Genomic DNA, 144,179 nt, shown 5'->3' with positions numbered 1-144,179 from the left:
GGTTAATGACAGTAAAAGCTTTGTTCTAGGAACTGGGATACCGGAACAGACCTACATGACTTAACAGACCTGTGAGAGATTCACCTTTGTCAGGTCTACAGGACTTAACAAGACCTGCGAGGGATCCATCTTTGTGTCCCACGGGACTGCATGCAAAACCTTTGTATTGTACTCTAAGGAGGGAACACTGCTGACTATGATCCAATTAACTTTGACTATGATCTGATTAACTATCCCTTGAAATCCCCAAACCCTTATTTATAGTTCTCTTACCCTTATAAAAAGGTTGGCTGGGGAAAGGGAGTTGAGATGATTTGGGAATGTAACCTGTTTCTCCAGATTGCTAGCCATCTGAATAAAATGCCCATAAAGACTCAATATTTGGGCTCTGAATGATTGGTTCAGTGCATAGAGTATCAGACCAGCATGCGGATGTTTTGGGGTTTGATCCACAGTCAGGGCACACATGAGAAGCAACCATCTGCTTCCCTTCCCTCTCCCCCTTCTTTCTCTTTTACTTTCTTGTGGCTTGATTATTTCGAGCAGGTACTGAGGATAGCTTGGTTGGTCTGAGCATCAGCCTCAGGTGCTGAGAATAGCTCAGTTGATACAAGCATTGGCCTCAGATGGTGTTGCAGGGTAGATCCTGGTCAAGGCACATACTGGAATCTGTCTCTCTATCTCCTCTCCTTGAAAGAAAGAAAGAAAGAAAGAAAGAAAGAAAGAAAGAAAGAAAGAAAGAAAGAAAGAAAGAAAGAAAGGAGGGAGGGAGGGAGGGAGGGAGGGAGGGAGGGAGGGAGGAAGGAAGGAAGGAAGGAAGGAAGGAAGGAAGGAAGGAAGGAAGGAAGGAAGGAAAGAAAGAAAGATTCAATACCTGTCTCTGAATTGCTATCAGGCAGCACAAATTTTGATACATTTTCCAGGTTCAAGCTCTGACCGTACAGTTCAGTTGGTTAAGAGCATCATCCCGATACACAAAGGTTACGGATTTGATCCCCAGCCAGGGCACATACAGAAAAAAAATCGATGTTTCTGTCTATCTCTCCTTTCCTCTCTCTCTAAAATCAATCAACATATTTTTTTAAAATAAAATAATACCAAAAATAAGGTATCATTAATTGAGAAATGTACTATGTGCCTGGCACTGTTCTGAGCAACCTTACTCACATTAAATAATTTATCCTGTATTTTTTGTATTAAACTCATGCCTCCAGAAAAAGAGGAATTTGAAAATCAGCTTTACATCCTTTTTCAAAATGACAGTGTCTGGTTGGATAAAACAAATCCATGGGGAATGGAAAATATGATTATGCTTCAGTTAATATTTCTCCTGGTACATAAGTGATTTTGTTTTCTCACAGCAAATCTCTGCTTTTGCAATTCTGATTTATAATCTTTGGTATCTTTTTCTTTTTTTTTCTTAAGTGAGAAGTGGGGAGACAGAGAGACAGACTCTTGCATGCGCCCTGACCGGGATCCACTCAGCAAGCCCCTACTAGGCGATGCTCTGCCCATCTGGGGCTGCTGCTCCATTGCTCAGCAATTGAGCTGTTTTAGCTCCTGAGACAAGGCCACAGAGCCATCCTTAGCACCTGGGGCCAACTTACTCTAATTGAGCCATGGCTGCAGGAGGGGAAGAGAGAGAAGGAAGAGAGTGAGGGGTAAAGAAGCTGATGGTCGCTTCTCCTGACCGGAAATCGAACCTATACTTCCACACACTGGGCTGACACTTTACCGCTGAGCCAACCAGCCAGGGTCTTTTGTGTCTTTTTAAACACACAATTTCTCTCTCCCAATCTAAGGTCTTCTATGGAATTGTTCTTGGTGATTCAGAAACTCTTGTGACCTTGGTGAAAAGGAGTTTTGGAAACACTGATGTTTGTTTTCTTGTTTTTTTATAGGTTTTATCTGGTAGTTTGAATGCCCCCACACCTTAGGGGAAGATTGGACTCCCAGCAACTGTGATCTTTGTTGTGTGATTGACTTAGTGAGCTGGCTTACAATGATAATGCTTTGAGGGAGAATGGACTTGAAGGGAAGGGGCATGTTTTCTAGTTCCCAACCACTCTGTCCGAGACTTGAATTTCTGCTGCCAGAATACCTCTGCTTCTTAAGGAGATTTTTTTTTTCTTTCTCTTCAATTTTTATATTACCATAGGACCAACAGTCATAAAAGAAATTTGTGACACCTTCTAACCACCCTACTTAGAAACTTCATTTTTTTTCCTCCTTCAAAATCTCCAAAGTGAGAGAAGCAATTACTTTATTTTGAAAACCAAGCCTAGTGAATCAAAAAGCTTTATGGTATATGTCCTAAAAATAAAAATAAAAAAATATATATATTGGTTTCTGCCCCAAGTTCCTGACACAGAACTCCTGAAACCCTTGTAGATTCTTTTTTTTTAATATTTTTTTAAAATTTATTTATTTATTTATTTTTTACAGAGACAGAGAGTGAGTCAGAGAGAGGGATAGACAGGGACAGACAGACAGGAACGGAGAGAGATGAGAAGCATCAATCATTAGTTTTTCATTGCGCATTGCAACACCTTAGTTGTTCATTGATTGCTTTTTCATATGTGCCTTGACCACAGGCCTTCAGCAGACCGAGTAACCCCTTGCTGGAGCCAGCGACCTTGGGTTCAAGCTGGTGGGCTTTTGCTCAAACCAGATGAGTCTGCACTCAAGCTGGCGACCTCGAGGTCTTGAACCGGGTCCTCTGCATCCCAGTTCGATGCTTTATCCACTGCGCCACCGCCTGGTCAGGGTAGATTCTTAAGTAATAAGAGTGCCAAGAACATTTATTTTTTTTGTTTTGTTTTGTTTTTGAGAGAGGAGAGAGAGAGAAAGGTGGGAGAAGGAGCAGGAAGCATCAACTGGTAGTAGCTGCTTCTTGTATGTGCCTTGACCTGACAAGTCCAGGTTTGAACTGGCAACAGAGGCAGATTAAGGTCAGTTGAGGCCCCAAGTGCAGAAGAAAATATTGGGCCCTTTAAAAAGAGAGAAAGGGAGACAGGGAAAATAAAAATACATGTTAACCATATTTTTAAATAAATGTTAAAACTGCACATATGGCCTGACCTGTGGTGACGCAGTGGATAAAGCGTCGACCTGGAAATGCTGAGGTCACCGGTTTAAAACCCTGGGCTTGCCTGGTCAAGGCACATATGGGAGTTGATGCTTCCAGCTCCTCCCCCCTGTCTCTCTCTCTCTCTCCTCTCTAAAATGAATAAATAAAAATAAAAATAAAAATAATTTAAAAAAAGAAAAAAAAAACTGCACATATGAATCCAAACTTGGTGTCATTAGAAAAAAGTGTAAAGTTGGGGTTTTGTGGGGTCCTTCAGAAGTTGGGGCCCAGGGCGTGTGCCTGGTGTGCACCCTGTTAAATCTGCCTCTGGCAGGCAAGGCAACCTTAGCATTGCAGATAGATGCTTTATTCACTGCGTCACCACAGGTCAGGTCTTAGAAGCATCTCTAATTGTATCAAGGCGGCTCCTGGATGAGGCTGGTCACCAGAAAGGCCAAGGCATGACTCAAGGGGAAAAAGGCTAGAAATAGACTTAGTGTTTGATCATGCTTATACGAGGAAGGCTCCATAAAATGCCAGCAGTTTGGGTTCTGTGAGCTCCTAGGTGGTGAACACATCCACACCAGGAGGGTGATGTACTCCGACTCCACGGGGCAGAAGCTTCTGCACCACTCAAGTCCCCCTCCTCCACCTCACCTTATGTATCTCTATCTGACTGTTTATCTATATCTTTTATCATATTCTTTAATAAACTAATATATGTGTTTCCCTCGAAAGTTAGTTGAACCCAAGAAAGTAGTCACTGGAACCTCCAATCTCTGGCTGTCTGGTTAGAAGCACAGGTGATAACTTGTGTTTGCAACTGGTGTCTGACGTGGGTACATGGTTTTGGAGGGGACAGTTGGTGTGTGGGGAAATTGCCACAGATTTAGTGAACAGAAGTGAAATGTTTTGAGTAGCTAAATTGAGTTTATTTATGATCGCATAATTAGATTCTATATCCTCTATTTGTATTATTAAAATCAAGCTGCTATTCTTAAAAACTTTATTTTGATGAATCACATAAGTGGTATTAAGTCAGAGTGGATAAGAACACAGACATGAGTGCCCAACACATTGGTTCAAATCCCTGACCCAACTTAGCAATTGCAACCTTAAGAAAATGAATTCATCACTTAGTTTTCTCACCTACAGTTCATTTACCAGTAATGAGGATTAAATGAAGCAGTGAATATAGTAACAAAACACTTAATGTTATGCCCAGGCCAGATGGCTTGGTTAGTTAGAGCATCGACCTGGAGTGCCAGTTGCCAATTTGATTCCTGGTCAGGGCACATACAGGAACAGATTGTTATTGTTCCTGTCTCTCTCTCTCTCTCTCTCTCTCTCTCTCCCTCTCCTTTCCTTTATTGCTAAAGTCAATAAACATTTTTTAAAAAAGGAAAGAAAAGACTGGAAAAAGAAAAAAAAACACTTAGTATTCGGCTTAACACAAAGTAAGTGTCCAATAAAAATTAATGATTGTTATCACAATTAACACACATAATGGCAAACAGAGACAGCTAGTTCTTACTAAAACTTCTTAACCTCTTTCACCATGGGGATGGGGTAATATGCTTAATTTTGACAAAAGACTATATAGGTGGACACGTCACATGCCATGTCTAGGCTGAGGCATTTAAAAGCCAGTACGCTACCTTCTTCTTGTTCATCCCCGCCACAGGGACTCTGGAAGTGGCACGTTCTAGACGGAGCCACTACAAGGTGGAGATAGGCTGCCCTTCTCACATAGAATTTAAATGAATAAAAGGAAATTTTTTTATCTTAAGCCACTGAGATGCCAAAGTTTATATTTTACTACAGTAGAATCTAACATGTACTTGGTTGATTTAAGCAGTATTCTACATAATAATGTGTGAATGATGACTTAACAATCATTCAAAAGACTAAATATATTAACTCTGTGTTTACTGATAATTGATTCTATGCTTGCTGCTACTCACTCAACAAATTTTTTTTCTAATATATATATATATATTTATTATTATTATTATTATTTTGTGTGGCAGAGACAGAGAGTGTCAGAGAGAGGGACAGACAGGAAGAGAGAGAGATGAGAAACATCAGTTCTTCATTGCGGTTCCTTATTTGTTCATTGATTGATTTCTCATATGTTCCTTGACCGGGGGGCTATAGCAGACCGAGTGACCCCTTGCTCGAGTCAACAACCTTGGGTCCAAGCTGGTGAGCCTTGCTCAAACCCAATGAGCCCGCGCTCAAGCTGGCGACCTTGGAGTTTCGAATCTGGGTCCTCCGCATCCCACTCTGATGCTCTATCCACTGCACCACCGCCTGGTCAGGCTCAACAAATATTTTTAATTGAATTTATCGGAGTGACATTGATTAATAAAATTATATTGGTTTCAGGTATACAATTCCATAATACATCATTTGTACATTGTATTGTGTGTTCACCACCCCAAGTCGAGTCTTCCCCCATCACCATTTACCCCCTTTACCTTCTTCTACCTGTCCCTACACCCCTCTTTTTCTCTTGTTCAACAAATATTTTTATTGGGCACTAACTATGTGCTTGACTGTTCTGGCAAGTGACAAACAAAACCAGATAGAATACCTGCAATGATTAAAGCAGGGGTCCCCAAACTACGGCCCGTGGGCCATATGCAGCCCCCTGAGGCCATTTGTCTGGCCCCCGCTGCACCTCCGATAGGGGCACCTCTTTCATTGGTGGTCAGTGAGAGGAGCACAGGATCCATCCTCATCCTGTGCTCCGGGAGTACTGTATGTGGCGGCGCCACAAAGCGCAGCATGGCTCACGTACAGTACTACTTCTGGTGACGTGGGATGCACGCATCACAGCTCCGGAAGCGCGTCATATCACCTGTTACGGCTAGCAGTGACAAATATGGAACCGGACATTGACCATCTCGTTAGCCAAAAGCAGGCCCATAGTTCCCATTGAAATACTGGTCAGTTTGTTGATTTAAATTTACTTGTTCTTTATTTTAAATATTGTATTTGTTCCCCTTTTTTTTACTTTAAAATAAGATATGTGCAGTGTGCATAGGGATTTGTTCATAGTTTTTTTTATAGTCCGGCCCTCCAACGGTCTGAGGGGCAGTGAACTGGCCCCCTGTGTAAAAAGTTTGGGGACCCCTGCATTAAGGTAATAATCTAGTAGGGGGAGACAGTCCCTAATGGCATGAACAGAAGCAGACATATAACTTGTGTTACTCTAAGAAGAAGGGAGAACATGGTGCCATTAGAGGCTGTAATAAGAAATGAGGTTTGCCGCCTGGCCTGTGGTGGCACAGTATATAAAGTGGAACACTGAGGTCACCGGTTCGAAACCCTGGGCTCGCCTGATCAAGGCTCATATGGGAGTCGATGCTTCCTGCCCTCCCCTCTCAATAAAAAAATAAATAAAAGAAATGAGGTTTGCCACTAGCTGGCTTATCTTGGGTCACTTGTCTTTTTAGCTTTAGTCTCTTTGTAAAATGAGTACTGTACATCAGCCTAGCTGATCCTGAAGTTCCTTTCAGCTCTAATATTCTATGTATTTCTTTGTCAATTCCTTTTTCCCCTTGCCTGTATGAGCACTTTTTTTTTAAAGTAAAAAAAGAAAAGCTAATTTAGTAGAAACTGACTAACAAATAAGGCAATGTGACTTCTCTTCACACAGCTAATTTAAATGCAATGCTGCCAGGCAGCCTCCCTCGGAGTTTTTGCTGAAACATTGGAATAATGCTTACTAAGTATCTTTAGGAGAACTTTGTGAACTATGAGTAAGCAAGTTTTATTGAGTAAGAAAGGCAGGAGGCTTCTATCCATTTAGCAAAGACAACCCTCTCTGGGGTAGAATTTGCAATACACTGCTGAGGGTAGGAGAACTCTCTCCTTCTCTAGCTACCTGAAATCTCATATTATTATTCATAACTCTTTTTTTTTTCTTTTTCTTTTTTAATTTTTATTTATTCATTTTAGAAAGGAGAGAGAGAGGGAGAGGAGAGAGATAGAGAGAGAGGGGGGAGGAGCTGGAAGTATCAACTCCCATATGTGCCTTGACCAGGCAAGCCCAGGGTTTCGAACCGGCGACCTCAGCATTTCCAGGTCAATGCTTTATCCACTGCGCCACCACAGGTCAGGCTTATTCATAACTCTTTAGAAAACCTTTGAATGACCATCAAAATGTTTTCTTGGATACAATACCATTATTTTTATTATTATTGTTATTATTATTAATTCATTTTACAGAGGAGAGAGAGAGAGAGAGAGAGGGAGTGAAAAGGAGGAGAGAGAGAGAGAGAGAGAGAGAGAAGGGGGAGGAGCAGGAAGCATCAGCTCCCATATGTGCCTTGACCAGGCAAGCCCAGGGTTTCAAACCAGTGACCTCAGTGTTTCAGGTCAATACTTTATCCACTGTGCCACCACAGGTCAGGCCCAGAAAGAACTTTTAGAACTCAACAGTAAAGACAAATAACAATTTTTTCTTAACAGTTGAGTGTGAATGTCTTATGAAAGCTGGAAGTCACTGAGGGATAAGCAAGGGGAAGAGGTCAGAAAGATCTAGCTTGAGGGACGTGGTCAGAGAAGACTTGGTCGAGGTGCAGAGGTAAGCACACTAAGGATGGAAGTGACCACCCACAGTGAAGGATCAAAGAACAATAACTTGACTTCACAATGTTGCCATGGGTCGAAAATGAGTGCCTGGAGTGCTTATTATCAAATAAGTTCACTACCTCATACCAAGTTCCATAACAACATGAAATAGTGGTCTTACATAATCTAAAAAACCAGTCAAATTACTTTAAGCAAGAGAAAAGGAGTATGATTTCCCTCCACGCTTGCAATGACTGGAAGAGGTCTTTGCCACAAGTTTCATAATATCTATAAACCCTCAATAGGTGTAAGAGGAAAAAGAGAAAAAAATTAGCACAAACTTCAATTCATGTGACTTCGATTCCCACGTTGATGCCAGCGGAAAAACCAATACATAACTGCAAAAGAACTTTTAAAAAATTACATGATTAAGCAAAACTCATATGAAGAAGTCAGTTCTTCTTTTTGGAAAGGACTTGAAACTTGCTAACGCGATAGCAGCGCTGTTCTCATGCCCAGGCCCCGTTCTCACATCCCACATTTTGCCAGTTTGGTATTTCCTTCCCCATTGCTGAAAAGATTGTCAGATATTTTGAAAAGAGGAAAAAAAGTCAATGAAATGCATGTAAATGGTTCTTTAAAAAATTCTGCAACCTGGAAATGCTGAGGTCGCCAGTTCAAAACCCTGGGCTTGCCTGGTCAAGGCACATATGGGAGTTGATGCTTCCTGCTCCTCCCCCCTTCTCTCTCTCTCTCTCCTCCCTCTCTATAATGAATAAATAAAATCTAAAAAAAAAAAAAAAAAAAAGGTAAGGAAAACATTCTGACAGGACAAGAAGAATTTAAAATATTAGAAATAATTAAATAGGTTTTTTTTTTAAAGGGCAAGGAACTTTGGTTAATGCTCTATATTTTGAGGAGGACAATGTTACTTTTGTATTAAAAGTAACTTTTTTTTTTCACTCATTCAAGCAAAGTAACATGTTATTTCATATTATTCTAGAGTTGTCTCAAACATTATTATATCCACATTTTGCTTGTTAGGAATTCTAAGAAAAAAGAAAAAAATTCTCTATAATAATACACACATATCTAGTATTACAGAACAACTATGGAGTCCTGATGACTTTCAAATCTTTTTCTTTTTTAATTAGTGAAACTAGGTTCTAAAATAACTAGGTTCTCTCACAGGAAACGTCAACATATTAAACATACAAAAGCTGGCTTGGTGGGAGAGGGGCCTATAGACCTCAAAGCAATCTCAATTTAGTATTCATTTCAAATAAACTTTCTTTGTTTTGTTAATTTGTTATCAGAGTCCAGCCTAGGATCTGGCACATAGTAGAGACTCAATAAATACTTGTCATAAGACAATATTATGTTGCTTCAGTCAATATCAAAATGAGATCATCTCTTATAACATATATTAAAAATGTATAAAAATAATTAAATAATGTAAAACTAGAAATTATATTTAGTATATTATTTTTAATAACAGTAATTGACCAGGTAACAGTTGGCCTTAAAATACATTTTTAGTACTTGGCAAAGTTACGTAAATTTTTTTTGTGTGTGTGACAGAGACAGAGAGAGGGTCATACAGGGACAGACAGACAGGAAGGAAGAGAGATGAGAAGCATCAAGTCTTTGTTGCGGCACCTTAGTTGTTTATTGATTGCTTTCTCATATGTGCCTTGACCCGGGGGCTCCAGCAGAGCCAGTGACCCCTTGCTCAAGCCAGTGTGACCTTGGGCTTAAGCCAACGACCTTTAGACTTAAGCCGGTGGCCTTTGGGCTCAAACTAGTGACTTTGGAGTTTCGAACCTGGGTCTTCAGCATCCCAGGCAGACACTCTATCCACTGCACCACCACTCTATCCACTGTGCCATCCCTTGGTCAGGCTCATTTATTTTTTATTTTTAAAATTGTTCAATTTCAGTTTACGTTCAATATTATTTTGTATTAGTTTCAGATGAATAGCATAGTGGTTAAAATGTTCAATTTCAGTTTAGGCTTAATATTATTTTGAATTAGTTTCAGATGAACAACACTGAATGTCTACTGGTTAGACAATCATATACCTTACACAGTATCCCCCTGATATTTCCAATCCCCACCCAGCACCATGCTTAGTTATTACAATACTATTGACTATATTCCCTAAGCTGTACTTTACATCCCCATGACTATTCTGTGACTACCAGTCTGTATGAGAAGTATATTTTGAGTTCAACGGTGTGCCATGCCAAAGGGAACTGAAAAGATCAAGTAGCTGCTGCCCACTTTGCCTGGACACTCTTTCCCGGTCTCCTCATGACTAGCTCCTTCTCATCTTTCACCCTTCAGGCTTCTGCTAAAATGTCACCTTCTTCGAGGCCTTCCCTGACCCTTCCATCTAAAATAGCCCCTTCTCCCCAGTTGGTTATCACATTTCCCTCCATAGACTTTATTGCGTTCCGTTCCTCAGGTATCTTGTTTATTTATTTGTTTGCATGTTGAACATGACATGTTCTGCCTCCTTTGGGGCAAGGTCCCAGGGCCAAACACAGTGTCTGGTCTATCTTCCAGGGCTCAATGAACATTTTTCAATAAATGGATAAATAAATAAATCAGGAACATACAGCTGCCTGTGATGAGCTTAGGATATAATAGGAGTTTGAATACAGGTTTGGCTTGGAATGGCTGTGGATGGAGGGGTTCCCCAGCTCAGGGAAATCAGGAGGAACATACGACTTTAATGTCAATTACTATTGATCTTCTATTTAAAGCCCCAAGACCCACGTCTTTCTATCTATGGTGCTTATTCTCACTTCCCTCAGCTGTAAATGACAACACTACTATTGATTTGATGCCAATTAATAAAATTCAATTTTGATGTTTGTTAATGTTAATAAAAATCCTTTTTCTCCATGAGCAGAGGTCACCTGAGACAAGGGGACTCTTTAAAAACGCCTCATTGTGTGTGTTTAGGGAATAAGAGGTAGGTGGTAAGTGATAGGGTGACTCATCTTGAGACAATGAATAGAGTTTCATTAAATGGATTGAGACCTGAGGATTTTTATTTTTTATTTTATTTTTATTTTTATTTTATTTTAGTGAGAGAGAGATAGACAATCAGGAAGAGAGAAAGATGAGAAGCATCAAATCATAGTTATGGCACCTTACAAGTTCATTTATTGCTTTCTCATATGTGCCTTGGCCAGGGAAGTCCAGCTGAGCCAGTGACCTCTTGTTTAAGCCAACAAACATGGGGTCATGTCTATGATTCCACGCCCAAGCCAGCGACCTCAGGGTTTTGAACCTGGGTCCTAAGCACCCCAGGTCAGCGGTCTATCCACAGTGCCACCACTTGGACAGGCCCAACTGGGAATATTTAAATTTTAATTGGAAAGGGTACACCAGAGACCTATTTGCATGAAAGACTCAGAAGTTTCCTAAGAAGACTTTTTTCAAGGGAATTACATAGTTACTGGAGAAGAAAGCTAATTTTGAACGTTGCATTGTTGTTTAGCACTCAGATTTGAACAGCTTGTGCATCATGTCTAAAGCAAGAAGTGTACAAGTTCTTCTGACAGAAGAGTTTTAGTGGGACATGGTGGGGAAGGGGATGCCCTGCTGTCCTATGCAGTGTGCAGATAGCATGCTGTGAACCTCCCTGTATGATGGCACCAGAGGGTCCACCTGCACCTTTCCCTATTACTTGGAATCAAGAGGATATTCCTGTAGGATTTCCAGTCTCATGCAGCATACAGAGCCTAAGAAATATCATTTGCTACTATTAATGAATTTCCACATTTTCATTTTATTTCCTCCCATACCCTCCCCAATAGAATATTTTGCCACTGTTAAAAAGAATAAAGTAAATCTATGTGTATTGATATAGAATATTTGCCAAGGTATATTATTGTTAAGTGTAAAAAGATGCAGAACAGTGTAAATATTATTCAATCATCTATATTAAAGGAAATTTACATATGTGCGTGTGAGTGTGTGTGTATAATACATTTAGAAGAATACACAAGACCATTTATAGTGATTAATTTTGAGAAGGTGACTTGGTGTGGAAGTCAGTGTGGATGAGAGATTTTTCTTTCTGTGCTCTTTTGTATTGTTTAAATTTCTTTATTTGACAATACATATGTTTGTAAAATACTTATAATTATAAATATATCATTCATTATATAAATCTTTTAAAAAATTGCATTACAAAACATAAAATTAAAATAAAAAATGAGTGGTAAATTAGTCTGAATTTTTCTCATATTGACTATTACTATCTATCCCAAATAAAAGGAAAAGAAGAACACATCATTTAGAATATGATATAGATATTTTCAGTTTATATAAATAGATTTTTTTAAATAAGAAATTTTCTTATTATGGGTAGTCCAGTGTTTTTCTCTCAGAAGCAGAATACAACAACAGTGTTTAAAAAGTCTAGTTCTGATGTCAAACAGCTTGGGATTCAGTCTTAGCTCTGCCACTTATTGGTTAGGTACCTTGGTAAATTTTGCTGTCTTTAAAATGTGGGAGAACAATAGCATCTACTTTTTAGGGTTATTTATGAAAATTGAAGGAAGCAAAGCAGTAGAAGCAATTGGCCAACTAACCCATCCAAAGTAAGCGCTTGATAAATGTTATTGTTAGAAAGTGCATATGATGAAAAGAAAGAGCACACAGCAACAGAGATTCATGGAATAAAGTCAACATTTGTTTTTTCTTTTTGAAAAATGTAGATATCCAGTGTCAGATAATAAAACATATCTAGAACTGGCTGAAGTTAGACTAGTTGAGGTATAAGTCTCCCAAGCATGGCAGGCTGCTCAGAGTTGAGTGGGATATGGATAAAATGGCAGGGCTTCCGGGCCAGTCTGGAAGAGCCTCTGTCACCTCCTTCATCTACTTGTCTTTCTGGATGCCCTTGCTATTCTTAGTTTTCCATATATTACTCATCAAGGTGGAAAGAACCATGGACTGAAGAGAAAGAGAACAATTCAAGCTTGATTCTAACTAATGAGCTGGGTGACACTAGAGCCACAGTGTCCCCGCTAGTAAAACAAGGAGACTCGCCCAGTTGACCTCCAAGGTTCTTCCAGATCTAACAATTCTATAAAATCACCATAAATGCTTAGTCCTTCTGGTCTCTACCAATTCTACATCCTGTGACAGAGAGCTTTGCAAAAACCTGAACTACTAAAAAAGCCTTCTCCCACAATTATTTTTCAGAAGCTAAATAAAATGAAGATTACTTAAAAATTAGTGTTAACAGCTGTTTTTTGAGAATTTTCACTTTGTTATTTATTTTGTGAAGAGAGGTTTCCATTAGAGGTGGAAACTAACAAGAATGGAAATCTTTTAGAGTTTGAATAAAACAAACTGATTTAAGTTACTAAAATCTACTAAGAGTAAGCTTCATTGTGCTTTATATCTCCCATTCAACTGATACAGTACTTTTACTTGGCATACTCATTTAAGTGATATTTTCCAGCATTTTGCAGAAATATTATACCTATGTATAATAATGATTAAAATACCTTACATTTGTGGAAATGGCACATCATAGTTCATCAAGAGATTTTACAGTTTAAGAATTTAAAACGAAAACATCAAGAACTGATAATATACACTATAGCTCTTTTCTCTTGTCAAAAATGATAAATTGACATTTATGTTAAAGTTTACTTTATAACACAAAGATTGCAAGTTGGTAAAAAAAAACAACCCTGTTTAATGCAAGATGAGTGGTATGCTCTGAAATGTTTCTAACTTTTTCCCACATTAGTGAGTTAGGCAATATTCAAAGAACTTCCTTGTTTTAGCTTTAAAATTTAAAACAACTTCTCTATGTCAATAATAAAGACTCTTTACTTTTCACCAGGCAGGGAGTTCACTTCATTATTTGATATGCAATATGGTATTTGGTATAAAGCAAATTGTTTAACCAGACTATTGAAGTCATGATATAAAACCAAATTATAGTCAATAGAACTAATCTTTTATTAGATATAATGTCAGGTTCTCATGCATAATAAAATATGTGTATTTGGTTTTGGAAAGTGGCAGTAACAAATTTCATTGTTTCAGAAACTGAAGAGAGAAATTTTAATTTTAATATATTCTCATTTTAGATATTTTACTATCTTAAATTTTTGAATAGGTCAAATTGTTTAAATTGAGCTGCCCTATTTGAATAAACTGGGGAAATTCCATTTTGGTTCTTTTCTCCATGTCCTGGTACATGATCATATAAAACTAAAACATTTCATTTCTTTAGAAAGTAGAAATCTGAGGTGAATTATTCATTCATTCATTTATTCAACAACAATTTGTTGAGTTCTATCTATATGTGAGATATTATGCTAAGCCTCGTAGGAAAGAAAAAGATTATAACAGGGTACTTGCATACACACAAGAATAACCAATAATGGTTTGTAGATGATGAGTCAAACTCCAAGAACCAACAATGGATACTTTAATAGAATAAAAGAAGATCAAAGAGTAGAGCACTAGAGTACTCAAGGAAGGCTTTGCTCATGAGACAGAGCTTGAAAAGATGGGTGGGATTCAGATAGGAGTAAATAAATGGAGAAAGCACCCCAGGGAGGAGAAGCAATATACAAAATATTACTGTGTAAGTCATGCAGAAGTCATATCCAGAAGACAATAAATAGGTCATAGAGTGTAGAACTTTGTAATTATTTAAAGGATGGTAAATTAGACCAGTAAATTAGCATTCTGTAGGAGCTTGTAGAAATGCAGAATCAAAATCTGATTCTGTGAGTGCAAGGTCTTTGGGGGCTTTCTCTACATTGAAGTCTAAGAAGCTTCGATCTAAGCCAATCCTTCATTTTTCAAAGGAACCTGAACCAGAGAATGGCTGGATGGCTTCCCTGATGATAATGCAACCTCACATTAAAAAGAGTCCTGGAAACAGTGGGGTTTCCTCCAATTTCACAATGTTTGTCTGAACAGGAGAGAGATAGTAAGTTGGATCTGATGATGCAAGTATCTGACTACCAAATTAAGAAGCTCAGGCCTTATCTATCATGAGCTCAGCAAACATTTATTGAACTTCAATGTGGTAGCATGAGGGATACAAAGAAGAATAAGATAGGGCCTACCCTTAAGGAACTCATAGTCTTCTGGGAAAGTAAGAAACCAACAATTATAAATAACTTTGTAGTAAGTTTTAAAGGTTTACAATAGAGAAATTAGCATCATATATTGAGTTAACATGTATTTAGTACCTAGGACATGCAAAATGGTGGTGTTCAGGGCTTTTGAGGGTGGAGAGAAACAGAGGGATTGATCAGTTAAGTGGCTACTGTCCAAGAGTAAGAAGTAAAGGAAGAATGAAGACTTTGGTCACTGTGAGGTGATGGAGGATCAAGAAGTAAATCCACATTAACCCAGTAAGGCAAAGTAGAATTCGTATCACTGAGCAGAGAAATAGGGAAGTTGGGAGAATGCGCCAAATTATTGCGATTTGGTCTGTTTTACTTTTTAGTTAAGGGAAGAGAGCTGTTTGATTTTAGACTTGTAGATCTTGAGTGAATATCCAGAAAGAACTCTTTAGCAAGGAGTTGGAGATTCAGGACTGGAGCTTAAGAGAAAAGTAGGGCTGAAGAAATCATTCATTAGGTGCTCAGTGTTCCTAAGAACTCATTTTAACCACGGGGAAGTCAATGGGATTGATTGTGTAGCTCTAAGTCCTCTGTTGGTGGCTAATTACATTTTGTTGTTAAATAAAGATCCAAAGCCTTTGCTTTCTCAGGTGCAAGTAACACAGCTGGTTTAGTGATCTCAATCACAGCCATATGTTCACTAATGTCACTTTATTTTCTTTTCCTGTTAGTGCAACAATAGCAACAAAAATTGCCAATAACCAAGCTGTTCTTTAAAACTCCATTTTCAAAATTCTACTGGAGTACATTTTGTCTGTGAGTGTTCACTTTAAAATTTTTATTTATTTATTGATTTTAGAGAGGAAGGAATGGGGAGAGTGAGAGAGAGAGAGACATTGATTTGTTATTGATTCTTGTATGTGCCCTGACCGGAGATCAAACTGACAACCTTGGTATATCGGGACAACTCTCTAACCAACTGAGCTACCCAGCCAGGGCTGGAAGGATTCACTTTTAAAATACATTGGCTAACTTCAGAAACCACAGCTATCCTATATTCTATAAAATTTGACCAACTGTATAAATGCTTTTTATAGTTAATGCATAGCTAGGTGTCTTAAATTCTTCTAAAATTAATTGGGTAATTTAATTTTAACATGCAGATTTAGTAATTGTTATATGTACCTACTATGCTCTTGTTTTCTTTAGTTTTCTCTTCAATATTGACTATTCATACTGCTAGCTTTTGTGAACTCCTCTATGGGGCACATCTAGTGATGGCATTAACATATTATATAGGAGCCTAAATGAATATTTTCTTTTTTTTTGAATATTTTCTTATATTAAACTTTATTGATAGATTGATTTGCGAGAGAGTGAAATGCTGATTCATTAACTAATTGGTTCTTGCATGTGCCCTGACCCGGGATTGAACCCACAAACTTGGTGCATTGGGATGACATTTTAACCAACTGAGCTACTTGGCAGGGTGAGACTGAATGAATCTTGCTGCAGTAGACCTGGTGGATGAAGTGTCCAGGTTGATTTCTGGGCACTGATGCCATTACTTAGTAGCAGATGATTGTGGGTAAGTAACTTCTAAAAAAAAGCCAACTAGTTTACTTTCATTAGAAGTAATTCATGCACATGAGATAAAAGTCAAACAGTATAGAAGGGTACACAATAAAAAATAAGTCTCCCTGAACTTCAGATCTGCAGACTTCTCTGCAGAGCAACCACTCATAAGAGTTTCGAGAGTAAACTTTCAGAATGTCCATGTCTATGCAAGAAGTATGGTATGATACAAATGTAGCTGTGTAAATATGCAAGCGTATCTATATCAATTCCCAGAAGTGGAATTTTGGTCCTTAATATGTGCATTTAAAATTTGGTATGTGGATACTGCCTGATGGCCAGTCAAAAGATTGTGCAGAGGGTGAGAGGGACAATTTTCCCACATGCCACTTCTTAAGAATATTACCAATTAGACAGACGAAAATGACATCATAATGTGCTTTCTTTAAGTGTTTTTGAAATATAACACATAGAAAAGCACACAAGACATAAATATGCAGTTCAGTGAATTATCAAAAAAGCAAATAAGTTAGGTAAAAAAATAAAATATCAGGGTGCTGGCTGGTTAGCTTAGTCAGTTAAAACCTAGTCATGAAACATCAAGATTGGCCTGACCTGTGGTGGCGCAGTGGATAAAATGACCTGGAAATGCTGAGGTTGCCGGTTTGAAACCCTGGGCTTGCCTGGTCAAGGCTTCCAGCTCCTCCCCCCTTCTCTCTCTCTGTCTCTCTCTTGTCTCTCTCTCTCCTCTCTAAAAGTGAATAAATAAATAAAAATTTTTTAAAAAAAGAGATACTTAAAAAAAATAAAAAAAAAGAAACATCAAGATTGAAGGTTTGATCCTTGGTTAAAGCAAACAATGAATGCACAACTAAGTGGAACAACAAATGAATGTTTCTCTCTCTCTTTCTTTCTCTATTTCTTCTTCTTCTGTCTCACTAAAATAAAAAAGTATATATCAGAACATCCTAGAAGCTTTCCTCACACTTCCTCCTAATACTCCTTTTTCTCCTTTCTAAAAATTAGCGTCATAGTTCAGTTTTGCCTGCATTTGAACTTACATACATGGAATCATATATAGTATGCATTCTTTGTTGTCTGGCTTGTTTTGTTCAAAAATATGTTTGTGAGATGATTTCTCCAGGTTGTTGGGTACCTCTCTAGTTTTTTCATTAGAATTGTTATGTAGATTTTCATTATGTAAATACATTACAAAATTGGGTCATATATAGTTTATCTTTATGAGTGATGCTATATAAATATTCTTGTATAGGCCTCTTGATGTACACATGCATGTATTTCTTTTAGATCTATATCTAGGGATAAGGCACTGCCAGAGCCAAGTCAAATAGCTTCTTTAGGGCGAAAGATCACAGGGAGAGAGAGGCCCATCAACTTAGCCAATGTATCAACTAAATACAGCTGTATGAGTAACGCCATACAAGACCAAAAAGTAACTGCTTAGCAATCCATATAATTGTGATAAGTAATAATTATTGTCGGTTTAAGTCCCCAATTTTGAAGTAGTTTGTTACATGGCAATAAATAACTGATATAGAAATTGGTACCAGAAGTGTGGTCTTTTTTCAAAAATATGAATATAGTTTTTGAGGCATAAAATAAACCTCAATAAGATTTTTTGGAAGTCTTAGTTTTTAAGAGAGTTATATTGGTGAAGGCACTTCCATTTTAGACTAAAAGAGACTGAGACAATTGCAAATGAAAAGAGATCTATGAGTCCCCAACATATTAGGGGCAGAAAGCAGGTAAAAAGCTACTAATTTGCAAATAGGAGTAATTTCTTATGGAACGAGAAGGATTTCTCAGGATGAAATCAAGAGTTAAAAGAGGGGAGGACTAAGAGCCACAGAAAACAATGGAGAGAGAACAACCACTCCCAGGGAGCAGAACTGCTCATAATCACGGAGCCCTTTCTAATACCAGAGTAGGGGGCATTGGTAACACCTGTCTAGCAGAATTTCACAACTACAAGCCTTCTATTCCTCCCTTAGTTGAATGGGAGTACCTACTGCAGTTTTTCTGTTTCTATCTTATCTCTCCACTGTAGACTGACTACATGAAGACCCTCATTTGTATCCATACTTGAGGTAAATTGCAAGACATACTGATTTCAAACTTAATGCCATGATTTGATGAAAATTTGGGAGTCTTGGGAGGGAATGAATCTATTTTGCAGGTGGGAGATATGTGAATTGTTGAGACTAGAAGATGTAATGTGCAACACAACTGTTATAAATAAAATCTCCCTGTCAATCAAACACTCTTCCAAGAATTCATGATCTGTGTACTCTCCTCCCACTCATGACTCTGAGCTTGGCCATGTAACTTGTTTTGGTCACGGGGACATCAACAACATGATGCAAAAAAGGCTTCTTAAGCACTCTGGGGTATGCCCTCTTGGAACACTGTTGTTTCAAGTCACCCAGTTTGGAGTAGTTTGTTATACAGCAGTAAATCATTGAAATATCTCCCCTTTTATAATGAGATTTAGAAAGAAATAATGAGAGAGAAGCTCTCACTTTGAGTATAATAGCTCTGATAGAGTGACAAGCTGGTCTTGCCCTTGGGTAAAGGAGGAAGGTGGTAGGAACGGGTTGGGTTGGTAAAAAAGGGCAGTCTCTATAAAATGTCTAAAACCATAGCCCTTGGGACACTGTGCCTGTTAAGTCCTCCCTACTGATTGAAGATCTGAGATATAGTTCTGCTTGTTCAGCTCCTAGGAACAATGGGGACCATAATAGCAAACCATAGTTTAGGCCAGGGGTCGGGAAACTTTTTGGCTGAGAGAGCCATGAACGCCACATATTTTAAAATGTAATTCTGTGAGAGCCATACAATGACCTGTGTATGTTAAGCATTATCCAATAAAAATTTGGTGTTATCCCAGAGGACAGCTGTGATTGGCTCCAGCCACCCGCAACAGCCACATCCACTCCAGGGGACAAATAATGGTATTATAAAACATGTACAGCAATTACCTATTTTGTCTTCAGCCCAATTTCGATAAACCCCCCTTCCTGCACCCTTATATATGCATCTGATACATATGAAAGCAAACATAATCTTCCAGTGGAAACTGTCCCCCTAGCCACAGTGAATTAGTCCAAATGTGGGCACCTGACTCCAAAGAACTTAGTATGTGAGTGTGGGCAAAGTGGATAAAAATCATAGGGATGATTATGAAACAAGGGTGGCCTTAAGGTGATGATGATTGTAGATGGGTATTAGGTACATGGAAGTTCACTGAAACTAGTCTATCAATAGAATATTTTAGAATTGTGTATTATGCTCAGTGTATTTTAAGATTTTTTTTATAATGAAAGTGTTTTAAAAAGCTAAACTGTTCATTTTTATTTTATGCAAAACTACACTTATTTTTCAAGATTAATTTCTTTATTGCATATTTTTAAAAATTTATTTATTTATTCATTTCAGAGTGGAGAGACAGAGAGAGAGAGATGGGTGGGGGAGGAAGCACGAACTCCTATATGTGCCTTGACCAGGCAAGTCCAGGGTTTTGAACTGGCGACCTCAGCCTTCCAGGTCGACACTTTTTCCACTGCACCACCACAGGTCAGGCCAAGATTACCGCAATTTGTGTGTGTGTGTGTGTGTGTGTGTGTGTGTGTGTGACAGATACAGAGAGAGACACAGAGAGGGAAAGAAAGGGACAGACAGACAGGAAGGGAGAGAGACGAGAAGCATCAATTCCTCACCATGGCACCCTAGCTGTTCACTGACCTCTCTCTCACATGTGCCCTGACCTGGGGGGGAGAGGTCACAGCAGACCAAGCGACCCCTTGCTCAAGCCAGTGACCTTGGCTCAAGCTGATGAGCCTTGCTCAAACCAGATAAGCCCGTGCTCAAGCTGGCGACCCTGGGGTTTTAAACCTGGGTCCTCAGTGTCCCAGTCCGACACTCCATCCACTGCACCACCGCCTAGGCCAAGATTAATTAAATTAAAAAACAATTCTCATCCGTGATGGCAGGACCATCATCAAAGGTAATAAAATCCTTGTCATAAAAATTTTGTACCATCGGGGAGGGGGATGAGAGAAGGGGTAGGGGAAAGGGTGTCAAGAGAGACAGATATAAGGTGATAGAAAATGATTTGACTTTGGGTGATGGGTATACAACATAATCAACAGTCAAATGCTATAGAAATGTTTACCTGAAACCTATGTACTCTTATTGATCCATGTCACTGTGTTAATGTTAATTTTCTAAATAAAATTTAAAAATTAAAAAAAAGTACCATAAAACCCTCCATTTTCAATATAAAAAAGAAAAACCCCACATGTATAATCTAGAATAAAAGCACTTAGCATAAAGGAGTGATTCTTAAAATTTTAGGTCACAGACCCTTTGAGAATCAGATGGAAGTTTTGGATTGTTTTCCTGAGGGTTGGGTGGGGCGGGGGGGAAATGCATGTATATACATACATAAGTTCTAGAAACAATTTCAGTAAGTTTGCAAGATCCCAGAAATTTATAGATTTGTATGATGTCAGGTTAAGAAATTTTAGTCTCAAAAAGGATAAAATACTCAGGAATAAGTTTAACCAAAGTGCAAGAGATGTACACGAAAAACTATAAAACTTTGTTGAAAAAATTTAAATATGACCTTAATAAACAGAAAGACATCCCTATTCATGGATTAAAAGACAATATTGTTAAGATGGCAACTCCTCAAATTAATCAACAGATTCAATGCAATCTGTATCAAATTCCAACTGCTTTTTTCCCCCCCAGAAATGAACAAACTGATCCTAAAATTCATATGGAAATGTAAGGGACCCAGAATAGACAAGACAATCTTGGAAAAGAAGAACTAAGTTGGAGAGCTCACACTTCTTATTTCAAAACCTACTACAAAGGGACAAGACATTGTGGAACTGGCATAAGTACAGACATATACATTGTGGATTAGAAATGAAAGTCCAGAAATAAATCTACCCATTTAGAGTCTGCTGGGTTTTGACAATGGTTTCAAGACCATTTAATAGAGAAAGAATAGTTTCAACAAATGGTGCTGGAACAACTGAATATCCACATGCAAAAAAATGAATTGGTATTTCTACCTCATATTATGGAAAAAACCCAACTAAAAATGTGAAAGCAAATCTATAAGATTTGTGAAAGAAAACCAGTGTGCATCTTCATGAGCTTAAATTAGCTATAATTTCTTAGATATGACACCAAAAGCAAAAGCTACAAAAGAAAAAATAAATAGGGTTTTATCAAAATTAAAAACCTTTGTACATCAAAGGACACCCTCAACAAAGTGAAAAGACAACTCACAGAATAGGAGAAAGTATTTGTAAATCATCTCTGATAAGGGTCTGTTATCCAGAGTATAGAAAGAACTTTTAAATATTTTTTATTTATTCATTTCAGAGAAGAGAGAGAGAGAAAGAAGGGGGAGGAGGAGCAGGAAGTATCAACTCCTGTATGTGCCTTGACCAGGCAAGCCCGGGGTTTTGAAACAGAGATCTCAGTGTTCCAGGTCAATGCTTTATCCACTGCACCACCACAAGTCAGGCCCAGAAAGAACTTTTAGAACTCAACAATAAAGACAAATAACAATTAAAAATGGGCAAAGGATTTGAATTTAATCAAAGAAGATATACACACAGCCAATAATCATATGAAAGATTCTCAACATCATTAGGCATCAGGAAAATTCAAATCAAAACCACTCCATGACACTGTGACTATAATTTAAAAAGTGAAAAGTAAGTGTTGGCAAGGGCATGGAGAAATTAAAAACCTCAAACATTGTTGGTGCAAATGTAAAATGGTGTGAAACAGTTCCACCAAACAATGCAGCCACTGTGGAAAACAGTTTGGTAGTTCCTCAAAAAATTAGTGTTATTGTATGACCCAGCAGTTCCACTTGTAGGTATATACGAAAGAGAACTGAAAACATTTACTCCCATAAAAACTTGTACACAAATATTCATAGCATCATTATTCAAATAGCCCAAAAGTAGAAACACCCAAATGACCATCAACTGCTGAATGGACTTAAAAATTGTATATCCACACATTTGAATGTTATTCAGCCATAAAAAGGAATTAAGTTCTGACACATGCTATGTGGATAAACCTTGAAAACATTATGCTATGTAAAATAAACCAAATGCAAATAAACATTGTATGATTCTGCTTATATGAAATATCCAGAATAGACAAATTTATAGCAACAGAAAGTAGATTAGAGGTTACCAGAGGCTACGGAAGGGGGGGAGTGGGAAGTTACTGCTTAAGGGTGTATAGTTTCAGTTTGGAGCGATGAAAATGTTCTGGAATTAGATAGTAGTGATAGTCACCAACCTTGTGAATATACTAAAACCCACTGAATTGCATATTTAAAAACTGGGAATTTTTCTGCGTGTGAATTATATCTCAATTAAGAAAAAGAACACCTTGTTCTTAAGAGAAATTCTGCTCTGTTGGAAAAGTACGTTATTGAAAGGAAACATTTGAAATATAACATAAAATTTGCATAAAACTTTTTAATTAATTTTTTTTAGAGAGAGAGAAAAGGAGAGAGAAAAACATCGCTTTGTTGTTCCACTTATTTATGCATCCATTGGTTAATTCTTGTATGTGCCCTGACTCGGGATTGAACCTACAACCTTGGTGTATAGGGACAATGCTCTAACCAACTGGGCTACCTGGCCAGGGTAAAATACAATATATATTTTGATTTGTGAAAATGACACACCTTGTCATGACTTTAAAATGCTCCTCAGTTTAAAATACAATTATAAATATACAGTAAGATTAGCCCTCTGAAGCTTTTATTTATTACACTTTCATATATATTTACACATCATATTTTATGGGTTTCTGCTTCCTGGAATAAAATCTGAGCAAAAAAATGTAATTTCCACATGGCAATGGATCACTCAGAAATGTTACATTTCTAACTTTGGAAACTGCAGCTAATTCTTGAGGCATGGACATGTGTTCGAGAATCAATTTACCTAATATAGGTCATTTGGTAAATGGCTCAGTTACAGAAGGCATTATAATCTGGTAACTCCAAGCCTGAAACCAAATGATCAGGGTTGCTGTCCTGGCTCTGTCACTTAGCTGGTCTCTACTGGTTTCTTGATCTGCCACTGAGGTGGTTGTAATGAAGGTTCCTTCTAGCTTTACAATTCTGAACTTATTTTGATTTTATCGTGACTTTATAAAGTCAAAGGTGTTTTGCAATTGTTTTACTTGCTCGGACTGCATTCAAACATTCACATTTTAAAATTCAGTTAATTATTATTGAACCATAAGATTTGAAAAGAATTAAACTGTCCACTCAATTTATAATAAATTGGGCCAACTGAGCTCATTCTCAGAATTAGTCTGAAGCAATACCACCACCTGGTGGCTTCTTTTCTAATATGACTACTTTCTTTTTTTTTTTTTTTTTAAGATTTTATTTATTCATTTTAGAAAAGGGGGGAGAGAGAGGAGGGGCAGGAAGCATCAACTCCCATATGTGCCTTGACTGGGCAAGCCCAGGCGACCTCAGCATTCCAGGTCAATGCTTTATCCACTGCGCAACCACAGGTCAGACATGACTACTTTCTTGATAGTTTGGCCTCTCCTATCAAATTCAGACAAGTGGTTCAGATATGCTCATTTCAGGAAACAAGTTTAATAATATTACATGCTATATGTTTAAATTAACTAATGTTTATGGCATTCGTCTTAGGAATTTATTTTTATAATTCAACAAATTCTCTCAACAAATACTTGTTCAGTACCCAAGTACAGGAACAAAATAGTGAACAAAGTAAATAAAAATAATTGTATTCATAGATGTTACCTTCTAGTGAGAGGAAATAGACCATAAGTAATAAGCATGATGAATAAGTCAATTATAATATGTTTGGTGGGAAGTTGTATTAAAAAATCAGGATAAGCCTGGCCAGGCGGTGGTGCAGTGGATAGAGCGTTGGACTGGGATGCAGAGGACCTGGGTTTGAGACCCTGAGGTCACCAGCTTGACCGTGGGCTCATCTGGTTTGAGTAAAGCTCACCAGCTTAGACCCAAGGTCGCTGGCTCAAGCAAGGGGTCACTCAGTCTGCTGAAGGCCCGTGGTCAAGGCACATATGAGAAAGCAATCAATGAATAACTAAGGTGTCATAACGAAAAACTAATGATTGATGCTTCTCATCTCTCTCTGTTCCTGTCTGTCTCTATCTGACTCTCTCTCTGTCTCCGTAAAAAAAAAAAAAAAATCAGGATAAGGGGAATGTTAGGTGGTTTGCAATTTTAAATGGGATATTTGAGCCAAGACAAGAGAGAATTGAAGTCAATTCTATATGCTTGTCTGAAGAATAAAAATTCCATAGCCTTAGAATCTAAATATTTAATTTTAATTCTACCATGCTGCTGTAATTCTGCTTCCTCATATTTCTTTTTAGGAAGTAGGAGCTGTAGTACCAGGTAAATATTAATAGGAATGATTACTTTTTGAAAAATGATGCCCTAAAGATATGCACATTTCCTACAGAGTAATGGCTATGTTTTATTATTATTTTTTTTAGCAAGAGAGACAGAGAGACAGACAGGAAGGGAGAGAGATGAAAAGCATCAACTTGTAGATGTGGCACTTCAGTTGTTTATTGATTGCTTTCTCATATGTGCCTTGCAGGGGGTGGGGGGGACAGTTGAGCCAGTGACCCTTTCTAAAGCCAGAAACCTTGGGTTTCAAGCCAGCAACCATTGGGTCATGGGGTCCTGTCTATGATCCCACACTCAAGCCAGTGACCTTACACTCAAGCTGGTGAGACCGGGTTCAAGCTGACAACCTTGGAGTTTTGGACCCAGGTCCTCAATGTCCCAGGTTCTGGTTCTACCAACTGCGTCACCACCTGGTCAGGGTTAATGTGACATTTACACATTAAAAATTGTGTTCCTATGAAAGTAAGAACTACTCTAGACTTAGGGACTGAGAATTGAGAGAAGGTAGACGTGGGATGTAATCACCAACAAAGATAAGCTAAATTTCTCTAGATCATTTATGACTTTGTTATTTATAAATGTCTCAACACTTGGAAGTCATTTTGTCTTTTTTTGCGACAGAGACAGAAGAGAGACAGAGAGAGAGAGACAGAGAGAGGGACAGATAGGGACAGGCAGGAAGGGAGAGAAATGAGAAGCATCAAGTCTTGGTTGCGGCTCCTTAGTTGTTCATTGATTGCTTTCTCATATGTGCCTTGTGGGGGGAGGGGGCTACAGAAGACCGAGTGACCCTTTGCTCAAACCAGAGACCTTGGGCTTCAAGCCAGTGACCATGGGATTCTGGTGATGAACCCACTTCAATCCATCAACCCCGCGCTCAAGCCAGTGGCCTCATGGACTGGAACCTGGGACCTCAATGTCCCAGGTCAACACTCTATCCACTGTGCCACCACCAGTCAGGCCAAAGCAAAGAACTAAATGGGTAAATTTTGAAACATAAGGTTCTTAATCAAATTGCCTACAGGATTTTTATTCTTTTTCACATTACTGTTTCCATAGTGACTTGTAATTTAGATGCTTAACATGTTTTATGAAAGGCTGAAATGCTATCTAGTGTAGTATTAACAACACTTCTTAATTTGCATATAGCACTTCAGTTTACACAGCATCCTCACATGCATCTTATTTCCTTATTTGGTTCAGAATAGATAGTGTGAATATAAAATTTGTAGTATCTTTCCTTTTAGTTTTCCTTTAAGGCGAATCTGTTTAGGAAACTATGTGCATTGCACTAGAAACATAAATCTGATATGGACATAAATTTGAAGAAGCAGTGGCCACGATGTGCCAAATGGTAGCAGCTAATCTTGGCAAAGAGAAAGGCTGGAGGTGGATGAATAGGTGAGCAAAGTCAGTGGGATCAGCATGCTGAGGTCTAGTAGTTGAGCAACGCGATGCTTACGAAGAACAGCCCTAAAATGGTCCAGGTTAGGTGAAGAGTCACTTAATTCTCCATTTCTCAAACAAAACAAAACAAAACAAACACAAACAAACAAAATGCCAAGCAAAAGCAAACTTTTCCCTAAAAGAAAAATTCCTGCGAACATGATTTGGGGGCGGGAAAGGGAGCCAACAGCAATCGGCAAATCTAGATGAATGTTTAGGCAGCTGGAGGGACCTGAAAACTTAAGTCAAAAACAACACAGGCAGTCCATAAACTTAAGTGAATGAAAAGCTCTATTATAAATAAATACATAATATGTAAGGATTGTATTTGGAAGGAGACCCAAAAAGGTGCTAACATTGGCTGCTTCTAGAGAAAACTGCAGGATGAAGGGCTAGGGATAGGTTTACTTTTCTCCGGATCTTTAGGAATTTTTTTTTTTTTTTTCCATTTTTCTGAAGCTGGAAACAGGGAGAGACAGTCAGACAGACTCCCGCATGCGCCCGACCGGGATCCACCCGGCACGCCCACCAGGGGCGACGCTCTGCCCACCAGGGGGCGATGCTCTGCCCATCCTGGGCGTCGCCATGTTGCGACCAGAGCCACTCTAGCGCCTGGGGCAGAGGCCACAGAGCCATCCCCAGCGCCCGGGCCATCTTTGCTCCAATGGAGCCTTGGCTGCGGGAGGGGACGAGAGAGACAGAGAGGAAAGCGCGGCGGAGGGGTGGAGAAGCAAATGGGCGCTTCTCCTGTGTGCCCTGGCCGGGAATCGAACCCGGGTCCTCCGCACGCTAGGTCGACGCTCTACCGCTGAGCCAACCGGCCAGGGCTCTTTAGAAATTTTTAAGACGCATGCTCAACCTTTTAACAAAAAATTGAGCCTAGGAGAATTCCTTCTCCCCATCCTCCAAGTGTCGCTGCCTTTCTCCCCCACACTTCACTGTCACGACCTACATTACTCCCACGCCCCTGGAGGGAACAGGTCTCCAACCCAGTCCCCTGGATCTGGACCAGCCTGCCCACACTGTCAATCGTGGAAACGTGGTCACGTGTGCACAGCCAGGTGGAAGAAGGAGAGGGCTTCCAACGCTGACCGTGCATGCCACTGCGAAGCCAAAAAATCTCCGGTTAGCGGCCTTAGGCGTCCTGCTGCTGCGCATCGGGGGGGGGGGGGGCGGGAGGGGACGGAGGGGTCTTCCTATTATTATTACGCAGTCCTATTGCCTTATCGGAAAAAGCATCCAGGCCAAGTTGGGTCGCCCCCGCAGGACGCTTTAGGACTAGCAACTTCTGCGACGCCGCAGCCCGCGCCCGCTCCGGCCTGGCAGCTTACCAAAGTCCGACTGGCATTCTTCGTTAGCGGATTCGTCACTTTTGGAGTCAGAATTTAAAATGAAAACTCAAATATCCCCGTTCCGGAAACCCTTCTCGTCCAAGAAAACAGAAGCAGGAGAAACTTGGCGTCCTTAACTTTTTTTTCTTTCTGGTTTTCACAGCACCTTCAACCCAGCGCGCGGCGAACTTGGCGTCGAAAGCGACGACACGGACGCACAGGCCGCCGTTCGGGCGCGCAGTCACGGCGGCCGCTCGCTCCCGCCCACGCCGGGTGGCCGACGTGGAAGTTGCTGTCGGACCAGGCTTCCAACGAAACAGCCTCCGAGCCGGAGCCGGAGGCCCAGGCGAGCGGAGGTGGCGGCACCCGGGCTGGAGTAGGACTCGCTGCCAAGGCCGGAGCCTGTCTCTGACGGTCGACCAGGGCGGACAGGCGGTTCATCATGGGTGAGGGCGCGCTGGATGGGGCTGCGGCCGAGGGCCGGGGCCGGAGTCAGAGGAGGAGAGGGGCCGGCTTCTCGGCGCGGGGCGTTGGGGACTTCACTCACCTTGGCGCTGCCACTGCGGGGATGGCTCCTGCCTGGAGCGGCCGCCCGGGTCCCCGTCCGTTTCTCCATCCCAGCGGGGTCGCACTGCCCTGCGCCCTGGGGCCCCGGCCCCGGGCCCTTTCGGCTGACCATGAGCTGTGCCTTCGCCTCCTAGACCAGCGGGGCTGGCTGGTCTTGCAGAGCTTGGCGAGGAGTCGGTCACAGGTTCGCTGAGGGTTCTTGGGTAAAAGATAAGATCCGACCCCATACGGGAAGCTTAGGTGTCTCGGGTCGCTGGGACCGAGTCAGTTTAAACAATCCAAAGGAAGATTGTTGATTGTAATTTTGTTTTGTCGCCAACTTGACGTTTGTCTGTAGCTCTACCTGTGGGGAATTGAGTAAGGTGGAGAAGGAGATGCGGAGGGTGGTCCTGGATAGGGGCTGAAATTGTAATCCTACATTTTGGAGTGCAAATTACGTTGTCATTACCAGCGTCGGGGAAAGCCCCCTTCCCCGCTAGAATTCGAAAGGAAGCTGCAGACTTTTTGTCCACAACTCTCTAAATAAAGATGGGAATTCTTTGACTCATTTTAATCCCTCCACGGTTTTCTGGGGATTGTACTTCCTGCTCTGGAACATCTAAAGCACTTTCCTGTCAGTTTTGCTTTTTCGCCTTTTTTTTTTTTTTTTTGCTTGTAAAAGGTAGAAAGGACTTTGTCAAGTCCCACCCCTTCTACGACACTTCTCCAAGGTTCTCTCGCCCATGGTGTGTTCCTTTTTCCAGACTCACAGCTCTTAATTGAGCCATTTCTTCCGCAAATAATCATGTATGGTTGAGTGGCTGTTACTTATGTTGTCAACCTTTTTATATTGTTTAACGTAAGTTTCTTTCAATCTAATGATTTTTGGTGGAAACGTGGCAAGCCAAGGTGCTTTTATTTTTTAATAAAAGAAAAAAATTAAGCTTTTGTTGTAAAAAGAACAGTAAAGCTTCTTCTTCTTTTTTTTTTTTTTTTTTTTTTTTTTTTTTATTTTTCTGAAGCTGGAAACGGGGAGAGACAGTCAGACAGACTCCCGCATGCGCCCGACCGGGATCCACCTGGCACGCCCACCAGGGGGCGACGCTCTGCCCACCAGGGGGCGATGCTCTGCCCCTCCGGAGCATCGCTCTGTTGCGACCAGAGCCACTCTAGCGCCTGGGGCAGAGGCCAAGGAGCCATCCCCAGCGCCCGGGCCATCTTTGCTCCAATGGAGCCTTGGCTGCGGGAGGGGAAGAGAGAGACAGAGAGGAAGGAGGGGGTGGGGTGGAGAAGCAGATGGGCGCTTCTCCTGTGTGCCCTGGCCCGGAATCGAACCCGGGACTTCTGCACGCTAGGCCAACGCTCTACCACTGAGCCAACCAGCCAGGGCCCAGTAAAGCTTCTTAAGTTCCATCTTACTCTTAGGGGTTATTTTACTGAAACATAATACATTTCTAGGAGGCCCTGTTGAGACAAAGAGTAATTTTTAAGTTTTTTTACTGACATGTGATTGACAAAATTTACATATTTGAAGTGTACAACATAATATTTTGATCTGTGTGTATCTTGTGAAATAATTACCACAACCAAGCTAATTAACACATCCATCACTTCATATAGTTATCTTTTTGTGTGTGGGTAGTGAGAACCTCTGCAGATCTTAGCACATTTCAAGTGTACACTACCTTATTATTAACTATAGTCAACATGCTATACATTAGGTCTCCAGAACTATTCATCTTATATCACAAGTTTGTACATCTCTCCCTTTCCCAGACCCCACCCCCCACGCACACACACATCTGATAACCACAACAGTCGACTCTCTGTTTACAAGTGCTTTTGTATTATAACATACGAAACTTTCTGGAAATATTTTATGATGCATTGAATGTAGTTTTTTTTGTTTGTTTTTTGTGGCAGAGACAGGGAGAGTCAGAGAGAGGGACAGATAAGGACAGACAGACAGGAAGGGGGAGAGATGAGAAACATCAATTCTTCGTTGCAGTTCCTTAGTTGTTCATTGATTGCTTTCTCATATGTGCCTTGACCAGGGGCCTACAGCAGACCGAGGAACCCCTTGCTCGAGCCAGCGATCTTGGGCTCAAGCTGGTGAGCCTTGCTCAAACCAGATGAGCCCGCGCTCAAGCTGGCGACCTCCGGGTCTTGAACCGGGTCCTCCGCATCCCAGTCCAATGATCTATCCACTGCGCCACTGCCTGGTCAGGCTGAATGTAGTTTTGTTACTATTTTTTTAATGAGGTCTCTATCAAGAATGGTTTTTATTTTGGGCTTCTGTGTCTCAATTTCTTGTGCAGTTTATTGATTAATAGAAATCTTAGTGATTGAAGGTAGTTATGATGGTACTGCTGTTGTGCAGCAATCATAATTGTGTTTCATGTGCAAGGATCTCATTGTCCCACTGTCATTTAGATTTGCCCTTTGGTTTTTAGGGGTAGTGGGGAGATCATGCTAAGGTGCCCATGTTCTCTTGATTAGAAAGTGAGCTGTATGGGGCAGTGGTCAGATTTCTCTTATTGTTAGTGTAGCTTCTGTGCTTACCTGATACATTATCTAGGACAGGGGTAGTCAACCTTTTTATACCTACTGCCCACTTTTGTATCTCTGTTAGTAGTAAAGTTTTCTAACTGCCCACCAGTTCCACAGTAATGGTGATTTATAAAGTAGGGAAGTAACTTTAATTTATAAAATTTATAAAGCAGAGTTACAGCAAGTTAAGGCATATAATATTTTCACTAAGTTTGGCAGAATTAATCTTTATAAAACAACTTAAATCTATCTTTTTATTTATACTTTGGTTGCTCTGCTACTGCCCACGATGAAAGCTGGAACGCCCACTAGAGGGCGGTAGGGACCAGGTTGACTACTACTGATCTAGGACATGATAACGATCAGAAATTACTTGTCTGATGAGGAATTATATCATTCAGTGGACAAAAATATGCTTCTATGAAATGAGGGCAATAATATATATAAACTGGTGTAGTTTTCAAAAGGCAAGATTAAATGTTTGTGAACCTGGTTCACAAAACGGTATTTAATACATTTGTTGCTTTTATTATTTTTTTAGGTGGCTTTTTCTCAAGTATATTTTCGAGTCTGTTTGGAACCCGTGAAATGAGGATCTTAATTTTGGGATTAGATGGAGCGGGAAAAACTACAATTTTGTACAGATTACAAGTTGGAGAAGTTGTTACTACTATTCCTAGTAAGTGTTGGTATGATAAATTATAAGGGCTTTCTATTTTATATCTAAGGTGACTTTATTTCTGAATTAATAAGTCATATAATAAAGTAATTGATAAGGATTGTAAACTTCTAGTATGAGCATATTATTTTTAATTATTTATTGATTGATTTTAGGGAGTGGGAGAGAGAGAGAGAGAGAGAAACACCGATTTGTTGTTCCAGTTATTTATGCATTCATTGGTTGATACGTTTATGTTCCCTGACCAGGAATTGAACCCGCAATCTTGGTATATTGGGACAACGCTCTCACCAACTGAGCTACCTGGCCAGGTCCAAGCATAACACTTTTTCATAAACTGAGAAGCAACTAATATAGGGACCCCTGTGTTTGCTGCACTTTGTTCTTTAGAGCTGTTTTTAAATTGCTTGGGGAAAAAAATTGCTTGAGTTCAACCACTTAATCTTATTGAGAGCTAGTATCTTTATTGACAAAAGGAAGATAAATATCTGGCTTTGAGTGGGAAATAAGTGAAGTGTATAAAATGCTTTGTAAAGTTCTTTAAAGAATTAAATAAACATTAAGTGATATTACCTATAAAGTGGCTTTCCCCTCTATATTTGTTACTGTGTATTTTAATTAATATTAGTTTCTCTTAAGTAATTCTATTAATTATAAAGATCTGAGTTGAAGAGACTGAGTGTTGAACTAATCTGGGACCTAAAAATATTAAGAAAAGAAACACCTCAACTTTAAATGAGTTGTTGATATAAAAATATTCTCAAATAGTCCTGTTTGACTAGATAAGAATACATATCTATTATTATAACTATTACATACTTATCTGTTATTTATACTTTTTTTCATTTGTTGACTTGAATTTACTTACAGATTAATACATTTAAACTCAACTTAAATGTTCATGGAGTTTAAGAGTATATAAATTATGCTTTTAAAGTTGTTATTCTGAGGGGTTTTTTAATTTTAATTATTATTATTATTTTTTTGGTGACAGACAGAGAGAGGGACAGATAAGGACAAACAGGAAGGGAGAGAGATGAGAAGCACCAATTCTTTGTTGTGGCACCTTAGTTGTTCATTGATTGCTTTCTCATATGTGCTTTGACTGGGGGGGCTATAGCAGAGCAAGTGACCCCTTGCTCAAGCTGGTGAGCCTTGCTCAAACCAGATGAGCCTGCACTCAAGTTGGTGACCTTGGGGTTTCGAACCTGGGTCCTCCACGTCCCAGTCCAATGTCCTATCCACTGCACCACCGCCTGGTCAGGCATTCTGAGTATTTTAGTATTATTTAAATTTTCAGGTCACACACACAAAAAAGAAGAGTAGCTTTTATGAAAGAACTTTTAAAACTTTGTGGCATCTTTTATTTCTTTTTGCTATCTTCAGTAGATTCTAGGGCCCTTGTTTCTTGCTTCTCAGAATTGCCTATCACTTCTGTCTCTAAGTCTTGATCATCCCTGCAGTGCACACAGCCCACTGGCTTGTATTTCAGTGAATGGTTGATTTACATCACACACTTTTCCTTTGCATATAAGAAGTGTTTCTAACTTTGGTGAATGTAAGTCTAAGGGAGACATGAACTTGCTTTATAGTTTTTCACCGGTTTGTTAAAATTTAGACTTTTTTTTTTTTTTTGTATTTTTCTGAAGCTGGAAACGGGGAGAGACAGCCAGACAGACTCCAGCCTGCGCCCGACCGGGATCCACCCGGCATGCCCACCAGGGGGCGACGCTCTGCCCCTCCAGGGCGTCGCTCTGTTGCGACCAGAGCCACTCCAGCACCTGGGGCAGAGGCCAAGGAACCATCCCCAGCGCCCGGGCCATCCTTGCTCGAATGGAGCCTTGCTGTGGGAGGGGAAGAAAGAGACAGAGAGGAAGGAGAGGGGAAAGGGGTGGAGAAGCAGATGGGTGCTTCTCCTGTGTGCCCTGGCCGGGAATCGAACCCAGGACCCCTGCACGCCAGGCTGATGCTCTACCACTGAGCCAACCGGCCAGGGCAAAATGTAGACTTTTTTTTTTTTCCTGAAGCTGGAAACAGGGAGAGACAGTCAGACAGACTCCCGCATGCGCCCGACCGGGATCCACCCGGCACGCCCACCAGGGGGCGACGCTCTGCCCACCGGGGGGCAATGCTCTGCCCATCCTGGGCATCGCCATGTTGCGACCAGAGCCACTCTAGCGCCTGGGGCAGAGGCCACAGAACCATCCCCAGCACCCGGGCCATCTTTGCTCCAATGGAGCCTTGGCTGCGGGAAGGGAAGAGAGAGACAGAGAGGAAGGAGAGGGGGAGGGGTGGAGAAGCAAATGGGCGCTTCTCCTATGTGCCCTGGCCGGGAATCGAACCCGGGTCCTCCGCACGCTAGGCCGACGCTCTACCGCTGAGCCAACCGGCCAGGGCCTGTAGACATTTTTTAATTGTATTAGGCTTACTTGCCATATGAGCATATGAATCATTTACCAATGCAAACTTAAGTCTAACATAAAAATTCTTCAGTTATAGCTGTCGGTTTTTATTGTGATTATTTTAAGTTTCTAAAATCCTAGTAAACTTTATGTAATTCCTTTACTTTTAGCATCCTCTGCACCTTCCCTTAGTAGGTTCCTTTTAGTGAAAATCGTGGTACCCTTAGGTGTGTGGTGCCAGGACTCCACCTAAGGGTGGCAGGGAAAAGGGGCAGGATACCTCCCCTTGGCCATCCAGCTGTGATCTTGTTCCAGGGAGTGCTGGAGGAAGTCCGCAGAGGCCTGTGAGACTGCCAGCCTTACGGAACCCGCTTCCACGAAGCAGTGAACAGCCACTGCTGTGTGCTTACGCTCTGACGTTTAGAATCTGGGCTTTCTTGGTTTTGTTCCATTTATTGCTACCTACAAAATTCACAGTTTTATAATACGTGTACAACTGTTCTTTTAATTTTCTAAATTGCGAGAGGAAGAGAGAAACACGGATATTTTTTGTTCCATGTATTTATTTATGCATTCATTAGTTGATTTTTTGAAAGTTGAATTTATTAGGGTGACACTGGTTAACATAACTGTACAGGTTTCAGATGCCCAATTCTACAGCACATCTTTACATCATATTTGGTTGATTCTTATATGTGTCCTGACCAGGGATTGACTACAAACTGTTGTTTTTAAATACAACTTTCTGAACACTTTTGTGTAATGAGAGGAGTTTAAAATAATAGGATTTCCATTGAGCTAAGGATTTTGTATTTACAGAGGTGACTGGGGATTCTATTTTTATTTTTTTTGCCACAATGAAAATGGCTTATATTACCCTATTAAAATTTTTAAATTGCATTTATTGGGGTGACATTGGTTAATAGTTTTACAGGTTTCAGGTCACAGTTCTGTAATACGACATCTGTATGTTGCATTGTTGGTTCACCACCCACGCACGTCTCCCTCCTTCACTGCCCCTCTGGGGATTCTTATGTAATCGGAAGGTGGTGCTGATCTTGTGTGTGCGTGCAGCCCAGTATACTGCCTTGTCTTAACTGGAATATCTCAGCCAGTAACAGTTCCACAACAGTTTGTGGTGGAAAGTCACTTAGATTGGCTGCTTTGAAAGTAGATTGCATTAGTGTCTACATAAACTACTGATTTATCTTCCAGCCATTGGATTTAACGTTGAGACGGTGACGTACAAGAACCTTAAATTCCAAGTCTGGGATTTAGGAGGACAGACCAGTATCAGGTATGGTACAAAGACCAGATTAATGTTTATTGGCTCTTGTAAGGTTAACAGCAGTAAACCAAAATATATCTTATTTGTAATTTAAATGGAAGTCAACTTGTTTTTTTTTTTTTAATGATTTTTATTTTTTTAAATTAAATTTATTGGGGAAACACTGGTTAATGAGATTATGTTTCAAGTGCACGTTTCTGTGATACATGGTCTGTATGTTGCATTGTGCCTACCACCCAGTCAGATCACCTCCTGTCTCCATCTATTTGCTCCCTTTACTACGCCTCCACCCCTTTCCCTCTGGTAACCACCATACTGTTGTCTCTGTCTGAGTCAGTTCTCTATCCCACATACGAGTGAAATCATATGGTTCTTAGCTTTTTCTGTCTTATTTTGCTTGGCATAATATTCTCAAGGTCCATTTATGTTGTCACAAATGGCCATATTTCATCTTTTCTTATGGTTGAGTAGCCACCCAGCTTAACTGAGGTAAAACTACCTGTTCTTTCAATTGAATTAAAATCTAAAGAAACCAGTTTTTCACATACCACTTGAATGAAAAATGTTTTCATGAGACTCTTAAGATTTAATTAGTTTTTTACTAGAAGGATCCTCCAATCCTCCATATAGTATTTGTCAGCCCCTTCCTTTGTGAGACAGACAGACTGCATAAAAATACCTTTCAGGCCCACTACTTAGGGCTCCTGTGAGCACAGATGCCTCTGGAACTCTGGTCTTCTGCCCAGCGTCCTGTGCTTGACATGGCAATGGTGAATGTTTGGTGGTTGCTCACTGTGGTACCATCTTAAGAGATTGGTAGAACATTCCCCAAATGTCCTGCTTTTTAAAATTTTACTTTTATAATTTTTTTCTCCTTTTTTTTTTTTTTTGTATTTTTCTGAAGCTGGAAATGGGGAGAGACAGTCAGACAGACTCTTGCATGCGCCCGACCGGTATCCACCCGGCACGCCCACCAGGGGGCGATGCTCTGCCCCTCCGGGGCGTCGCTCTGTCGTGACCAGAGCCACTCTAGCGCCTGGGGCAGAGGCCAAGGAGCCATCCCCCGCGCCCGGGCCATCTCTGCTCCAGTGGAGCCTCGGCTGTGGGAGGAGAAGAGAGAGACAGAGAGGAAGGAGAGGGGGAGTAGTGGAGAAGCAGATGGGCGCTTCTCCTGTGTGCCCTGGCCGGGAATCGAACCCGGGACCCCTGCAAGCCAGGCCGACGCTCTATCACTGAGCCAACTGGCCAGGGCACTTTTATAATTTTTAAAGATTTTATTTATTGATTTTACAGAGAGAGGAGTACGGGGAGGGTGTTGGCTATCGACTTATAGTTGCTTCAGTTCAGTTCTCCATTGCTTGCTTGTTGTATGTGCCTCGTCTGAACAAGCCCAGGGTTTCCACCCACAATCTTAGTGCTCCAGGTTGACATTCTATCCACTGTGCCACCACAGGCCTGGCTCCTGCTGCCTTTTAACTTGTTTTATTTCTTGAACCACTTTTGAGTCTGTTTCTGACTTTATTTAGCCATTCTACTCCTTGGTATCTTGAGTGATCAATTAAATGCTTATTATATAGTTATTAAATTTTTTTTAAAAACACCCATTCCTCTTCAAGAGTTCCTAAAGATTTATACAATGTAATAATGATCAGGTTGTGCACAACTTTTTTTGTCAGTACATTTAGTGATTTTATAGGTTACAAAGATATCCTTTTAGCTTAAAGCCTAAACTCCTTGGTTCTGTGATTTAATGTTTATCACCATTCCTTCCGCCTTCACATCTGAGGGATGAGAGCTCTGTCACTGAGAAACAGTGTATCAGTACAGCACTGATTCTGACCTCGGTGAGACAGGATGGGCATGTAACCACACTGTCACTGCCAAGTGCTTATGTAGAAATTAATGGATCGGTTTCTTCTTTTTTCAAATAATAATAATATTTCCCGTTCTGAATTTCTTTAGGCCATACTGGAGATGCTATTATTCAAACACAGACGCAGTCATTTATGTAGTAGACAGTTGTGACCGAGACCGAATTGGCATTTCCAAATCAGAGTTAGTTGCCATGTTGGAGGTAAGAAAATCTTATTGAAATATGGGGAAATTATTTACATTTGCTTGCTGTTTTCATTGTTTATTACTACATGCAGGGATAATTAAAAGGAAATCACGCCCCCCCCCCATGCCTTTATCATCATTTTCTTTTATTTCCTATTCTAGAAATACTATTGGGTAGACAGTTGCTGACAAAAACCATCTGGCCTTGTAACTTTCTTTAAAAAAAATCCTTGATTTCCAGGAAGTTCAGAATTGCATTCTTTCTAGACTGAACTATTCTGTGACTCCTGTAATTTTTTTTTTAAAAAAATGTATTTTTTCTAGAAAAATGTATTTCTAGTTGTGTAAATTAGCTTATGGAAGCAGATATGGTTATAAATAATAAGAAAGCATGCTTGTTTGTTATGGAATTACTGAAGTTCAGAAAAACATGTATTTCTGGATTTCCGGCATAGTTCTGGCCCTTACTCACTTCTCCCAGCTTCATCACTCTTCACTCTGCCCTGTAACTCAGCGGCCCTGGCCTTTCTGTTCTTTGAGCTCAGCCAGCTTCACACCCGACACCTGGCTTAGAGTCTTTTGCATTTGCTCATCCTGCTTGGGAGTCTTATTTTCTTTTTTATTTTTGATGATAGAAACAGAGAAGGACAGGCAGGCAGGAAGGGAGAGAGATGAGAAGCATCAATTCTTTGTTGCGGCTCCTTCGTTGTTCATTGATTGCTTTCTCAGATGTGCCTTGACTGGGGGCTCAGCAGAGCAGAGTGACCCCTTTGACCCCTTGCTCAAGCCAGCGACCCCGTGCTCAAGCCAGATGAGCCTGTGCTCAAGCTGGCGACCTCAGGGTTTCAAACCTGGGTCCTTTGTGTCCCAGTCCGATGCTCTGTTGTGCCACCGCCTGGTCAGGCTATTGTGTTATTTTCTAACACAATATTCAGCTTACTTCTTTGTACCATTTATCATTTCTTTCCATTATTTAAAAGTATATTTTGTTTACTTATATATATCTCCTACCCTAAAATGTAAGTTTTTTGAATTTACCTTAATATCCCTTGTGTGTAAAATAATGTAATACTTAATTAAGAACTCAATACATGGTATTCACTGAGAGTCATATGATTATTTATTGGCTGACTGAATTCAGAGGCTGCATTAATTAAAAGATTAAAAAACTCCATTTGTTAAATAGGCTTTTCAAATGCGTATTACTAATTAATTAACAATGAAATTGCCCGCCCTGTACTCAAGAAAATTTGGTTTTTCTCACCACAGCTAATTCTGAGTTTTGCAATCTTTGAATGTTTAAATGTAAGTTCTGGGCCACTTGATTACTTAGGTAGAAATATTCTCAGAATACTTGGGACTTCTGACTTCTCAATGACTTGCAAGTTATAAATTGCAGACCTACTAGTTTTAAAATTTGGCTTTTTTTTTTGTTGTTAATAGCATTGCATCATCTCTATCATAGGAGCTTCCCAGACCAAATTTCAATATAAGAAATTTTAAGGGCATGTTTAATTTCCTTGGGTATAATGGATTTTTATCATATAGAGCAGGGGTCCCCAAACTACGGCCCGCGGGCCGCATGCAGCCCCCGGAGGCCATTTATCTGGCCCCCACCGCATTTCCGGAAGGGGCACCTCTTTAATTGATGGTCAGTGAGAGCACATTGACCATCTCATTAGCCAAAAGTAGGTCCATAGTTCCCATTGAAATACTGGTCAGTTTGTTGATTTAAATTTACTTGTTCTTTATTTTAAATATTGTATTTGTTCCCGGGTTTTTTTTGTTTTTTTTTACTTTAAAATAAGATATGTGCAGTGTGCACAGGGATTTGTTGATAGTTTTTTTTTATAGTCCGGCCTTCCAATGGTCTGAGGGACAATGAACTGGCCCCATGTGTAAAAAGTTTGGGGACCCCTGATGTAAAGTATTATTTAAAACAAATGAATTATTGTCAGTTTTATAATTTGTGAGTTGTGCTGGATAGTTGTTGGGTTATTTTCAGTATTAGGTTTTGACTTGTGTAAACTTAAGGAGAAAGAACTAAAAAGTATGTTCTAGAAAGTAACTTGTAATTGACTTTTTTTTTTTTTTTGTGGCAGAGACAGAGTCAGAGAGAGGGATAGATAGGGCAGATAGGAAGGGAGAGAGATGAGAAACATCAATTCTTCGTTGCGGTTCCTTAGTTGTTCATTGATTGATTTCTCATATGTGCCTTGACCGGAGGACTATAGCAGACCAAGTGACCCCTTGCTCGAGCCAGCAACCTTAGGCTCAAGCTGGTGACCTCGGGGTCTCGAACCTGGGTCCTCCACATCCCAGTCCGGTGCTCTATCCGCTGTGCCACCGCCTAGTCAGGCTGTAATTGATTTAATCAAAGATTTATTATGTGATATAAAGCAATGGTCCCCAACCTTTTTTGGGCCACGAACTGGTTTAATGTCAGAAAATATTTTCATGGACCGGCCTTTAGGGTGGGATGGATAAATGTATCACATGACCGAGACAAGCGTCAAGAGTGAGTCTTAGACTGATGTAACAAGAGGGAATCTGGTCATTTTTAAAAAATAAAACATTGTTCAGATTTAAATATAAATAAAACGGAAATAATGTAAGTTATTTATTCTTCCTCTGCGGACCGGTAGCGGTCTGCGGCCCAGGGGTTGGGGACCACTGATAAAAAGTACAGGTAAAGTACGAGTCAGGACTATCATATCAAAACTTATTGACACAAAATTAATTTGTTTTACCTTCTTTGTTCACAAAAATAAATTCTAAATAAAGTAAAAAATTAAATGTAGAAAATGGATATTATTAACTGTACGAATATATAAGTAAGTATGTTTAAAATTTCTGGGTAAAGAAGGTCTTTCTAAACCAAGGGATTGGAAGGAATTACAAAAGAATAGATTTAATCCTGTTGGTACATACTCTATCACTTGGGTTTCTCTAATAGTTAAGTGAAAAGAATCTAAAAAGAGTTTAATACTGGAAAACAGCCTGACCTGTGGTGGTACAGTGGATAAAGCATCGACCTGGAACACTGAGGTCGCCAGTTCAAAACCCTGGGCTTGCCTGGTCAAGGCACATATGGGAGTTGATGCTGCTTGCTCTTTCTCCCTCCTCTCTCTTTCTCTCTAAAAATAAGTAAATAAATCTAAAAAAAAAATTTAAAGAAAAGTTTAATACTAGAAAACAAAATTTATAGTGCATGTAATCAGAGTGTAGAATGTATTTAACCTTTTCTGGGGGAAATTTTTGATTGGAAAATCATCCATGATTTAATGTTTATTTTTTAAAGCAGGCTATGTAACTATAATATATAAATGTAATTTTTAAATGTATACATTTAATTGCTAAATAACTAAATATCTGAATTACAAAGCAGTAGGAAATAGCTAAAATGTTAACATGATCATGTTTGGGAGGTGGTGAAGCTTTTTTTCTTACCTCTGTAATTTTAAATAATTTATAATGAACATTATATATTAAGGAAATGTACTTCAAAAATAATTATTTTTTAGCATGTCTTCCCAAATGCAAGGAAGCACATTGATTAAAGGAAATTAAATGTCTTCTGTTTTATTCAGGAAGAAGAGCTGAGAAAAGCCATTTTGGTGGTGTTTGCAAATAAGCAGGACATGGAGCAGGCCATGACTCCCTCAGAGATGGCGAATTCACTTGGGTTACCTGCCTTGAAGGACCGAAAATGGCAAATATTCAAAACTTCAGCAACCAAAGGCACTGGCCTTGATGAGGCAATGGAATGGTAAGGGTGTTTCCAGAAGCCATCTGTGCACGTATGTGTAGCTGTGTGTGCACATGTAGCTGCCCTGTGTATTAAGAATGAAATTCAGTTTACTTAGTGGTTTATCATATTCAGTTCCTCCAGTTTTACTTCCCTCTTGCCTTCATGTGCCTCTGCTTTTGTTTCAGCCTACCTGATGACAGTCAGGCCAGCTTTCTGTCATTCTTCTTTTTCCCATCTCTCCTCACCCTCCAGTTCCTTCCCCTTCAGGACTTTGGTTAAGCTTTCCTCTTTTAAAGTCTTCCCTCACAGGCCTGACCTATGGTGGCGCAGTGGATAAAGCGTCGACCTAGAAATGCTGAGGTCGCTGGTTCGAAACCCTGGGCTTGCCTGGTCAAGGCACATATGGGAGTTGATGCTTCCTGCTCCTCCCCCCTTCTCTCTCTCTCTCTCCTTTCTAAAAAAAAAAAAAAAAAAAATGAATAAAGTCTTCCCTGACATATCTCCATACTCTCTGCCTACCACACACACAGCTGTCCTAGTCACAGATCAGTGAGACAGTACTTGTTCCACCGTCCTGTAATTGATTTGTACATCATCTCATTAGATTCTCAGCTCCTTGAGAAAAGTAGTTACAGTGGTACCTTGAGATACAAACAGACCAACATAAGAAAAAAAAAATTTTTTTAAGATACGAGCTGTGACTCAGTTTGTATTTTTGTTCGAGATCCAAACGAAATTCCGACATACGAGTCATGATTTGGGAAGCTGCCGCTAGTTGGCGCTTTGGCGCACGGGTCCAGTGTCGGTCGGCAGTTTGATATACGAGTTGACTGACTTAGGAGCTCTGTTACAGAACAAATTAAATTCGTATCTCAAGGTACCACTGTATTTGGTCTTTTTAGTTTTTCATTCAAAGCCTAGACAAAGTAAAAGCTGAAAGACCCTCTTTGAAATGGAGTCCATAATCTCATTTTTCTAATATAACTATCTTAGCCTTCACTATTTAAAGTGCTTTAGAATCTATGTATAGTATCAAGTTTATAAATAATCAGATTCTATCCCTGAAAGTTTGAAGTTAATTTTATGAAACCATTCATTTTCTCCTCACAGGCTAGTGGAAACATTAAAGAGCAGACAGTAATTCCATCACTTCTCTGAAATGAAGACCCAACACGGATCCCTATGGAAACAGTTACGTGTTTTACACCAGTAAACGTTAGAACTGTGTAAGATTGTGGGCGTACACTCAACAGACGGCAACATTTCTAATAAATATAAAAAATAAGCATTTGGTTGGGGGTAAACCCATCGTGATTTGAAGCAACTGACTGGTCTGTGTAATGTAAAATAGTCCTTCCTTGCTTTCTTGTATTAAGGTATATATTCTATTTGTGTGGAATTCTTATTCAAATAGAGTCCTATTAAAGAATGCACTCTGAGGGGAAAAAAAACCCCTATTTTTGAATGAGTGGCTGCAGATTTTGTAAACACTAATAAATATCTTAGATTTTTTCCTCTAAAATGAATTTTTTTCCAAAAAATATAAATATATTCTAGGAACATAGTGTGGGTAATCTAGTTTTCATTTGCTTAGTGACCCCTTTAAGCTATTTTGTTTACATAAGCTTTTTGGCTATAGGCATGAAGTTGAAGCAATTATTTTGGTGGTAAACTTCACTGATATATCTGTAATTGTCACTTTATAGTTGTTGAAAAGAATTTTACATATATTGACTTACTCAATTTGTATAAGAACTCTGTAATGTAGGCTGGACAGGTTGTAATGTAAGGTGGTTTTATGGATGTGTGGAACCCTGGGTTTTGCTAGGCTGGCTTGCCCAGCTGCTAGTAAGCTGGGAGCAGGGCTCAGAATGAATCTTCAGGGTCAGAACATGAACTGCCCCTTACGTTCCTGAAAATGGCTCCTTAAATAAAATTATGCAAACTGAAGTAGACTCTATACACTCAAAACAATGTCTGTAAATTTGTCCATACTAGTAGAGGTAGTAAAAATCCTAAATGGTTATATTTGATGAATTCACAACACATTAAAGAAAAATTCACATTGAAGGAAATAAAAAAAAATCTATTTTAAGAAGCACTGTAAAATATGTCTTTCTTTCATTTCCCTTTATCTACTTGTAATTGGACATACAAATTTTATTGAAGTAAAAATCTTACTGGTTCTACAAGGAGAGATTAAACATTTTTGGTTTTAAAAATTAAGTTTACTGCTAGGCTATCAAAAACAGTTCCCTTCAGCCTGACCGGGTGGTGGCACAGTGGATAGAGCATCGGACTGGGACACAGAATACTCAGGTTTGAAACCCCAAGGTCGCAGGCTTGAACCCAAAGGTCACTGGCTTGAGCCCAAGATCGCCGGCTTGAGGAAGGGGTCACTCACTCTGCTGTAGCCCCCTGATCAAGGCACATATGAGAAAGCAATCAATGAACAACTAAGGTGCTGCAACGAAGAATTGATGCTTATCTCTCTCCCTTCCTGTCCCTCTCTCTGACTCTGTCTCTGTCAAAAAAAACACCATCCCCAAAATACAGTTGCCTTCAGCCCTGGCTGGTGGCGCAGTGAATAGCTGTCCTGAAGTGCTGAGGTCACTGGCTCGATTCTGGGGCGCTGGCTTGGCCCCAAGGTCCCCGCTGTGAGCCCCAGGCAGGGCACACAGGAGAAGCAATCAGTGGCACAATGAAGGGGAAGGAGTCGATAGAACTGGTGTGCTCCTGGCACACAGTACACACTCAGTAAATACTGATGTAAACAAAGCTGTGCTCAAGATCCCTTCCTGATTTTTGCCTAGTGTTAACTTTTCCTTTAATTTTTAAAATCTCTATAAAAGCAATATATGCTCTTAAACCACTTAGAATTAACTGAAATTGACCTTCCAAGATGCCCCACGTTTATCCTTTTGATACATTACAAACTCCTGGGAAGTGTGAGAACTTCTGTTTGAGACCCAAACTGCATCAGAACACAACTGCTGAAGTTAGGGATGTTTGCACATTTGATTCCTGTGCCATGTGCTCTACTGTTCTAAATCCATTATTATAAAGAGCATGGGCTTTCTTTCAATCCCGGGTTTGAATCTTGATTGTGCCACCTACAACCGATGTCAGCCTTAGGTAAATGATTTAATCTGAGTTTTAGTTCCCTCATCTGTAAAACAACTAGTTTTAGGGAGCTCTCAAATACTATATGAGGATTAAACAAAATGTATGCGACATGCCTGGCACGTAGGATGACTTCCTCCCTACCCCCTCCCACTCTATTGGGAAGAAGACTGCTTTCCCATCCAGTGTAGGGAGGCAAAAGACACACAGGCTGAACAAGGTAACACCAGATTGGTTTCCAAAGTGTTTTACAAGAGTGCCGTCTGCTCTACTGTGCTCGCCAGCATTGGTACTGTCGGCTTTACCAACCTGAAGGAATGTCATTCTGGTGTTCATTTGCATTTTCCTAATTATTGAGGTTGAATACAAGATTGATTAAAAATATTTAATAGGCCCTGGCCGGTTGGCTCAGTGGTAGAGCGTCGGCCTGGCATGCAGGGGACCCGGGTTCGATTCCCGGCCAGGGCACATAGGAGAAGCGCCCATTTGCTTCTCCACCCCCCCTCCCTTCCTCTCTGTCTCTCTCTTCCCCTCCTGCAGCCAAGGCTCCATTGGAGGAAAGATGGCACGGGCGCTGGGGATGGCTCCTTGGCTTCTGCCCTAGGCACTAGAGTGGCTCTGGTCGCGGCAGAGCGCCGCCCCAGAGGGGCAGATCACCGTCCCCTGGTGGGCAGAGCGTTGCCCCTGGTGGGCGTGCCGGGTGGATCCCGGTCGGGCGCATGCGGGAGTCTGTCTGTCTCTCCCCGTTTCCAGCTTCAGAAAAATACAAAAATAAATAAATTTAATAACTAGACATAGCCAATAGAGGAGGGCCTCTACTAGTCCAGATATTGATCCTTTAATTTCTGGTGTGCAGGATGTGGAGTCTAGGGCCTCAAGTAGCCAAGGCGACACTCGGGAGTCTCAAGGTACTATTTATCAAACAGTATGTCATTAATATTTAAGAATATAACCTCAGCCCTGGCCGGTTGGCTCAGCGTTAGAGCGTCGGCCTAGCATGCGGAGGACCCGGGTTCGATTCCCGGCCAGGGCACACAGGAGAAGCGCACATTTGCTTCTCCACCCCTCCGCCGCGCCTTCCTCTCTGTCTCTCTCTTCCCCTCCGGCAGCCAAGGCTCCATTGGAGCAAAGATGGCCCGGGCGCTGGGGATGGCTCTGTGGCCTCTGCCCCAGGCGCTAGAGTGGCTCTGGTCGCAACATGGCGACACCCAGGATGGGCAGAGCATCGCCCCCTGGTGGGCGTGCCGGGTGGATCCCGGTCGGGCGCATGCGGGAGTCTGTCTGACTGTCTCTCCCTGTTTCCAGCTTCAGAAAAATGCAAAAAAAATTTAAAAAAAAAAAAAAAAAAAAAAAGAATATAACCTCAGCCTGACCAGGCAGTGGCTCAGAGGGCAGAGTGTTGGACTGGGATGCGGAAGGACCCAGGTTTGAGACCCCAAGGTTGCCAGCTTGAGCGCAGGCTCATCTGGTTTGAGCAAAAGCTCACCAGATTGGACCCAAAGTCGCTGGCTCGAGCAAGGGGTTACTCGGTCTGCTGAAGGCCCACGGTCAAGGCACATATGAGAAAGCAATCAATGAACAACTAAGGTGTTGCAATGAAAAACTGATGATTGATGCTTCTCATCTCTCCATTCCTGCCTGTCTGTCCCTGTCTATCCCTCTCTCTGTCTCTATTAAAAAAAAAAATTAAATAAAAACCATGCTCTTAAAAAAAAAAAAAAAAAAAAAATATATATATATATATATATATATATATATATATATATATATAATCTCAGATAAATGTTACTGTTTAAGGGCCATTTAGAGTTCTTCTGTGCAATGCTTATTTGTCTTTTTTTTGGTCACTTTTTTACTGGATTATCTTTGTTGATTCATAGGGATTTATGATAACCTTTTATCAGTACCTATCATATCCCGGTTCTGTCTTTTCCTAAGTAGAAGTTACTAATTTCCAAGTGGAATTCAGCACATGTTCCTGTTGTAGATAGCACACTCTGTGCCTCACTTCTGATAGCTCACAGGAAAAGCCCCTCGCCCCATTGTCTTTTAAGAGCATCGTGGCTATTCTCAGGTTCGATTCTGTATAAGTTTCAGAATCAGCTTGTTAGGATAATATGAAGAACTGTGGATTTTGCTCAGATATGCATTTAACCAATGGGATCTAGCTTGGGAAGAACAAGCATCTTATGAGACAGAATCTTCCTACCCATAAACATGGTTCTGTTTCTCTATTTGTGCAGATTTTAATGTCTTTTTATAAAGTATTACAATTTCCTACAGAAGGGTATTACAAATCATTTAATTTATTCCTAACTTCTGCATTTTGTCTTGCTATTTTAAAGTATATCTTAAACTTTTTTCAACTCCTGCTAGCACTGTATGCTTTTTTTAGATAGTGAAGATACAGTAGTCATATTATGAAATGTTTTAATTTTTAAAATATGAGCACAATTATATTAAACTATGTAATGTACAATATCCACCAAAGTTTAGCTTAAATAGTAAGACCTGCGTGTTTCTGACTAGCAGACACACTGGGCAGTGCCTGCCGCGGGGAAGCCAGCACAGCGTCAGCGCAGGGTGCTCACTCCACCATCGCCAGGTCCTTCAGGCTGTGGCTCCTCTGTCTCTTGGCCTTATAGCTTGGACGTAGGAACTCTATCTTTCTTTTCTTTGCTTCACTTTTATTTTTGTGTTTCTTCAGCTTCTTCTTGGCGGCAATATCAGGATTAGTTACAAACTTGAAAAAAAAAATTTCTATTACTTTTAAAGTGAATGTTAAACCAATAAAAATCAAATGCACTTATGGACAATTTGATTCACCTTTCAACATCACATATGTTTACACTCTCTAAAAAAACCTGGAGCCCCAGCTATGAAGCCCCCACTTATCAGACAAAGCCAGTTCCTCCCTCCTCCCCGGGTGAGTGCGACACGCATGCACACACACAGCTCTGGTTAGTTACTAAGCATAACAAACACAGCGTCCTGTATTTTCAAACAGCAAACTTACCTCCAAAGCCTTCCTCTTTTTCCGGAGTGCCCTTTTCTCGTTAGCCTGTTTCTGTACAGAGGCAAAGGCTAATGAGAAGCTCTCCAGCCCAACCAGTTTTTTGAGTAATTCAATGATTTCCTGGGATAGATTCTTCAGCAGAGGATCTAATCACACAGAGTAATAACCAGAGACAGTTACATAGGAAAGCCTACATTTGAATATTAGCAAAGTCAACAACATGCAAAATTTAAACTCCTGCGGCATTATTACTTCAACCTTAAACACTAATCTGAAATGAACCCCCACATTTTTTTTTTTTTTTTTTCATTTTTCTGAAGCTGGAAACAGGGAGAGACAGTCAGACAGACTCCCGCATGCGCCCGACCGGGATCCACCCGGCACGCCCACCAGGGGCGACGCTCTGCCCACCAGGGGGCGATGCTCTGCCCATCCTGGGCGTCGCCATGTTGCGACCAGAGCCACTCTAGCGCCTGAGGCAGAGGCCACAGAGCCATGCCCAGCGCCCGGGCCATCTCTGCTCCAATGGAGCCTTGGCTGCGGGAGGGGAAGAGAGAGACAGAGAGGAAAGCGCGGCGGAGGGGTGGAGAAGCAAATGGGCGCTTCTCCTGTGTGCCCTGGCCGGGAATCGAACCCGGGTCCTCCGCACGCTAGGCGAACCCCCACATTTTTGAGATGAGGAAACCATCAAAAGTGCTGGACACAGCGCCCAGCCACCATCTCATCCAGGATGCAACAGGAGGTCCGAGACCACGAAGCCCACTTGCTAGTGGAATCCTGGCTCAGAGCTGGACAGCGATGTTTCGGGTTGTTACTAACCTGCCTGCTCTGTACATGGGTTTCTCCAGGCCCTCTATTCACAGGTCACAGAAGCTTAGCTCTGGCCACAACCTTTTTCTTTTTGGTGGGTTGTAGACTCCTTTGTGAAGCTGATGAAAAGCTATGCTCTCCCACCCTTCCCTGCCTCCTCTCTGTCAAACACAAATAACCCACAGACTTCTGCATCCATTTCAGTATACTTGGTCAGTCTCCTAGAAACGGAGTAGGACTTCTCTCCACTGTTGAACCCCCAGTGCCTGGCAAATGCTAGGTGCTCAGCACGTGTTCACTGATGAGAACAAAGCAGACCTAATCTGCCATTGCTTTCTCCTCATTAAGAGGAAAGAAATTTTCTCTAAACAGGTCCTGCTCTGACATTTACTTCATGTTTTATTTTAAAACTCTTAACATCCACCTTACCTCCTCTTTTTCCATCCCCCAATTCCCTCTTTTCCTATTATTAAAATAGACAGTTTAGCATTAGTGAGGCTAATGTACCAAATGCATTAGGCAGGAAAAAAAAATAGGAAAAAGTGAACTATTTATACTAAATAACATTTCATACTTTTTTGTCTTACAGTTCTTGAGAATATAATGACATTTTATTACTCGTTATTGTTCACAGCACTCTGAGGTTTAGAACCACCCCAAATTATAGTTTCCTTTGAATATTTACACTTAGGAGTAAACCATCTTTTAGGAAATGTTCACTCTTAGACACCAGAAAGCATATAGGGGTAGGAAGTCAAATACATGTAACACAAACATGCCTTATTTGTTTGCTATTAATTGTACCTAGCAAGTTCTCTTTCCTAAAATAAATTCTGGCAGGGAGGGAGGACAGAAAGGCAGAAAGAGCATTCAGGAGAGAGGCTACAGAGTTACCCTGGTCCGAATAGGTGCTGTTCAGTTCTCGGAACAAAGGCGCTATGATCACTGGGAGATATGGCTTCACCTTGTCTGCTCCGAGATCCATTGCCACAGCTCCAAGAAACTTAAAGATGCACGTTCTCTGAAAACACACACCATCTCCCTTAGAAGTGTTTCTCTTACACTTGCAGCCATTCAAACAGTTAATTTAAAACGGTTCATTTTGGGGCAGATATTGTTGCAGTTTTGGGGACAACAGTTCCCAGGGACTTGAGATCACAAGCACACCAAAATACTTTTAGAAAAGTTACTACTTCCAGTCACTGCACATGTGTCGCACCTTTAAGGGGTTTCTAGGTGAGTAAGCAGCTTCCAGTGTTGCAATCCGAGACAACTTCCGGATCAGCCACAGCAGCGTGGCAGGCCTGCTGGGCTCCTCCTTGCCCTCTTCGTTCTCTGCTCTGTCCGACTGCACCTTCCCACCTGCACCGGCCTCGTGCTCCACTTCCTCTCTGGCCACACCGTCTCCCACACGTTGGTCTTCCCTGCCTTCTTTCATCTCACCTTGCTCATTCCCAGAATCAGCTTCCAGCAAATACAAGACTTTGGCTACAAACAACAAATTCTTAACAATCTTAAAAAAAAAAAAAAGAAAGAAAGACTAGTTTTGGCATACCAGCTGAGATCGCTCTTTAGAGATGGCTGTCACCGAGTTCCTGGTGCCCTGTCCCTAAATCTGTATTGCTTTGTCTGGTCCAAATGTCGCAGGAGATGTGGTCAAGGGCCGTGTTCATGTGCATACACCACATCTGTGTCACCTGATCCTCTTAGCCCACCCGCTCTATCAAAGAGGAGAAAGTAAAAGGGAGCAGCAGACCCACTACTCAAAAGCAATTCACATTTACTGCATATTTATAAATGCCTTCTCTATATTTAATATCATTAAATTTTATAATATGAAAACACATAATGCTTTATAGTTATAGAAGTTTTTGTCTTCTGTTAAGGAAAGACAATTCTCAGACCACATGGTAGCATGAACATTATTTGCTTCCTTTTCAAATTCTAAGAAAAGGAATTCAACATTATAATTTAATATAAAAACAGTGCCCTTCAAAGTTTCAGTCACTATGTGGAGTAGATATGCTTTTTTTGTTTTTTTTTGTTTTTTTTTTACAGAGACAGAAAGAGAGAGAGGGATAGATAGGGACACACAGACAGGAACGGAGAGATGAGAAGCATCAATCATTAGTTTTTCATTGCGCATTGTGACACCTTAGTTGTTCATTGATTGCTTTCTCATATGTGCCTTGACCGTGGGCCTTCAGCAGACTGAGTAACCCCTTGCTCGAGCCAGCGACCTTGGGATCAAGCTGGTGAGCTTTTGCTCAAACCAGATGAGCTCACGCTCAAGCTGGCGACCTCGGGGTCTCGAACCTGGGTCCTCGCATCCCAGTCCCACGCTCTATCCACTGCGCCACTGACTGGTCAGGCTGGAGTAGATATGTTAAGATGAAAGATGAAAAAGATTTTTTTTTTGTGACAGAGACAGAGAAAGGGACAAACAGGAAGGGAGAGAAATGAGAAGCATCAATTCTTCCTTATGGCACTTTAGTTGTTCATGGATTGCTTTCTCACATGTGCCTTGACTGGGGGGCTACAGAAGAGTCAGCGACCTTGGGCTTCAAGCCAGTGACCTTTGGGCTCAAGCCAGAGACCATGGGGTCATGTCTATAATCCCATGCTTAACCCAGTGACCCTGCGCTCAAGCTGGTAAGCCCATGCTTAAGCCAGATGAGCCCACACTCAAGCTGGCAACCTCAGGGTTTCGAACCTGGGTCCTCTACATCCCAGTCCAACACTCTATCCACTGAGCCACTGCCTGGTCAGGCAAGATGAGAAGATCTTATAAACAGCCTCCCACTGCATCGTCTTTCTTGGAAATTTTACATGGAGCCAAGAGTAATCCCAAATGGACCCCAGAGTCAATTAGATATACTTGCATCTCTGAACATGTATCTGAGTTTATGTTTATAATTCATTAAATTTCCTAAGCATTAAACTAGGAAAAACAAAACAAATACCAAATGTGAGCATATTCCGAGACAGTTAGAATAGGTCCCTTCTATTTAACTGGATAGGATTACGATTCTTACCTGCTCTCCTAGAGACTGATCCAAGAATTTGGAATGCAACTGATGACATGAGGCTAGGGAGATACTTTTCATCTATGAAAAGAAAATAGATATTGGCAGACACAACGTGAGATATTGAGTCACTAACCATAATACAACTGGGATGCTAGATTTTTCACTGACCACTTGTGCAGATCTGGAGAGGGAAGGTTCATGGCTAAAAATTACATAATGGTCCCGTCTGCCTGCCACACACATTTAAGCTGAAGGAAATGGGATACTTTCAAGCTCTGGAAAGACATAGATCATGATCCCTGAAATTATTAGAAGAGAACTTTACAACATTTCAATACTTCTTTTCTTCCTCTTCTCTTCTACCCTCCTCATTCATCAGTCTTTACTGGAGTACCCACCGTGAGCCAGGTGTTGTGCCAGGCCCTAGGAAGTCAGAGACGGACAGAACATGGTCCCTACCTAACATTTTCATGGACGTGATCTCATTTAGTTATCAATAAGGTTATGAAGGAGGCAGGACAGACAGGGTTAATCTTGGTTTCCAATGTAGACTAAGAGTCTAAAAATTATCTTTGAGAAACCTTGGCCTTGAGGGTGACCGACCCCTCTTTGTTCCTAACATTCCTTAGAGATTCACAAATGCAGCAAGTCGCTGGCTGGAAGAACTGCTCCCAAGGGCCAGCCCAGGACAGTTACACGAAGCAGAATGGACATCACACAGGTCATGAGGGAGGAAAAAGGTTTTAGAGAAATCTTACCTTCTGGTCAAGATCACTTGTTAGGAACCTGATGGCTACAGGTTCTGAGGATTTCCTTTTAGTTTTTTTGACATTCCGTTTTCTAATAAGTTCCTCTGGTTGGCAAGAGGCAAAGAGCAGTCCGAAAATCTGGGCCGCAGTGAGCCACACCCAGCTGTGCGGATGTCTCAGGTGAGAGTGCAGGTGACCTAGGGAACCAAATGTGTTCTCAGATGTCTCGGCCTCTGGGCTCGGTGGGAACAGGACTCACTCAGGCATTCCCTGAGTACCTATGATGTGCCTGGGTTTGGGAATTAAATATCAACCAATAGTCCCTGCTGCCCGGATGTTCTCAAGAAGCGAGGAAGCAATGAGGTGACAGGCCCTGGAAACAACTAGCAAACTGACTCCTAAGAGAGAGGGAAGCCTCAGACCAGTTCCATCCGAGCCAGTTTCAGATTCCAGGGTGATAAGGTGGCAGTACCATTTACAATTTCTAAACTAAAGTTAATGTGTACATGTATACACACACACACACACACACACACACACACACGTGTTTCTCAAAACTACTGAAACTGGTTGCTCCAAGTAGCTGACTGGAAAGGTAGCTGACTGATGCTCTCTATGTGCCAGGCACAGGGCTTTCAGACCTAACAACAGTTCTGTGACGTTGAACTGTCATTTCCATTTTACATTACAGACAACGAAATGGGCGTTTCAGAGGAGCTGAGTGACACGTCAAGTGGTAACAGGCAGAACCAAGCCTGGGCCTTAGCTCCGTCTGCCTGCAAAGCTCCCTCTTCAACACGACCCCCGAAAGATCCTGCTCTCAAGCTGCCCGGCCACTCCCCACTTACTGCTCGTGGGAGCACAGTGGAGAGTCCTGGGGTGTCAGGGAACAGGATTAAAATTCAGGACAAATCATGTCATATCTATTTTAGTCTGTTGCTGTATTTCATAAACATGGGTTTCCTTGGGTTCTACATGAATCTTTGTAATAACCTGGCCCTGGCCCTGTCTCAGTGGAACCATCCTAGAGTAGGCCATATAATAACTTAGAAACTGCATTATTTCTCATAGGGTCATGAGTTCACTTAAAACAGATGGGTACTGAAGAAAGCATTCATGCTAATGTCTATTTCCTACCGACTAATCAAAATTGAATATGGTGAATTAAAAATTCTGGGATATTATTTTTCATTTCAAGAGTGATAATAATAAATACCTCACAGAAATGACATGATTTAGTAAATTATGACATTTTTACATGATGTACTACTTACAGCTATTTAAAGGGATATCTACTAAGTATATTATAGTAATAGTAAAATGATGAATTAGGTACAAACAGATGGGATATAAAAGTTTATGTGGAATTATGTAATGTCAAAAAAAAGACTGGAGGGAAATATATACCAAATTATCATCAAGTAGCAAGGATGACTTAGGGGGATTTTTTCCATTTTTATACTCCCCCACAATTTATATTCTTTCTTTTATAAATGAAATGTGTTAATTATAAAGTCATAAATATATTTTTTTCAAAAACATTTTCACTGTAATCAATATGAAAGGGCCCTTTTTCACTGATATCAAATACTTTCAGAAGTATTCATATTTTAATTTCCCAAATCTGTTTTCAATAATTCTATTACAATGAATGTGTTTACTTTTAGATTTAAATAAATTAAACACTTACTCCAGATTTTACTCAACGTCTGAGAGGGCTTGGTAAACTGAATCATGTTACATTCCTTGATGAGTTTACTTATTAGTGTAAGAAAATTAAACAGAAGGCGATCTGCAGCTTTTTCTCTAGTCTCTTCCATGATCTAAAAACAGGATGAATGCAAACCAATGAAGACAGCAATTTCAAAGCATTTGATAGACGCTTTAATCCCAGCATGTAAATCTCCATCAGTGCTGTTCTCACCTCAGCACGACTGCCATGTGGACGGGATGGTTCTGGGCGGTGGGGCTGCCCTGTGCACTGCAGGAGGTTAGCAGCAGCCCTGGCTGCTAACGGTTAGGTGCCATGGGTACCCCCACCCTCTAGTTGTGACAACCAAGCCTGTCTCCAGACACTGCTCCATGTCCCCTGGAGGACAAAACCACCCTGCTAGAGAAACTCTGTCATATACAGTGAAAGGTAACTTACTTTAATTTTCATTTAAAAAAGAGATTCAACTGCATTGAATTCTTGCTTTTAGTAATAAAAAAGCATTTGTGAACACATTATTTAATCTATTAGCTATACCACTTGAACCTCAAGCTATTGTATAAACATTAGTAAAACTTTTACTCCCTTGCAAATAACTTACATCTTCAAAATTTTCAGGATCAATTTCCTTTTCAATCACAGGGAGAACAGTTCCAAGTCTTCTTTCAAAAGCGACTCCTTCACTTTCCACAAACAAGCCGCAGACCAGGGCAGCTAGCTGTCTACTTAGGCTCTACCAAAAACAAACCGCCACAAGACAGTATCAGCACAGCTTGGGAAGCTATTTCCGAAACTATAAAATGAAGGTGGGCATGATTCTGTTCTCAACAGTTCTTTATGAAACCAGACATCAATGGAAAATGGATCACCGTTGGCTAGCAAGAACATGGAGAATTCTTCATATGCAAGAACAACATTTTTAAAAAGTGATATTCATCACTAAAAAAATGGAAAGTTTCATATCAACCCAATACTCCCCACCTTCATTTTTACTTTAATACTTAAATCATTAAATGCCGGGCGTGGTGGTGCGCGCCTGTAGTCCCAGCTACTCGGGAGGCTGAGGTGGGAGGATCGCTTGAGCCCAGGAGTTCTGGGCTGTAGTGCGCTATGCCAATCGGGTGTCCGCACTAAGTTCGGCATCAATATGGTGACCTCCCGGGAGCGGGGGACCACCAGGTTGCCTAAGGAGGGGTGAACCGGCCCAGGTCGGAAACGGAGCAGGTCAAATCATTATTAAGAGAGGTCCTGTTGTTTATATTCCATAAAAGATGGGCTTAAGGTGATGGTACAGTCAGCTAGAGGACACAACCACTGACAAAATTACATTCTATCAATCCAAAAAGCAAAACTGGAAACAAAAGTACTCATCACTGGGGGCTGGTTAAGTACATTACGATCCATTAATACAGTGGAGTGACTGGCTGACATTAACCATGTAGGGGGAATATAAGGATTCTATGTTATCTCTGTAACTTGTTACATTTTCTGAAATTTTACTATAAGAATATTAACATAATCAAATAAAAATAAAGCTACTTGGGAAAAATTAATTCAACAATGTATATGTATTCATATTTAAAGTACGAACACCAAAAGCTAAGACTTTTCTTTGAAATATGACTAAAAGCAACCCTAACCTTTTTTGCTTCAAACCAGGTAGTAACCATATCGAAAAGCCAATCTTTTTTCTCAAGGCTGATTTTACTGAGTAAGGATTTGACCGCCACGTATGCCATCTTTTTACACACGGAGGAGTCATCATTCACCATCATGAGACAAAGAGGAATAAAGAACATCCCACAGTTCTCATGGAGCAGCCCCTGAAAGAAAACAGGCATGTGTGAGCACACCAGACTGGAGGGTCACAGCTGCCCGACACGGGGGGCTGAAGGGAAACCCAGCCACCGGCTTGTCTGTGACATACGGTACCTGCGGGAACGTGTCAAAGAGATAAGCAATCATTTCCAGGGCGGACTCTCTCCCAGTCTCATGTTCGTAACTAGGGCAAGAACGTTAAACGGACTTGTTAGTATCTTTTAAATTTACCAAGAATTATTTTTAAGAACTTAAAACATTGTCTCAAGGTATTAGTCTATTTCTTAAAAAGTGGAAAAAACTCCGTTTTCCCAATGTTGATACTTGTACGTATCATGCTCCAGTGCAGTTTGAAATGTTTACCACTCTTCTAAGTGCACTCAATGACAATCAGTGGTCAGACTGAGGTGACAAGCAACCTACAGAACTGCTCTGTGAGCCATGCACAGCTTTCTAGTGAAGCCCTGACTCACAGATCACCCTCCGATAGTGAGTCATTGGGTTTAGCTTGTTCAAGTCAGCTGCCACCCTGAGGGAGAGGAAAAATCGACCCACCACCTCTGTGTAGCTTAAACTTACTTCAGTTGAGCGAGCATGAATTCCAAGTTTGGTCTCAATTTTTCACCCAGGGGATAGTCAAGAATATATTTCAGAAAAACCTAGGAACAGAAATCACACAGAAGATGACTGGGATCCTATCTTTCCAGGATTCCTGTTTCCTAACCTGCTTTCTGGGACCCATTGGTAGGCTAGGTTAAAAAGACCTTTTAGAAGTGATCGATCAGTTAGGCCAGTGGTTGGCAAACTCATTAGTCAACAGAGTCAAATATCAACAGTACAATGATTGAAATTTCTTTAGAGAGCCAAATTTTTTAAACTTGAACTATAGAGGTAGGTACATTGTTATGAACTGAATTAGGGTACTCCTAAGCTGGACAAAGAGCCGCATGTGGCTTGCAAGCTGCAGTTTGCCGACCACTGGGTTAGGCGAAGTCAGCCTCCTGTGTTGACAACTGTGCCCCACCTTCTCTGCTCTCGCGTCACCTGTCCAGGTGCTGCCCCACACACCCGGTTAAGGGTCAGGTCTGGCCCACCCCCGGTAAGGCTGTGTCGGGCTCCAAAGCTCAGCTCGCACAGGAAACGTCTCTGTCTCTCTGACAGGAGCCCTGGTGTGGTGGACTGAAAGTGGATCGTGGCTCAGCCCCATTTCCCCTTGAGTAAGAATAACATTAGAGGTGATAATAACACTGACACTGATAATAGCTAGTAAATTTACTAAGTATCTCTGTGTGCCTAACACTGGGTTAAGTGTTTCCTGGTTAATTTTCCTTATTTCCTTAGGAAGTAGCTGATTTACCCCATTTTACAGATGAAGAGAATGAGTTTGACAGAAAAGTGAGTAACTTGCTCAAGTGGCAATGCCCAGACTATCTGCATCCAAAGGCTCTGCTTTCAAACTATCTACTATTCAGCCTCTTTCATTAATAGTGCAAACCAGGCACATCATTAGACTTTCCAGGCTTGTTTTTCCCCCAGTCATAACATGAGGGTACTATTTCTTTTGAAGGATAATTACAAATAGAAGTCATGTATGTAAACAGTTGGACACACAGCTGGTGCTAAATAAACAGCAGCTGGGCCTCCTTCCAGTACTTAAGGAAACGTTTTCTCAAGACAAGTTTCTTCTCGTTCCTCCCCGGCCTCCTGAGCAGCCCAACCTCTCCTTTAACTCAGAGTTCAAATTTCCAATTCAGACCCTCTGACCTCCTGGGTTGACAGGCACTTCCGTATTAGGGATGGACGACCGTGAATACAAACCTGCTCACGTCACTCCCCTGCCTACTGAGTTCAGTGGTTCTTTGCCAGTCACAGAACAAACCCCTAAACTTTTAACAAGACCACAAGTCCACCCTGACCTGGCTCCCTTCCTATCTCACTCCTGCACTGAGCTCCTCCAACCAGCTCCGTCTCACCCACCTCAGCACTGCCCTTCCACTGGCATCTGCCCCTGCCTTCACCTGGAAGGTGAGGTCACATTCTCCCTTCAAGTCTTGCTTCTGTGCCAATGCCCAGGAAAGCCTTGCCCGGCCCTCAGACTAGGGTGGTTCTTCACCTGATCATATGCTCTTCTAAATTTCATCAATTCTAAGAAGCACTGTTTTTTTACATTTTAACATATCTGAAATGGGGTGCATCTTAAAATTGATGTCATCTTCCTTTTGGCTAGACTATTATTATTTTTTAAGCATATAAATAACAGTGTGTTCTGTAATAAAATATGACAACTTTTTCTCCTCCCGGCACTATGATGTCTGTAATTAAATTACTACTTGTGGAATTTGTTTTGTGCCGGTCTGCTGTAAGAAGACTAGAAGAATTGTGCGGAGCGCTCTCCCGGGAGCTCCTGGCACACGGGGACGTGAGTGAGGAGCCGACGACTAGCCCGCTGGAGGGAGACCCTTGCCACAGAAGGAAGAGGTACTTCTTCATCTATCTGAACATGCCGCCTACGGTGTGCTACACTTAAAATGCTCCTTGTTAACTGAGAAATGGCCGAAGACAAAGCTGAGACCCTTCTCACACCTGGGGTGCACAGAATAAAGCATCAATATGACACAAAGTCACCTTCAGAATTCGGTCAACGTTAACATCTATCTAAAAACCAAACAGAGAAGGCAGGGCCCAAACCTTGCTTATGGGAGTAAGTTCTCTACAGACCTGTCTGCACTGGATTCGGACAGGCTCGCTTTGTGCAGAAATTGCCAATTTAGATACTTTCCGCATGACATCATCGATTTCTGGGACCAGCAGCTTCCTTGATAGAATGGCCTGAAATACAAAAGGACAGACACACTCTTCATGTCCTGCTGCAGGTGCCTGAAATACAAAAGGACAGACACACTCTTCATGTCCTACTGCAGGTGCCTGAAATACAAAAGGACAGACACACTCTTCATGTCCTGCTGCAGGTGCCTGAAATACAAAAGGACAGACACACTCCTCATGTCCTGCTGCAGGTGCCTGAAATACAAAAGGACAGACACACTCCTCCTGTCCTACTGCAGGTGCGCGTTCGCTGGCCTGACGGTAAGTAGGCACAGGCCATTTTCAAACATAACGAAAGTACCTCCAGAAGAAAAAGAACACATGCTGAAAAATCATTAAAATGGGCAACTTTATAGTATGTATATTTTACAATTAAAAAAGAAAGGAAAACAATGTCCAATATAAATACAGATATACACCTATAATTGTATAGAATGCCCTGGTAGCATTAATAAACATAGAGCTCACATTCAAACATTTTAATAACCACCCAAATCATGATCTTTATATATTATTTAATATTGAAAGCCTACAGCTAGTCAAAGCACTGGGTTCCATGTTATTTTAAATATCTGATGTAAGGCTCACAACGTGTAAAATCCAACCTTCTGATGACACCATACCTTTAGGAGACCAAAGGCAGTGGCTTGTCTTGATGTGTCATAAATGTCCTCCTCAGCGTAGGCGAGCAGAACCTGAAGCTGCTTTTCAGTTACCTGGTGAGACTTCACTTTCTTCACAAGTATGGTCACACACTGCAAGGCACAATAAGATGGTTGACAGCCAGGGTACCTCACAAATCAGGACCTGGTGATACCGTGAGGACTTGGTACAGTATCTGTGCTTTCCCACTCAGGAAGCCAATCCTCTGGACTTTGCAAATTAATCTGGAGAAAGTTTTAACCAAGTCCACAGAGGACGATGTGGAAAACTGACTTAGATGTTAATCCTGGGCCGGGTTTTTCTAAGTGGAAGTGAGAATGCCTCACCTTGAAACAGTTCACCGCCAGGTGGAAGTTCTGACCCCTGGCAGCCCCGAGTTTTGCATAGTCCTTCAGCAAAAGGAAAAGGTGTTTCGTCAGCTCTTCCGCCTTCATTTCTACGGAAGGCAGAGGGAACCTCAAGACCCAGATCAGGCACTGCAGAGCGCCTGTGATCACCTGGAAAACAAAGCCAAACAAACCTACTCAGCTCAGAGGTGAGCACACTCAGTAACGCAGCCACCAGGCTGTGTACGCGCACAGCCATGCTGGAGGAATGCAGCGCTCTGCCCAGCCCCCGCTGGAGGGACGGTGCCCAAGTGCAGGAAGCTAGGGAGGGTTCCTATTCCCTGTTACAGAGGGACTTACTGCTCCTCCAAGGCCAGTTAGGATGTATCGCAAGATCACTTACCTATATCTATATGTATTCTTAACCTATATGGGAAAATGACTGCACAGGTTGGCCATCTTAACAGGTTTTTTTTAATACATTATAAATAACTGCTATTTTCTAAAACAGTACATCAATCTCATCAATCTTACTAAGCTTTTATTACATATACAGGACACTCTAATGAGTATTAGGAATACCAAGACAAAAAAGGATGCTATCTATGGAGCAGATAGCTGGCTCAGAAATTAAGCATGGGAAACAAGGAAATATAATTTAATAGTTAACTCCTGTGCAGAAGGTATAGAAAGAAAGTGTGCTGGGACTGACTGATTCATAGGAGAATCCCCAAACCTCCAGCCGAACCTCAGAGATGGCCTAGATGTTTGTTCACCTAGCTCAGCTCTACCGCTCTGCTTGCTGTGACGGCCTCACTGGGCTGATCAGATGAAGACATGGAGCAAAAGCTCCAGAGTCATAAGTCCCAGGTCTGCAGCTCTTACCTATTCAACTAGAGATGTCACTCAACCTCTCAGAACCTTCCCTGTAAAACCGACAGCTTGAGGAAGTGGAGGGTGTAGGTTTTGTAGCCTGAGACCGAGGCTCATATCCTATACGATTTGGGGTAAGTCAGTCTAAGGCCTGGTTTTCTCATCTATAAAGCAGAAATAAGAATAATCTATGCCCCATGGATTATTCTGAGGACCCACAGCAGTGAGGACGATGAGGTGATGATTACTGACACAGGGCACCACCATTCACACTGCAAGGATCAAATGAAGTAATTAATGTACCTAGGAGGGCTTTTAAAACCACTAAGGGCTATCCAAACATGGGATGACTCAACTTGGGAGCAATTTAATACAGGGAGTAGAGTGGTTCATGATGTCATAAATCCCTTTAAACACCCAATGACCTTGTGCTGCACAAGCCAAGAAGTTCAGTTCTAAGTATTTGCAGGACTCAGCTCTCGGAAGAACAGGTGCTCACCTTTACGTCCATGGAACCCAGGCAGTCTATGAGGAGGGAAACAAAAGGATCCAACATTTCCAGAACGTGTTCACTCGAAGACTTGATCTTAGAAGTCTTCAGACTCAGATGCAGCAGCTAAAAGATTTAAACAGATTATTTCATAGCAGATGCCAATAAGACCAAATGAGTTATTAGGTAAAGGTGGAATGATTTTAAGAGACAACCTGAAATGTTAAGATGCTTCTATTTGATATATAAAATTTTTGAAAGAATAGGAAACTGCCTGAGAGAGTCTCAGTAAGTGAAGAAGGTGGGAGCTCACTTGCGCAGCTGGGATTCTAAGTTTATTTACCAAATGGTTACTCAGCACCTCCTGTGATTCCAAGTACCAGCTCGCCATGTAGGACGGGACAATGGCAAGGTTCCTGCACTGATGGATTAGCCAGAAAGACAGACTCTAGGAAATAAATAACTGTGAATGCAGGGTTCTGTGGGGGATCCGGGCAGAAGGAAAAGTGGGTGATGAGGTCCTGGAGCAGGAACAGCATAGAGACTTTAAGAACCAAGGGAAAGCCATATGTGGCTGGAGCATGTTTTGGAAGGTACAGTATGAGGCGAGGACCTTGCAGCCCAAACGAAGGGGCTGGCTCTCTCCCAGGAAAAACAGAAGCCAAGGAGGAGTTTTTAAAAGGAAATAAAATAATTAGACTTGTGTTTTTTAAAGCTCACCACCTTTTTAAAAATTCAAAGTAGCTTAGCCTGACCAGGCAGTGGCACAGTGGATAGAGCTTTGGGCTGGGATGCAGAGGACCCAGGTTCAAGATCCCAAGGTCGCCAACTTGAGCACGGGCTCATCTGATTTGAGCAAAGCTCACCAGCTTGAGCCCAAGGTCGCTGGCTCGAGCAAGGGGTCACTCGCTCTGTTGTAGCCCCCCCCCATCAAGGCACATATGAGAAAGCAATCAATGAACAACTAAGGTGCCATAATAAAGAACTGATGCTTCTCATCTCTCTCCCTTCCCTGTCCCTATCTGCCCTTCTCTCTGACTCTCTCTATCTCTGCCACAATAAAAAAAAAACAAAAAAACAAAAACAAAGTAGCTTAGACGTGCCAACTCACGGGCAAAGAAACAACGAAACCATAATAAATGTTAAGTCAGAATCACTAATTCTGAGCAAGTTATACTATCACAGTAAGTACCAGAAGAGATAAATAGTGAATGGACCAATATACCTTTTAAATAATATTCCATAATTTATTTACAGTAAGACATTGACCAGAGAAATAAGCAATACTAGAGTTTCAGCACAGCAGTGAAAGGCACAGACCCGCTGTGGACAGCAAAGCTCACTTCAAGGTTAATTCTCACCTGAAGCCCGGACTCAATAAATATGTGCATGTTGGTCTTCCTGCTCACAACAGCTTTCTGCCCGCCTCGAACCGGAGTTGGGGGCAGCAGAAGACAGCTCTGGGGTGGCAGGCGTGGATCCGGGGCAGGGGCTGCTGGACTTCTGTCAATCACAGTGGAATAAAAAATAAAGGAAAAAACACCACTTGTTGCATTTCCATAAGTCACTGTGGCCCTCTCTGGGGATGAGTGTTGAGCACTAAATAATGTGCTATTTACTTTGGGTTTTTTTCTTCCTTAACCACAAGACACAGAGGACACCCCCAAATTCAGACAAACATCAAGGGGATACATCTCCTTTCTTTGATTTCCAAACAAAAGCCAAGGAGTCTCTTTTAGAACACAGAAACAAAATCTAAGTGAAATTTACCAATATGGTATTTTTAAATCTTTTAAGGTCTAAATCCTCTTTGATCAGAACAGAAGGTATATAACTATCATAACTTGATTCAATAAATACCCCAAACAGAAATGGTATCAGAAAAATGCAAAAAAAAAAAAAAAAAAAAAAAAAAAAGGCTGCTGTCAAAGCTACCTCATGTATCAGAAATTCATCAAAAAATAATCTCATGCTGAGATGTATCACTTCCAAGGACCTCAGCCAAACACCACAAAGTAGAACCATCTTGTAGCTCAGATAAATATTAATTTTCTTTTTACAAAAGCAAATTGTTAATTTAACCTACATAAAAGTAAGAACTGAATGTGTATCAGAAGCAAGCACCTAAATGATAGTTTTTTCTCTCAAACTTACTTTTCTTTTTCTGTTAACAGGGGGAGATTTTCACTGACCAAACCGTAACTGAGCAATAGGATGGACTCCGCCGTCATTTCCTGATTGACAATTAATCCCGCAGTGAGTCGGCGGAGGGTCTCATGGACTTTCCGGGCCAGTTTTAAACTCGTGGTATTTTGTAAGATCTAAAGGCAAAGACAAATGTCATACTCAGGTAACAAAGAATTGTATTTGCACCGGCTGTAATGGTACTTTTTTTTCCCAAAAATGTATTTGCTTTTTAATATGTGAGTTTTTTATTAATTAAAAAAAAGAAACACAGCCTTAATAAGATTTCAAACAGAAGTAACATATAAAGTCAAATTTACCCCTAACATCCACCCCCAAGAAAACTGCGGTAGGCCGGCAGAGTGGGTGGCCCTGCACTTCCTGTCCTCCCTCTCTGCCCTCTGTAGAGGAGGCAGGCCCCAGGACACACGGCTGGAGATGCGATGTCACGTCTATAAGATGCCGACCCTCCAAGTACATCAGAAGCTATCTCCTTGCATAGGACCAGATAGTGATAACTTTCACTGCCTTGGAGGGATCTGATAACATATGTGGAAAATACATGTGTCTCAAAACATAGCTAGCATTCTCAGATAAGGCTAAACGCATTCTAGGAACAATTATGGAGTTAATCCAGCACCAAAACATTTGGAATTATAGTTAATTCATGCCATTAGATAATGCTTTATGTTCTAGTTTTAGTACATAAAACTAGATAATGTGCCTATCCTGTGGTGGCACAGTGGATCAAGTGTTGACCTGGAACGCTAAGGTCGCCAGTTCAAAACCCTGGGCTTGCCTGGTCAAGGAACATACGACAAGCAAGCAATGAACAACTAAAGTGAAGCAACTATGAGTTGATATTTCTTGCTCCCCCTGCTCTGTAAAATCAATAAATAAAATCTTTAAAAACCAAAACAGAACAAAAAAAATCTGTAACTTATTTAAAAAATTAATAATGCTTATCAAATGTTCATCCAAGCAATAGACACAGAAAACTCTAAGAAGGGTGAAAAATTACAGTCCTTGCCCAACAGGAGGCAGAAAGAAAGAGCAGAAAAATGTGAGCTTTGGATCAGAAAGATCTGTATCTAAATCTTGACTCGCCTCCTTAACCATATTCCTTTCTGCCTTCCCGAGCCTGAAGTTTTCTATCTCTAAGATGGAAGTCATTGATCTCACAGGGTGGCTATGGAGATTAGAACAGATGAAGCACAATGTTCAGAACACATGTTCAACAAAGGCCAGTTTTCTTCTTCTAGGCATTCTGGGAGCAGCAGTCTGACTCCAAAAGCTACATTCTTAGCTGCTGACTGGACCCAGCTGTACTATTCACCTGCTCATCAATTCCTGTTGCCTTTCGTTCTGCATCTCATGATTTACATCACAGGCTGTCAAGTCAGGGCTGCCCACTAGTGGCCATATGGTATCAGCATGCCTACCAGGGAAACATCGGTCATGTGCAGAGCCCGTGTTTGCCCCGGGAGGTCTTTCTGAGATCCCCTGTACTGCATTCAAGTGCTTACCTCTTTAAGCGGAAGGATAAGTTTTATAACCTGATCTTTCCCTACAAACTTGCCCAGGATTTCATAAGAATTGTAACTCTTGCTTCTTCGTGCCTCCATGACTTTGGAGAGGATCTGCTTCACTTCTTTCTCCTCGGCAATGGCACCAAACAACTCGTGGTTAAAGATCTTTAAAAGAAAAAAGCCAAATGGCAGTTACATGTTGTCAGTGAGATACGTGAACATAGGCAGTCTCTGAAAAGAGCACTGGGACGTCCTCATCAAGGAAGACATGTTGGATGTTGGACTGTACTGAAATTATAAGGAAGGAATTTCCATTAGATTTCATTTTCCAATGTAGTTAATGGACCAATTACTAAAAAACGAGCAAATATAGAAACACCTGAAGGTTTATACTAATGGGAAACCAAAGAACATAATACGTTTTCAAAGTCATCGATAAATTCTGCAACCTTAGATAAAATAACACAAAACCAAACCAATTTTCCCCTAGGCTAATTGATATAAACATCTCATCAATGTTATAATGAAATGACATTATTCAGGGCCCTACTATACTATGCAGATTTATATATATAACTGTATAAAATACAGACAAGTCTTAGATATTACCAAAGAGTAGCTTAATTTCTTTTTAAGAAATCTCATGACACTTGCAACGTAGTTGTCAAAACTGATGCAGTTAATTAAAAATGTTACTGTCTGGGCCCTGGCTGGTTGGCTCAGTGGTAGAGCGTCGGCCTGGCGTGCAGAGGTCCTGGGTTCAATTCCCGGCCAGGGCACACAGGAGAAGTGCCCATCTCCCTCTCCACCCCTCCCCCTTTCCTTCCTCTCTCTCTCTCTTCCCCTCCCACAGCGAGGCTCCATTGGAGCAAAGATGGCCCGGGCGCTGGGGATGGCTCCTTGGCCTCTGCCCCAGGCGCTAGAGTGGCTCTGGTCGCGGCAGAGCATCGCCCCCTGGTGGGCGTGCCGGGTGGATCCTGGTCGGGCGCATGCGGGAGTCTGAGTCTGTCTGACTGTCTCTCCCCATTTCCAGCTTCAGAAAAATACAAAAAAAAAAAAAAGAAAAATGTTACTGTCTGCAGTTTTAAATAATAAACAAAATATCCTGTGGCAAATTTAATGTTTTCCTAATCCTACCCCAACCCAAATTATCAAATTATTTTAAAAGTTAATTGTTATTCATTTTCCACTTTTTTTTTTTTTTTTACAGAGACAGAGAGAGGGATAGATAGGGACAGACAGACAGGAACGAAGAGAAATGAGAAGCATCAATCATCGGTTTTTTGTTGTGGCACTTCAGTTGTTCATTGATTGCTTTCTCATATGTGCCTTGGCTGGGGAGCTACAGCAGACCGAGTGACCCCTTGCTCAAGCCAGAGACCTAGCACTCAAGTTGGTGAGCTTTGCTCAAACCAGATGAGCCCGTGCTCAAGCTGGCAACCTCGGGGTCTCGAACCTGGGTCCTCTGTGTCCCAGTCCGACGCTCTATCCACTGCGCCACCGCCTGGTCAGGCTCATTTTCCACTATTGTAAAGCAAGCTCTGGTAAACATACTTTTATATAAACCCCAGACCACATCTCTGATTATTCTTTTAAAACAGCTTTTTGAAAGTGATTGAAATTTTCGCTCATTTCCAAAGCTCTTGACAGACAACACCAATTTTGTTCCAGAAAGGTTATAGCAACTCACGACCTGCAGCAGGATTAGAATTCCTTTCTCTAAATCTTACCTCAATCATTATATCTAAACAAGGGTCCAAATCTCCAACTTGTAGCTTGGTGGTGAGGCCATGCAGCAGCATGTACACAGTGAAAGTCAGCACATGGACCTACAATGAGATGCATAGAGAAAGTATGAATGGTTAAGAATACCACACTAGAAAAAAATGAGAGCTAAGAACTACTGCAAAGAGAGCACTCAGAGTATATATCTGTCATTCTTGCAGGGAGAGGCTCTGACAAATGACATACTTATACTGCCACTGAAAATCCTTCAAACAAATGGTCACCTTTGTACAAAAGATGCTCAGAAACACACAACCATGCTTAGGATTACTGTGACTCAACCAGGCCAGAGATGTATAAAGGCACACGAGCCTTGAACTTGACAAACCAATCTGTGAACTGAAGAGCTTGCCATGTTGAATGCAATCAAAGCTGGAACAGAGAGTGTTATAAAGGACACAAATACGTTTTTGCCCTCAAGAGTAACCACAGCCAACATTCCTGAGAGCTTACCACAGGCCAGGCACATATTAATTAATTCTCACGTGTACTGAGTCACTGAACCCTCACCCATTTTATCTGTGATGGAGGCGCTATGTTATCAGCACTTTTAGAAGAAAAAGTTGAGGAACAGAGAGGTCAAGAAGCTTGCCAAGGTTACATGGGTAGGAGGTCGTGGAGGCAGCTGTGAAGGCAGATGGCTGGCACAAGCCCGCTCCGCAGCCCTCTGCTATGCAGCCGCTAGGCTTCCGGGTCTTTCTGCTGCGTGTGGGCTGGGCAGTGACCAGGGCAAACCTCCTAACGATCGCAGGCCAGGAAGCACGCTTGGTGGTCAACACAGACAATGGATTTTAAAGGCACAGTTTCATATGTAACTACCTGTCACCTGTCAGTACTTCTTACATATTTAAAATGTTTGCTGAGGGCTTCATGTAATATTAAAAAATCCTTTTGGGAGGATGAAGAATGAATTGTGAAGAGTACATTTTTGGTAGTGTCTACATGACTAACACTAAAACCCTAACCAGTTGTCCTCTATTTTAATCATTTTTTATTAAGTTTACTGCAGTGACACTGGTTAAGAAGAGCTACTCATTTAAATACCGCAGGGATTCCACTGATCTGAATAAATCCTCAGGCAGAGCAGTACTTGATTTCTTTGTGCGCTCAGTGTCCCGCAGCCCCTCCCACGAAGGGCCACGAAGTCATGCAAAAAACAGGACAAAATGGGCACCGATAGGGGCTCCGGGTCCCGGCAGGGTGGAAAATGGGCACCGACAGGGATGCCAGGCCCTGGCAGGGTGGGAAATGGGCACCGACAGGGGCTCCAGATCCCAGCAGGGTAGAAAATGGGCACCGACAGGGATGCCAGGCCCTGGCAGGGTGGAGAGAGCACTCTGCCCCGTCTCAGGTATACAGAGGCAGCTGTAACCAGGCCAGGATGCTCAGAGCAGCTCCCGGGGAAAACACAGGCTGTTAACAGACCCAGCTTCCTGTGGGAGTACACTGTTCTGTGGCCGGTACCCCGCAAGCGTGGAAGTGGGTGATGGGATGCAGACAAGCCTAGGAGAAGCCCCTGGAAGAGCAGGAGAGGGGCTCATAATGCTCCAAGGGTGAGGACACCCTTCCCCCCTTTCCTGTCCCTGTTCTCCCACACCCCACCCCTCAGCGCCGCGTGGTCATGGTGCTGGTGGTGGGCACTGGCAGGAGGCCCGGCTCTGTGGGAGGGAAGGAAATTTCCTCTTCCGTGGACCTGCGGTTCTGGAAGGGTGGACAGCTCCGTCTGCCTTTCTTTCTCCCTCCTTGTCTTGCCACCACTTGGCCCCTGACACAGGCACAGCTGCAGGAAGTACATGGCAAAGTGGAAGAGGCAAAGCCCTAGCTTCCTACTAAGAGGACTGAAACATAAAGTATTAGCAAAGAAATAGAAGATAAAAAGAACTAAATGGAAATTTTAGAACTAAAACTGCCAATAACCAGAATAAGAAACTCTCTGGAGAGGCCTGATAACAGGATGAAGATGAAGGAAGGCGTCAGAGAACTTAAAGACAGATTAATAGAAATTTCTCAATGCAAACAACGAAGAGGAAGATTTAAAAAACATACATATAAACAGAGCCTCAGTGACAAGTGGGATAAAAACAGGAAGTCCAATACTCATTTCCTCAGAATTCCAGGAGAGAAGGAAGAGCAGTGCCGAAAAACTATTAGAAGACATAATGACTGACAGAGCTGAGCAGCTCAGCAAACTTCAAACAGGGTAAACCTAGAGACATCCACACTGACACTTCATAATTAAACAGCTGAAAAATAAAGACAAGAAGTCGTCTTTAAAGCAGCCAGGAAAAACGATGTATTACTTAGTGGTCAACAATAGTTGGAATAATGGGATTATTTGTCAGAAAGGCGAGGAGAAAGTGGAAAGTGGTACAACTTTTTTCAGGTGCTGAAAGAACTGTCAATACAGAATTACAGATCCAGTGACCATACCCCTCAGGAATGGAGGCAAAACGAAGACACTGGCCGGGAGGGAGCGTGAAGGCAAGCCCGGCCTCCCGCTTGCTCTACGACCACTACAGGACGTGCTTTAGACCGAAGGAAGAGAGACCAGAAAGAAACTTGGAAATTCAGAAGCAAAGGAAGAGAAGTAAAATGATAAGTGTCTGGACAAAATAGTAGGACTACTCTTTTCGAATTCTTTCAAGTATGTCTGATGATTAAAAGCCAAAACTCTAACACTACCTGGTAACGTTTTCAACATATGGCAATGTAATACATAAACAAATAGAAAACAGGAAACAAGGCTGGAGCGACCTCTATGGTATTTGTGCTCCACTTGCAGCAGTAAAATATTGACTCTCAGTAGATCATTAAAAGCAAGTATGTACATGATAATCCATAGAGCAGCCACTAAAAAACTATACAAAGACATAGTCAAAATAAATACTAGTATTTTTAGTGGTAGACTTTAAAGTGCAGAAATAAACCTCATCTATGAGCAAATAAGGACATGAGGTAAAGCTAACTACCAGGAGTGTTGAAAAGAGCAAGCTGCAGCTTCTCTAACTTGAGATCTTTAATAAGATCACCCGGGATCTTATTAAAATGCAGAGTCTGCAGGTCAGGTGTAGGGCCTACATCTGCATTTCTAACAAGCTTCCTGGCGCTGCTGATGGCGCTGGTCCAGGGATCACACAGGGAGCAGCGAGGAGTCAGCCATGTAACAACTCAGAGAGCTTTGTATTCCAGCTGGAGATCTTACTATTTTTATGACTTAGGTCATATGTTTCAACTCAAACTTTTTTAGGAACTCAGAAAATGCAGAACTTGATAGAAGTGACTTAAGAGAAAAGACAGATTATGTAACCTTGACCTAGGATTTTTATAAAAATCAAGTATAGGAGCTTTTTAAAATACTGATTAGAAATATTTGACTATGCTTGATTGCTACCTCCAATGAATCAACTATACTGAAGATAGAGCCAAAGCACCATGATTTGCAGTGTTCATTCAAACTGCAAATATGTGAACAATTCAACATGAATACAGACACAAGATGCAGTTCACCTGGTATCCACGGACGAGGGTCGTCTGTAACTCTTTTAAAATATATTGGAAGTAGTGCACACCCAGGTCTTCTATTATTTTTGCAAGAGTGCTGCGGGCAATGTCTCTGATTTCTTGTGCTCTATTCTTGAGGAGAGCACACACTTTTAGCAAAATACTAGAAAATGAGAAATTTAAAAATGACTTATCAAAAAAGCAAGCAAACAGACACATCCACTTCTCTCTTAATTACTCATAACCCCAGTTTCCTAAATAGGATTGTAAACCACAGCAAATTGTGACAGTACTTCTCTTCTTCCCAATAAAAGAGATTCAAAAGTCAGGAAGAAAGAACCGATTTTTGATTTTCATGGGATTTTTCCAATTGTCACATAGCATACCTTGGCAGGTTAGTCTCCATGACTTCTTGTGGAAGTGACTGCATTAGTTTCACCATGGCAAAGGCTAAAGGCACTCGAACCACCTCCTCATCGTTCACAACCTTGGACTTTATGAGTTTGTGCTCCTCTTCCCTTTTGGTCTGTGAGAAAAATTTAGGTCAAACAAAAATGAATATAAATGAATCAGGGACCTATCAACTCTGCAACATTTCATTTGAAGGATAAGCTCTTTTCATATATCTTATGTCCATTTCTAAGTGTAATGCTTTAAAAAAACTAAATTATGCAATTTAAGAATAACCCTCTAAAAACTGTAACAATAAAAGGAGCAACCAGAAAAGGACAAAGCCAAGCTTTCACTGATATGGGTTAAGAATACTGTGAAATATATAAAAATCATATAAAATTTGTGTCAGTTGGGACTTTCAAGTGTTTGAGTGACATTGTTAGGCACTATATAACCTTATATAGTGCCTCATATAAGGTTACTTACACTAGTGGCTAGCAAAAGTTTTTCTGTAGAGGGCCAGATGTTCCAATAAAATTTTATTTACAAAAACAGGTGGCAAAAAAAACCAAACAGGCGGCAGGCTAGATTCAGCTCATGACCACAGTGTCCCAACCTATGTTTTATACCGAGTAGGAAAGGCTCTGTCTTCATGAGAATCCACTGCTAAATGCTATCTCTGTTAACCAGGGGAAGATAATTTTGAAAAGGAGAGAAGTGGCCAAGAAGGAAAAAGAAGAAATGGACTCTAATTTTTAATAATGTTTTAGAAATTAGAGTGCTCTTACAACATCCATATGATATTTTCCAGTCAGAGCTAGAAGGGCATATATCTACCATATGAAAATCATTTGGAAGGAACATTATTGCTCAGCTGCAGTAGATTAAACAGGATGACAAAATGAGAAAGGGGTTGAATTGTGAAATGTTGGGATAAAAGAAAACCCAAAAGCCAAAGTCAATCGGTAATAGGAGCCTCAGGACCCCATGAGCACCCCGATTTACACAAGCCTAATGGGCCCGGACCAGGAGGATTACCGTGGACGCCAGGCACTTATGCAGCCTGGGTAGGATATCCCCAGTTATGGTTCCTTGGATATTTTTCATCGTTCTCTCCAGTTCTTCTTTATTCCGGGGAAGGGCAGACAAGGACTTGGTGATATCCTCAGTTTCCTTTGCTGACGGCCCCGCACAGGTGGCTGGGCCAGGGCTTCCCAGCTCTTCATTGCTGTCTGACAAACTCTTACATCCCTTTTCCTTCTCTTCCTCATCCATGTGCTCTACTTCCATGGCTTCGGGCTCCAGCAACTCAGTCACTTCTGTGTCTTTATCTAGGAAACAACAGAAGTCATCTTACATCAAATAAGGAAACAACACAGTTGTGTTATGTAGTTTTTTCTAACAATATCCAATAAAAAAATATCTAGTCACCAACTATGGGTAGGCAAGTAAGTGCTGAGGAAACCACAGTGAATGAGAGGGTTACGGGTTTTTGGGTTTTTTTTGCTTTCTCAGTTTAGAGTCTAATGAAGAATACAGACAATATACTGACAATTATCAAAGACTACAAACTTTGGGAACATATTGGGAGGTTAGTCAGGGAGGAGGATCTTAAGCAAAATAAAGCTCCAAAGTAATGTGGTTGGACGTTTCTAAAAGCAAAAGCCTACACTGACAAGCATGGAAATCATAATGGCAGCTCAGTTCTCCTGCAGAAATATCCCTTTCTATAGAGTTCTGTTTATTGAAGAAAATTAGGCATTACAGTATTGTGGCTGAGCTCAGCCTTGGCTCTGCTAACCAGCCACGTGACCACATCAGTTAACTTAACCATAGTGAGTTCTGGATTCTTCGCCAGTAAAATGGAGACAGCACCCACCTAGCAAGGTTATTAAGGATTAAATGAGAAAAAGCCTATATAATGTGCCTTATTTATGACATTTCACTGACTTTCAAAAAATAGTAGCTATTAGTCTTTGTTTAGTTTACTGGTCCTATAGCTTTTAGAAAGTTACTTTACATTTCTGAAACTTAATTTTTCTTACCAAAAATATTGGGTAACTAATAACTAAGGTTCTTAAGAGGACAAGTAATATAATGTCTACAAAATCCCAGTTCATAGTAAGTGCTCAAAAAATGCTTTAAATTTCAGCAATATCTAAGAAGAGCTAGTTAAGCAAATTAAGTATTTAAAATTTTTAATGTTTATATTTATGTAAAATTGCAAAATGCAGATTCAACTGGCTAAAGATAAACTGTTAAAGGGCTTCAGTACATTAACCATTTAAAACACAAGTGGTTCCTACGCATTCAAACCAGTCCTTTCTAATTAGTGTGGTTCTACAAGGACTTCACCATGAACCAATGAGAAAACTTTGAGTAAAATGTTGGAGGAATGCAGACCGAGGGCCAGAATATTCCAACATCTTTAGCCAAAACAGTTAGGATAAATACCTGGCACACTGGAGTGTTCATTCTTTTCCTTACTTTTCTGTTCTGGCTAGAACTTCTAGTTTGTTATTCAATATAAGCAGTAGTAGGAGGTATCGTTGCCTCATTCTGGTTTTAAAGCAAAGACTTTTTTAATCCTCTACTATTGACTATAATGTTGCATTAGGTTTTTAGAAGGCATCTTTTAACAGGTTAAATGTCTATTTATTTCTTGCTTAATAATTGCTTTGTATCACACATAGATATTAAATTTAATCAAATGATTCCCTTGTATCTATTTAGACGATCAAGTATTCAATATATAAATTTTAATATATTTAATAGTAAAATAGTAACCTTTTATTTGTGACCTTTTAAAGTTCCTACTATTATTTATTATGCCTTCTATTTCCACTGATTCATCTTTTCAGAGGCTTGATTTATAATCTTGTCAAATATTAATTTTTAGTTTGATGATCTTTTCTTATTATATCTACTTTATATTTCATTAATTGTTGCTCTTATTTTTAATTTCTTTTTCTTTCTTTTTTTTTAGTGAGTGAGAGAGGGATAGACAGGGACAGACAGGAAAAGAGAGATGAGAAGCATCAACTCATAGTTGTAGCATCTTAGTTGTTCATTAATTTCTTTCTCATATGTGCCTTGACAGGGGTGGGGGGCTCTAGCAGAGTCACTGACCCCTCGCACAAGCCAGTGAGCACATGCTCAAGCCGGTGACCTCTGGGTTTCGAATCTGGGTCCTCAGCATGCCAGGCCGACACTACTCACTGCACCACCGCCTGGACAGGATTTAATTCCGATCTTATACTTTCTTTGCACTCATTGCTTCATGCTCTTTCCAACGTGAAGGCAACAATATTGGATTTCTATGTAAATGATGCACAGCTCAGATTTTCCCCTTATATAATCTAGACTGGCCTTCTCTACTGTCATGTAAGTTTTCACAAATAGACTCAAAGCATTCATTTTAACTTCTTCTTGATTTATTCACTGGTCATTGCTATAAGAACAAATAAAAGGGAATATGTGGAATTTTGCCATCTTTAATTCATTATCATAAATCATCCAAAAATAGGATAGAAATCCAGCTTAAGAAAGTTTTAAAACCTTACTTTTGGGGTGGGCTCCTCCTCCTGGGAGCATGCCTGCACCTCTCTTTCCCCACGGGCCTGCATCCCCTAAACTCTAAGGGCCCCCACGAGACTTGCAACCAGGAGAGCAGTGGGCAGCAGCCGCTTGTCCCGGGCTCAATGCCTGACCCTGTCCCCAGGGCCCCTTTCCTCTGCGCCCCGTGCGTGACGACAGCCCTGCCTCGCTCTCCTGTCACTCCTCTGTCCCACCCTTCTTTGTTTCACTGTCACCAACTTTAATTCACGTACTCTCCAAATCAAACCAAATGCAACAAAACCAAAAAAACAAACACTTACTTTCCTCATTCTGAATTTTTCTCATTTGTTCTTCAAGAGTTTTGTGGTCAAAGTGAAATGCTTCTAATACTATTACGAGCAAGCTGTTAAAAAAAGGTTCACAGAAATATGTATGTTTAATATCAGTTGATGATTAAAAGGAGAGGTAATTAAAACACATATAAACATTAAAGTTATTTTTTACCAGTTTTAGGTAATTTTGACTTTAACAAACATTAGCATAACCTCAGTGATATAATGTAAAAGTAAAATTACAGAAAGATTTTCAGAAAATAATTCAAAATTTACATTTTAAAAATGAAACAAAAATAAGAACTTTGACTATACCTGACACCCAACTTTTGATTGATCTGTCCTGTCTGTAAGACATGAATGAAATGTTTCAAGTAATACAAATAAGCTGGCCAAGAGAGATGTCTGCAAACAGCTCCAATAATCTCTGTGGCGGCAATGGTTATATTTTCATGCTGTAAAATAAGTCAAAAGCATCAATGTAGAGCGAACAAATAGAGACTGAACTTGGTACATTAAAAAGCTTAGACAACAGATGACTGACAATTACAGAAAGGAAAGAATCCCCAAACCACACTTCATTTCCACCCTCTAAGAGAAGATGATAAAATAAATAAATAAATAAATAAGAGAAGATGATGTTAATTAAAGAAAGGATGCCTTCCTTTAATTAAAAGATATTAACACATGTTGGACCCTTTCCACTCAGACCTCCCCGATAGGTTCAAGCCTACAGACTGTGAATGAAGTAAATTCAATGTGTAAAGTTGACAAATGCCGAAGTTAATTATATGTTGCACACATCAACATTCAAAAGAATACTGCCTTCAAGTCCTCTTTCACATCATGATGAATAGGAGCTGGATTTACCCCCATACCTTAAATGAGAAAAGTAGACAAAAATGTAGGAAACAACAGTTTTCAGATTTCAGACATCAAACAGTGCAGGACAGTGCTCCCTGACAACAGAAAATACATGCAAAGAGCCTTGTAATTAGCTCAATCACTGTGTGCACAGAACTGTCAGGTCACAGCACAGAAGGGGAAACCCAGAGAGGCCCAGTCCTGAGGTAAGCAGGCAGAGTTGAGGTTATGGTGGTCAGAGTCCACAGAGTGGACAGCTCCACAGGCACATCAAGAAGCAGAAAATTCTAATGAGAGGAAAAACTGACCAATAGAAACAGACCCAGAAATGACATGAATGATATACTTCATAGACAAAGGCAGTAAAACAATCGATATATTCTTCCATATAATCAAGAATAGAGAGACAAGAATGAGCATGTTAGGGAGAGACACGTGAGACATAAAAAAGGCTGATACTGAGCTTCTAGAAATGGAAAGACAAAGAGGGATAACGTACCAGATGGAATTAAAAGAAGATGAGATGCTGCAGAAGATTAGTGTGCTTGAAGACCCAGCAATAAAAAAATAAGGCATAAAAAAAAGAAAACACCATTAAAAAGAGTCAGTGAGTTATGGGACAACTTAGAGTGGCCTAATATACACTAGGATCTACCAAGGCAAGAAGGGAACCCAAAAATAACTTTGAAAAAATGACCCAAAATTTCCAAGTTTGGTGAACACTATAAATCCATAAATCCAAGAAGCTCAATTAACCTCTGAAACACAAGAAACATGAAGGAAACTATGCTGAAACTTTCATCTTCCAAAAGCAAAGATGAGAAAAGATAAAAGCTGAAAGAATTCATCGCCAGTATAACTGCACTATAAAAAAATTAAAGTCTTCCTTTCATGAATAAAATGATACAGGATGAGTATCTGGATCTAAATATGCAAGCAAATAGAAAAGATCTTTTCCTTAATTTAAAAGATCTCTTTAAAAGGTAATTGTTTAAAAGCAAAAGAAACAATGTATTGCGTGTGGTTTAAATCTAATGCAGGGGTAACACCTATACAATGATAACTAATAAGCCAACAGAAAGAAAATCAAATCATTAAAGAATATCCAATTAATCAATTACAAGGTAAAACAAGAGAAAAAAATAAGACAAATGAAAAATAAATAACAAAATCACAGATTTAAACCCAGTCATATTAATAATCACATTGAATATAAATGGTCTAAAGCAATGGTAGTCAACCTGGTCCCTCCTGCCCACTAGTGGGCGTTCCAGCTTTCATGGTAGGCAGTAGTGGAGCAACCAAAGTATAAATTACAAGATAGATTTAACTATAGTAAGTTGTTTTATAAAGATTTATTCTGCCAAACTTAGCGAAAATCTGACATAAAGTACTTAGTAAGTAATTATTATTATATGCTTTAACTTGCTGCAACTCTGCTTTATAAATTTTATAAAGTAAAGTTACTTCCCTACTTTATAAATCACCATTACTGTGGAACTGGTGGGCGGGTTAGAAAATTTTACTAACAGATACAGAAATGGGCGGTAGGTATAAAAAGGTTGACTACACCTGGTCTAAAGCCAATTAAAAGGCAGATTGTCAGATTGCATAAAAATGCTACCCTTCTCGCAAACAATTTTAAATGCAAAGTCACAAATAGGTTAAAAATAAAAAACTATAAAAAGCTTTACCATGCTAATGCTAACCAAACTGAAATATAATTTATTTTCCATCTATACTTTTTCCCTATTTTATTGCTACCAAACTCTGAGTTGGCTGTGCTTACTGGCTCTCTAAATTGGAATTTAAGGGAGTATTCTTTTATTAAGTAATTCTTTAAAAATTTTTTAATACCCTGAAACAGTCGAGCAAATCTGTCCTTGTACAAGACCATGTAGTCAATATAATATAAATTCAAGTCACAAATCCTGATATCACCTTAATTAGACTTGAATTTCTGGGCACTGCCTTTCATTAATCTATTTAATGAATAAATATTTATCAAGTCCTTACCAAGTGCCAGGCATTGTTCTAGGCACTATGTAGCATAATGGTGAAGACAGTCCTAAGTTCCAATACTGGTTCTGAAACCATGTCTTCAAGAAAGTTACGTAACCTTCTCACCTGTTTACTCCTATAACATAGTGGTAACCGTCTTTACCACATGAAGTTGAGTTTGGTGAGGAAGAAGTACTATATCACATATACAAGTGCTTACTTGCAGTAGTGCCTGTATAAGGCTAAAGAAAAGATAACTAGTGTTTGATTTCATTTCTTATGAGCCATTTGGGAAGAAAACCACTCTGCCTGGATCAGTGGAGTTTAAGCCCAATAATACAAAAATCAAAGTATGCCATCTCGGTAACGTGACCATTTCTAACAGGGGAATTATTTTGTGGTTGGCCTTTTGTGACCTAATAATAGCAAAAATAAAAATATAGCCACCATTTATAGAGACTTTACTATGTGCCATGCATAATTCTAAGGGCTTTGAAATTATTCTAAGCCTCTAATTGTGATGACATCATCAATATGAATGCCACAAAATTTAGATGCCCCTCCCCCACGTACATTTTGGGAAGTGTGTCAGGGTCCAGGTAGAGATTTACCGGTTTCTAGATCTACTGCCCTACCTTGAGCATTTTCTCATCAAAAACTGGAGTCATGGCATAAGGCATGATGTAATTCTGAAGAGATTTGGAAGACAGCATGACTTTGCCTTCCATTAGTTGTTTTGCCAGTTTCTTCAAAGCTCTTGCTCTCCTGTGGATCTATGGGTTAGAGAAAATAGGAATTAGGTACTGAATCATCTCACCTACGACCGGCTGCCTTTCCCATGAAAGGAATAAGGAGTGAAATATAGTCCATGTGTTACATGAGCAAACACTTAACTTGCTTCCTCCAGAGACAATAATCCATAGGACTTGTTTAACAATGGATCCCAAAGCATTTAAACTTCTTTAAAAATGGCAGCAGCGTGACCAGGCGGTGGCGCAGTGGATAGAGCGTCGGACTTGGATGCGGAAGACCCAGGTTTGAGACCCCGAGGTCGCCAGCTTGAGTGAGGGCTCATCTGGGTTACTTGGTCTGCTGAAGGCCCGTGGTCAAGGCATATATAAAAAAAAAAGGCAGCAAAAGACAATACTATCATTGCGATTTGTGATACCACCAAGGAAACCAGACTCTAGGAAATGACCATCTCCAATGTGATTTTTTTTTTTTTTTTGGCAAGAGAGAGAGAGACAGAGAAAGGAACAGACAGGAAGGAAGAGAGATGAGAAGCACCAATTCTTCGTTATGGCTCCTTAGTTGTTCATTGTTTGCTTTCTCATATGTACCTTGACCAGGGGGCTCCAGCAAAGTGAGTGACCCCTTGCTCAAGTCAGCGACTTTAGGCTCAAGCCAGCGACTTTTGGGCTCAAGCTGGTGAGCCCATGCTCAAGCCAGTAACCTCAGGGTTTCAAACCTGGGTCCTCTGTGTCCTAGTCTGATGCTCTATCCACTGCGCCACTGCCTGGTCAGGCTCCTATGTGAATTTAACTGATATCACGAGAATCAAGGAATGAGGAGTTCACAACTTTTTGGAAAATTAAAAAAATATATATTTTTAAGAACTATTTGAAATGCTTATTTTATATGCAGGAGAAAACCAGAAATGCCTTTTACCTGAATGTGCTTCATATTCTCAAAGAAATCCATTTCTGGATCATGACAATCAGTGAGCTGCACCAAGTCTTTAAATTCTGGTTGATCTGGAAAGGTTTGAATTAAACAGGAAAGTAGTGTGGTATAATCCTGTTGAATACTCTGCAAATACCAAGTTGAAAAAAAAAATCTTTATTTTAAAAGAATTTGCTTCCTAGATAATACAAAGAAGCAAAAAAAGCCATTCAATATTCTTTAAAAAGTAGAACATTCCCACTGTAAAAACAAACTACATAAAATCAGAAGTGATCGCTCTTTTCCATTCCCACTGCCAACTGTACTGTTAATATCTACACAATCAAGTACCTCAATTAAATGAACTAAGCCTGACTGCTTTTCTAAGTGGAAGAAGTAGGGATAAACAAAAACATAAAAGGAAACCACTGACAGTAATACTTAAAAGACAAAGTAACAAATCAACCCAGTACGTACCTCTGTCTGGCTCTTCAATCCTCTCCTCAGTTTCTCCAGCAGTGAACACTGAATGATTTCTCTGTAGTCCTTCTCTGTGATGTTCAAGGCAGCCAGCTTTTTGATGATACTCATCAGGCACAGGTTGGCGTTATCACTTAGAGACATATCTCCCAACTAGAAACGGAAAAAGCACCCAAATTAGTCTGGGGAATAGTTGTAATGTGGAATATTATTTTCTAGTGAAAAAGTTCACAAAATTCTGCCACTGCTCTGTGCACAAATCCCTACTAAGAAATGTCCCACAAATATCACATAACTGAAGAAGAACCAAATGTAGGGTTGTGAGGAACACAGTAAATGACTGAAATACCATGCGTACTGAGAAGTGCCACTCAATTTTAGAAAACACTATGACATAGGCTTTTTAATTGGTTTACTTTTCAAGGCAAACAGAATGAAAGGTTCAGTAAAGTTGTTCTCAATATTCTGTATTAGATGATCATTGAAAATGATAGAGTTGACCAGTTATAATTCTGGTTACTTGCAGTGGAGTTCCTGGTTTGAGAATGTAGGTAGTAAGTGTAAAGTATTTCCAACTCAGCCAACCAGGCAGTAATTTAGAATTCCTTGGTTTGAAATTTGGCATATACAAAGAATGAGCCACAGATGGGGAGATTATTACTTTTTCATATATTACATAATCCTTAATATCAGACGAATAACTATAAAACATTACAAAGAGATTACTGATGCCATTACATGATTAAGTATTAATAAAGGGCTTCATTTTCCCCATTTTTGGGTCTTAATTCAGTTCAGCAACATAGAACTTAATATAGTCCAAACTCCTTTTATTCCTACTAAAGCAATATAAGAGGGCAAACTGTCAAATAATATAGTTACATATCTTTAAAAAATTGAGATATAATTGACATACCATAAAATTTACCCTTGTAAAGTGTATAATTCAGTGGTTTTTAGTATATTCACAAGGTGGTGTGACCATCACCATTAACTTCAGGACATTTTCATCACCCCCAAAAGAAACCCTGTACCAGTACAGTCACTCCCCCCCCCGCCCTCCCCACGAAGACCCTGGTAACCTCTCATTTACTTTGTCTCTATTCTAATACACAGCTTTATGACTTCCACATCTATTATTTTACTCAAAATCTTAGTCTTTCAATTCATGAGAATAACAATCCAATCTTTGCCAAGCAAAATCTTTTGCAACTAAAATTAATTTTATACTAAAAAACTTTTGTCCTTCTCAAAACATGAATTAACAAATTAGATCATGTAAGTAGCTGCATTATCAAAAGGAAAACAATTCACCAAGTTTTGCTATAAACACCTACCTCCAGATTATAGAAACAATTATGCATAACTGGGATTAGGTAGTTAACATCCACGATTTGCATTTCTTTAACGTAAGAGGTGATGGTCTGGAACGCTGAGAAGCGAACATCAAAGTTGATGTCATCCAGATGTCTTTGATCAAAGGCGTTAAGCTACAAGAAATGCCATTGAAACCATGTAAGTGAAGGTATATAAATCTTAAAGAAACAGAAATGATAATAACTTTGAAGCAAAGGAGAAGTAAAATTTTCCTTCTTACCTCAACAACATCAGTAATATATTTTAACCCATTTTCAAAATCAGAAAGCATCTAAAAGGAATGAAAACAGTATATTAGTGAACAAAACCTTAACTTTTCTGCCCATCTCCTGTCAAGTCTCTGCTCCCACTCATATGGGTGATTTGGGGTAAAAATAAATATTACAGACCTGGAAAATTGTACAAAGCAATTGTCTTGACAGCTTGTTCTTAATAACAGAGAAGAGTTTTGCTAGAGGCTTGAGGAAGCTTGTTGGCTCCAGACAATGTTTTAACAGGTTTTGTATTGTCACCAGAATATCAACCTCTGTATCCTTAAGAAGAAATATTAAGAGAAATTGTATTTCAGTAATTTATAAAACTAGTCAACTTGGATTTAATAAATGACAGCACAAAAAACAGATACTTATGAATAAGAAGTGAAGCTAGTCATTGGAAAAGTTATTCCATAGCCTTTTAAAAGGTTCTTAGTATTTTAACATAAAGCCCATAATAATGTCCTTTAACAGTTTCTTCCTTTAATTCTATTGCACGTTGCAACACTTCAGTTGTTCACTGATTGCTTTCTCATATGTGCCTTGACCACGGGCCTTCAGCAGACCGAGTAACCCCTTCCTCAAGCCAGCGACCTTGGATCCAAACTGGTGGGCTTTTTGCTCAAACCAGATGAGCCCGCGCTCAATCTGGCGACCTCGGGGTCTCGAACCTGGGTCCTCTACATCCCAGTCTGATGCTCTATCCACTGTGCCACTGCCTGGTCAGGCTCTTCCATGCATGCATGAAAACGTGCATGGTTTTGAAACAAGCTTTCTTCCACTGTCAAGTCAGAAGAGTCAAGAAAAATGAGCTTGCTGAAGAAAAATATACACCTCTGCTTGTCTACAGATCTATGGTCTTCTAAACTGACTCACTGAGATAACGGACATTCGGTGTAACTACTAAGGTCTCACAAATGAGTCTGAGCCACAGGAAGACTCTTTTTTTTTTTTTTTTTTTTTTTTTAGCTATCTTTTTTATTTATTTTTTTTTATTTATTTTTTTTATTCATTTTAGAGAGGAGAGAGAGAGACAGAGAGAGAGAGAAGGGGGGAGGAGCTGGAAGCATCAACTCCCATATGTGCCTTGGCCAGGCAAGCCCAGGGTTTCGAACTGGCGACCTCAGCATTTCCAGGTCAACTCTTTATCCACTGCGCCACCACAGGTCAGGCAGGAAGACTCTTAATCAAGACTGAACTAGGGTTTAAAAATCATATTAGAAAACTCTTAGCTATGTCTAAATACTAAAATAGTCTTGACTTTTCATTCATCTTGGGTTCCAGATTTGTTATTGATCAAAGTCAGAAAGGGGGGGAAATGCTGAAATGGATGAGAAGCTAAACAAAGGACAACAAAGGGGCTAACCTCTTCACTGTCACAACAGATGACGACGTCTCCATGTTTGGCCCGCCCCCATTCCTAATTCTGTCCCAGTTTTTCTCTCCTAGCTTCAATTTTCTATTTCTGTATAAAGGCTTCACACAAATACTTTAAGATGAATACATCAGAGAACCTAGCCAACAGAACTGTTGTTCACAAAGAAGCCTAACAAAGACAGTGCCCCTTCAAAGACGAAGTCCACGCCAGCGCGCGAGTACCTGAGGCACGCTGCCGCGGTGCAGGAAGGGAAGCAGGAGGGTGATGAGCAGGGAGCTCTGTGCTCCGTCTTTCATAAACTTGCTGATCCTGGAGAAAGGAAAGAAACAGTAGGTAAGAAAACTGACAAGTTCAAAGCATTTCTCTAAAAAGTTAGACTTTTTGTAGAAAAACATCAGTGAAGAAAGACACAGGTGACTTACAAGTATGTGTGCATGTAGAGGAAGTCTACCTCGGATATAGCAGCGTCTACTCTGACCTCTCTCCAGCGTCAGGCTCAGGGCTACTACACTTAGATGTCTTCTGTAACAGCTGACTGTGTGTGCAGGTTAGAGTAAACTCCAATGCTATCATCTGGCAATCAGTAATTTCTTATTTTACAAGAAAATAACAATTTTAAGAGCCGAGACTTATTTAAAACTATATAAAGTAGTTCAGTGTAATTCCCACCATAGCTTTACAATGTAGGATTTATTGGCTCCATTTTGTCCAGAGAAGACCAGGACTCAGAGAAGTGGATGTCACATAGCTAAAAGGTGGCAGAGCCGGTCCTTCAAACACTGGCCTTTCTGATGCCTAATCTGTCATCATCTTAGCACCACCGGAGCCAGGGAAAAAAATCTAAAAAGCATATTTAGTGTGGCTCCCTCTCTGCATAATTTAGAAATACAAGAGTATAAATAAAATATTTAAAAGAAGTTTCTGGAAGATTTTGATACATCGTTTTTTATTGTTGCTAAAAGTAACAACAAAAAACTTTTAATAACTAAATCCTAAAAAATTATAGCTTAAGATAGACTTAGGTTTTGTACTCAGAATCACCAACCTTGTACTTTATAGGTATCATAATTATATACAACTAGGTCTATGGCCAAAGAGAATCTTTAAAAACCCTTGCGATATCTTTCTCTCTCTCTCTTTTTTTTTTTTTTGTATTTTTCTGAAGTTGGAAATGGGGAGGCAGGCAGACAGACTCCCGCATGTACCCAACCGGGATCCACCCGGCATGCCCACCAGGGGGCGATGCTCTACCCATCTGGGGTGTAGCTCTGTTGCAACCAGAGCCATTCTAGAGCCTGAGGCAGAGGCCATAGAGCCATCCTCAGCACCCAGGCCAACTTTGCTCCAATGGAGCCTTGGCTGCAGAAGGGGAAGAGAGAGACAGAGAGGAAGGAGAGGGGGAGGGGTGGAGAAGCAGATGGGCGCCTCTCCTGTGTGCCCTGGCTGGGAATCGAACCCGGGACTCCTGCACGCCAGGCCAATGCTCTACCACTGAGCCAACCAGCCAGGGTCTTTCTGACTCTTAAAAAACAAATAAAACAAACTGTTCTTTTAAAATAATTATTTTTATCAATCACACTAAAAAAAATTAAGACTATATGATCTCACAAAAAAAGAAAGACTATACAATATTATGTAACTCAAAATTTTAATTGAATAAAACATGCAAAGGCAAAATAAAGAAATCTATTAGTCTAGAATTTTGAAGTCTGTTCTTTTTTATAGTTAAAGGAAGGTGGATGCTGAAAAAGGTTTCAGTCAAGAAACAGAATTCTGTATCAACTTTAAAAAAAGGGCATTAAAAAGTACTGAAAATCTTTTCAGCTTCTTATTAACACATTAAAACAACTGAAAAACAGATATAATTTTTGAAAAATTAAAACCGTGAATGGCGATGTCATCTGTGAAGGATATGTATCACTTACTTTGAAAGAATGCCAAGCTCCTTACTGACTTGTGCCCTGTTCTTTTTCTTTTTCACCTTCTCTGTACTTATTGTGGTTTTGCTGAGATACTGGAGAATTGCAGGTACATGCGGTATAATTAATCGTCCGCCTGTTGTGATAGACTCTGAAATAAAGTGACAAATGTTCTGGTTTTAATTAGTTACTCTCTGAAAGGATAATGGTACAATATCTTCATAATGACAAACATGGAAAGCACTCAATTACCATAAAAATTTAATAAACTTCAATTCTGAAAATTAAGTAACTTTCTTCTTAGACAAAATAGCTATTATCATTAGCTAAATGAAAACTTTATATAAGAGACTCCTGAGGCTTTATTTAAATCATTTTTGGTAGGAGTAAAAGAGATGTTAGGATAATGTGGTTGGAAGAATTCAGAGACATGACAGTGGAAATCATTTGATAAATTCCTGGAGGATAGTTGAGCTTTCTGGAGCATAAGTAACCTGAATTTCTATCACTACAAAGAAAACTCAATTTATATAAACTGATATTAATTTTTAGAGAAAAGAAACACTTTTTTTAAAGTGGGGTAGGGTGGGGTGGGGGACAGACAGGAACAGACAGTCAGGAAGGGAGAGAGATGAGAAGCATCAATTCTTCACTCTGCTGTAGCACCTTGGATGTTCATTGACTGCTTTCTCATATGAGCCCTCACTGGGTACTACAGCAGAGTGAGTGACCCTTCGCTCAAGCCAGTGACCTTGGGTCCAAGCCAGCAACCTTTGGGCCCAAGCCAGCAAACAAGGAGTCATGTCTACGATCCAATGCTCAAGCCAGTGACCTTGGAGTTTCAAACCTGGGTCCTTGGCATCCCAGGCCAACGTGCGCTATTAAGAGTTATTGAGAGGCCTGACCAGGCGGTGGTGCAGTGGATTGAGTGTGGACTAGGACGTGGAGGACCTAGCTTCGAAACCTCAAGGTCGCCAGCTTGAGCGCAAGCTCATCCGGTTTGAGCAAGGATCACCAGCTTAAGGCCATGGTCGCTGGCTTGAGTAAGGGGGTCACTGGGTCTAATGTAGCCCCCAGGTCAAAGCACAAATGAAAACAATCGATGAACAACTAAGGTGCCACAACAAAGAACTGATGCTTCTCATCTCTCTCCCTTCCTTCTGTCTGTCTCTATCTGTTCTTCTCTCTGTCCTTATGTCACACACACAAAAAAGAGTTATTATGTTTTTTTATTGACTTTTTCCTTTCTGAGGGGAGAAACGCTACCTCAAAAGTCTAAGACTCGCCTGCCTTGTGCACCACACATACCGTCTGTACTTTGTGCATACATGCATCCGGTCACAGGCAAGCTGGGAACTGCTTCTGTGGGCTCAAACTCTGGAAGGGTGAGAAGGTCATCAACTATGTCCATCACAATACTGGCTGTGGCATCAGAGAGATTTTTTGCTGATAGAATCGCAAAAACATTCGTCAGAATATCCCATTCTGGGTGCCCCAGTTTCTGTTTGGCCAGTAAAGGGAAGTATCTGCAAGAAAAATATATTGAAATAGCCATCTTATTTCTAAATGTTTATTTCTAAAAAATCTTCCAACTGAATTTTCCTACTGAATTTAACAAATACATGTATGTGTGAACATTAATAAGATACTCAAAAGGGAAATAAATCACTTTAAAATTTGAAATTCGATGGATAATTTTAGGCACCTCCAAAACACTGTAGTATTTAGGCACCTGATATAAATGTCTCATCCAAGCCTCATAACATCTCCATGAGATACTGAAAGGGTCACTCACGAGAGCATCTCTACATCACAGATGAAGAAACAGACCTGTCCAAAGCCACTGAGCTAATAAGTGCTAGAGCTCAATTTGAACCATAAATCTCCAAAGTCAGCCCTTTCTAAAACAAGTGTATTAAAGACAGGCTGTTTTTCAATTATTAGCATTATAGAATGCGAATTTTTATACACTCACATAAAAACAACGTAGTACAACATGAGCATTAGGAGTACAGACCACAACAAACATCTGCTGTGTCAGGATATGCACTGTTCAGAGATTAGGTTAATCTGTTGGGGAATGTGATGAGTCCATTCCCAACACTGAAGGACGCACAGATGATATGAGCACCTTGGCCCACAGAAACCCACCAATTGGTAGAGGGAACAAAGGCATTCCAGTCAAGGGCAAATCAGCAGTTGTTTTATAGTCAGAGATGTAAACCTCACTACTAGTAGGAAGGTCACACTTAAAAAATTCATCATTATTGGAAAAAGAGTGCAGGCACTTCAACATACTTCGTACTGATAAACTAATAGAAAATTTCTAAGAGATTATGTTCATACATGAGATTATGTTCATACATCTTTTCCCAACAGATATTGGATACATGTACACAAGCACCAAGAAAGACACTTTACATATTATTAATGAGGTAAGTACTGTTGTTATTTCCATTTTCCAGGTGGCAAAACTGAGGCTCAGAAAGGCCAACTCTGCCAAAGAACGCACAGTGATACTGCAACTTGAAGCTAGCTTTGTGTGGCCTTGGAGACTGCTATTAACCACTGTTGTAGGTTGTCTTAAAATTTTTCCAAGTAAAAAAGGTGAAAGAACTGCCTTCAACTGCAAGGTCCTAGCAACAGCCCATCATCCAGTGCAACTTCTAAGTGAGTTTCTTGAACAATATGACTGATGTCCCACATGGGCAGGCTTAAGTGTATGGCTCAGTTACACACTTGAATCAATTATTCAACGTGCAACGAATACGAATTAACTATAGATTAAGAGGGGTAACCCTCTGCGGAGGAAGAGTCAATAATATGAAACCGTCTCTGCCCTCAAGGAGCTTTAGGCAGGTAAGCTCTGAAGAAAGAAGAGTGCAGGAAGGACAGTGAGTAGTCACAGGGTCTCCTAGGAGAGGAGAGAGCTCAGAGGAGGAAAAGACCAAGCCACGCAGTGGTCACAGTGGCCAGACCAGAGCGGCTATTAAGAGAGTGGTCAGTGGCCAGGGACAGTCCCAGTGTATATAGCATCTCGTTTTACCCTCAGGAATGTTTCAGTTTGGACAACAGACTCTAGTTAGTCAGCAAGTTTTTGTGGTCCTGAATGTTCTAATTGCTGAGACAATTTAACCTTACTTGTAAGCAATGTCTGACTGACCCCATATAAACTGGAGCCATATTTCAATTAAAATTTATTTTTTTATTGAAGAGTACCATTTCCATTAAGTGGCTCTGAAACATTCATGAATTCTTCTATGCACAACCACATATGCATATCTATTGCTATGGAGGATTTAAGAGAATATAAGGATTCAACCCTTCTAAAGCTTTCTACCATGTACGTGTCAAACAGAAAAATGCAGTTCAGCCACCTACCTCCTCTATTACTATATGCTTCTATTTTTTACTTCCAAACAGAAACGTGAGAAAATGCAGAAGACAGTGGGTGACATCCAGCGATGTGGATCTCTACCCTGAGAGGGACCCAACTAACAGAACTGGGTTACTATTATGAAAGTCCTTCATGGCTGATTTGCATAAAAATTACTCAAAACATCACTCAAGTGTGCCTATGCAGTGCTGCTTATAAATATCCAGTGCTAAAACAAGACGTGAAAGCACATCCTCAAATTGGGAAATAAATGAAAAGAGCCCTTCCTACCAGGAAAAATATAACAGGCTTTCCCGAGGAGGACAATGTCAGGATCTTCGTCTGGTTTGTTTTTGAAGATTATTTTATGATGGGGGAAATGTTCATGGCATATAAAACAACAAAGTCGAAATTAATAGACCATCCAGTATGATCCCAATTTTGTAGAAACTAATACCAAGACTTTAACATCACCGAATCAATAAAATATCTTCTTTTATTATATCTTTCCTTCTTCAAAATAGATTAGGGCAAAATTAAGTCCTTTGTCATCACTGAGATAACATATAAGTACGGATAAAGTCTAAAGTCTCCACACTTCTCAGTAAATATGCATTTGGTCTGTAACACAGCATCTCTAAGCTATCAGTAGATAAAGGCTCTGTAAACAGCTCATGATGTCCTCAAAAGGATGTTGATTTATGATAATGCAAGCTATATGCATAGCTCGATGGAGTTTTACAAAGAATAAAGAACATAAAAATCTAAAAAGCTTATGCATTTTTTCTGATTTTATGTGGGAAATAGGAAAAGGACATAGAATGCCAATTACAAGTCAGATTTTACTTTTAAGCAAGCACACAGAAAATGCTAATATCTATGTGCTGATTTAACTACTTGCTGTGTTTCAGTTTTTCCCTTTACCAGGCCAAAACAAACTGCTGACACAATTATTAACCATTGGAAGAAGATCCCTATCAATTCCAATAGTCTAATTTTCAAGTTTTAACAAAACTGTAAAAAACAGCAAAAATGTATGTTCTGATAGAATGCTCTATAATTTTAATTTACATCAAATAGCAAAGTGTTATTTTACCTATTTTTTTTCATTTTTAAATTACAAATAATGCAAACATTAAAAAACATATGAGAAGCCCCCTTCCCCACTCTGGCCCACCCAAACCTCGACATGCTATAGTAACATGTATCCTGCTAGACCAGGGGTCGGGAACCTATGGCTTGCAAGCCAGATGTGGCTCTTTTGATGGCTGCATCTGGCTCGCAGACAAATCTTTAATAAAAAAATAATAATATTAAAAATACAAAACATTCTCATGTATTACAATCCATTCATTTCCTACCTCTCATGTTCATAGTTGCGGGTGGCTGGAGCCAATCACAGCTGTCCTTCGGGACAACACCAAATTTTTATTGGATAGTGCATTAACGTACATGGGTCATTCTATGGCTCTCATGGAATTACATTTTAAAATATGTGGCGCTCACGGCTCTCTCAGCCAAAAAGGTTCCCGACCCCTGTGCTAGACATTTTCTATTTGCATACCCATTTTCCTGAGTCACACTATACATATTGTTCAGCAACTGTATTTTTCTTTACACTATGTACTTTGATATTTAGTTGCTTCATTTTCTTCAACACAAAAGTTCACTGCATGGAAAGACCACACGTTTTATTACTGGTACCCTTAATTTACCCGCCCTTTCCAAAAGGGGGAAAAAAGGCTATACCTTGCATTTCTGCTCCAGACACTAATTAGTTTCAGCAGAGGAGTAGGAGAATATTGACTCTCAGATCCAAGCCTGCTGATCTAGGACACAAAATAAAAACAGAATATAAGATAAAAATATATATACAATATTGCAGGGGAAAAAAACAGATAAAAAGCAGAAGCAGCACAGAAACTGCCCCAGAGGATAAACGAGCCAAGGCAGAGATGAACAGTTAAAGGAGAGACGGGGGAACGCAAGGCGATCCAAAATCACACCTGCTCAGGAAAAATGGCAAGGAGGGCACTTGAGACGACCAGGAAGTGGGTCGTTTTCTTTTTTTTCTGCTTATTTTTAAAACTTTACTTATTTTTATTTTTTTTAGAGACAAAAGGAAAGGGAAGAGGAGAGGGAGAAGGAGAGGGACAGGGAGAGGGAGGGAAGGAGAAAGAGAAGAACATTAATTTGTTGTTCCATTTGATTATGCATTCATTGGATGACACATTTGAGCCCACAACCTTAGCATATGGGGACACTGCTCTAACCAACTGTGATGCCGGCCAGGACCTGGGTTAGGTTTCACTTGGTCAGAGACCACAGAGCTCAAGCAGCCAGAAATCTTCCCTAAATCAAGGCTCTCCTACAGTCTTCTCAGCTATAACTAACCTCAGCTATTTCCAAGTGGTTACAGTCAGAGAACTCAAACAAGGAAATGTGTAACAAAAATGTAAGTGTATTTTCCCTCATGCTTGTCAATATCTAGAGACACATCATGACAGGTGCTACAAAAGCTATGCTGCTAGATTTGCTTAAGAGAGACACTCACATGCGAGCCTTAAGAATAAATTGCAGAAACCAGTTCTTGAGCTCTAGATGGTAGAGAGTGTTCTAAAACTTCCTGATAAAGAATGGCTCGATGTAAAAGAGAAGCCCAGGACAGGCACCAGTGTCTGGGGGTAGACTATGCTGGTGCAGTAATACCAAGGAAGAAACAGACGTATCCAGGCACAGTGTGGAAATCAAGGTTCACCTGGGGCCACACTGCGCCATGAAATACAGCATCAATTTCTTCTGTTCTGAACTGATAGGACTCCCAATCCAAAAAGATATCAGTTATCATTTTGATTCCAAGACGTCTTAAATTTTTCAGCGGGTTAATAAACCTTGGCTGTATCTGTAAAACAAAGATTTTCTATTAAAAAAATTATACACATCATTTTAATCCTTGACTTCTCAGGAGGCGCTCTTGCTCTGACAGCTAAGAACCAAACTCGAAATCTTGTTATTGAGTCTGTTGACCTTGGTTCTGATTCACACGATATATCAACAGAGCAAGTCACAGTGGTGTTCTTACTCAACAAGACAAAGAAGCAGAGACCGAAAAATTCAAATGGTGAGATGCCCTACACTGCAGGTGTCCCCAAACTACAGCCCTCCTGAGGCCATTAATCCGGCCCCTGCCGCACTTCCGGAAGGGCCACCTCTTTCACTGGTGGTCAGTGAGAGGAGCACTGTGTGCGGCGGCCCTCCAACAGTCTGCGGGACAGTGAACTGGCCCCCTGTGTAAAAAGTTTGGAGACCCCTGCCCTACAGTATCACTGCCTGTAAAATCACACTAGGGTACCCTTATGGGGAAAAAAATAATCACAACTGGAACAGCTGTTATATGTTCTACATTGATTTTACTTTCTATTCAAGGAATTATTTCAGATAAAATTCTGACTTCTTCCTATGAATAAAGCATTCTAAACTTTTATTCTATCACAATGCCTTAGTTTAGGAAAAAAAATAATAAACCATCATTTCAAATGAAAGTCACATTTCAGTTTTCATATTCGTATTATTTTTTTTTTACCTTTGTTAAAACAAGAGGTGTGTGTGTGTGTGTCAGAGAAAGAGACAGAGAGAGGGACAGGGACAGACAGGAAGGGAGAGGGATGAGAAGCAGATAAGAAGCATCAATTCTTCGTTTGCAGCACCTTAGTTGTTCACTGATTGCTTTCTCATATGTGCTTTGATTGGGGGCTACTGCAGAGCGAGTGACCCCTTGCTCAAGCCAGCAACCCTGCACTAAAGCCAGTGAGCCCGCGCTCAAGCCGGCGATCTCGGGGTTTCGAAACTGGGTCCTCTGCATCCCAGTCTGACGCTCTACCCACTACAACACTGCCTGGTCAGGATAAAATAAGAGCTTTTAATTATTCTTGTTAAAATTAGCCTAAGGAACTAGTTAAATATTTTATGTTCTCTTCATACAGTGAAATGCTATGTGCAGTTAAAGAGAATGAGGCAACTGAAGTAAGCCAAAGGAAGATCTCAAAATATGTAATTCAAAGAAAAATACAATTTGGAAAAAACAAGATTTGTCTTTTTGAAAAAAAAAAAAAAATTTGTCTCCTCAGAGGAACCAAAGCTGGAGTGGATGTCTGAATTAACAGCAAACTTCTTCTTTTTTGCAAACTTCCTTTGTAACAGATACTGCTTCTTCTACTGGCATCTCTTCTAGGGGGTTACAGAAGTCTCATACATGAAGGTGTTTTGTTCTGGCTCAGAGGAGAGTATTTCCTGAGTCCGCATCGATGGGTCCAAAGACACGACAGCCACAGTCCTGACCTCAGCTTAGAATCTTACTGAAGGAAAACATTAAATTGTGTGAGAGGCTGAAAATGCCAAAGATATCTAAGAGGAGAGAAATGATAAATTTGAGAAGGGTAAATCTTCATGGGAGAGGCAGAATTTCCACTGTATTTTAAAGGATGAAGAGGTTTAGGCCAGGTAAAGAGAAAAAAAGGCCTCCGAGATTTCTCTGGAGCATGGAATATTGTAAAACCAAAGGGGGAAGATTCAACCTCTAAATGTTCTTCCAATTGAGGAATATACTGTGGACTCTGGATATATAAGTAGCAACTTAGTTTTACATATGACTTTAAAGACCAACATCAAAATCTGAAAACCACCATGCAATTTATGAAGTCAACACAAATGCTCTAATAAATAAATATCAAGTCTTATGGCCAAGACATGAAAAACCAAATAGGCAAGTTATCTATCATGAAAATCGGATATTCTCACATCAAAGGAAGTATATAAAACCTGAAAGAGCACATTTTGAATTCAAGTGACTAGGAGTAAGGATGCCATGAAGTTGCTGCACAAGGCTGAGGAATCATGGTATTTCACATACTCACCAAGTTTCTCCCTTATGCCTCATTATAATTATCATATACCTCATATATAATTATCTCATTATACAAGCTACGAAGACAGAGGACATGACAGGCGAGGATAAGAAGCTGACACAGTTACAAGTCATCTGTTCTGCTTCAACTCTACTGGTGATGTTTCCATCATCAACTGTGTCATGCTTGATGAAAGATAAAAACTGTTACTGATACTTGGGGAGAAAAAAGGGTATCATAATCCCCTGGAGCAAATAAGAAACCAATCTTAGTAAATATGATATCAAATCAGACACCCTCCCATCTTTCCCCTAATCCCATCACCACGCCCCCTCCCTGTGGGGCAGGATCTGCCAGCTGCCTAGTCTGTTCAATAATGGTTGAATAAACTGGAGGAAGACCCTGCAAATGAGCAATTGTAGACTTTAGTTCCTAGAGGAATAGCCAATATGACTGAGTTTATGTACATTTCCAAGTTACTCCAAACCAAAGCAACCCTCACCACACACATCTGAGTGTCAGTCAATACCTTGAGGGATCTGAAAGATATAAAAAAGTAAATGTATAACTTAGCTCAAACACAAATGTAGAACTTTAACTTACTTAAGCAGTATTATTGTGCAGTAATTCATTACAGCAACTCAAAGAATTCTTTGGATTTATCCCAAGAATTAAAAAAAAAAAACCCTTAAGATAAATGCTTACCTGCCAAGAAGCTTAGCACCTCACTAACTAATGAACTGTGAAATTGCACAAATGATCCTCTGAGTTACTGATTGCTGGTACAGAAGTGAGGCTGTATTACTGATTCACTTCTAAGTGAACCAGAAAGTTGAAGGACTTATATAGGGTTTATAAAACATCTAGCCATTCAGGATTTAATATATCCATGTAGAGATACAGTCACTGTCACTTATTATAAGGCATAAAAGGAAATGCTCAGATAATGCTCCCTATATTCCCAAAGAATTTTCCAAGACCTCTTTTCAGCTTCCACACTTGCCCCCATCAGGGTCCCTTTTCCACAAAGCAAAGAAAGTAATTTTTTTGTAAACAAAGTGGTATTTTTAAAACATTAAACTGACCTGATTATTTCTCCTATTTCACATCTCTCAGGTTTCCTAGGACACCTGAAAGTTAACTCCAGCTCCTCGTCACCACCCATGAGGCCCTCCCTGTCTCTGAGCTCATTACATGGTTCTCCCACCCCTTGTGCTCCAGCCACCTTATCCCTGTCTGTTCTTAGAAAGTGCCAGGACAGTTCTACTTCAGGAATTTCTGCTACAAGTTATTACTTCCACCCAAAATGGACCAGCAGGTGTGAGCTCAAACATTACCTTGTGCGTCAGGACCCCGATCACCCTTAGTTAAAGCAGCACTCACCCACACCCAGTTTGGTCACTCCTGTCACTCTCTCATTTTATTTATTTATTTGTTTGTTTGTTTATTTTTGTATTTTTCCAAAGTGAGAAGTGGGGGGCAGGCAGACAGACTCCTGCATGCGCCCCACTGGGATCCACCCGGCATGCCCACAGGGGGCAATGCTCTGCCCCTTATTGCTCCGCTGTAATCAGAGCCATTCTAGCGCCTGAGGCGGAAGCCATGGAGCCAACCTCAGCGCCCAGGCCATCTTTGCTCCAATGGAGCGTTGGCTGCGGGAGGGGAAGAGAGAGACAGAGAGGAAGGAGAGGGAGAGGTGTGGAGAAGCAGATGGGCGCTTCTCCTGTGTGCCCTGGCCAGGAATTGAACCCAGGACTTCCACATGCCAGGCCAATGCTCTACCGCTGAGCCAACCGGCCAGGGCCCACACTCTCTCATTTTAAATTCTTCACATCTCCACATGTCTCAACATGCTCATGTTTTCTGGTACTTTCTTTTATCTCTAAAAGTTGCCTTCAGTCTTATCTAATTCTACCATCCATATCATTTCTGGGTATGCTTCTGTTGACTAGTTTTTCTCCTCCTTATGAATAAAATTCTTCTCCTTCTTGGAATGCATGATAAAACTTGCCTGAATGTCAAACACCATGCATTTTTTCCTTTACATCATTTGAATGTTTTTTAAGTTTTGTTCTGGGCTACAGTTCATTTATTTGGGAAAACTTTGATCCTTCTAAGCCAGTGGTAGTCAACCTGGTCCCTACCGCACACTAGTGGGTGTTCCAGCTTTCATGGTGGGTGGTAGCGGAGCAACCAAAGTATAAATAAAAAGATACATTTTAACTATAGTAAGTTGTTTTATAAAGATTTATTCTGCCAAACTTAGCGAAAATCTGACATAAAGTACTTGGTAAGTACTTATTATTATATGCTTTAACTTGCTGTAACTCTGTTTTATAAATTTTATAAAATAAAGTTACTTCCCTACTTTATAAATCCCCATTACTGTGGAATCGGTGAGCAGTTAAGAAAATTTTACTACTAACAGAGATACAAAAGTGGGCGGTAGGTATAAAAAGGTTGACTATCCCTGTTCTAAGCTTTATTAAGCAGTGCCAAAGCAGCCTTGATCCCAGAGCTAGTCTGGCTCCACTGCTGAAGCAAGCGATCCCTGGCCAAGGACTCAACCTGAGGCCGAGGCAGCACAAGGTGTCTGCTCTGGCTGCTGGGTTCCCAGCCCTGTGTTAATCAGAAGACTGTCTGCCTGCTTCTCTCCAATGGCTTTTCCACATCTAGTCAAATGGACCAACAGGACCAGATTCAGCCTCCGACTTCAAACACTACACAACTAAACAGAATATACGAAATGATAATTTTCAGACACTGGACAGCAGGCAACAGATAACAGTAAGCCCCAACAGAGAAGAAACAGATGAGGTAAGCCCGACACAGTCCCCATCACCCTGCGGGGAGTTTCACGCACCAGTGTGAGAAGGAAGCACCCAGGCAGTCCAGCCACCTCTCTAAGATGAGAAGACAGAGCCACATGGTGTGAGGGGTGGACGAAGCCAGCTTGAACTCACAGGGAGGAGTGTACTAGAAATGAGAAAGCTACACAAAGAATAACTTTCAGAGATCTATAAATGGGTCTCATTTTCTCAGAAGTTACCAACTGACATTATTCTAATTATTGTGTATTTATCACTTTTTCCCCGTGATACTGAGTCCTTCCCTTTCTCACTCCCCACCTAGAACAATGCCTGGTAGACGGCACATGTGAAGCAAGTACTGTAAGGAAACGGACAAACACTTTGGTCCCTGCTCCACACCAGGGCTTCAGAATAGCGCCGCATGGGTAGTGAAGGCTCCACTAATATTTGTGAAAGGAATGAATGAAAGAATAAGGGAAACAAAACAGTGCCTACCATAATGGGAGGTGTGTTCTAAATCCCTGGACCTTGGTAACCAGAGAATAGTCATTTCATTACTAAGGCAGATTTATGTCTATGCATAAAAAGGCCCAAAAAGCAGAGAGAAATTTTGGCTGTCAATTTTCAGTTTTCATGACCATATCTGAGAGACAGTTCACCAGAAAAATCCGTAAAACAAATGAAATAAATTTTAGCCGGATTAAAGCTGTGCCTATTTACCATGAACTGAGAATCACTGGCACAACCTGAGCCTGGATCTTCTCTTCAGGTCCCATAGGACCCTGTCTCCAAGGAGCCTTTAGTCCGTAAAGGTACTAAGTTTCCCTAAACTCCAACGAGCATACTCATGCCCACACACCTATGTCAACAGCATGCACTGTCCTGAGCACAATCAGAAATACTCACTGAGTAGCCCTCAGGAACCACCTTCTTGGCGGCTGGCTTGTCCTGCCTGACCTTGCTCCTTCTTTTTATTCAAAACACTGTACCTACAGCAGTCAAGCATGTACTTTTAAAGGAGCTCTGGGTAATTCTTTGTCAAAAATAACAAGGATGATGCTAACAGTATTCTATACATTCTCCAGCCTTGCTGGGTAAATGAGCATTAGAAGATGTCCTACATCTCTAGGTTCTTGAAATTAAAATCTAAGAAACTTCAGCTCAACTCTGCCTGACTATGGTTTCTGAGATCCTTATGGAACTCATTTACTCTCTACTATTTCACCTCCTTTTAAAATAGACACTTGATATAATTTGTATTTTCTGACTAAACACAAATACTTATAACAATGAAGACCCCCATCATACGAGAACTGTTTTAAAGACGCTGTGCATAAGAAAGATTTAACCTGGAAGGATGTTAGGTATTTCGGTCCTAACTATTTCCCAAATAAAACACACTCTTATTAGTGTCCCCCACCTCAAAGCATATACAGTGAATCTCTCACCTTTTCTCGTTGCTCAAGGATGTGTGATACAGTTGCCGTCATGCAGAGCAGTATCTGCAAAATCTTTGGTAAGTAGGCACTGATCAGATGACTAATGTTCTTCAGTACTAATTCAAGGCTATTTAAGATACCATGCTGGCGACCTAAAGGTAGAACTTTAGACAAATCCAAATCTTCTACTGCCTGAATGACTGCAGCATGGCATTCTCCTGGAAAACAGGAACAGAGACACCATGTAAAAGCAAATATTAGTCTGTTATTTATAATTACAGCTTTCTTTCCATTTCCCTCGGTAATACAGTATTTTATATTGTTACAATCTACAGATCAGCGGTTCTCAACCTGTGGGTCACGATGGCTTTAGGCGACCCCTGTGTTTTGGTCGTTCGACCCCCGCCTGGGTTGCGACCCACAGGTTGAGAACCGCTGTTATAGATGATAATATACTTTCCTAATTTATTTTTCTCCAGATTCTTACCAAATAGTCAATGAGCTAGGTATGGTAGGTTTTACTACATGTTGGGGAAAAAGTAAGTTTATGGTTGTTCATAGGGAAAATAATAAAATAGTAAGTAATAATATAAGAATAAACTGGTTTCAATACAACTGTAAACCTATTTTTATAGTATATAATACCCTGTATTGTCACTTTCTAAATGAGAAAACTGAAGGATAAAAAAAGAGTAAGATACTTGTGACAGAGTCTCAAAACCTGAGTTACTAAAGGTGTTTTTCTCCATCTAGAAACTTTCCAAGCATTTTCCACACTCTCAACTTTCACTGACTATGCTGACTTCAGTAGTTTCAGAGAAAATGTCTTTGCTGCATTATAAGCTCCTTGATTCAGTATTTTATTTCTCTTGTAGCCCCTGGGAAATAAGTAAAACAATAGTCCTTTATAAACTTATTTCATAATTTACTTAAAAGACTTGAGGTTTTATTGCTTGAACTCTACTTCTAACCAAATGGTATGAGATCACGGCTCACCGAGTCATATCCCTAAGTGGTCCATCCCTACGAGTACCATTTATAGCTACTCTCTTACAATGGAGGCTAATCCACTGAACAAAAACTTGTATTCATTAGAGCCACCTTCCCTCACAGGGCAATATTATACTGAGTAAAAACCTTTTTAACTGCTGGATCCATTATTGTAGAAAAAATGAAAAACAAATGCAACCCATTACGTTACAAATAAATATATATGTTCGCCTAAAACAAAGCAATTAAGAGAATAGGATTACAGGTGTTATAGTCAAAAAGACCTGGACTGGAGTCCCGACCATTTTCTAGCTGAGTGGCCATGGATACTTACCTCTCTAAGCCTTAGTTTCTAGATTTGTAAAATGGGAACACTAAGTAATGATACCTCATGTGGTTGTTTTAAGGTTCAACTGGATTGTCTGTCATGACGTCTGTCATGAAGTTAGCCGTGATTATTGTTATTAATTACTAACATGACATACCACAGAACATACCACAGAGCAGTACAGCTCAGTGAATAGACTTATTACACCCACTTCCTTTAGACTGTGAGGTTGAGAGCACAGATTATAAATACTCAGATTTCTATTTTCAACAGTTTTGGGTCACAGGAGGTTTTTAACAAATCATTACTCAGTAGATGAATGACTCAATGAATGAATAATACCAAGACAATTAAGATGAATTTTGTAGCATGCTTTAAGTTTCTAAGGAGAAGGCTATTCGTTATATATAGATAAGTACCATTTTATCACACGGCCTAAATGCACAATAGCAACAACAAAAATACATATTTTCTAATGAGGGGATTACTAACACATACATGCTGATCAATTTTGAGCTCTACCTAATTCAATCAAAGTTTAAAATGAGGCCCTGGCCAGTTGGCTCAGTGGTAGAGCATCGGCCCGGCATGTGGATGTCCTGGGATCAATTCCCGATCAGGGAAACACCAGGAGATGTGTCCATCTGCTTCTCCACCCTTCCCCCTCTCCTTCCTCTCTCTCTCTCTCATCCCGTCCCACAACCAGGGCTCATTGGAGCTAAGCTGGCCTGGGCACTGAGGATGGCTCCATGGCTTCCACCTCAGGTGCTAGAATGGCTCCAGTTGCAATGGAGCAACACCCCAGATGGACAGAGCATTGTCGCCTGGTGGGCAAGCCAGGTGGATCCCACTCAGGCACATGTGGGAGTCTGTCTCTCTGCCTCCCCGCTTCTCATTTCAGAAAAAAAAATTGAAATAAAATACAGTGAATTGCATTTCAGCCCTGGCGGGGTGGTTCAGTGGACAGAACATCCCCCCCGGCATACCTAGGTCTTGGGGTTCGATCCTGAAGTCAGGGCACAGGTGAAAAGCAACCAACAAATGCACAACTAAATGGAACAACTAAATGGAACAGAAAGTTGATGCCTCTCTCTCTCTCTCCCTCTCTCATATATGCAAAAAATAAAAAAATAAAAAAAAGAATGCCATTTCAGCAAGAAAGACTTGCATCAAGATTGGGAGGTGCAACTCCATTAGGAAGATACCAAAGAGCACGGGAAACCCAGCCTGAGACATCAGAAGTCTGCAGCAGACAACACACATTCAGAGCATCAGGCAGTTGACAGTTACCGTTCTTGAAGTGCTTCACCGGTTCAAACAGTAGGTCTAAGAATATCTGTATCTCCTGAGGTTGGCTCCCAGCCAGGAACCTCAGGACAATGGACATGCGGGTGCCGGAAGCAGATTTCCCCTGAGTTTTACTTCCCGTCTTATTCTTCATTCGACCGTACAAAATCCTAAAAAGTCAAAGAACATTATTTTGTTTGCACATTATCTTAAAACATAGTTCTAGTTGTTTTGTTTTCCTGAAAGGTAGCATAGCAACTCAACAGATTTAAATGGACATATTAATATTATAAAACAAGGAAGAATGTAATAGAAATTCGATATTTAACATAGAAATTTAGAAAAACAACATCAACAAAAGAACAAGGCAAAAGGAAGCAGGAAGAGGGAAATAATAAAGGATAAATAATCAATAAAATAGCAAGCCAAAAAGTAAGTCTAATCAAAGAATGAAATCAAGTATATATAGATTAAAAGGAATTAAAATAAGAATACAACTGCAAGTAAAATAAGAAAACTAGAGAATTTCAATTAAATGGGTAACTTTCTGGGAAAAAAAACCTCACACATATAAATAAGTAACAAGTACTTAAGGAAACCTAAATAGAACAGTAATCATGAGTAAACATGGAACTTACATAGTTTTACAGAAGAATTTTTTAAACATTCAAGAAAAAACAATTTCCATGCCATAAAGTTTTCTTTTTCTTTTTTCTTTTTTTTTTTCATTTTTCTGAAGCTGGAAACGGGGAGGCAGTCAGACAGACTCCCACATGCGCCTGACCAGGATCCACCCGGCACACCCACCAGGGGACGATGCTCTGCCCATCTGGGGCGTCGCTCTGTCGCAACCAGAGCCACTCTAGCGCCTGGGGCAGAGGCCACAGAGCCATCCCCAGCGCCCAGGCCATCTTTTGCTCCAATGGAGCCTCGGCTGTGGGAGGGGAAGAGAGAGACAGAGAGGAAGGGGGGGGGTGGAGAAGCAGATGGGCACTTCTCCTATGTGCCCTGGCTGGGAATTGAACCCAGTACTCCTGCATGCCAGGCCGATGCTCTACTACTGAGCCAACTGGCCAGGGCGCCATAAAGTTTTACAGAAGAGAGAAAGCAGGAAATGGTCCTTTTCCATTGATGAATGTGTGATACTGAGAAGGGCTAAGGAACAAAAATAAAACTATACACTAGTCTTCCTATGATCATAAAACATAAGATTTCTAAATACAGTACCCAGTGGTACATTGAAATAAGCCAAGCTTAACCGGTGATGGCGGAGTGGATAGAGCGTTGACCTGGGACACTGAGGTACCAGGTTGAAAACCCTAAGGTCACGGGCTTGACCGTGGGCTCATCTGGCTTGAGCAGGGAATCACTGGCTTGAGCGTGGGATCATCAATATGGTTGTATGGTCAGTGGCTTAAGCCCAAAGGTCACTGTTGAGCAAGGTGTCACTGGCCCAGCTGGAGCCCCCTCTGCCCCCACCCTCTGCAACAAAACACATATGAGAAGGAATCAATGAACAAATAAAGTGCTGCAACTACAAGTTGATGTTTTTCATCTCTCTCCCTTCCTTTTTTTGTCTGTCTCTCTCTCTCTCTCAAAAAAAAAAAGCCAAGGCCCTGGCCAGTTGGCTCAGTGGTAGAGCGTCGGCCTGGCGTGCAGGAGTCCTGGGTTCAATTCCCGGCCAGGGCACACAGGAGAAGTGCCCATCTGCTTCTCCACCCCTCCCCCTCTCTTTCCTCTCTGTTTCTCTCTTCCCCTCCCGCAGCCAAGGCTCCAATGGAGCAAAGTTGGCCCGGGCGCTGAGGATGGTTCTGTGGACTCTGCCTCAGGCACTAGATTTGCTCTGGTTGCAACAGAGCAATGCCCAGATGGGCAGAGCATTGCCCCCTGGTGGGCATGCCGGGTGGATCCCGGTCAGGCGCATGCAGGAGTCTGTCTGACTGCCTCCCTGTTTCCAGCTTTGGAAAAATACAAAAAAAAAAAAAAAAGCCAAGTAAAGATTATCTCAGAAATACAAGAATCATTAGTAAAATCTATTAGATTAATCCAGATCAATGGATCATAGGAAAAAGTTAATATAATCACTTAGCAGACATTTTAATAAACTTTAACATCCAAAAAAAAAAAATTTAAATTTAAACTTTAACATCCATTCCTGATGAAATAGTAACTAATCTAGTAATAAAAGTTACTTTCTTATTGTGATAAAACTCACTGACATAATGTCTTAGTAGTGTTATGATAAGTTTTAACCTGTGGACGTCTTGACAGTGTCTCAGGGACAGCCCATCAAGAAGGAGCAGGCCACACTGTAAAAGTGGCTGTTCTAGAAGCATTCCAGTTAAATCCAGGACCAAGACAGGCATGATAACCACCAACACCACACAGCTAATTCTTGATTTTAGAAAACATAAGTACATTTAAAAAAATAGAAAAAAATTGAGATTTTAGATTATAAAAGAGAACACAAAATTAATTTGAACAACATCTATGAAAGGCCATTGAGTTCAACTTCTAGCTAGGGAGACAAGCAATAAGAAAGAAGTTATGTTGGATGACAGAGTATTGTGAGGAAAAACAGAGATATAAGGGACAAGAGAATAAGAGGAAGGTGTGACTTTACACAAAGAGGTCAGGCAAGGCATTTCTGATAATATGACATTTGAGATAGAACTGAGTGAAGAGGAGTTAACTGTCACGTGTTCCAAGCAGAGGGCTGACAAGTTCAAAGACTCTGAAGTGGGCTCTGAGGGGGGTGGTAAACGCAAGAGGCGCAGTCAGAGGCTGTCTAGGGCTAGGCCGCTGCAGGCCCTTCTGAAGAGTACTAAAAACTTTCCATTTTGTTTTCAGTAAAATGGGACCACAAAGCATTTTTAAATAGAGACTAACAATCCGATCGATGCTCAGTATTTACTATTATTTCTTTGACCAAAAAAATTCAATGAAAATTATTAAAACTTATAAGTTTTGTGATGAAAATGGTTAAATAATAACAAAAAAAGTCATCTCAGGTTTAGTTACATACTAAATTAAAGAATTATTTTTATTTCTCAATATAAAACTTAGAGCAATAGTGAATTTAATTTTATTATTATTAATGAAATAACACCATGGTAAGATATTTCCTCATGTTTAGGGATGAAATATTCTAGTCTCTATAGCAATGTGGTGACCTCAAAAGCTCCAATTTAAAAAAAATCACCAGATCTTGACCAGGTGGTGGTGCAGTGGATAGAGCGGCAGACTGGGACATGGAGGACGCAGGTTCAAGACCCCACGGTTGCCGGCTTGAACATGGGCTCATCTGGTTTGAGCAAGGCTCACCAGCTTGAGCCTGGGGTCGCTGGCTTGAGCAAGGGGTCACTTGGTTTGCTGTAGCCCCCCGGCCAAGGCACATATGAGAAAGCAATTAATGAACTAAGGTGCCACAACAAAGAATTGATGCTTCTCATCTCTCTCCCTTCCTGTCTGTCTGTCCCTATCTGTCCTTCTCTGTCTCTCTCTGTGTCACAAAAAAAAAAAAAAAAAAAATCACCAGGCCTGACCTGTGGTGGCACAGTGGATAAAGCATCGACCTGGAACACTGAGGTCGCCCGTTGGAAACCGTGGGTTTGCCTGGTCAAGGCACAAATGAGTCGATGCTTCCTGCTCCTCCTCCCCTTCTCTCTCTCTCTCTCTCTCTCTCCCTCCCTCCCTTCCCTCTCTAAAATAAATTTTTTAAAAAATCAACAGAAAATTCAAAATGAGACATTCCATTACAACTATTGAAAGAATCATACTACTACTAAAAAAATTGTTTCTGCGATCAACTGTTTAAATAAATCAGTATAAATACCTCATCAAAATAGGAAACAGATCTGCTCGGTGGGCTGTTTTCACTACTGTATTATCTTCTGAAATGTTAAAATGCACTATCTCTTCCTTAAAGCTTCTGTCTTCAAGCAACCTTTGCAAGTTTTCCCTTTAAAAATAGAATACAGAACAAACCATCACTTAATAACCAACAGTACTTTTGTTAAAATGCAGTATCTTAAGAGTGCTATATGTAACTAAAAACAGGAATTAAAGAATAGTCTATAAAGCAGCTGACATCCATAAAGGAAAATCTTCACAGAAGTACCTTCCAAAATGACAGGTTTTCACATTTTAAAGGATAAAAGGGAGAGTAAGAGTTAGACTTAGTCAATAATTCAGCTGTTGCAAAGAGCATGATACACTTTCTTCAGTTCTTTAGAGTGATTATAATTTCCTCAAAAATCACCAAAATTTTAAGACATTATATAAGCAAAAAGAAATGATATAATCTTCGAAATACACACTTTTCAATTAATATTTTCTTTCCTACCTTATTATCTCTGGAGAAGCACTCCTAACAAATATAAAACCAGTTTTCATTTCTCACCTAAAATAGCATCATGATTACCCCAGAAAAGAGGGAAATTTCTCAGGCCTTCACAAAATTATTTTAGAAGAGGCTCTCAAGTAGAAAGATAAAAATCATCCAAAGAAACAGCATTTTGCCTGAGCTGTGGTGGCGCAGTGGATAAAGTGTGGACCTGAATGGAATTCTGAGGTCACCAGCTCGAAAGCCCGGGCTTGCCCGGTCAAGGTACAACTAGTAGAGAAACAAATACTACAAGTTGATGTTTCTTGCTCCCCCTGCCCCTCACCCCTCTCTAAAATCAATAAATAAAATCTTGAAAGAAGAAAAAAAAAATAGCATTTCTTTAGTTTCAAATAACTTACCTATAAGGGAGGATATATGGATGTTTGTATGTCATTATGCAATCCAGCGTTATTTTTTGAACTGTTTGATCCTGGTGTAGCAACAACTAAGAATGATATTTCATAAAATAAGTCAATGACGTCACGTAGATGCATACCACGGCATAGTAATTTATTTGTGTTAATCTGCAAACTTAGGTGTTTTAGACTCTAAATTTTAAAATGTGGTTTAATGCTAATTCCTGACAAAGGCCTAACATTTTCCTGGGTTGAGTTACAGAAGAAAGAAAAGTGGCCCTGGCCGGTTGGCTCAGTGGTAGAGCGTCGGCCTGGCGTGTGGAAGTTCCGGGTTCGATTCCCAGCCAGGGCATACAGGAGAAGCGCCCATCTGCTTCTCCACTCCTTCCTCTCTGTCTCTCTCTTCCCCTCCCGCAGCCAAGGCTCCATTGGAGCAAAGATGGCCCGGGCGCTGGGGATGGCTCTGTGGCCTCTGCCTCAGGCGCTAGAGTAGCTCTGGTCACAACAGAGCGACGCCCTGGATGGGCAGAGCATCGCCCCCTGGTGGGCATGCCAGGTGGATCACGGTCGGGTGCATGCAGGAGTCTGTCTGACTGCCCCCCCGTTTCCAGCTTCAGAAAAATACAAAAAAAAAGAAAAAAGAAAAAAAGAAAAGGATATGCACAAAGAACAAAATAAAAACCAACTGCATCCCACACTCCAAACCTTCGGGTCTACCAGTCTTTCAGCCAAAGCCAATTCTCTGCATAATAGCGATTTTCACTAATGGGCCAGTCCTATGCTGAGCAAAAACTGTTTATAATACCGGGAAGGTAACAGCTGTCAGTGATGGGCCAGGAAGGACCTGGCCCTAATGCTCCTCTGCTCAGGCCATTCAGAATTTTGCTTCCTATGGACAACTGAGACGTTTGAGCTCTGGCTATAAAGTTATATTCGATTTATAGGCAGACTTGGATAAATTCTGCTGAAATGCCAAAATAAAATATTTCATCTAAAGAAGCATCCAAAATGTAAAAAGAAAATTTTGTTTCTCAAAGGCCTGAGAATGACATCCAATTCTTAGTCTGCTTCTGACATTACGTTTTTTCTTCAACCTTTACTGGAATTCAGGGTCAGATATTGTGACTGTAACAGACCATGATGCCAACTCTCTGCTTAAACTCAATGTAACAGATCCTGAAATCCTAGCACTTCATCCAGCTAACCTACCAAGAAGCCAAAAAAGCCAACTGCTTTTGGCACAACACAACCCACACCCCTTCTTAAAGGGAAGTGTATCTACTTCCTCTGATATAATTATGCTTCATTAATGCAGCCCCTCAGTGTTTAGTTACCCTAAGTGCCTTCCAAATCAACTGAATTAGTATTGTCTAAAACTGTTTCTCCAGATTCAGAAAATGTCTATTAATTTGTTTATGTATCTTTATTATATGCGGCTTAAGTGTCTGTTTGTTGCCGATAGCTTATTGGTTGCTTGCGTAACTGTACTAGCCAATGGGGTGAAGGTGCCACAGCATTCACATAGTCCCGCCTTCTGGCATGCCACCTCACAAATTGAGGTTAAAGATTGGAGCAATTATTATGCTGTTAAGAAATCTTAACACCAGAAGGAGTCTTTGCAATGGTACAAGATTAGAGGTTCTCCAATTGAAAAATAATGTCATAATAGCTAAGTCTTTGACTGGCTCCTCTAAAGGTGAAATACATGTCATTCCAAGAATTGATCTGGCTCCATCTCAAACAGGGTTGCCGTTTCAATTGAGACGTAGACAATTTCCTGTAAAACTTGCCTTTGCTATGACCATCAATAAGTTTCAGGGCCAAACGCTTAAGCGTGTTGGCATTTTTTTTACCTGAGCCTGCATTTGGACACGGTCAACTTTATGTTGCCTGTTCAAGAGTTCGTGAAAGAACGGACGTAAAATTAAAAATAATTGATGGTCCTCTGTAAGGCGAGCTTAAAAATGATGGAAAGATCTACACAAGAAATATTGTGTACAAAGAGATCTTTGACATGTGAATTAACATTTTATTATTTAAATCACCTTTATTTATTGAGCTAGTGGTGGCTCTTAAGAAATGTACCACCAGTGGTTTCCTTCATTGCACTCTACTTTAAGCAATTAAGCAAGTAGAATGGGGAAACCCCATGGGGCACTAAGCAAAGGGGCGTCCTCCCCGCCTGCCCTGGGTAATTCAGTTTGAATTAGCAGACACCTCTGCACAAATCATTTTAATTATAATTTATAATATCTAGAACAGCAGTCATTTCATATGACCATCGGGCTTTCTAGTATATATATATATACACACACACACACACACACTTGACAACCATGCTCTTGGTTACCAAGGAGGAAGAAAGGGCAATGTTCTGTGGTTGAAAGTTAAGTATGACAATGGGACTAACTTGGGGTAAATTATATCACCTACTAAAACAGACTGACAAAAGAACTTTTACTGAGCTTTCTAAATGTTTTAATTCACAGATGCTATGAGGCTTTAAAAATTATATACTTAAAATGCAGGCATGTGCTCTATTCAACAATTATTGAAAACCTGAAAGCTATTTTGGCAAAGAAAATGGTAGAGAATAATTTACAAAAAATTGCAGAGAAGATATTTATATTACTTACCTGGAGATAGAGCTCATATAATTTTGACTCCAGATACAAAGCCCGTGGATTTGAAAATTTAGAGAAAACTTGCAAATGAGCGATTAACTGCCTAAAAAAAAAGAGAAGGAATTATAAAATTAAAGAACAGAGATTATTTGCTACAGATGATTGTACTCACCAATTTTAATCTCTCTGATAATTAGTCCAAAAACCTTGACTAGAGCTTCTCTGTTAATTATATACAAAAATATTAATTATCTGCAGTTATAAAATTATTCTCTAGAAATTCCAAATCTCAGGCAGGCCTTCCCCTGGAATCCGGATCCCCACTGCAGAAAATCATTCAAGAAGTGCTTCGAAAGGTTTAAATTAAGCCAAAAGTAGAAAGAAAGTAAACAAAGAGTAATGCATTCCAAAGTTGAACAAGGTTGAATTTTGGGATGATTCCTTGCCTAGTTTCTGTACAATAAACAGGAAAGTGGTAAAATACATTCTTCCTTACTTTCACAGAACATAAATACTGATGTCACACAACAGAGGTCCAAGTTTAGACAACCATGCTCTTGGTTACCGAGGAGGAAGAAAGGGCAATGCTCTGTGGTTTAAAGTTAAGTATGAAGATGGGACTAACTCGGGGTAAATTATATCACCTACTAAAACAGACTGACAAGAGAGCTTTTACTGCACTTTCTAAATGTTCTAATTCACAGATGCTATGAGGCTTTAAAAATACTTAAGAAAAGGCCCTGGCCGGTTGGCTCAGCGGTAGAGCGTCGGCCTGGCGTGCGGGGGACCCGGGTTCGATTCCCGGCCAGGGCACATAGGAGAAGCGCCCATCTGCTTCTCCACCCCCACCCCCCTCCTTCTTCTCTGTCTCTCTCTTCCCCTCCCACAGCCAAGGCTCCATTGGAGCAAAGATGGCCCGGGCGCTGGGGATGGCTCCTTGGCCTCTGCCCCAGGCGCTAGAGTGGCTCTGGTCTCGGCAGAGTGACGCCCCGGAGGGGCAGAGCATCACCCCCTGGTGGGCAGAGCATCACCCCTGGTGGGCGTGCCGGGTGGATCTCGGTCGGGCGCATGCGGGAGTCTGTCTGACTGTCTCTCCCCGTTTCCAGCTTCAGAAGATTAAAAAGAAAAAAAAAGAAAAAAAAAATACTTAAGAAAACTGTTTTCTCTCTGTATAGAATTTATAAGACGCATTAGAACATTTTTAAAAATGCTTGAATGAATAAACTTACAATTTGGAGAGGTTTCAACATTTGCCTATTTCAGGGAGAAGTGAAGAGAAGTAGAAACCAAGCTACATATATGATCCTGTCACTCTGAGCCCTGTGAATTTGGAGCAAGTTAGTCAATCCATGTCTCAGATTCTCAGTTCCCCATCTTGAGAAGGACAAGACCTCTCAGTTTTTTGTTTAAGGATTAAATGAAAGAACACAAGTTGTATAGCTTTTGCTCCTAAGAATTTAGCAAACAATCCACTTCTCTGCTCCTGGACAAAAGAAAGCAAAGCTGTGAAAGTCCTACTAGTCAATACAGGAAAACAGGCTTAAAATTGTGACCTCTTTAGATATGGTAGAGAAATAGGGGTAGGGATAGCACAATTGTTTATATTTTGCTTAAATGCCTGTGTTGCTTTGTCTGATGGCCCAACTTGGCGAAGACAGACAACTGACTTTATGGAATGAAACACTAGGTGCTGCGATGTACGTATTTTGTAGATGTTAACATCTACAATAAGTGGACTTCAACCCTTTGAGTAGTACGAACGTTCATGTACCTCCTCGTGCCTCCTGACCATCCAGAGTACGATCAATTTATTTTAAAGATGTGTAAGACAACATTAAAAAAAGGCAAATGTATGTTCTTCTTGTTTCCATAAATTGGTTATCAAACATGATTTTTAGTTAATAAAACTGGAACTGGAACTAATTTCATTTTTTGAAAAAAATTCACTCCCAAGGTCAGCAAGCATGAAAAAAACTCACTACTCAAAGGGTTAAATAAGAGTTTTCCCTCAATAATATGGATGGGCATCAGCCAATCAGTTGAAGGCCTTAAGAAAAGCTACTATTTCCTAAAGAAGGAATTCTACCACAAGGCTATAACATAGAAACCTCAACTATAGACTTCAGACACAGGACTATAGCAGAATCAAATCCTGTCTGACTTTCCGGCCTGCCATCCTGTCCTACAGATTCTGGGTTTGCTGGCTCCCAAAATCCCACGAGCCAATTCCTTAGAATGAATCTCTGTATACACACATAAATACACCTCTATTCTATTGGTTCTGCTTCTTTAAGCAAAGAGCATTGAGCGATACAATGTCCTTGTGATTACTCATCAACTTAAAAATGTTTCTATTGCAACATCCACTCCTCTCCCAACATTTATGAGGTATTTTGTATGTACCAGTTAGCCTAAAAGAGCCAAAGACAACAGGAGCTAATCTGCATGTTCTCATTAAATATTTGCCAGTGAGGATCGTGCTCCATGAAGGATTATAAACTTGGACTCTGAATATACTGAGATGGCCCCAAGAATGTGATTATCAATGACTCGCATTTTTAATCATGGTGTGCACTAGCAACAGCCCAAGTTTGGCTACAGGGGAAAGAAAAATGAATTAAGACATGGACCTTATCCTTAAAGAGTTTCTGATTTTCATGGAATATGTATAAAAAATTAACTAATATTCAAGGCAAGGATTAGCACCATGACAGGAGTATAAATGGCTGTTATGAAAGTTTGAAGTAGGATAAGATAACTTTCAGCCAGAAACACAAGAAAAACCTCCGTGAAGCGACTGTGCCTTGAAATGAGGCAAGGACACAGCAGAAAGAGAGAAGGTTCGGGGTGCAAAAGGAAGAGAAGAGGTCTGGTTGGACAAATAACTTAGTGATTTATTCACCAAACACTAGGAGGGCTTTATCTTTTGCTGGCTGTTAGGCTGAAGGCGATGAAGGAGAAAACAGCAGTTTGTCTGAGAGAAAGCAGCAGGGACAGACCGTTCAGAGCAGTGAGATGAAAGAAACAGAGAAGGAACCATAGTTGCACGGAGCTTGGTCATGACTTTTCTGGTCCCTGTGCTCTACCTACAAATACACAAATACCATTAGGCGGCAAGTCCTTGCCTGACCTACCTGCTGGCAAACTTTCATCTCTTAGGCTTCGAAGGTGCCTTGTAAAGCCTTCCCTTTGTGGTAGAATTACGTCATTTTTTACTGTGCTCCCATACACCTTTAGAAGTATTTCCTCTACAGAAATATTTCACCAGGCACTAGACTGTGCTGCTCCATTGCAAATGCAATGTAACATCCATCTCTCCAGCCCAGCAACTAGCAAAAGGCACTCAACCCAGCTGCTGAATGGATGAACTAATAAATAGCTCATGGTAAAAACTCAACACACAGATGCAAACTGAGGTCTGAAGTGGTAAAACAGCACAGAAGCAGCAAACCCAATGGAGCTCTGACACCCCCATTCAGACGATCTTCAAGTAAGCTGGAGCAACTTCTACAAGCAGGATTGCTTCATATTTTCCTCAGATTTTTAACAATTTAGGTAAATGAATTACCCAGAGAATGAGAGAGTAAAAGAAGGTAACAGCATGAAAACAAAAGGAGCCTGACCAGGCGGTGGCGCAGTGGATAGACTGTCGGACTGGGATGCAGAGGACCCAGGTTTGAGACCCCGAGGTTGCCAGCTTGACTGTGGGCTCATCTGGCTTGAGCAAAACTCATCAGTTTGAGCCCAAGGTCACTGGCTCGAGCAAGGGGTCACTCGGTCTGCTGAAGGCCCGCAGTCAAGGCACATATGAGAAAGCAATCAATGAACAACTAAGGTGTCACAATGAAAAACTGATGATTGATGCTTCTCATCTCTCTCCTTTCCTGTCTGTCTGTCCCTATCTATCCCTCTCTCTGACTCTCTCTCTGTCCCTGTAAAAAAAAAAAAAAGAAAGAAAGAAAACAAAAGGTACCAGAAGGAGACAAGTCAAAGTCAAAGTGGCGACACGTGTATTTATAAGGAGAGGTGTTCCATCACGTGTTTCCCTAGCACGCACAGACCATGCCCTGGCGCTGTGGAAAGGGACTGACAGAGGTCAAAGAGCATTTAACAGCACTGGGCCCCAGCGCCTTATGCATAAAAAAGGTTGTGATTAGAAGCTTCCAACTCTAACATTCTGTGGCTAAACAAGAAAAAAAGAAAAGAAAGCAAACAACCAAAAAACTTGGAAAACAGTTTTCTTCAGACTGTAAAACAGCAACAATAAAATAGGGAGACACACTTATATAAGTAATTAATTATTTGAGCAGGTCATCTTGTCCAAGGCTACTTCCCATCTGGGCCCTGGGAGATCTCTGCCCGCTCCTCCATGAGCCGGCGACCTGGGACCTCGCAGCCACGCTGAACTTACTTTGTCGCAGCTCTTCTTGTTCTCTTCTTCTGTGAGGGTTCATCTGGAGACACCGCCTCTTCTTCCAATTCTTCATCGTCTCCAGCAGCAGGTTCTTCTGCTTCCTCCACCGCCACTCCTTTGCCTCGTCTTCTCAGATCCTGGGTTGGGGCGACCTGCAGATCTGCTGGGTAGTACTCATTGCTACAGTGGAAAGAGTGACACAAGGAGGATGAAGCTGAAATGTCCTACTTCCGTTTGTGAAAGACAGATGTCCGTGGTTCACAGAATCACACATGGAGGCACCAGAGGCACCTTAGTCAGGCCTCTCCTACAACATTCCCCTTTACTGGATGGCTGCTCCGAAGTACCGTACTTAATAAGTCAATCACTAATGGTAGAGAGCAGCCCATTCCATTGCAATACCATTGAAAATATTTGAAATGTCTACTTTGGACTGAGCTGAAATCACTCTCCCTTATCTCTGAAAACACAACTTGGGCAGGCAGGTGTGAGGGTAGATTACAGTAAATCTTGAAAGTATAGCATTAAGACCATGCTGGTCACTTCAAATCCAGATACCGTCTACCGTATTTCCCATGTATAAGATGCACCTTAATGTTGGGGCTCGAAGTTTGAAAATAAATATATTACATAGTCATTGAACTAAAGTTTTATTCATCATAAAATGCATACAACTCCTCATCACTGTCAAAACTCCCATCCATTAGCTTGTCCTCTTCTATGTCTGATGATGAATCACTGTCTTCAACAATGAGTGCAAAAACAATCTCGAAAAAATGGGAAATGCAAGTAAAAAGATCTACAACCACTGTATAAGACGCACCCAGTTTTTAGACCCCAAATTTCTCAGACAAGGGTGTGTCTTATACAAGGGAGAATATGGTATTTTGTATAGGGCTGTACCAAAATTCAGCCTTCTAGGTGTGTGGTTTGGTAATACAGAAGGAACCATCAACTGCATCGCTTTGGGGCAATCACATGATACAGACTCAAACTGAATGACCAGGCAATAAAAAACAGTAAGTCTTCATGTTTCTCTCCTCTAGACTAAGCTTGTACAGTTGGTATTCACAATTCTTCTTAATGAATTCCATTCTTTAACTTTGCTCCATTGTTGCAGATAACTAATAATATATATATATATATATTGTATTTTTCTGAAGCTGGAAACGGGGAGAGACAGTCAGACAGACTCCCGCATGCGCCCGACCGGGATCCACCCAGCACGCCCACCAGGGGGCGTCGCTCTGTTGCAACCAGAGCCACTCTAGCGCCTGGGGCAGAGGCCAAGGAGCCATCCCCAGCGCCCGGGCCATCTTTGCTCCAATGGAGCCTCAGCTGCAGGAGGGGAAGAGAGAGACAGAGAGGAAGGAGAGGGGAAGGCGTGGAAAAGCAGATAAGCGCTTCTCCTGTGTGCCCTGGCCAGGAATCGAACCCGGGACTTCTGCATGCCAGGCCGACGCTCTACCACTGAGCCAACCAGCCAGGGCCAACTAATATTATCTTGAAGGCTGTTCCTGTCATTCACTTCATTTGTTCTGTGTCACTTTAACTCATTCAGCCAACAATTATTATTTTCTTGTGTGTTCTGTGCATGGCAGTAAGCGACAAATGTAAGGGAACTAATCAGACATTCAAGTCCTCACTCAGAAATATGCTGATGCAATAGCATGTTTTGGATATGACCTTACCGAAACATCTGGAGGAAACTCCAGGTGAACTCACTAACCTACAGCTGGAGGGGTGAGGTGCTACCATATTCAACTTTGTGTTCTCATCTAGCAGGATCAGGCAATTAATAATTTAAAAAATGGATAAATAAATGAGCCAAGTTGCTATATCAATTACAAATTTTATCGATTTAATAACATTAGTATTATACTCTCAACATTCAATTCACCACAGTGCATGTCTTTCACCTTTATCTCTTACTCCTCCATTTATTAAATACAGTAATCCACACACAGTACTTACAAGAGCGTCTGTACAGCAAGTACTCATTTACTAAATGTCACCATCACCTATTATTGGGATGTTTTTGCCATTGTTAATCATTTATTTCTGCTTGATTCCTCCTAGGATTCTTCTCAGAGAATGTTTATAAAAGATTCAAAAATTAGATCTGTCAAATTTTTTGATTCATATTTAGAAAGGTAAATTTCTAGCCAAAAATAAAAATAAAAATCCCATAATATATTTCAAAGTCAGGATTAAAGGTGATATTTGGGTTTTCCATTATAATTTAGATCTGTAAATATATTAAGTTATAGGTAATCAGTGTCAACTAGTCTTAAACATTTAAAAAAATTGTGTATCTTCCATCTCTAAGTCTTAAACTCAGAGACGGGCTTCCTGTTACAGGCTCCTTCTATCCCCATAGCATCTGGTACTCAGAGAGAAAGAAGGTCTGTATCCTTAGGCTAAGGGTAATCTATTTCTTCCTTGAGGGAAAAACCTGACATTAACATGGTAGGAAATTCATATCCTGCTAACACCATCAATTCCAGCCTGCATAGGCAGAGCCCTTTGCAGTTCACAAATAACTGATACACGTTATTTTATATGATCTTCAAAACAAGGCAAGAAAGCTAAATATCACCGCTCTCGTCCTGTAAATTAAAGACTAAAGGGTTACGCAAAGGAGAGAAAATCATTACTCTTCTCCCACCCCATCTACTGACCTGCCCGCATCTTTCTTGTAACCTTTGCCAGAATGAATTATGCATGCAAACCTTTTCACTTATTCATGGGACTGTAACCCCTCTTAACTATTCAGAGACAGGGCTTCTGCCGCTTTATTCCTCTCGTGTAACGACTTTGCCCTCCCTTCTGGATCTTTTACGGCAGCATAGCGCGCGCGCGCGCACACACACACACACACACACGCTGCTTAAATCTTAACAGCAACCCTAAGGACAGCTCCCTCTCTTCTCCCACATCTCCCTCCACCTATAGCTGCTTTTTTCTTTTTCATAAGAACTGTTCACACTTGTTATTTCCATTTGCTCCTCTCCATTCTCTCTTCAACCCATTTTAATCAGGCTTCCATCCCTACCAGATTAACCCAAGTAACTCATGTTAAGGTCACTTCCAAAGCCATTGGTCAATTCTTATTCTTTTTCTGACCAATGTCTCAGACACAATTGATTCCACTGATTACTCTCCTTGAAATCCTTTCTCCAAGGAATACTAAGTGGTCTTAGCTCCTCTTTCATCACTTTCCTGGCCTCCTTTGCTGGTTTCTTATCTCCCAACCACTAAGCATCACTGTCAGTCCTTGAAAATCTTCTTTCTCGATATTTATATACACAGTTGTGATTTAATTCCCTACCCATAATTTTTTATTATACATACTTATGAGTCTCAAACTTATTATTTCTAGACCAAACCTTTCCTTTAAACTTGAAATTCTAAATTCAAGTGGCCATTTGACATCTTAGATGTCTATGCAGTATCCCAACCTTAATGATCTGAAAATAAACACTCCATCTTCCCACAAATCTGCAAACTTCTGCAGTTCTCCCAATCTCAGTAAATGGAATTCTCTTCTTTCAGTTGCTTGGGCCAAACCCTCAGAGATATCCTTGATCCCTCCCTTTCCTCCTCCTGCACCTCCCCCCTCACTACCCTCAACCCCATCCCCGCCATAACACAGCTGAGCTGTTGGCGAATCCTGAAGGCTAATGTAGTTGTAATTCTTCAAACTATATCTTATTGAACTGAAATCCTTTAAAAAACATCCAGGGCTCAACTACCTCTCAGTATCTGTACTACTATAATGTCAGGCAAGTCACCATTTATTCTTCCCCAGATTTTTGCAATCTCCTAACTCTTGACTCTCTCCGCTCTCACCACTGCCATCCCACAGTCTATTCCCAAACAGCAGCCAGAAAATCCCTTAAGAAAACTTAAATCATGTTATCTTTCTGTTTAAACCTACTGGTGGCTTCCCACTTCACTGATAATAAAAACCAAAGTCCTTACTATCAGTAAAGGTCCTACACAACTTGCTCCTATTAACTTTCTACCTCATCTCCAACACTTTCTCCAGGGAAATGCTGTATCCACTTTGCTGTCCTTGCTGTTCCCTGAATGAGCCTGGCGTGTTGTGGTTCACAGCCTGCTCAACCTTAACCCTGCAGCATTTCTCCATATAATAAAAAAGAGTACTGGGAAGCATACATTTGATTAGTTAGTATTATTCTATACATCACATTCCTTATCTTTATTTATTTATTTTCCATTTTGTTTTGACAGAGAGAAAGAGTGAGAGAGAGGGACAGACAGGAAGGGAAAGAGATGAGAAGCATCAATTCTTCATTGTAGCACCTTAGTTGTTCATTGATTGCATTCTCATATGAGCCTTGACTGGGGGGCTACAGCAGACTGAGTGACCCCTTGTTCAAACCAGAGACCTTGGGCTTCAAACCGGCGACCTTTGGGCTCAAGCAGCAACCATGGGGTCATGCCAGTGACCCAGCGCTCAAGCCGAGTGAGCTCACGCTCAAGCCAGCGACCTCAGGGTTTTGAACCTGGGTCCTCTGCTTCCTAGTCCGATGCACTATCCACTGCATCACCACCTGGTCAGGCTCCTTATCTTTAGTTTTAAAGCAATCCGACTCTCACACATCTTATCTAGTCAAAACAGAATAATGCTCCAGAACGTTCTTGTTAATTTTTGAGAGTATGTTCCTCAGCATCATGAGAAACATTCAAGAGGCTCAAAACAGCGGCAAGGGTTAAGGTCTGGAAAATACTTTTAAGCCATCAAGTGAAAACAATGAACAAACAAGGTGAGAAACAGTAAGTTCTTTGTACATTGAGCTAACTCAATATGGCCTTTTGTTTTGTTTTGTTTTGTTTTTGTAACCTGGAATATTTTATTAACTCCATTTGTGGGCCAGATAAATTCATGTAAAATTAAGCGGTGAACCAAACTAGTTTGGTTGTTGGCTGACAGATCCATGCCCGTGATTTACAAACGTAACAGATGTCAAAGGAACTCAGTCAATTTGGGAGCTTAATATTTTGTACCTTCTCTTCCTCATACCCCACCAGGAAAATCCCAAGAAGAGAACACACTTACCTGATAAATCTCAAGAAGAGCGGGGAGAGCTCCCTGGACCGTGGCTCTACCCTCTCCGGGAATTTTGCCAGAGCTCGCCACAGCAAAAATCGGAAATTGGTGTGGTCTAGTCTTTCCTGACAGTTGGTTTTCAATGTTAACTGCTCAAGATAAAGCACTCCAACATCTCCTTTCTGAGCCTGCTCCCAACTTTCATCTCCAATGGACTTCTCATCTCCTACATCGTTCTGCAGTTCTTTCTCTGAAAGAAAAAAAATGTCATCATAAGCACCAGAGAAATGTTAACATCTTTCCTTCCCCAAAGAAGGGGACTCCTTTCTCTCGTAATGCAAAGAAACAACATCCCAAACCCACAGGGGGTCCAAGGGACGACGTTTCTCATTTCTGCTTCCCCAATTTCATGTGTAATTAAGCAGCAAAGATTAAACCACCACTTTTCTCCCAGTCCCACCTGACGCCCCTTACATACCAGCATGTATTGCTGCTTTCTCTAGGTGTTCATAGTAGACGTTCCAGAATTTCTTATTTTCCATTTCATGTGCATGAGAGCTAAAAAAAAAAGATTATAAGACAAAATATGTGCTGTGATCCTTACTTTGGGACCCACACAGGGAAAGAAGAGTGAAAGGCTGAAACTAAAATGTGAATCAAGTCATCCCTGAATGTGGGTATAAACAACTTCTTTATTTTCCTCTTGTCTTCAAAATGACCACAAAATATTTTTATAGTCATAAGATACTAAATGGTATTTTTAAAAACCTAAGTAGACACCCATAAGATGACTTTTTAAAGGCACAATAATATGGATGGGGCTTGGGGTATAAAATACAACCCATTAAGGAAAGGAGAGGCCTCTACTTAGAGAAAAAAACTCCATTTGTTCAAAGTTAACTTTAAAATACTGGCTTTGCTCACATAAATTCAAATATATTTATTAACATAAAGGCAAAATAAATATTTACTAACTGCATGCAACATGCCTTTCAGAACTTGAATGAGAGTAATTAGCTCCATCATATGTGTTCATAAAATCTGACATACCAGTAACCAGTATTTGAAAGTGTTTATATTCTTTTTGTCAAAAATTTTCTTAGAATATGCATAAACTTTATACAAGACACAAATTGTGTATATTTTTAAAGCTAAAGAAATTTTGGGATATTAGAAAACAAAAGTTTTTAAGTCCTCATTTTTAAGTTAAAGTTTGGCTCAATGGCTGATATATATAAATACAATTACGCAGTTATTATACGATACTTTGTTATTGAAAATATTCAACAGTACAGATATATCATATAAAGTAAAAAGAGAAAATTCTCCAAAGTTATTTCAGTGTACAAAGAAACATACATATAACATTTGAACTGTTGAAAAACTTGGCATCAGAGAGAATAATTCATGTTTATTTTTTCTTCACCATGTCCCACAAAGGATTTATGGTAGCTATTGAGTATTGTATACACCTATTCATCTAAATCACGCCTTGGACTGTAGTACTGGCCCCATTGTTCCGCAGTATTTAAAGCATAATAGATTCATCCACTTAACCCATGCTTACCTTATGAGTTCAATAACAGGATCCCAGAGAGCGCTGAAGTTAACATACAACATGCCCAATAAATAGCGAAGCGGCACCTGCAATTACAGACTCACTCAGGAAGTGGGCAATGATCTACAACAGAAAGGCACCGACAGGCAGATCTCCCAGCTCAGACAGCCGGAGATCCAGAAAGGAGCTCACGCTTTACGAAGAAGTTGTAGGTGCCGATCCAGAAGTCAGTGAGTAATGACTTTCCAACTCTCCACAAAATGTCACAGAAGAATCACTCAAGCAAACACAGTATTCAAACTCTTTCTAGATGCTCATGCTAAAAGGGTATTTTTAAACCAACAGATCTGACTCGTGACTGAATGCCATCCTAACAAATACTGCCATCGCCATCACCTTATCAGACAAAACTTCAACAGTCATCAGGAAAGCACCAAACGCAAAGAACCCAAGCTGGGAATGGCCACGGTAGCTTTGCAAGTGGATATCGGAGCTTGCAAAACCACGCATTACAGGAGTTCCATTCAGAGGGTCTAAGTCTCCTCAGTCACCTTTTCCGATGACAGTCCCTACCAGCATCCCATGTGCTAGGGAGGCATCATGTAGAGCGGCAGTTCTGTTACTAACTTGGGGGCAGGTGTTTGTAACTATTGCAGCAGCAAATGTAACACAGGACACTAACGTATCAATATAAAGCAGGGTGAGCACAGAACTACCTGGCTTAAAGGGGAATGCCTCTACTTGGCCTCCCTCACCCAGGACTCCGTGCAGTGTCTTCAAGGGTCACAGGCAGAAACTCCCTGGCTCAAAAGGCAGGGGGCTGACACAGCAGCGAACAAACCCGGAAAAGATCAGGCTTTAGACTTGAAGTTGAGTCCTCCTGCTGTCATGTACTATCTACCTTCACACAGGACACACAACTCCAGGGGAAGGGGGAAATTATTTCCATTGTTGAAACGGCCGACAGCACAGCCCTCTAATTCAGAGCATCTAAGAGAACTAAGGTTTTATCTAGTTTTAAATATTCTTTTTTGGGTGACTACTTGGAATGTTTCTCTTTTCAAAAGCCAGTCAAACAGATCTAAATGCATACATAGAGTAAAAAAAAAAAAAGACAGTGTTTTCTACCTCCTGTAACAGCCCATCAGGGACTGCAGACTGTACCACATCATGTCTTAGTTTTCTCAGATGAAGAAGCTTCTCTCTGTAATCATTCACAGTCGCAGGGACAACTTCTGCCTGGCGTAATATAGCAAAGGCCGACTGACGCTCCGAGAGCCCGTCGTCCTGAACAGCAGGGAAAACCAAGGGACACATCAGTCCTGGGATCTTCCTGAAGAGCCATTAAGTGTGACCAAAGGTTGAAAACATAAAAATTAGGATCTGCTAATGTTGTAAAGTAAAGAAGGCACACTTTTTGGGGGTAAGCAATTCGTTTTTCCTCACACCATTTACTTTACAGTCAATAATTTAGGATTAGTAGCTAGCACAGAAATGACAAGGAAAAAATAAGAAGTTCTCGAAATGATTCAAATTGATTGGTAACATTTGTTGAAATAAAGAAAATGTATACCGTATGTATTTTTATTTTGCCAGCCTACCTTTAGTAGAAGTAATTTCTACCTCAAGAACTAATAATTTGCACTATCAAAATATCTCTGTAAGAGTGTTCTCTGTAGAATTACTGAAAATCCTGAAAAACTGTGAACAACCCCACCTGAAGAACATTAAATGTGACCACTGAAAGGGAATTGGTTAAGTAAGATATTTTAAACTGTGGGTTGCTATTCAAACTTCAAAAGAAATGAAGTAGGGGTAGGATGAGAGCTACTGATACAGAAAAACCTTCATGACACCATTAAATTATGTGTGTGCACACAAAAGTCTAAGATAACATTCACCAGTTAACTGGATTTTCACTGGTAGTCTTGTGGGTGTGGCAGGAACAAGAATTATGGATAAAAATTAAATTTTTATGGTATTTACATAAGTGTTTGAATTTTCTATGAAATTATAATTTTGGAAATAAAAATATATATCAAATTACATTTTAAGAAATATATGCAAATTGAACAGTTAAAATTAAAATACCTCCATTAGTTCCGGAAGTTGAACCTCAAAGTGGTTTAGAATCCTTATTGTCAAAAGCCGTATCTAGAGAAAGTAAAGGCATGTTTCAAACTCCAACATTTAAACAGAAGAAACTGATTAATAGTTGAGATCTAAGTTTTATAGAATTATGAAAAATATACCACTTGTCAGAGTAACATAAGCTTACTCTATCTCTTATTTCATACTCAACATCAACCCACATATATTCAAATAGCACCTGAAACTTAACAACCAGACCACACTGGGAAGGCTGCACATAAAACTATGTTGTTTCTTTGAACGGTGACACTACAAGCATCTCTGTAAATAAGTGCAAAGAATCTAATTAAGCTTACAATTCCATTGAAATCCATGTTTTTTATCTCTACATAATGTATTCAGGTATTTCAACACACCTAAGTGAGCAGCAGGACCACCCAGAGGACAGGTAATACATATAAAGAAAAAGGGAGAGGCAGAGAACACACCACAAACAGTGTTACCTTGGATATACCAGTTGAAATGTTTGCTTTCAACTTGGGAAATAATTCCAGTAAAGCTTCTTCAGAAAGTGGCCCTTTGCAGCCACATAAGGATAATCTCTGATAATAGAGATCAGCCAACAGCAACACGGATGGCTCCAAAGGAAACATTCTGCAACAAGATATTTATTAGGCCCAAACCGAACTGTACATCCCAGAGCATTCAGACTGCAGGAGAAACCAGAGAACTATCACTGATGAAGGAAATGGAAAAGGGAACAGATACAAGTTTTACGTGGACACTGAGCATCATTTTAAAGATGAATCTGAGGCCAAGCGACAGTGGCTGAGGTGCTCAGGGACACACAGCTAGCTAGAGGCAGAGACGGGATTAGAATATGCCATTTCAACTAAAACCCAATGCTGTCTTTTTTATCTATATCATTGTAAATGACAACGACAGTGAGGGAAGGAGGGAAGCAGCGCAGAGGAGGGGTCCAGCACACGGGCTCCGGGGCAGGGCAGCAGAGGCAGGAGAGAGCCCGTCATCCATCTGCAGTGTGACCCCGGGTAAGCCGCTTAGCCTCCATGTGCCATACTCCTTCAACAAATATTTACTGCGTGTCTATTATGTGCCAGTGACTTTTCCAGACACTGGATATAGCAGTAAACAAGAGAAAAGTCCCTATGCTCCCGGAGCTTATACTCTAATAGGGGAAGGTAGCCAGTAAGCAAATAAACTAATAAATAATCAGTATGACAGTGAGGAGTATGATGGGGAAGCACATCAGGGAAAGGAGGCTAGCCTGAGAGACCAGGCTGGAGGGGAGAAGGGGAGGAGGGGAGGAGGGGAGGACAGAAGGAGGGGAAGAGGGGAAGAGGGGAGGAGGGGAGGAGGGGAGGAGGGGAGGAGGGGAAGAGGGGAAGAGGGGAAGAGGGGAAGAGGGAAGGAGGGGAGGAGGGGAGGAGGGGAGGAGGGGAGGAGGGGAGGAGGGGAGGAGGGGAAGAGGGGAGGAGGGGAAAAGGGCAGGTGAAAAGTGCTATTGGATACGAGGTGGTAAATGTAAAGAGACCTAACTGGTTTCTCTTATTTCTCTAGTCTCTTCTCAATAGAGCAGCTAGGGTATCCTAATCAGGTTTATGTCACTCCCCTGCCCCAAATCCTCCTGTGTCCCCCTTCTACTCAGAGTAAAAGCCAACGCTCTAGCATGGGCAAAGTCGTTCACGGCCTGCCATGCCATCCCCACGTCTATGACCTCCCCATCCTTGCTCGGCTCAGCTACAACAGAACAGTTCCTTGCTGCTCAAGCCAGCACCCCGTGGCCCCACCCCCTCCATGGGCAGGCACGTCTCCCTGGGTCTGGAAGAGAATGTGCCCCAGAGTTCTGATATCCCTGTGGCTACTGCTTCGCCACTTCCGGTTTCTGTTCAGATGTCTCCTTGGTGAGAAGACCTCCTGTATTTAAACCTGCTGTTGTCCCCTACCACCAGATTCTCCCTGCCCCCTGACTCTGCTTTAATTTTCTTACCACCACCTAACAGGGAATTTATTTTCCTTATTTACTTTGTTTATTGTCTCTCTCGTTAGCATGCTAAAAGGCAGGAAATTTTGTGTTTCATTCACTGTGTCCTGCAGTGCCTAGAACAGGGCCTGGTACATGAGAAAAGTGAATGAATATTTATGGAAAGAACAGAATAAGTGTCTGTTTTTAAAGGTATGGGAGCCCTGGTCGATTAGCTCAGTCAGTTAAGAGTGTTGTCCCAAAATGGTAAGGTTGCAGGTTTGATCCCCAGTCAGGGCACACACAGGAAGCAACCAATGAGTGCACAAACTGAGTAGAACAACAAATGAATGCTCCTCCCCCCCTTTCCTCTCTCTGTCTCTTAAAAAAAAAGGTGGGAGGAAAGAAAGAAAATTAAGCCCTGGCTAGATAGCTCAGTTGGTTGCAGTGTCAATCCAGAGTGCACAGGTTGCTGGTTTGATTCCCCAGCCAGGGCACATACAAGAGCAGCTCGACGTTCCTGTCTCTCTCTCCCTGCCTCTCTCAAAAAAGCATGGGAATGAAATGTACTGAACTCCAGAAACAGAAGCAAACTATTTTACCAGGTTTTCAGAAGGCCTGTCCTTCAGAAGGGACACTAAGCTGAGTAGTGAGTGTCTAACAGCTCTGAGCTACACTACCCAAACCAGGAGCTGGCTCAGGCAAACTGAAGAAAACTGGCAAAAGGACCACAGGGAAAGTTTCCTGAGATGCTGACCATGTCAGGCTGAGACAGAACATCAAAGTAGCAGGAATGTGGATGCTAGAACCACTCAACAAGTTATAGAGGGCCATCACTGTGCAATGTATGGTTGGGAGAACTAATATCCTGTATAAATTCTACAACACGAATTCACACACACAGTAAAGCACCCCTTTATCAAGATAAATCTGTATTTAAAGATTGTCAAGATCTGTATGTATCTGAATTGGAGGATTTAAATTAATTATAATTATAAATCTCCTATGTGAATACAGCTCAGGTATAGAACAGATCAAAATTGGACATTTATTATGTCCAATATTTCACAAACACAGCAGCTTTCAGTTTATATGTTATTAAGGTAAATGAAGAATAGGTTTACTCACAACACTAAGTTCTTCACACGTTCCACGGGAACCAAATGAAGAAGTTCAGAAGATTCTTCCAAACTTAGCAGAGTACTTACAGCTTGACAAAGAACAAATAAATTCCCTAGAGGCAGGAAGATGGAAGAAACCAACTTAGCTATTTCTTTGACACAATAACAACCAGAAATCTCATTTATCTGGCATTTGTTATTTACACAAACTTAAGTTAAATTTGAGCCTGCTCAAGAATTACCTGTCAAATGTCATAATTTAACAGGAACTAAAGAGAGAGGCTCCAAGTCTTATATTTTAACTTTCTTAAGAGGAAAATATAGTTAGAGTTAGAGAATAAATGCGTATGTTACATGAACTGAGATGAGGAGGAAGAGGAATGGTTCCAGCGACTGGCATTACCACTATTAGAACTTATGAGGCAAGTAGACTTGGACTTTTTAAAAGCTAAGACAGTATCGTCACATAAAACTTATGTTGACTTTGTCTCTAATTTACAAGGATCTGCATATCCAATGGCTGCTATACTTAATCTACTTAATTAATAGTAATTATGCATTCATTTAAATCTAGACTAGATGTTGGCAAACTATGGTCAATAAGTCAAATCTTGTAGGTAGTCTGTTTTTATATGGCTGGCAAGATATGAATATTTTTTTAAAATTTTTAAAGAGTTGTTTAAAACAAAAAACAAACAAAAAGAATATACCACAGCCCTGGTCGGGTAGCTCAGTTGGTTAGAGCATTGTCCCGATACACCAAGGTTGCAGGTTCAATACCCAGTCAGGACACGTACAAGAATCAACCAATGAATGTATAATAAGTGGAACAACAAATCAACGTTTCTCTCTCTCTAAAGTCAGTGAACAAAAAAGAATATACCACAAATCTGAACGTGGCCCATAAAACCTAACATATGTACTAGTCCTTTACATAAACATTTTGCCAAGCCCTGCTGTAGGCTTTAGAACAGTGCTGCCCCACAGAACTTTCTGCAATGGTCAGAATGTTCTTACTTGGGCTAATAAACAACCACAATACGGTAGCAGCAGTCACGTGTGGCTCAGCATTTGAAATGTGGGGAATCTACCTTATTCTCTAATATGTCTGCTTAGTATCTAACACAGAAGTTAGCACATTAATAGTTTAAATGAATGAATAATTACTGTTGGAAAAGAAATACTGTGCTAGAATAAAATATCCACTTGTACATTGCTGCCCTCAGGCTAGTGAGGGGAGACAAACAAGTCCACAGAGGGAAATGGGATCTGTGGCAGGGAGGTCACATTCCTCCCAGAAGAATCATGAAGGCCTTCCTTGAGGTGATGTGTTTGAGCTGTTTTGAAAGATAAGTGAGAGTTCACCAAATGGCAAAGACGTAGACAGAACTCCAGGAGGAAGGAATGCGTGTAGAAGGGCAGCCACCAGAGGGTTGAGAAAGGAAGCATGTTGCTCAGACTAAGCAAATGCCTGGAGCATAAGGTGTGTCCCAGGGGCAGGCTGGTCACGGGACACAGGGAACAAGAACAGGCTGGGGCTTGAGAATGACGAGGGTTCTATTTCTCTGACCTTCAGATTCAGTTTATGTTCAAACTACCCTGACCTGGTCACCAAGCTATGAAGTACAGGTGCATTACCTCCTTCTTGCCTTCTTTTTTCTGTATTTATTTATCATACAGGTTATGTCAGAACACAATGCTAGTACTATTCTCTGGTATTCTATGAGTTTACAATGACTTTGGGTGTGTCAGAAAAGAAAGAGAGAACAAATGGGAATTGTAACTGACCTTTTCCAAAGCTTCCTCTGTCAACAGTCATGAAGAGTGACTCTATGAAGCATGTGACTAGTGGTACCACCTTCTCCTTCTCAAGAGGTCTATCCAAGTGAGGAGAAAAAGGGGAAAGTTCAAATTGGCTTTTTCATGAAATAGCAAGGAATGGCCTAATAATAAGGGCTCTAATCAGCACGCTACACATCTCTTTAAAAATAAAACATGATGTATTTTCTCACCTGATATGAGGTAACACAAGAAGGGTTGCCCAAGATCGTGAAAGGAAAGTAGTATCTTTTGGGGGGGGTAACTGAATTATAGATAAAAGATGGTCCAATACTGAAGTCTGCCCCTTTCCTCCCTTGGATCTAGCCTTCTTCTGCCTTAGGTAGGCTCTGAAAGAAGGGAAGAAAAACAAATGTTTAAAATAGAACAGAATGTAATCGCTCCTGCCGTAATTTAACATACAATTCAGTAGTTCCCCACCCCCATCTTTGGTTTCACTAGAAATTTCATAAATAAACAATTCATACATGTTTAATAGCACGCTGTTCTCAGAAGTGTGATGAAATCACACACTATTCCGCCCTGCATCACCCAGTTAAGCACTTACCACATAATTCAAGTTCATTTTTGGGCATTTATCTCAGAGAAAGATATGTATAAGAATATTCATAATAGCTTTATTCATTATAGCCCAAAGCGAGACAACCTAAAGGTCTTCCAGCAAGTGAATGATTAAACACTACTACTCAGCAATAGCACACGGAAAGACATTTGCCATAAAAAGGAATAGATTACGGATGTACACAGCCTGCATGAGTTCCAAGGGGACTGTGCTGAGGGAAAAAGCCACTCTCAAAGGGGACTGGACAACTCCATTTATATAAATATAATATTCTTAAAATAACAATTATAAAAATGGAGAACAGATTAGTGGTTCCCTGGGTGTGGGGATGAAGTGAGGAGCAGCAGGGTGTGTGCGTGACTATTAAAAGGTAGCACAAAAGATCATGGTACTGATGGAACATCTTTGGTTCCTGACTCTGGTGGTGGTTACAAATATACATGTGATAAAACTGTGAAAAACTTTACATCCACTTACATACACTCACAGAGGTAAGTGCATACGAAACTAGTAAGTCTGAGTAAGCTGGTGCAAGGTCAAATCTTTGATGTCAAGTCTAAGAACTCTGCCTAGCTGCAGGTCCCAAATATTCTACAAATGAAATTGTGCATTGTACAATTATCTAGTTGTGATATTGCAGCAAACTTATGTAAGATGTTACCACTGGGAAAAATGGGGGGGAGGTTCTGTATGGAATATCTCTGCACTATTTCTTGCAATTGCATGTGAATGTATTTTAAAATAAAAGGTAAACAAAATTTAACAGGCACGTCTTTATTTCACTTCCTATCCTCTTGGCATTAAACCAGTTAAACTGTTTGTATACCTTCCATGTATTTTCCTATGCTTACAAACACTTGATGTTTTAACTTTGCAAAATGGTATCATACTTCACATATTATTCTATAACCTGCTTTTTCCACATAATATATCATGAATATCTTTCCAGTTAATATATAGATCTTCATTTTTTTACAGTATCGTTAATATAAATACATTATTTTAAAATGAGTATTCCTACCAACAATACGGGGAATAAAGACATAGAACTTACCCCACCGTTTGTTGTGAGAAGACTAGAGGGTATTTCTCAATGGCCATCGAGCCAGCGGTGGGAGGTGCAGCTTTGTTCAGAATGAGCTTGGCCAAAATGGCCAGAGCTTCATCTTTGACTGCAGCATCGTCAATCAAGAAGCAATTCTCAATATATAAGAGAAAACTGGGTAGAAAAAGCTAAAAATAAGGGGGGAAAAATCACACTTATTAACAAATACAAATGTCAGAACACCTAAGGAAAAGAAGATTCTAACACTTCCACAGAGAAAAAGATCTCAACCAGAGATCAGGAATCATGATAGCATCAGATCTTTCCACAGGAACTATGGAAGCCAGAAGACAATGGAATGATGCCTAAAAATCTGAGGGAAAATGTTGATCTAACAATTTCATACCCAACTTCTAGCAATACAGTGTGAGGACATTTTCAGATGTATTAAACCTCAAAATTTTACTTTCATTAACCTTGTAAAGAATCTCTGAAGAATGTTCATCAAAGTAAGAGAAAAACCTATAACACAAGAAAGACGTGGGATCCAGGAAACAGGAGAAAAGTAAAGGATGTCCTTGTCTGACATCTGTGCAGTGGGCTGAGAAGGAATCCAGTTAGACTAGAATTGCTCCATGAGGAATGGCTCCAGAAAAGGATGGGAAAATTGAGCTACTAAATTATCTGTTTGCCACCTGAAGGGAATTTCCAACAATGCTGTTGGAAAACAGACACATTGACCAGCTATTCAAAGAACACAATTTCCAGTTTTTAAAGAATGAGTCAATTTCAGGAAAAATGAGAAGGTATATAAGAAAGGAATATAATTATAAAATGACTATTTATAAAAAAATAACAAGTATATGATAAATATGAATTCAGGCGAAATCTGTGACATAACTGTTAAGATAAGATGTGTAAAAGAACCAGAATCCATCTACCTTCAGAGGAAGACTAAAATGAGGGCTAAAACCAATGCATAGAGAAAAAGTAAATTCAGATAATTTAAAAATATAAATACCAGAAAAAATAGCTAAAAATCATTAGGTTTGTTCCCAGTAAGATGGAAGTAAATCAAGTGACTGCCTTTTAGTCCTGTTTGCAAATTTTAAACATCACAGAGTACTTTGATAAAAAGCATTAAAAAAGAAAACACCCTGGTAGAGCATTGGCCCAGTGTGTAGATGTTCCAGGTGAGGGCACACAGGATATGCAACCATCTACTTCTCCACCCCTTTGCCGTCTCTCTCTCTCCCCCCCTCTTCTATAGCCACGGCTCAACTGGCTTGAGTGAGTTGGCCCTGAGCACTGAGGATGGCTCAGTGGTCTCTACCTCAGGCACTAAAAAAGCTCAGTTGCCCAGCAATGGAGCAATGGCTCTACAGCCCCAGATGGGCAGAGCATCATCCCATACAGGGGCTTGTCTGGTGGGTCCCAGTCAGTTGCATGTGCATGTGACAGCCTGTCTCCCCTCCTCTCACTTTAATACAAAAACAAAACAAACAAATAACAAAAACAAAGCAAAGAGAACAAAGAAGGTAAAGATAAAGATACAGTTACTAAAAAATATCAGTGAGATAAAGGGCCCTCACTGATCAGGAAGTACTCAGTGAAGCTAGGACAGAGCTAGGATGAGTTTTGTTTTGTTTTGTTTTGTTTTGAGATAAATGATAATGTGTATTATTACAGACTAAAAGGAAAAATGAGAGAACAGATTCAGGGATAGTTTTCTGTGAAGTATACTGTAGGATTACCAGTTATAAGGAGTGGTAAATGGTTGAGAGTGAGCGGAAAGGGGTCAGGAGTTGATGGGAAAGATTCCTACCTCATTGTATCAGGCATCTACTGTGTTACAATGAAATTATTTTGCAACATTCCTCTAAAGCAAAGTGTTTGAGAAACTATTTTTTATGCTGTAAATTCACATTAAAGTTTCTGAAACTGTTTTCTTTTTTTCAATTTTACCACATGGCTCTATAACTTACAGAAGGATTATTTTAAAACAAGCTGGTTTCCAAAACTAATATAATATTGAATGTCAACTGGAATTGAAAAAAATAAATAAAATAAATAAAGACAAGCTGGTTACCTAACATCATTTTAAATACCTTAGCATATGGAATAAAATTTCACTTGTGACCTAAAATTGGAATATAATAGCTTTTTTTTTTTTTTTTTGCATTTTTCTGAAGCTGGAAACAGGGAGAGACAGTCAGACAGACTCCCGCATGCGCCCGACCGGGATCCACCTGGCACGCCCACCAGGGGGCGATGCTCTGCCCATCCTGGGTGTTGCCATGTTGCGACCAGAGCCACTCTAGCGCCTGGGGCAGAGGCCACAGAGCCATCCCCAGCGCCCGGGCCATCTTTGCTCCAATGGAGCCTTGGCTGCGGGAGGGGAAGAGAGAGACAGAGAGGAAGGCGCGGCGGAGGGGTGGAGAAGCAAATGGGCGCTTCTCCTATGTGCCCTGGCCGGGAATCGAACCCGGGTCCTCCGCACGCTAGGCCGACGCTCTACCGCTGAGCCAACCAGCCAGGGCTGGAATATAATAGTTTGAAAAATACATATATGAAGAAAAACACCCAATACTTACGGTACTCTGTTTCTCTAAAAAAAGAAAGTAAACAAAAGTCACAGGATTTTAAATTTGATTATTTCACCCTGACAGATTAGAAACAAAACAAATCAAAATTGAGTATCTTGCTCACCTGCTCAAACTGCTTCATAGCAAACATGACTTCAGAAAAATCCCAAATCAAACGTCTTTCAAATTGGCTCTCAAAAGTCTGTGGACCATAAGTAAAAATATTAATGTAAGTACACAGAGTATTTTCCCCATTCCTGGGGAAAAAGAAAATATCAAACCTTCAAGTTCCTCTAACTTGTAAGCAGAAAGCAGTGGGATGCTCGAGTCAAGTTAACACAGTCACTGGGGGTGGAAAGAACTGATTGCTGAAGCCACCACTGCAGAGGGACACACACAGGTGGGAGCCAGGGCAGCGAGCCCTCCCTGGGAAAGCAGCTGGAGTGAGCAGGCGGTGAGCACACATCAGCCAGTACTCTGCCCCCGGGCTAAGCCTTCTCTGTAGGAACTTAGAGATGGGAAGACACTGCGTGTCTGCTGCCAGAGCTGCTCAACCATCTCCAGCTACAGAGCATTACGTGAGAGCCAGCAGCACAATTTCACTCCTTCCTCTGGGCCTCCAATTCTGCACTACATGAAGCCAGGAAGAACCTGATCTATTTTGGGGTTGAAAATAGATCACTTCCCTCCAATCTATCTTCTAAACTCACTCAAATGCAAATTTCACCAGATCATTTCCCTACTTAAAATTTTGCCAGGGCCCTCCAATACCGGCAGCCTAACTTTTCAAAGCCAAGCAGAGCCTTGCCGATAGGATATGCATCACACTTCCTCGTGTGCCCATGTGCCTAGACGACATAAGATTTTTGAACACACCTTTGCTGTTTCCTCTCCTAGAGTTTTTAACCCCTTCTCTCACTGGCAGACTGTTATTTAACCTTCAAGGACTATCTCGAATACAGGTCCTTTGAAAAGCCACCTGTCCCTCAACCCCAGACAGAATTAACTGTTATGTTTCTACATGACGTCAATAGATTATTTCGACAAATTATAACTACTCACCTTCAGGGCACTTCCCTATCAAAAACCATAGTGTCCATTGTTAAATCTAGTCCATACACAGCACAATGTAGGCTACGCATATTTGGTTAATATTTGCCAAAGAGATTTGTGTACTTCCTTGGAGTCTAAAAACTGGATGCGTCTTAAACAGTGGTTGCAGATTTTTTTTTACTTGTATTTCCTGCTTTTTCACGCAGCTGAGGAGTTGTATGAATTTTATAATGAATAAAACTTGAGTTTAATAACTATGTAATATACATTTTTTTCAAATTTCGGGCTCCACCATTAGGGTGCGTCCTATACATGGGAGATCTTATACATGGGGAAACACAGTAGCTTTTATCACACTTTGTTTTCCTTATTATAGCATGCAAAGACTATTAATAAAATTATAAAGTCTCTGAGGGCAGAGCCTTGGTCACGCTTCATTTATACGCCCCAGGAGGCTTACACAATGTTAAACACATTATTAACTACTCACTTTTTCTATGGTTTCTTTGATGAGGGTTTCTGGCAAGGAAACATTTTCGCCGAGGATCAAAGCAGAAATTACATCCAAGAGGGTCTTTCGGCAAGATGTAGAGAGATGAGCTACTTGTAATGTTTGAGACAATACCTATAAATAAAAGAGAAAACAGTGCGTACTTAGCCATCAGCTTTTAGTGAAGAAACTCTTAAGTAAATCAAGTTGGGAACTCACCCTACAAATGTCAACAGGCTTGGTTATCTTCAATCCATTTCCATGTTTCACAAGTATCAGATATGTTTCTAATAACCTTTTCATCTGTTCAGAACTTTCTCCACAGTTAGTTTGGGTTACTTTCGTATGTAGATCCAGGAGTGATTCCTGCAAACAATTTAATTTAAAAGAGAGAGTATTTAACAAAGAGAGTAACTATAAAATATCCCACTCATCTATTAACTGAATACTGAAAATACTGTGTGAAGTAGTTCAAATTTTCACATACCTTTGCTTTAAAAGAAAAAGATACATTTACTGGGAGTCACTAAGGATAATAAAGGCAACATGTCTAAGTGCACCTTTGTTAAGTTCTTTACAAGCATCTCCTCACAATCCACATGGCAACCGTGAAGGACGAAATATTATACCCCATTTACCAGATGAAAAGACAGGGGAAACAAAGACTTAAATAACTTTCCCAAGTCATACCGGCAATAAGCAACAAAGCCAAGATTCAAACATAGGCAGTCTGGTTCCAAGGCTTGCTCTCTTAACCACTACTCTCTACTGTTTCTCAAAGTATCAAAACAAATAAAATTAGCACAAGGGGCAGAGGGAAGGGAAATCCTAGTGCTTGTGAACAAGTATAAGGGCAACTATAAAATACGATCTCCAGGAGTGGTCTACTACTCAACAATCACCTCTTGCACTCCCTATGGCATACAAATTCTGAAAAATTAGAACTCACTTGCAAACATTCAAAAAATATACCAAAATGTTCCTTGTAGATGTAGACCACAGTGGACTTGACCATGCTTTTCAGTGTTTCTCCAACTAAAATCCAAGGCAGTTGAGTTTCTGTTTCGGTAAGTGGTCCTAGCTTTTGCAAAATTAGCTTCACTGCCTGTGGGAATCCAAGTCATTAAAATAAACATATAAACCTTCATTTTTAAATATTGCACTGTGAAATACCACTCTGATTATATTAGCTATCTTAAAATCAAATCTAGGAATAAACAAGATTATAGCAGCTTTGGTAGTTAACTGTCTCAAAAGGAATTTCTAAATCACGATGGGACTTCTATCATCCAGCTGCCCCTCCATACCCACCTTTGCTCATGAATCAGTTGATGTTACCTTGTAGGTAGGATTCAGGATGAAGATGAGAGCAATGACCTTGTAAGTAAAAATACCTAGTGATCTAGAGCCTACATTAGGCAAACTTAATTCCCCATTTAGTGCTATTTATTCTTGGCAAGCTTCTGTCCATCATTTCAGTAAATCTTTTGTTTTCTTTTTTCTTTTTTAAGATTTTATTTATTCATTTTAGGGGGGGGGGTGAGAGAGAGAGGGAGAGAGAAGGAGGATGAGCAGGAAGCATCAACTCCCATATGTGCCTTGACCAGGCAATCCCAGGGTTTCAAACCTGCGACCTCAGCATCTGAGATCGACGCTCTATCCACTGCACCACCACAGGTCAGGTTTGTTTTCTTTTTAATACCTTTCACACAGACTCAGAGTGTTCCTCCCGGTTATTTACCTTCCCCGTACAGGAGTGAAACATGTTTCTCACTCCTTTGCACATTTCAAAGAGCAACTGTCCAACTCCTTCTACCTTTTCCGGATGTTCGTCAAGATCGAGAAACATTAAATTGAAAAGTGCATTTTTATCAGAAACCTAAAACATAAAATGTAAATGGAAAATTGTATAAAACATACACATATCCAAATGAAGAAATTTTACTCGCTATACTACAGATTCATATTTAAATATAATTAGGGCAAAATTCTAAAAGGAATGGATATTTGTAATCATCTCAAACTACTATAGTAGTATACTTACACTTGTATTGTCTCAAAAATGATTAATTCATTGGTATAAGGCATGCACCAAGAAAAACTACATAAAGACAAATTCTGTCTTTTAGAGAAAACCATATATTTTATGAGTATTAAAGACAATTTAATACCAATGTTTTTATTATAAAACCCTCTAAAATTTACAATGAAAACCAACCCAATCAGACCTTTCAGGAAATCATTATAAAAATTCCTGTTCATTTCACTGTTCCTGTATTTATTGGCTTGAATTAGGGGGTACTTTATACACACATACGCACACTAAAAACTACCAAAAACCTAAATAACAACAAAAAAATGATCCAAATTATTTCACATTAGTGAGAAGACTAAACCTATGGTAAGATATATTCAAAATACTTACAGGTGTGTGTATTATATATCATATTACAATTATATTATATTATATATAATTAGTCCATAATAACCACATTATAAAAGATACCAACTTTTGTTCATCAGATTCTTGAGGATTAATGAACAATAAACACATAAAATATCAGACTAACCTTTCTCATCAAAAAGGTAAAGCTTTCGGCAGCAAAATTTCTTATATGTAGTTTTTTATGAGCCAGGAGTGTACTATACATCCTATAAATTAGAATAATAAGACATGTTTAATAATTACAATTTTAACAAAGATGGACTACATACCAACTATATGTCTAACCAACACTGTACTAGGCATGCAAGGAATATGTGGCAGGTATAAAATAATTTTAAAATCTCATTTGATTACCAAGACACCCACATGTTAGAACAGAAGACTAAAGGTCACAAAAATTAAGAAGCATAGAACTGGTGGTGCTGGACCTACAGTAGTGAGCCCGGAGGAATTCAGGTGAATACCAAAGTGCATGTCACTAGAGATAAAAGTGAGATCAAAGATGGGATGGGCAGAAATGATCACAATCAGGAGATAACAAGGAGCAGTTGGTCAGGACGGGCAGCTGTAGATAAAGTTTCCCCATAAACAGGTGGCTCTGAGCACCAAGCAGAGTCTGGACTCCAGCTTACATTCCTGTAAGCACTTCCTGTGTAATTTCATCTTATCAGCACAACTCTATAGGTCAGGGAGCATAAATATCCCCATTCTACAGAGAATGAAACTGAGGCCGAAAGCCTAAGCAACCTGCTCCAGGTGAAAGAGCCATATAGCTATAACTAATTATTCATACAATCACTGTTTAAATTGGTCTCCCCGCTGACTAGAGACCATGGAATATCTCTATCTTTGTCATATCCCTATTACCCTAACAACTCCTTGCTCAAAGCAGGTACTAATGTTGATTGAAAAATAAATGAATATTTTCAGAAAGATCAATTTGGTAGCAATAAATGCACAAATGAAATAAGAGAAGAAAGAAGAGGCTGGCAGTCCATCTAGAAAGATAGGTGAACAAGGGCATGAAAGAGGTTGGTGGTAGAGGGGAATGGCAAAGGATGGACCCAAGAGACATTTCAAGAGTCCCTGCAATAGAACCAGAGGCCTTATAGTGTCCCTAGGCCCTTTATGATCCCGTCCCCTAACTACCATGACACAGACATCGCCTAATTACTCTTCCTTATCATGCTGCTCAGCCACCCAGTCTCCCTCGCCGATCCCCAGCAAGCCAGGCAGGCGCCCAAGATAGGCTCTCCCTGCTCAAACGTAGACTTTGAAAGAAGAGGGTATTTTATTTGTGATTGTATATCAAGTGCTTGACATACAGCGTTCCATTCACTGAACTGACTGAATGCATGAGTAACAGCAACAAGAGGATTTGGAGCGTCAAGACATAGCCAAAGATGCCTCTAAAGTACCAAGTCTCTGTGATGGGAAGAACGATGGTATCACTATAGGAACTAGGCAACCAAACAGGGCCTGGCTATTGAGTACATAATTACTGAACACGTAAATCAATAATATTTATAGTTAGTTTGAATGGGAATGCATTGACTTTGGTTTCAGTAATACTCAAGTGAAAAATCACCTGGCTATTGAAAATGTCATATTAAAAGCAAAGAAATTTAGAACTAGAGAGACTGACTTAGGAGATATAAAAGTAACAGAACTCATAAACTAAATAAACTATAGCCCTGATCAGTTGGCTCAGAGGTAGAGTATAGGCCCGGCATGTGGATGTCCTGAGTTCGATTCCCAGTCAGGGCCATAGGAGAAGTGCCCATCTGCTTCTCTACCCTCCCCCCTTTCCTTTCTCTCTGTCTCTCTCTTCCTCTCCCACAGTCAAGGCTCTACTGAAGTAGATTGGCCTGGGCACTGAGGATGGCACCGTGGCCTCGCCTTAGGCATTGAAATGGCCCCAGTTTCAATGGAGCAGCAGCCCCACATGGGCAGAGCATCGCTCCCTAGTGGACTTGCCAGGTGGATCCCAGTAGGGCCCATGCGGGAGTCTGGCTCTCTGCCTCCTCACTTCTCACTTAAGAAAAATAAAAACAAACAAAAAACCCAACTATATATCCCCCAAGATCTCACTGCTTTGTAATGAAGTAATCTTGTTTTCTAATACATTTGACCAAAAGCTTCATAGAGGACTAGTAAAGGCTAGAAAAATATTTTTCTCATTCTTTGTTCAAAGGAGGGTAGGGTGGGGGGTGGGGGGGTGATCCAAAAACAAAATCTACAGTCTTATTCTATACTCATACCTTTATGGCAGGAGAGGAGAAAAATTAATCTTATGTATTCACGGGGCAATTAAAATGCATAAAAATAATGAGGACACCAAGTCAAAAATCCCATCAAGTCCCAGACTGAAATAGATTATAAATAAGCCTTACTTTAAACACAAAGCTACTATAGAATTCATTCTCTTTCCCCGTTCACATTTGCTCACAAATACTGTGTCTCTTTTGGTATGAAATAAGTATAATCTATAAGTAGGATAGGGGCTGGGGAAATGTAGATATTTAAGATGAGGTTCTTAAAATAGCTTACAGGTTTGTAAAGGATACCATTACATTATGAACCAACAATTACTAACAGAAGTTGTGAAAAGTGGTCTGGAATGCCAGAGGGGCTAAGTACAAGGCTTTCACTTCTAGCCAAGGAGCCCAGGAATATTAGTGGAGGTTACAGAAGCCAAGCCAGGCTTTAATGGGGAGGGGGATATGATTTCAATACTAAGATATAAGAGAAGGTCAGGTCAACGCAGACTGGTGAGGTGGACCGTGGACCACTTTGACTGGAGAACCAACTTGTTATAAGGAAATAACGAGAGGTTGAGCTAGAAAGGTCGTTTGGAGTCAGCCAGAAGCCAGGGAGAAGGCAATTAAAGAACATAATAGAGTCAGGTAGCCATGTCAGCAGATACACATGACAGATATTAGGCATATTTTAACTAAATACAGGTAAGTCAGAAATTCTCTCCTGGTTGTCAGTATCAATAAAATCTGCTCTTGACCAAAACATAAAACGTTACAAAACTTAAAGCCTGATTCTCTTTATTAAGAAGGATCAATTTATTAACGAGCCTCAAGCACAGTCTTCAATACTGAACATGCATACATTGCTTTTGCTCTCAGGACTCATGCAGATTAGGAGCAGGACTGACTACAGCCAGGTATGACAAATCTTTTGGAGATCATGGGAATTTTCTTAAACTGCATTGTGTAGATGCATGCATAACTACTAATTTACTCAACAGCATTGAATTGTCAATAAAATATAATAAAAGTTAAAAGCAAAAAAGAAAAAGACAAAGCCCCGTATTAGAGAGAAAGGGTCACCTGTATATACTGGACATGTCCTTCACCATCAGCCTCCACAGGTACTTATAAAGGTAGGACAGCGAGGTAAAAGCCCATTCTAACAACTCGGTGTCCTGAGTCTCCAGGACTGCGGTGATAGTGAGAAAGAAGTCCTGAAAATGCGGATAGAAGTCTGTCTGCAGATCCCGCGCCAACTGTACAATCAAACTGGATCACAAATAAAAAAAAGCAATGTTCAGACATATAGACCAAAAAACAAACACTGCATTTCTGTTTCATAAATAACAGTTGATCGCCTATGATGACAGGATTAATTAAAGCTTCCAAATCAAGTCTCAAGAGAGGTATAAAGTTTTTCACACTGTAGAAGTTCAGCAAAGGAACCTGGCTAGAGCAAGAAGATGCATTCCATCACAAATTATGGTCTATCATTCCTATTGTATCAAAAAAAATTATGGGGCTTCCTTAAAAGTATAAAACAAAAGCAAAAAAAGTGTACACCTAAGATTCTGTTTGATGGCAATGCACTAATATTCAGACTAACAGAAGAGGTATATTCTTATTTTTAAATTACAAACACCAGATCCAAGGCATATGTAGGTATAAAACAAAACCACTCATAAAGTTCAGACAAATGTCCAGGAGCTTTCTCTCAACATACTACTTACTCCAAAAGGGGCTGATAGGCGAAACTGTTCTTGACTTGCAGGTGAGTCTTCAAACTCTGAACGATCTCGTTTTGATGATAGACCAGCTGATTGAATGACTGGCATTTGTCAATAACTTCTTTGTAAAATTTTCCTGGGTTAAAAAATATATATGTTGTTGCTTTTCTATCACACCACTATTTAGTTGTTTTGAACATACAAAGTGCAAATGACAGGTCAATAAAATGAAACAAAATAGAAAATACCGAAATGTTCCGTAAGGTTCAATTCTCTCCATTTCAGTAGACCCTCAAAAAAGTAAGTTTCAACCTCCTGTCAAAATTAAAGCAGCCCATTAATCAGACAATTCAAAGACAAACTATAATCACCATAAATAAGAATAGTGATATATTAACATCTCTAGATAATGATGATAGTGAAGAGTTTAAAAAATTCATTTACTTATTTATTTATGTATTTATTTATTTGGTGTGAGGAGGGGAGATAGTGAAGACAGACTCCTGCATGCACCCCAGCAGCCCCATCTGGGTCCAATGCTCAAGTGTCGTCTCCCCTCCTCACTCCTCATCCTCCCACCCAGGGCTTTAGTGCCTGAGGCTGATGTGCTCCAACCTAGCTATTCTCAGCGCCCAGGGCCATGCTCTACCCAATCAAGCCACTGGCTGCAGGAGGGGAAGAGGGGGAGAAGGGGAGGGAGAAGCAGATGGTCGCTTCTCCTGTGTGCGCTGATCTGGAATCGAACCTGGGATGTCCACATGCCAGGCCAATGCTCTATCCACTGAGGCAGTGGCCAACTTTTATTTTTTAAAGGGCATTAACTAACACACTTCAAAAGCATTCATGTATACAGACAGATGCTCAATAAACAAAGTTTTGTTGATTTGGCATCAGCATATACTATAATTTTCTAAAACCTATATAATAGTCATACTAAAGAAAAAGCCATTTTCTATGATTTTTACACTTTTAGGTCCAGAAAAATACACTCACTCTTTACAGTTCTTTCATTTTACTTTTGGAAATATGAACTGCTACTATCTTATGGGGAAGAATTTATTGTTTTTATTAAAGTTGAAAACAAGCTGACCCAGTAACTCCCGTTGGAGATATTTCTTACAAAACTTGCAAAGATGTACGTATACAGATGTTTATTTAGCTTTATTGTACTGGGGCAGGGGATGGAGGGAGAACATAAAACAGCCTAAATATCCAGCACAGGAAAACGACTGGAATAACCTATTTTATACATACTAAGTTATATTATGTGGTGATTAAAAAGATATATAGTATACTGAACAAGAAGGATGTTGATGATATACCCCCAAAGTGAAAAGCGTCACATAGTCAAGTATATAATAGTATCCAATTTTTTCTTTTTAAAAAAAACTCTATAAATTTTACACATTTTGGATGAGAAAAGCATGGAGGAATATACACATACAAAATTGTCAGTACCAGCTTCCTTGGCAATAGGGGTGGAGGGTTGAGATAACACGTCTATCAAAGTTTATCACTACGTTATTTAGCTTAACATAATATATATTACTTTGTACTTTGAAAGGTAAAACCAATAAATTATTACCACTCATGTGCATATGCATGTGTATATATATGTACATATATAAACATATATTATATATGGATATCTATATTGAGAGACAGAGAACAAATACAATAAGCACATATACAAACAGCATGCCAGATCCTCCACACTCTCCAAAAGGGTAAATCCTTATGCTGTGCTTTAGAAATCTTCAAAAATAAAAAATAAAAATGAAATAAAATCAAGTTAGGGAAAATAGAGAGGAAGAAAAAAAATAAAATAAAATTTTGTTCAGTGTCTTAATACATCTAATAGTTTAAAGCCTGAATGTAGAAGGCATTTCTAGCCTAGTACTGTGTCTGGCACATGTCAGCCATTTGTTATAGACTATGTCCCTGTCCCTTTGCAGTGTGATTTGCAGCCCCTACCTCAGGAGATAAAATCTATTTCCTCACTCCTTGATTCCACTCTGGTCTCATGACTTGCTTTGACCAAGAGCATGCAATGGAAATGACCCTGTGACTGCCAGAGCTAGTCTTTAAGAGGCTTCGTAGTTTCTGCTTTCATCCTCTTGGAAAGATTCTGCCAGCATTAAAAGAAGCCTAGTCTAGTTTCTTGAAGATCAAGAGGCTACAAGGACAACTTAGACCAACAAGTCCCAGGTAACAGCCAGATATTTGATTCAGGCCATTCTGGACAATCAAGCCCAAGATCCTATTCTAGGCTCTCTTCTCTGCTAACTTAACACTTAATCCTTCAGTACATTCAACCTCTCCTGTGGCTTAAACACTAAACCATATGCTAAATGTTAAATCTGTAATTCTACCTCTGAAGTCACCAAATCCATACATCCACATGTCTTCTAGACACCATCATTTGGATGGCCACAGGTATATCAAACTTAAGCCCTTACCAAAACCAATCCCATGCTCCTCTTCCTATAAATCTATCTTGATGAGTAACATCTTTTTTTTTTTTTAACAGACAGAGAGAGAGTTAGAGAGAGGGATAGATAGGGACAGACAGACAGGAACGGAGAGAGATGAGAAGCATCAATCATCAGTTTTTCGTTGCGACACCTTAGTTATCCATTGATTGCTTTCTCATATGTGCCTTGACCAGGGGCTACAGCAGACCTAGTAACCCCTTGCTCAAGCCAGCAACCTTGGGTCCAAGCTGATGAGCTTTGCTCAAGCCAGATGAGCCCGCGCTCAAACTGGCGACCTCGGGGTCTCAAATCTGGGTCCTCTGCATCCCAGTCCAACACTCTATCCACTGCACCACTGCCTGGTCAGGCGATAAGTAACATCTTCAATCACCTAGTTCTTGAAACCAAAAACCTTAACCCGACTCCCTTTCTCCCTGCATATCCAAAAAGTCGCAAGTCCTATGTATTCTATTTATTTAATATTTCTAGAGTCCTTCCCTTCCCTTCATCTAACTGCCATTACCATAATTATATCTTACTTAGATAACTACCAAATACTCACAACTGGTTACCCTGACTCCAGTCCTGCCTCTTCCTCCACACTGAAGCCAGAGAGATCTAAAACTTAAACCTCATCACATCACTCACTCCCCTGCCTTAGAACCCTAGATTGAATTCCCATAGCTCAGAATAAAATTCAAACTTAGCCCGACACATATGAAGTCCTTTAGGATCCTTGACTGTCCCTTCTGCTTTCTCTCTCACCAGGTAATCCCTTTTCCCATTCCAGTCAGCAACACATACATATACACCCTACATACAACTATACCCACAATGAACTGCTTTGTAGTTTCTTGAATGTGACATGAATTCTCTAGCCTCTGTTCCTTTATACAGCATTCTTCCTCAGCCTAACAGTCCTTCCTGTCCTCCCTTCCATGCTAAAAGCTATACAAACCACAAGACTAACTTCAGGTATCACTTTGTCTTCATGATTGTTTTTGTCACCCCACCCTATACCCCCCATAAGTTAGGCTCCCTTGACTATGAGTTCCCAAAGCATTATGTACTTACCTGGATCACATCATTTAATGCACTGAATTCATACACTGGAGACAAGGCATTCAAAGAGAAGCTGAACAGAGTCTGACTACAGCCAAGACGAATAATTAAGAACTGAGATTGAATTCCTAAGCTAAAAGCATACTACAGAGGATCTTCAATGGGTAGCGGAGAAATAATTACTTGAAGCAACAAAAAGCAAGTTTTGAGTAGACGTGTGACTGAGTTAGATCTTGGTTAGAGGTGGGGGAAAAAATTATGTAGTTCTAGCCCCTTTCTTTTCATAAAAGAGAAAACTAAGCCCCAGGAAAGCAACTTGCTCAAAATCTTTTTAAAATTTTAGCTTCAGAATATGGATCCTTAACAGTGCTCAGAATGCACACAGAAAGGAAAGAATGGAATCACAGAAACCTCCTGGGTATCAAGAAAGTTGTCTAACACAGCACCCCCCAATAGAACTTTCTGCAATGAGGGGAATGTTTCGTATATGTATTTGTCCAAAATGGGTGGCAACTAGTCAGCTATGATTACTGAGCACTTAAATTTTTAATTTAATTTAAATCAAATTTGCCATGTGTGGCTATTGTACTAGACAGGTCTAATACATTTCATGTTCATAAAGGAATGGCTTGTAAAACAACCAGCTCCTAAGAGGCGAGATTAAAAAACGGACTATGAACCCTTGGAGACTTGTTAATATAACATTCCCTTACCTCATCGTAGTTCACAGTTCTATCAATCCGGTGAATGATATCGATATTCACATTTCCCAATCGTTCAGCAAATGTAAGAAACTGTGGGGGGGGGGGGAGGGAAGAAGCATATTTAAGATACATCATCATTTAATACTATATCTTGAGTATCCGTTTGAATGCTGTATAATAATCACAGGTGGACAGTTTCTTCTTCAAAATAAAAAAGCTAACGCTTCCATAAGCTTCCTTCTGCACCATTATTACACATAGGAGTATGCTCCACTTGCAGAAAAAGATAAAACAGCAGGGGAGAACATCTCCTAAGGAATTAGTCTGTGAGAGTGCATTTGACTCCGAACTTAACGGGATTCCCAGGCACTCCTCAAACCATGGGCGAAATCTGCTGCCAGACTTCTTTCCCCACCCCATGTTTACTACACCAGGAGCACCCCTCTTTTGCTGGAGCCTCCGGGCAGGTGATTCACTGCTCCGAGCCCGTGCCACGGCAATCACGGCTCCCGGTCCAAGCTCCCTCACTCACCCGGTGTGTGTTCTCGGTCTTGTGGGAAACGGGCTTTGTCTTCATGACAGCAGACGGGCAGCGGCCCAAGAGGGCCTGGGAAAGGTCGAAGGGATGCAAACAAATACAGGGATTGGAAACTGGCTGACACACTCGCGGTCTCGGATTCCCAGGTGTCCAAACTCTTTTTCACGTGCGACTTGCACTCTTGGAGGCCGCCATGTTGGAAAGGAGGAGGGGGAGCCTGCGGTGGTCACGTGAGCGGAAGAAGGCGACCGAGCAGGCGTGCCCTCGCTGGGGAGCGGCTGGGAGCTGAGGAAGGCGGAGGCACCTGCTTGCTTGTTCGTGTGTGGAGTTCTTTTTACTGCCATTAGTAAAGGTGGATGAGAACAATGTGCACTTGTATTATAAAAGAAAGCATGTTGGTCATCATTCGCAGCTAACACTCACCACCACTTACTATATGTATCCTGCACCCTGCGAAGTTCTTTGCATCCATAATTTCACCATAAGTGTGTACACTGAGCAAATGAGTCAGGAATCTGTATAGAAATAAGTGATATTTATTAAAGGTTCTCAGGGTTTGCAAACAGAAAACACAACTAGACAATACCCAGAGTATTCTGAAAAAGAAAGAAAAGCTGAGGGTTCTTACAGTACAAAGTACATTCTTGAGAAGAATCAGTCCTCTCTTCTTAGCCTTTGGATTGATGAGAGATGATCTCTGTCGTTTGGATACTCAACTTCAGGTGGTCTGGATCTACGACTATGCTTTCCTGAGTCCTTCAGGGGGGCTAATCAGAGGGCTAACGGGTTTGTTGTACATGCAGGCATTGATACAGGACTGGAAAGTTCAAATGGTTAAGTTTACTCTATGACTATATTGATCAGACACTGGGCTGAAGATAAACAAATTCCCAGCTTTCATATGGCTCTTATTCTACTGTGAGAAGACAAAAAATAAACATGTAAATCTATAGATAGGAATCTATAGACAATCAGATAACAGTAGGTGCTATGGAGATAAATATAGCTGGTGGACAGAGAGGGTGACAGACACTTAATTGTTCCCCAGAATTCATATTCCCCTGTATCTTTTAGAAAAAAAACCCTATACTTCAAGTTTTGGATGGTAACATGGCCATACATTAGAGACTACCTTACCTCCCCTCCTTTTGCACTTGGGTATAGTGTTGGCAGAAGTGTTTTGTATGGCTTCTAGGTCTTTTGCTGATGAATAAAGCCACTTGCCTTGGACCCTTTCTTTTTTCTTCCCACTGGCTGGGAAATGGCATTGACCAGAGCATCCTTGGAAGCCAAGTGTAGAACATGGCACAACCCCCAAATTTAGACTGCTCAATTTTTTACATTTACATGAGAGAGAAATAAACACCTATCAAATATAATTCACTTTGTTTTCAGATCTCATTGTTATTGCAGCTTAGCTAGTATCTTATTCAAAGAGCAACAGAGAAAAATGTGGAGTGTTGGCTACATTATAGAACGTGGTCAGGAAAGCAAAAGCCTGAAGGAAAGGAGGGAGGGAAGGAGCCATGGGATGAAGATAATTCCAGGCAGAAGGACAGCAAGTGCTGAGGCCCTGAGACAGGATTGCGCAGGAATATTCAGTATCCCAGCATGTCTGAAACATAGTGAGTGATGAAGAAGAGAGGAAGTCATCGGGGTGGGAAAGTGGATCACATTGAGTCTTATAGATCACAGTAGGAAATTGCTAAAACAGCCTCTTAGAAAGAACTAACAAGCCCTGGCCAACTAGCTCTACTGGTTAGAGCATCATCCCCATATGCCAAGGTTGCAGGTTTGATTCCCTGTTAGGGAACATACAAGAATCAACCAATGATTGTGCAATTAAGTGGAACAACAAAATTGATGTCTCTCTCTCTCTCTTTCTCTTTCCCACACTTCCACTCTCTATAAAAATTAATTGATCAATCAATAAAGAAAAAAAGAGCTAACAGATCCCCCAAGGCAAGGACAATGGGAAAGAATTCATGGAAGAGGACGTTGCTAGATGCCTTGTGATTACCAAGAAAGGAAGATTACCATCCTTTTCTGGAACATCTATAAGTTGATCATTGCTTATATTCATGGGGAATTCCAGAGACAAAGACATTGTGATTTCAACATATACTTTTAGATGTATTCTCATAATCAAAAACTGTTTGGCACAGACAAAAGTAAGTGATTATCAAAAGGAGGAAGGGGTTGGAGGGAGGGGAATTAACGGAGCCAATATACAGTGACGGAAGTAGTTTGATTTTGTGTGATGGGAACACATGCAATGAATAGAGATGTATATTTGAAAACTATGTGGTTCCTATGGACCAATGTCATCTCATTAAATTTAATTTCTAAATAAAAAACAAGCAAACAAACAAAAGCACAAATGCTGTCTGAAAGGATGTATTGATATTTTCCAGAGATTCAGTAGTGATTTAACCTCAGTGATCAGTAATACTCCACCAAGAAGTGACCAGAACCCTAATGCATAGGCACATGTCTGTCACAAGAGCTATGCAGTCACATTATTATATACATTCATCATCTTACAGACTAGGGAAATCCAGAGGAAAAAAATTACACACATGAGGTAACACAGTAAATTAATAGCAGAACTTGGAGCTATACTCCAGGTGTCCTGACCCCCAGTTTGATACCTTTTCTATTCCAATCAACTTTACTTCATTCTAGATACAAAAGATGGTGGAGGCTCTTTCAAATACTGAAAAATCCCAATGACTTTGGACTGGGTTTGGTTGGGGAGTGTATTATTTTATGTCAGCAGTGGATTTTCTTTCCTAATGATAACTTGTGCAAAACAGCGTGGGATGAAAAACTGCCTTGATAGCCTGCTAGTCAGATAATCTAGATAAAGATAATTACTATTAATAAGGCCTTGTATTAATAAAGGACTTGGAGATTTTCAAATACTTTAATACCCATCATCTCCTCTGATCCTTATGACATCCCTGTGAAGGAAGAAGGGTAGATATAATTTCCATCATATTATAGATGAAGAAATAAAATAACCTGGAGACAGTAAGTGACTTAGTCAAGGTCATGCATCCTCAATTGCTGATGCCAGACTTTCCTATTCACATTCA

At 40.5% G+C, this 144,179-nt stretch overlaps 2 protein-coding genes across 3 annotated transcripts; one reads left to right on the top strand and one right to left on the bottom strand.

The window, feature by feature from the left end:
• The first annotated feature begins 27,787 nt into the window (after nucleotides 1-27,787).
• ARL1 (ADP ribosylation factor like GTPase 1) lies at nucleotides 27,788-42,996 on the top strand. Its single transcript, XM_066262691.1, has 6 exons — nucleotides 27,788-28,070; nucleotides 31,262-31,399; nucleotides 35,017-35,098; nucleotides 37,052-37,163; nucleotides 40,738-40,916; nucleotides 42,009-42,996. Exons 1-6 carry the CDS (start codon nucleotides 28,067-28,069, stop codon nucleotides 42,037-42,039), a joined length of 546 nt encoding a protein of 181 aa, XP_066118788.1. The 5' UTR covers nucleotides 27,788-28,066; the 3' UTR covers nucleotides 42,040-42,996.
• Nucleotides 42,997-46,434: 3,438 nt separating this feature from the next.
• UTP20 (UTP20 small subunit processome component) lies at nucleotides 46,435-141,279 on the bottom strand. 2 transcript variants are annotated; one of them, XM_066262659.1, is made up of 62 exons: nucleotides 141,076-141,279; nucleotides 140,553-140,633; nucleotides 136,552-136,618; nucleotides 136,307-136,439; nucleotides 135,657-135,845; nucleotides 132,440-132,521; nucleotides 131,611-131,748; nucleotides 130,819-130,974; nucleotides 130,089-130,235; nucleotides 129,870-130,004; nucleotides 128,451-128,528; nucleotides 125,751-125,929; nucleotides 124,308-124,463; nucleotides 124,084-124,172; nucleotides 122,303-122,408; nucleotides 119,694-119,844; nucleotides 119,191-119,253; nucleotides 118,228-118,386; nucleotides 117,109-117,185; nucleotides 116,020-116,099; nucleotides 115,551-115,791; nucleotides 110,462-110,644; nucleotides 106,063-106,153; nucleotides 103,430-103,515; nucleotides 102,519-102,644; nucleotides 98,687-98,853; nucleotides 96,088-96,296; nucleotides 89,684-89,827; nucleotides 88,675-88,754; nucleotides 84,858-85,075; nucleotides 83,556-83,700; nucleotides 81,852-81,939; nucleotides 80,388-80,531; nucleotides 80,219-80,269; nucleotides 79,959-80,111; nucleotides 78,619-78,774; nucleotides 78,148-78,288; nucleotides 77,115-77,252; nucleotides 73,930-74,069; nucleotides 73,603-73,685; nucleotides 70,763-71,055; nucleotides 69,718-69,857; nucleotides 69,338-69,494; nucleotides 65,776-65,874; nucleotides 64,043-64,210; nucleotides 62,487-62,653; nucleotides 61,694-61,835; nucleotides 60,342-60,458; nucleotides 58,970-59,140; nucleotides 58,604-58,735; nucleotides 57,873-57,983; nucleotides 55,734-55,813; nucleotides 55,269-55,338; nucleotides 54,977-55,159; nucleotides 53,938-54,069; nucleotides 53,316-53,448; nucleotides 51,635-51,822; nucleotides 50,883-50,954; nucleotides 49,067-49,360; nucleotides 48,742-48,868; nucleotides 47,038-47,183; nucleotides 46,435-46,764 (listed from the first exon to the last, which is right to left on the bottom strand). In XM_066262659.1, exons 1-62 carry the CDS (start codon nucleotides 141,118-141,120, stop codon nucleotides 46,609-46,611), a joined length of 8,373 nt encoding a protein of 2,790 aa, XP_066118756.1. In that variant the 5' UTR covers nucleotides 141,121-141,279; the 3' UTR covers nucleotides 46,435-46,608. The 2 variants fall into 2 exon arrangements, with proteins under 2 accessions (XP_066118756.1, XP_066118764.1); XM_066262667.1 differs by having other exon boundaries at nucleotides 70,763-71,049.
• Between the last annotated feature and the right edge of the window lie 2,900 nt (nucleotides 141,280-144,179).

Source organism: Saccopteryx bilineata, chromosome 1, assembly GCF_036850765.1.
Source record: "Saccopteryx bilineata isolate mSacBil1 chromosome 1, mSacBil1_pri_phased_curated, whole genome shotgun sequence".
Lineage (NCBI taxonomy): Eukaryota > Metazoa > Chordata > Mammalia > Chiroptera > Emballonuridae > Saccopteryx > Saccopteryx bilineata.
This window is presented reverse-complemented; position numbering and strand designations above follow the sequence as displayed.

Excerpts from the sequence above, each read along its gene's own strand:
- ARL1 (XM_066262691.1), top strand. Across the intron at positions 31,400-35,016 it reads AGTTGTTACTACTATTCCTA|CCATTGGATTTAACGTTGAG; the intron begins GTAAGTGTTGGT and ends TTTATCTTCCAG. Across the intron at positions 35,099-37,051 it reads GGAGGACAGACCAGTATCAG|GCCATACTGGAGATGCTATT; the intron begins GTATGGTACAAA and ends GAATTTCTTTAG.
- UTP20 (XM_066262659.1), bottom strand. The coding sequence starts at position 141,120 with ATGAAGACAAAGCCCGTTTCCCACAAGACCGAGAACACACACCGG. Across the intron at positions 136,619-140,552 it reads GAACTGTGAACTACGATGAG|GAGGTTGAAACTTACTTTTT; the intron begins GTAAGGGAATGT and ends TAATTTTGACAG. Across the intron at positions 69,858-70,762 it reads ATAAGTGCCTGGCGTCCACG|ACCAAAAGGGAAGAGGAGCA; the intron begins GTAATCCTCCTG and ends TTTTTCTCACAG.